This window comes from Scardinius erythrophthalmus (assembly GCF_964197995.2).
Source record: "Scardinius erythrophthalmus genome assembly, chromosome: 19".
Lineage (NCBI taxonomy): Eukaryota > Metazoa > Chordata > Actinopteri > Cypriniformes > Leuciscidae > Scardinius > Scardinius erythrophthalmus.
The window spans coordinates 28,430,122-28,572,370 of NC_138239.1; the positions used below are offsets into that span (position 1 = coordinate 28,430,122).

At 37.6% G+C, this 142,249-nt stretch overlaps 13 protein-coding genes across 31 annotated transcripts in view; 8 read left to right on the forward strand and 5 right to left on the reverse strand.

Annotated features, from left to right (window-relative positions):
• The window catches only part of tdrd6b (tudor domain containing 6b), a 48,911-nt gene extending 45,792 nt beyond the window's left edge, over window positions 1–3,119 (forward strand). The window contains exons 3-4 of the mRNA XM_081348087.1: window positions 2,448–2,515; window positions 2,610–3,119. Coding sequence (XP_081204213.1) covers window positions 2,448–2,515; window positions 2,610–2,654 — 113 coding nt within the window. The 3' untranslated portion in view covers window positions 2,655–3,119. The remainder of the gene's footprint in view (window positions 1–2,447; window positions 2,516–2,609) is intronic.
• Window positions 3,120–3,176: 57 nt separating this feature from the next.
• Window positions 3,177–4,342, forward strand: ankrd66 (ankyrin repeat domain 66; the record flags this gene model as incomplete). Its single annotated transcript, XM_081347838.1, is given in 4 exon segments — window positions 3,177–3,233; window positions 3,747–3,868; window positions 4,101–4,238; window positions 4,240–4,342. Coding segments are annotated over 4 exon segments (420 nt in total).
• A 609-nt stretch (window positions 4,343–4,951) lies between these two features.
• On the reverse strand, window positions 4,952–18,010 carry adgrf3a (adhesion G protein-coupled receptor F3a). Its single transcript, XM_081348085.1, has 15 exons — window positions 17,891–18,010; window positions 16,865–17,014; window positions 16,667–16,779; window positions 16,065–16,123; window positions 15,838–15,947; window positions 15,519–15,737; window positions 13,876–14,109; window positions 13,588–13,740; window positions 12,130–12,314; window positions 11,843–12,028; window positions 6,090–7,388; window positions 5,952–5,993; window positions 5,728–5,766; window positions 5,525–5,605; window positions 4,952–5,440 (listed from the first exon to the last, which is right to left on the reverse strand). Exons 2-14 carry the CDS (start codon window positions 16,995–16,997, stop codon window positions 5,543–5,545), a joined length of 2,835 nt encoding a protein of 944 aa, XP_081204211.1. The 5' UTR covers window positions 16,998–17,014; window positions 17,891–18,010; the 3' UTR covers window positions 4,952–5,440; window positions 5,525–5,542.
• Window positions 18,011–26,317: 8,307 nt separating this feature from the next.
• On the reverse strand, window positions 26,318–42,859 carry slc5a6b (solute carrier family 5 member 6). Of its 8 annotated transcripts, none has more exons than XM_081393855.1 (16): window positions 41,347–41,745; window positions 39,644–40,084; window positions 39,450–39,515; window positions 39,300–39,351; window positions 39,146–39,213; window positions 38,770–38,924; window positions 36,278–36,418; window positions 36,062–36,191; window positions 35,858–35,946; window positions 35,148–35,257; window positions 34,911–34,981; window positions 33,793–33,879; window positions 29,611–29,768; window positions 29,420–29,526; window positions 27,086–27,207; window positions 26,318–27,006 (listed from the first exon to the last, which is right to left on the reverse strand). In XM_081393855.1, the coding sequence occupies exons 2-16, from the start codon at window positions 39,989–39,991 to the stop codon at window positions 26,887–26,889; spliced, it is 1,824 nt and encodes a 607-aa protein (XP_081249981.1). In that variant the 5' UTR covers window positions 39,992–40,084; window positions 41,347–41,745; the 3' UTR covers window positions 26,318–26,886. The 8 variants fall into 8 exon arrangements, with proteins under 8 accessions (XP_081249981.1, XP_081249986.1, XP_081249985.1 ...); XM_081393860.1 differs by having other exon boundaries at window positions 26,498–27,006; window positions 29,420–29,523; window positions 41,347–41,705; XM_081393859.1 differs by lacking the exon at window positions 41,347–41,745 and adding an exon at window positions 42,652–42,859 and having other exon boundaries at window positions 26,546–27,006.
• On the forward strand, window positions 41,701–47,921 carry cenpo (centromere protein O). 3 transcript variants are annotated; one of them, XM_081393863.1, is made up of 7 exons: window positions 41,728–41,924; window positions 42,638–42,783; window positions 43,486–43,581; window positions 43,677–43,815; window positions 43,910–44,178; window positions 45,146–45,308; window positions 46,772–47,921. In XM_081393863.1, exons 1-7 carry the CDS (start codon window positions 41,894–41,896, stop codon window positions 46,879–46,881), a joined length of 954 nt encoding a protein of 317 aa, XP_081249989.1. In that variant the 5' UTR covers window positions 41,728–41,893; the 3' UTR covers window positions 46,882–47,921. The 3 variants fall into 3 exon arrangements, with proteins under 3 accessions (XP_081249991.1, XP_081249989.1, XP_081249990.1); XM_081393865.1 differs by lacking the exon at window positions 43,486–43,581 and having other exon boundaries at window positions 41,701–41,924; XM_081393864.1 differs by lacking the exon at window positions 43,486–43,581 and having other exon boundaries at window positions 41,758–41,924; window positions 42,638–42,801.
• Window positions 47,922–48,662: 741 nt separating this feature from the next.
• On the forward strand, window positions 48,663–51,107 carry tp53i3 (tumor protein p53 inducible protein 3). Of its 5 annotated transcripts, none has more exons than XM_081393943.1 (7): window positions 48,663–48,757; window positions 49,166–49,242; window positions 49,472–49,603; window positions 49,678–49,945; window positions 50,011–50,223; window positions 50,304–50,500; window positions 50,732–51,107. In XM_081393943.1, exons 2-7 carry the CDS (start codon window positions 49,216–49,218, stop codon window positions 50,912–50,914), a joined length of 1,020 nt encoding a protein of 339 aa, XP_081250069.1. In that variant the 5' UTR covers window positions 48,663–48,757; window positions 49,166–49,215; the 3' UTR covers window positions 50,915–51,107. The 5 variants fall into 5 exon arrangements, with proteins under 5 accessions (XP_081250069.1, XP_081250073.1, XP_081250071.1 ...); XM_081393947.1 differs by having other exon boundaries at window positions 49,481–49,603; XM_081393945.1 differs by having other exon boundaries at window positions 48,665–48,757; window positions 49,210–49,242.
• A 1,175-nt stretch (window positions 51,108–52,282) lies between these two features.
• On the forward strand, window positions 52,283–63,982 carry dnajc5gb (DnaJ (Hsp40) homolog, subfamily C, member 5 gamma b). 2 transcript variants are annotated; one of them, XM_081394216.1, is made up of 7 exons: window positions 52,283–52,504; window positions 54,851–54,972; window positions 55,164–55,377; window positions 55,505–55,652; window positions 59,491–59,559; window positions 62,233–62,274; window positions 62,424–63,982. In XM_081394216.1, exons 2-7 carry the CDS (start codon window positions 54,860–54,862, stop codon window positions 62,468–62,470), a joined length of 633 nt encoding a protein of 210 aa, XP_081250342.1. In that variant the 5' UTR covers window positions 52,283–52,504; window positions 54,851–54,859; the 3' UTR covers window positions 62,471–63,982. The 2 variants fall into 2 exon arrangements, with proteins under 2 accessions (XP_081250342.1, XP_081250343.1); XM_081394217.1 differs by having other exon boundaries at window positions 52,284–52,504; window positions 54,848–54,972.
• A 345-nt stretch (window positions 63,983–64,327) lies between these two features.
• Window positions 64,328–78,481, forward strand: LOC308707650 (proton-coupled zinc antiporter SLC30A2-like; the record flags this gene model as incomplete). The annotated part of the gene is made up of 8 exons (XM_081394266.1): window positions 64,328–64,398; window positions 64,480–64,664; window positions 64,848–64,994; window positions 65,129–65,282; window positions 74,443–74,629; window positions 76,291–76,396; window positions 77,023–77,157; window positions 77,233–78,481. The coding sequence occupies 8 exons, from the start codon at window positions 64,328–64,330 to the stop codon at window positions 77,358–77,360; spliced, it is 1,113 nt and encodes a 370-aa protein (XP_081250392.1). The 3' UTR covers window positions 77,361–78,481.
• On the reverse strand, window positions 77,532–93,388 carry coq8ab (coenzyme Q8A-b). Its single transcript, XM_081394265.1, has 15 exons — window positions 93,190–93,388; window positions 92,427–92,546; window positions 92,075–92,320; window positions 91,825–91,891; window positions 91,652–91,726; window positions 91,435–91,560; window positions 88,876–88,961; window positions 86,510–86,650; window positions 86,330–86,411; window positions 86,159–86,252; window positions 85,586–85,727; window positions 85,380–85,487; window positions 85,227–85,292; window positions 85,052–85,138; window positions 77,532–78,296 (listed from the first exon to the last, which is right to left on the reverse strand). Exons 2-15 carry the CDS (start codon window positions 92,529–92,531, stop codon window positions 78,003–78,005), a joined length of 1,719 nt encoding a protein of 572 aa, XP_081250391.1. The 5' UTR covers window positions 92,532–92,546; window positions 93,190–93,388; the 3' UTR covers window positions 77,532–78,002.
• Window positions 93,389–94,295: 907 nt separating this feature from the next.
• Window positions 94,296–99,720, reverse strand: LOC308679915 (putative deoxyribonuclease TATDN3). 2 transcript variants are annotated; one of them, XM_081347785.1, is made up of 10 exons: window positions 99,576–99,720; window positions 99,457–99,489; window positions 99,304–99,377; window positions 99,154–99,232; window positions 99,007–99,069; window positions 95,929–96,038; window positions 95,781–95,836; window positions 95,572–95,684; window positions 94,792–94,872; window positions 94,296–94,722 (listed from the first exon to the last, which is right to left on the reverse strand). In XM_081347785.1, exons 1-10 carry the CDS (start codon window positions 99,627–99,629, stop codon window positions 94,579–94,581), a joined length of 807 nt encoding a protein of 268 aa, XP_081203911.1. In that variant the 5' UTR covers window positions 99,630–99,720; the 3' UTR covers window positions 94,296–94,578. The 2 variants fall into 2 exon arrangements, with proteins under 2 accessions (XP_081203911.1, XP_081203912.1); XM_081347786.1 differs by having other exon boundaries at window positions 94,792–94,869; window positions 99,576–99,705.
• A 149-nt stretch (window positions 99,721–99,869) lies between these two features.
• Window positions 99,870–113,316, forward strand: fuca2 (alpha-L-fucosidase 2). Its single transcript, XM_081347784.1, has 7 exons — window positions 99,870–100,192; window positions 105,939–106,126; window positions 108,030–108,369; window positions 109,633–109,843; window positions 110,836–111,026; window positions 111,166–111,274; window positions 112,369–113,316. Exons 1-7 carry the CDS (start codon window positions 100,008–100,010, stop codon window positions 112,501–112,503), a joined length of 1,359 nt encoding a protein of 452 aa, XP_081203910.1. The 5' UTR covers window positions 99,870–100,007; the 3' UTR covers window positions 112,504–113,316.
• A 6,511-nt stretch (window positions 113,317–119,827) lies between these two features.
• hivep2b (HIVEP zinc finger 2b) lies at window positions 119,828–140,545 on the forward strand. Of its 4 annotated transcripts, none has more exons than XM_081394490.1 (9): window positions 119,828–119,949; window positions 129,691–129,777; window positions 131,346–131,437; window positions 131,592–135,817; window positions 135,938–136,080; window positions 136,186–136,361; window positions 136,439–136,534; window positions 136,692–137,395; window positions 138,083–140,544. In XM_081394490.1, the coding sequence occupies exons 4-9, from the start codon at window positions 131,870–131,872 to the stop codon at window positions 138,515–138,517; spliced, it is 5,502 nt and encodes a 1,833-aa protein (XP_081250616.1). In that variant the 5' UTR covers window positions 119,828–119,949; window positions 129,691–129,777; window positions 131,346–131,437; window positions 131,592–131,869; the 3' UTR covers window positions 138,518–140,544. The 4 variants fall into 4 exon arrangements, with proteins under 4 accessions (XP_081250616.1, XP_081250617.1, XP_081250619.1 ...); XM_081394491.1 differs by lacking the exon at window positions 129,691–129,777 and adding an exon at window positions 121,831–122,064 and having other exon boundaries at window positions 119,841–119,949; XM_081394493.1 differs by lacking the exon at window positions 119,828–119,949 and having other exon boundaries at window positions 129,353–129,777; window positions 138,083–138,521; window positions 139,148–140,545.
• Window positions 140,546–140,690: 145 nt separating this feature from the next.
• Window positions 140,691–142,249, reverse strand: part of LOC308707820 (gap junction epsilon-1 protein) — a 2,289-nt gene continuing 730 nt past the window's right edge. Inside the window, exon 2 of the mRNA XM_081394494.1 lies at window positions 140,691–141,768. Coding sequence (XP_081250620.1) covers window positions 141,364–141,768 — 405 coding nt within the window. The 3' untranslated portion in view covers window positions 140,691–141,363. The remainder of the gene's footprint in view (window positions 141,769–142,249) is intronic.

Consider the following 142,249-nt stretch of genomic DNA (forward strand, 5'->3'; position numbering starts at 1 on the left):
AGAGTTAGATAAGTCCATACATACCTTTTTCATTTCTGTGCGTTCTGTAAGTGTTATTTGACGCACCCACCGCTAGCCTAGCTTAGCACAAAGACTGGATGTAAATGGATAATGGTAGCATACTAATCCCAATAAGTGACAAAATAATGCAAACATTTTCCTATTTACATGTTGTGATCTATATAGTCACAGCGTGTACAAATAACAAGGCTATATGAGACAGAGACCATATTTAATCATATAAATACGGGGAACTATATTCTCACTAGGCGTAGGAGCACAGCTACTTGAGCGGAGTGGCTACTTGGGCGGAGTGATTAGCGCAGCACACGAAACGCCCTGTTGATGGTTCCGTAAACAAAGTAGCCACTCCACCCATTAAAAATGGTCTGTCTCATATAGCCTTGTTATTTCTACACGCTGTGACTATACAGATCACAACATGTAAATAGGAAAATGTTTGCATTATTTTGTCACTTATTGGGATTAGTATGCTACCTTATCCATTTACATCCAGTCTTTGTGCTAAGCTAGGCTAGCGGTGGGTGCGTCAAATAACACTTACAGAACGCACAGAAATGAAAAAGGTATGTATGGACTTATCTAACTCTGGGGGATACAGTGAATAAGCTAAAGTCCCAAAAAGTCGGAGTGTTCCTTTAAGCGCAACGGAGCAACTGTGTCTAAAGTGCTGGAAAAGAGAGTTAAAAGTTTGTCTCAATATTGAGTTCTTCTAAGCTATCTGGGATGCTGAGATGATGAAACTGATCAGGAAAATTATTAATAAAGCAATCTTTAGTGGCAGAAGTGATAGGTCTAACATATTTGTAACATGGAATCGGCTTTGCAGCCTTGGCTAAATGAAGTTTACACAAGACTAGATAATGATCTGAGATGTTATCGCTCTGCTGCAGAATTTCAAAGGCATCAACATTGATTCCGTGTGATAATATTAGATCTAGGGTATGATTACGACAATGAGTAGGTCCTGACACATGTTGTCTAACTCCAATAGAGTTAAGAATGTCTTTAAATGGCAATCCCAATGCATCTTTTTCGTTATCTACATGTATATTAAAATCAGCAACAGTTATGACTTTATCTGCAACCTGTACTAACTCTGATAGAAAGTCAGCAAATTCTTTGATAGTCTGTATGGTGGCCTGTATACAGTAGCCAGCACAAATCTCAAACATGATTTATCATTTACACTATATATTGCTATATTAAGCACCAACACTTCAAAAGAATTATATTTGAAACTAGACTTCTTTGTAATTCTTAAAATCTTATTATAAATTACAGCAACACCTCCCCCTTTGCCTTTCAGATGAGGTTCATGTTTATAACCGTAATCTTGTGGGGTGGACTCATTTAAAGTAATGTAATCGTTTGGTTTTAGCCAGGTTTTTGTCAAACACAGCTCATCTAGGTTATAGTGTGTAATCATATCATTAACAAGTGCTTTTGAAGTAAGGGATCGAATATTTAGCAACCCGAGTTTTATCATTTGCTCATTTGTATTATATCTGTTTTTTATTTGTTGAACATCAATTAAATTAACCCTTAGATGGGTTTAGAAGTTTTTTGTATTTTCTAATTCAGGGAACAGACACAGTCTCTATATGATGATATCTTAGTGAAAGAGGCTCTATGTGACGGGATTTATCTGACCTTGGTGACGTGAGACGGCTGGCAGGCAGTCTGTTTAGCCAGTCTGTCTGCTTCCTGACCTGAGCCCCAATTCATGTTTGAGCTCTAAGACTATGGGCCATACTCTTTCACTGTAAATTGATGACCGTCTGCCGAAAGCTAGTTATTTTAGTTGATAGTTTTAAATACAGATATTTTTCTCACACAAACACATCACTTCTCTTCAGAAGACCTTTATTAACCCACTGAAGCCGCTTCGAGCACTTTTATGATGGATAGATAGTTTTATGGACTTCAAAACCGAAACAGTCCATTCAGTGCCATTATTGCTTGGAAGAGCCAGCAAGGTCATTTTGTTTTTAATATAACTCTGATTGTATTTGTCTGAAAGAATAATGTCATATACACCTAGGATGACTTGAGGGTGAGTAAATCATGGACTAATTTTCATTTTTGGGTGAACTATCCCTTTAAGGGCAATTAATTTTTTTAGGCTGTTTTTAGCCCCTATCCACCTAATTTTTCTTGATGAGTACTTTAATTTGAGGCTGGAATACATTACACTTCTTTTTGCCCATATTTTCACCACACTTTACAGTCAGGAGGAGTCATCACTAGTTGCTTAAAATCTGCAGTTTTTGGGCAGTTGAATTTGGCAGATTTTGCATAAAATTGTGTCAGTGTCAGCACAAAGTGAGTGTATGTTGCCTAGTGTTTTAAAAGTTGAGTTGTGTTTTCCAGCCTGTAGTTGTCAATGGTTGATTTTTTTTTTTACTTTGCTTATTTTTCAACAGGCGCCCTGATGACACCAAGCAGAAGTTCAGATTGGGTTGCTAGTTTAGAAAATAAAATCTTACCTATGGTATTCCTCTTTTGTTTTTATTTTATTTTATTTTTTATATTCAGTAATCCTTACTGATAACTCCCCCCCCCTCCCCCTTTTTTGTTACCTATAGGTTTGCACTGAAGACTCGTGTGACTCTAAGTGCATCTTCAAATGAGTAACATTTTAAACTATTTATTGTGGAAAGGTATAATCCTTTTTTTTTTTTTTCCCATGGGGAAAATTATTGTGCAACTAACAAAACATTTTCAAGTGGACAACTAAGCCTGTGAAAGATTAGAGATTGTATTTGCCATGTTTCTTGTCATTTTAAAACGCAGCATGAAGCTTGTCTGATTGCATTGTGTTTTGTTGATACCGTAGTTTAACCTTGATAATCTTTTTTTTTTTTTTTTTTTTTTCATAGAAAGTTTTTACACAAGTGTTTGTGAATTTAATGATGGTTGGTTGTACAGAAAGTATAAGTATTTTGGACCTCAATTCTGCCCTCCCTTCACCCAGTTGTGTTGTTCATTTGGGGTACATGTGTGATGGAGTTTTTCTTTTTTTGTGAAATAGTTTGTATTCATTTTTCTTAATGTGTTTGAATAATTTGTTGGAATAAAAACTGTTCATAGAGGTGGTTTTGCTGTAGTTTTGAATATTTTAATGTGCATTTAAGTATGCTAAAAATTGCACCATGACACCTGAAAATGAATGCATGAGACAAACGAGGTTCTATTTCGAGGGGCGCAAAGTATTCGAGTAGTATTCAGATGCCATGAGCATTTTTTTTTCTTTGTCTAAAACATTTGTACATTACACAAAGCATAATCATTTAAATATATATCAATTTATTTGAGTGAAATATCTGACAGAAATCTGCCCAAGAAATCACTATGAAATGATTAGATACCCAGTTATCACAAATGGCTCTGATTGGTCAATAATTATCTGCGCTGAAGAAGAAAAAGACGGTATCACATGAGCGACGTCTTTGCGCTGATTAACTTCTGAAGAGTAATTTAAAGACGGCGAAATCTTGATTGACATTTCATTAAAATTATACAGTGAATAGTTTTAAGATAGAATAATTATTTAAATGGTTATTTATACAGATCTTTCTAGAGGAAAAAGCCGCGGTCGTGTTGTTGTGGTAACAAGTTGCAAGTCTTTGATGACAGACACTAACGCAAACAGCAACGAGAGCGTGTAAACCGAATTACAGTTTCATTATTTCAAAGTTTTTAATGTACATGAATAAAAAAAGACAGTTTCTGAGGCAGCAGCTGCTGGTGATTATAATCTAGTGGAAGAAATTGTGAAAAATTCATGTGACCCTAATCAGAATGACTTGGACTGGAACAAGACGACGCCGCTGCACTTGGCACTGTCCACAGGCAGGTTATACATTCAGATTAAAAAAATGTGCCATTCCAAATGTGTTACTTGCTTTTTTTGCTAAATGTTTAAAGGAATGGTCATTATCATAACTTAAACTTAGTAATGCTAGTGTAGACTAGTAGTGTGTCCTGTGAAGGTCATTAAAATGAATGTTGAATTGAGGTGAAGTGTGACCTCTGGACTTGATGTCTTGAGATTCACCCAGTTGTGTGATGCTAAGCTCTGATCTTGTCCAAGGCCAAACAGAAGTGGTTCGGATACTGATTGAAAATGGAGCAAGAGCTTGTTTGAGGACGGATAATGGATGGATGGCTGCACACTTTGCAGCGGAGTCTGGAAGACTAGCCGTACGGTATATGACTCCTGCATCTCCCTTTAGACGAGGAGGATTCTGGGGATAAACCTGTCAGGATTGCTCAAAACTATGGATATGAAGAATGCGTTCATTTTCTTAAAGTATGATAATTTTTGCATTTAGTAGCTTTGTTCCCCCTCAAATTGGCCATTTCCACTTTTGACATCCAGTTATGTGTTTGACTTTATGATATCGTTTAATTAATATTATGATATTTAATAGAGTTTTGTTCAGAGGTATTTAAAAGCAAGATACCTATAAGCAGAAGTGTGGGAAGCACTTTATTTTACAGTCCTATACGATACTTCTTATAGTAATTATTACAGAAACTGGGTAATAACTAGGTACTAACCCTGTACCTTACCTTAAACCATGTAGTTATCTAATATAACCCAGTACTTTTGTTTTCTTAACTATTTGTCATATAATCAGTCCTCCTTGGATTGACTCCTAGATTTAGCGGTCAAATAAAGTTTGTACTCACTTTATATTATTTTTCTGGTATTTTCTGTACCATGTTCTGTTGATGTGTGGACTATATTTGTGGCTACTGTATGTGATGCTAGGCATTTAATAACGTTGTGTTCCCTGTATTTCCAGGACAGAGATTGAGAACAGAAACTATTGGCAAATGGCAACATTATATGGACTGCCCTGAGATGATGCTGATGAAGAATGGAAACAGGAGCAAAAAGAAACCAGACTGCAAGAAAAAAACAATTAAAAAGTAGGTTTTTATTATGCCATGAGAGCAAAAATACAAATGAATATGCTTTATTTGCTGTGCATCTAAATGAAATGTAAATGACAGTAAAATTGCATGCTAAAATTCATATTCATTTACGACTGTCACCAGTTTTATATTTATACCAAGTAGTCTATGTAGAAACAAAAGCATTAATATACTTGCATGAATATACATAAAATTAAATATGCCATTTTTAGAAAGAAAAATGAACTGCTCACTGACAGAAATCTAAATACATTCATAATACAGTAAACTAACATGACTACATCGATATACATTATCCTCTGAAGAACAATATCATAAATGTACAGTGTTTTAGAAAACAATTAACTCTTTCTTTCTTTGTAACTATTTTAATCTGCATTGAATGTGACAATTTAATCCATGAAAAGTTTCCTCGTATTCCATGTTTTCTCTTTTGGTACTTCAAGAATGCACCGACTAAACCATTCACATGCTGATTTGGGATAAAAAACAACATTAGAACAAAATATGTAGACACAAAATAAAAATATTCTCAACAACACAAATGGTAACTTACCTTAAATCTGTCCAATCTTTATTTATTTTTAACCGAATATGTTGCTTTTGTTGAGCTTTCACTTTTAGAATGTGCTGATTGCTAACGTAAGAAAATGTGAGAATATTAGCTCTGTGTTACTATATGTATATTAAATAATATAATATTTGTGTTTGATGCAGTTTGCATCTGTAAAAGTGTATATTTCCCTTGCACGCACTAACCTTGGAACCTCCGAAACGCTTCCGAAGTGCATCACGAACCTTTGGAGAAAATCAAATATGCACATTTTGAGCATCACTGTAAAGGTTTTATAGACTGAAATCTTGTGCTAGCAAATTTGTTCAGTAATGGTCCAGTAAGCAAAATTAAAGTGGTTAAAATGTTATATTTTCAGCCTCAATTCCTAAAAACAATCATATTGAGGGCACGTAGTGGGCATAGTTACCTTTTTCTCTCCAAAGCAGTTTGTCAGCAGTATGAAAAAGCCCTGTAATAAAATAAAATAAGATATTTTAAAGTATATGCATGAATGCACTCAGTATGAGTACATAAGTAGATAAAGTGTTTGATGCTTAACCCTCACCTGTAGTGAATTAAGTACTGTAAATGTGTAGTTCACGATTTGGGCCCAAGGTTTCTTTGTAAGGTCAAGATACATTATAAAAAATCCAATGATCCAAGTTATTCCGAGGATAGGGCTTAGGAAGACTATTGTCTTAATCATACTCTTGGCAACATCCTTTTCGTCACGCGCCTTTGCCTCTGACACAGTAGGGGTTACTATCTTCATGATCACCACAGCCAAGGTGAACAAGTTTATAAACACAATAGTTCCGACAGGAAGGATAAAAGCATAGATGGAGCCCTTCAACATACCCTCATAAACGAGCCAGCAAGTCTTTTCGGAATAGTATCGACCAGGTTTACCATTTTCGAATGTAATGTAGGTTGTTGCCACACATAATATTGGGCATACGTAACCAAGAGTGATAGACAATCCCCAAAAAACCCTTTTCCGCAGATGGTCAAAGACAAATATTATTTGGTGAAGAATCACAAAACTCAAGCACAGCATCCAGAAGAAGACGGCTAGGTAAAAAAAGTGTTTGACTAATGTGATGATGCTGCACCATTGGGGGATCTTCTTAGGTTCAGCTGATGCTAAAAATCCACAGTGTGCAAACAGCAAGCATAAACAGATGTTGAATATGGCTACATGCCGAAAATTGGAGATGTCTGATTTTACAACTGTATCCCATACCAAAATCTCAATGATTAAACACAGAACAAGTGAAACGATTGATATTCCTAAGCCAACGTAGGTCAGTACCTCCATGTAGGGAAGGGTCACTTCATCTTTGGACATCAGTATGGTGAACGCAGAGTTGTGTTTACATGTGCATAACCCTGGCTTGTCCGCACCACCCCATTCACACCCTTCTTCAGACCACAGACTCTTATTTTCATCCCAGAAAACACAATACATTTCATGATTTGGCAGTCTGCTTTTAGAATAATTGAACCTCAGAACAACTTGAGTCACATTGGTATTATTTACAGCGGTAACTAACAAGATGGTGGTATTTAAGATGGCGCCGTTTTGATTGGTTTGTGGTAAAATTTGATTAAGGTTCTGGAATCCAACGACAATAACCCCACTGTCTGCTTCGACGCTGTCATCGAAGGGTATGCAAGAGCCATTACAGAGCTGCAGTTCAACATTTTCATACTTGTGAGTATCATTCGAGGACAAATTTGTGTTGCTCACAAATGCCTCAATAGTCTTTAGATATGTTACAGATAAATTTGTGTTGTCGTTTTGTTGTGGATTTTTCCAGGCTTTTGTATCGTTCAGAACATTGCTTGCAGAGCTGACAAAGTCCTGCAGTGTAAAACCAAGAAAGTGAAATGCGATTAGACTTTGAACAGAGGAATTTGATTAATTGTCATTTTGAATGAATGATGAAGTGAAGTTAAAGGGACTTTACATGCTATAAGATAAAAAAAATACTGTAATCATACAAATGAAAGTGTAGACATTAGTTTTGTCTAAACATTTCCAGGGTTGACCGCCATGGTGAAAAAGTATCTAAACATTTTGACCAGTACGGCCCACACGATGGGCAAAAAAAAAAGTTTAATTTTTGTAACATTGGCCAAGTTTTGAAGCATGAAGTAAATGTTTTTGGGTGAGTTTAATACATTTTGCATACATGCAATAGAGTCCCATAAAACTCTGGGATATGTGTGATAATTGCACTTACAAATGTTGAGACTGTAAAATATTTGAGATGTTTGCCAATTTGAGAAGTTCTATGGCATTTGTTTTCACATGGTTTGTTACTCAAATCTATTGTAATAGGTCAGAAAAAATAACCCTGTTCCTGAACTGGAAATGTTTAGATGTGGGTCAATTTAGGGCTGGGTACAGAACTCATTACTTTAAAAGACATCGATCGAATTGGGTCGGTACCACGGAGTACTGATTCATATTAAATCAATCGGGGCCAAATTTTGGTACATGAGAACGCATCTGGGCATGAGAGTAAGACATTTAAATACGAATCTTGCATGTTCTGCATGTCTCTGTGAATGAATGGCACAAACGCGTGGTTTCATTTACCACACACACACTTAAAGCATGCGTGCCGCTCGCAGTGTTTTTCAGTCACTGCCATCCATGAATTCATGAACTTAATCTCTAGAGCCGTTTTGAGAGACAATTAAGTACATCAGCATTTACTAAGGCTGGGTAAAAAATATCTATTAGGCTAGAATCAAGAATCAATTAGGCTAGTCATCCTGTTTTCAGTTGATGAATGAATGGAACATTGTAGCGCGCATCCCATCCAATAAATTGGAATAATCTTTGTTCTTTGTTACTATTGATATGAAACAAAGTCTCAGATTTCAAATTACGTCCATTTTCTTACCGAATTCAAAAACAAATACCGTTTTGGCGCTGTGGTGTGCGATCGCTCGGGCACAACTCAAGAGAAGCAGCAGCGCGGAGCGCACATGATCTTCTCTCACGCCTTAATAATACCAGTTACAGCGCGAAATAAACATGAATGAGCATCTGAAAGTGTGTTAAAAGATAAGAGTACAACTTATCGAAATCCGTATCATGTCACATGGAATCGCTCAATCAGTGTTTCAACCGTGGAAAGACGCCAGTAAAACAGCTTGTCATGTCACATTTACCTCAGAAAAACCATATCCAGTGACCATAAACTCGTTAATCAGCTAGAAAAATTAATTCTAGAGAGGAGCATTTTGCTAAATATATGCACCGTATTACATATTCATTATAATTTTTAATGTTCTTCAATATTTAATGCATGTTTGAATAAATCTGGAAAGTTTTTATGACAGCCACCATTTAAATGTTTGTTTCATATAACTTTATTATTATAAAAATAAATAGTGTAATTTAAGTGTTTGTATACAAATCAGTAAATTTTTACCTTCAATATAATAGTAGGCTAATGAAGCCTAGAAGCCTACAACTGACTCCCATAGTTTACAGCATTAGTTAAGAGATTTGTTATCCTTGAGAAAAATTGCCATGTATTGTAGCCTACCTGATATCCAAAATAATCAATATTGAATCGAATCGGAAGCTTATGAATCGAAATCGAAATGTGTCAATACCCAGCCCTAGCATTTACAGTTTCATTCAAGAAAAACTATCGTCATATCATAAACGCACGGAAACTCAAAGGTCTTCACGGCAAAATAATATATATATATATATACACACACACACACACGTGTGTATATAATGTGTGTGTATATGAAGAGATCAGATGCAAAAGACTGAGTGCCATCTGAAATTTTCTTCTAGAATGATCATTATTATCAAGCTTGTATATTTAAGTTCAGTAATTTCACTTAAATGACAATAGGCTCTATGCACGATCGCTTCCGCGTTTTATCTCAGCCCGCCCATACATTCGATGCTGCGTCAGAAGCCGTTTTTGCATTAGGTGGAGATAATGGCAAATTACACTCTCTGTTTACAAGAACTTCCAGCGGTTAACGTGAATGATGTTAACAATATTGTGAGGCAGTTAACTGTCAGAAAGAAGTAAGAAAGAAAGAAGTTCTTTAAATTAAAAATTTCGAGCTACATCGACAACTTTGAGGGTGAGTATTCTCTCATATCACGCGAAATCCGACTAGCGAATCAGTTTCTAAAATCGTTGTCTCCGTTTCTGAGAAAATGAATTTTATTAAAGTGAATTGTCCTATAGAATGCGCTATGCGGAAGTAAAGACGCCGGCTGAGATCCTACTGGAAATATGTCAGCAGCGTTCGTGCATAGAGCCTATTAATAGGTAATCTTCATTGCCATTTAAAGGTCCCGTTTTTCGTGTGTTTTTGAAGCTTTGATTGTGTTTACAGTGTGCAATATAACATGTGTTCATGTTTTGCGTGTAAAAAAACAGTATTTTTCACACAATTTACTTGTGTATACCGCTGTTTTCACTGTCCTAAGAACGGGCTGAAGACTTCTTTGTTCTATGAAGTCCCTCCTTCAGAAATACGTAACGAATTATGATTGTGCCAGCGGTTCCTGTGTTGTGATTCGACAGCAGCTTAGCGCACGTTGCCCGGAAAGGTCACGCCTCTTACCATAACTTGGAGATGCATGCGCTCAGGGAAGGCCAAACAAAGGTGATTTGACTCGGGATGAAAATAACAGCGTCTCGACGACATGGCGACAAACGCAACTCTTCCTCTTCTCCGTGGGAGCGCAACAAGACCACGCCCCCTTTTTTGTGTATTCCTGTGGGCGGAGGTTAGTCAAAAAACTGTTCTAGTGACGTCATTAAAGGAAGTAGAGGGATGTAGTCCAAACCGGCTGTTCACTGTAGGCGTCTTCTGTTAAATAAAATATCTCGCTTGGCATTGAACTTTGAGCTTTATAATTTTACAGATATTATTTTTACTCTAACAACAACATTACACACTAACTAAAGTTTGAAACATATCACAAAGAACGGGACCTTTAAGTGAAATTACTGAACTTAAATATATGAGGTTGATAAAAATGATCATTCAAGAAGAAAATTTCAGATGGCGCTTAGAGGCTTACATATATAATATAAATAATTTATATAATATAATTTATATATATAAATAATGTGTGTGTGTATACAGGGTCCGAAATTAACGCGCCAAATGTGGGTAGATTTTCCATTTGGCGAGTAAATCTCAAAGGGCTATCCACCACACTGGCAAGTGAATGTTCATACCAAAATAGTAATGTAATAAAATGTTTATTACAATTGCATTTTGTAATGTTATAAAATATCTGGCATGATGGCTCGGAGTTGTTGTGTTTGCCAGTCACTAATCTGGGGATGAGGTTAGCTAGCCACAGAACGTCTCTAGCGCTCCAAGTCTCGTGGCACTGTCTCAGGGGCCGTAAGGTAAACAGTGCCGCGAGACTAGGAGCACTAGAGACGGTCTGTTGCTAGCTAGTACTGCAGCTAACTTCCGGTCTGCAGCTAGCTGCCGCTTATTAGCTGTAATGTGGCGAAATTTACAAGGAGTGAGCCAACCTTTGAAAGGAAAACTCACAGACAAAAAGGAAGACGAATTACATAAAAAAAGAAAGTTTTGTGAGAAATGGAGGTTTGGAGATAACGGAGTTTCAAGAGGCTGACTACAATATGATTCTGACGCTGTAGTGATTGTTCTGTGTGTCGCCAGCATGCTAAAGATAATGCACCCTGTAAAGCACTTTTGGTCAACTACAATTTCTATAAGTGCTTTACAAATTAAGTTGATTACATTTTGATCAATATATAGATTTTTTTGTTTTTTATACATTTCAAATTTTGCTCTGGATAATTTTTTATGTTTGTATTCAACATAATACCTTATTATCTCAATTAAAGATAATATGTAATGAAATGAATGTATATGTGACAAAAAAAAAGGCTGTTTATTATTTTGGCCGGTAAAAAATATGCTTGGCTGGTGGATTTTTTTCATCTACCAGTCCCCGTGGCAGGTGAGCCAAAAAGTTAATTTCGGACCCTGTGTGTGTATATATGAGGTTGTTTTTATGAATATAAAAACATCACATACAATGGCAGACAGCAACCAAGGCAGCTCTGGCATAATGTCAATAACACGTCTATAAATGACTTTTAATTTACAGTTATTGAGGTAAACATGCCTTAAGTACCGAAAAAAGGTACTGTTAGGTACCGGTTAAAATGTGAACAGGACCCAACCCTAGGTCAAATATTACTAAAGGTTTAAAGAAGAATTAAAAATTAATAAGAGGTTTAGAAAAATCTAGAGAGAAAACATACTTACAGGTAGGACAGTATCATTCCATTGATTTGATTGGCGAATAGATATATTAGTCATGTCTCCGAAAATACCTACAGATACATTAATATTTGCATATGCGTTGAATGTATTGCTGGTGGTCGAGTCCTTCATGCGTGCGAAAATGTCTTTTGCATAGTCCTTAATGAAGCCAAGACCTTTATTTAAATCCTGTTATTATGAAGGTAAAAAAATATATATATCAAGTGTTTAGTACTAAGAAAATCTGGCCAGCAATGAGGAATGGGTAAATGAATACCAAAGAGTGGTACCTGTACAGCCTTTTCAATGCTATTCAGGTCCCCATTCACACAAGAAGAGATTTCCTTTCTCCAGACTGTGCCAGTGCATTCTCTCGTTGTCAAACCAACAGCATAGTCTGCACAATACATGCTGGCCGTGTAATTGCTTTTTGTGTTGGGCCAGCCACTCTCTGCTGCACAGTATGTTGACGTGGCTGTATTAAGGAATGAAAAACGACAGATTTGTTTTTCTTGTCATTTTTGTTTTCACAATTATAAATCAGAAAACATTCACTAGGTTTAAGTAAGTATAATATGCATCTGTTTGGAAGAAGCAAAATAATGCAGCTGTTCACTCGGATCCAATAGCTTCAGTTCACTCAAAAATGAAATTTGTGTTCCCTTTTAATCACCATAATTCTGTTATAAACCTGAATGACTTTCTTCCGAGGACGTTTTTTGGATAATATGCTAGCCACTCTTTTCCATATAAGTGAAAGTGAAATTTTAAAATGACAAAAAAGCACCACAACAGTAATTCCAAGTCATACAATAGCTTTATGTAATGAACAGTCTGAAAGTCATTCATCTTCCACCACAGCTCTCAAATGTTGTTTCTAGTCAGTACTTTATCAGTGACAGTGATCAAGATTATCAGTGAATAATGACTTTATTGTATGGAAAAGAGTGCCCAGAGTGTCCTTCACAATTGTCCAAAGACAAAAAAATAAGTCATACAGGCTTTTGTATGAAAGCCCATTTCCACCACATACGAAAAACAAGATCATAGTTTGGTAAGTGATAATTATAATATAAAAAGTCAAAATGATGAGATACTAATTCATGAGATAAAAGATTGATGATATTACATACAAAGTCAATATTTTCAACTTTTTCCTCATACTTTAATTATGACTTAGTATCTCATCATTTCCTATTTAATTAATCATTTAATAGTTATTTACCAACGCATGTTTGTAAATAATAAAAATACAAAATTTCTCCTTTTAGCAGAAATGGGCTTCCATAAGTTCCATAAGGACATGATGCTTAGTAAAAGATGAAGGCTGAAAGTTATTAAAAGTAAAGCACCTAATTCTGGTGATATGGTGATATTTTAGTAATGCAAGTCTATAAGGCAAAATGCTAGTAATTCGTGTGTGTGTGTGTGTATATATATATATATATATGTGTGTGTGTATATATAATTTTTTTTTTTTTTTTTTTTTTTTTTTACTCTCACTCACTCACTCACTCACTCATTCATAAGGTGAAGTGGTTCATTTCTGAACCATTGGCAACAGTTTTTATTCAAAAAGTTTGTTTTTTTTCCCCAAGAGTTGTCCCAAACATGTCTACTTTCACCCACCACTGGTCAGACTAACTTACTAGACTCATCCCCAAACTCACACCATTAACTGAATCAATGTTGCTGTATTATACTAGTCGATTTAAATGTAAAAAAAAAAACAAAACAAAAATACTTACGTTTAATGATGGGGATCAGAACATTCGCCATTTTGTTTCTGTGTAATCTAGATCTATTGTTTGTGAATGTACAGTTAACATTAACTGTCTCATCCTTATTTGCACAAACTATAGTCGCCTCTGCTTTGTAAGATATAACAGTATTCTGGATTCCTAAAGAATACAGTGATATGAAAATTGTTTATAATCAAGCGTGTAAAAAACATATAGATATTTTATCTTTTCATCACATTGTTTATGCTGGTTGTGTTTACACTGAGAGCAAAAATGGTAATGAGATATGCTTACCTGACCCTTTTTCTTTCAAACCAGGAAGAGTAGTATTCCATGTAACAGTGTAATTTTCGCTGTCGTCAGAAATCCTACACTCAATTACAATTGTAACCGTTATTGTTTTACCATCACTACAGTCAGGAAATTGGGGCGTGCTCATGGCCTGAATATCTGGCAAAAGTGCTATGTCCAACTTTTTACTTGCTGTGTGTTTTATGGGCCCATTTGTGTACACGCATGTAAGTGTTCCTATAGGTAGATAGATGGACAGATGGTCAGGATTTACATTTCTCTGACAAATCAACATAGACATAAATTATTCTGCATATTACCCCATACCTGGAAAAAGATTTTAACACTAGAATATTTCCATCCAAAGTTGCGAATTTAACAAAAATTGGAATATAGCATTAAACATTTGCTAATAAAGCACCGTTTACATCCAAAATTTGTCACTTCCTGGGAAACTGGTGTAAAATATCTGTAATAAAAATGGAAGTTCGGGGGAAGCCACTGTGGCTCTTTGACTTGGCGCATCAAAGCTTGCAGACAAAACGCAATACAAGCTGTCATGTTATCTTGAGTTTCAATCACCGACTGGTAAAGTCATCGCGTCACTGCATTTGCCGTTAGAAACAGTCAGACGCCAGCTTCCACTGCGCATGCGCATTAGCTTGATCCAGCCTGAAAATGTTTTTGTTTTCTGTCATGATTAGAGCGTTTAGAAACAAAATGTATGAGACAGTTGTTCTCAGATTTCACTGGTGACTTAACAATTAAACATTTAGACAATTAAAATTTAATCATAAGCTTGGCGAACAGTTATGGAGAATTTGATGTTTCCCCATTCAAAGAGATAGGAGCTGCACTTGCATGCCGGAGAGCCGTTTCAAAGATGGCCGCCGAGTGAAATGACTTGTAAAGGGACTTTGGTTATATTCAACTTTCTGAAAACAAAACCCGGTTCACAACTTATCTAAATATTTTACCTTGGTCCATTTCTGTACATAATAAAGAGTATAAATTATAAAATCACATCTTAGTAAGATATAGGTCAACATTGGAACTGCTTATAGTGCGTGTATAATATATATATATATATATAAAATAATATTATAATTATTATTATTATTATTATTATTATTATTATTTTACATTTGTATCATTAGATATTTTAGTAAGTTAAAACCCAATACTTATATTTAAAAGTTTAATCAGCAATTTATTTAAAAAACAAATTCTCTTGTCACCAGCACGCAATGAATTCTGGGGTAGGCAAGGCCACAAAGGATCCATGTGTTGTATCCCTCATTGCCCGCGAAACTAAGGACGCATTTGAAGAAGGATGCAGCCTCTGAATTGAGACGCAGATAATGTGTTTGTTCCCATCATAGTTTATTCACATGTCGTCTTATTGGATAACAAAATTATCCACCTCAATTGAGCACATACATTTTTATTATGTGCTTTTTTAGAATTTATGTTCAATGTGCATAGTGTTTCCATCCAGTTTTTTTTTTTTTTATGCGATAACCTAAAATTCATATAAAAATAGGAAGATGAAAGCTGAAACAAGACACACTGAAATTAGCCAACTCAGATTGAATTATCTAAATATTTTAGCATTAAGCATCTTAATTATGTGTGCAGAAACATACCTTTCCAGCTTCCTGAAATGTCCGTTAGATTAAGAATGTCTGAAGAATCTATTTTTTTCGGGTCGGCTTCCTTTCCAAACGTGATCTGTGTTGTTTTATTCTGGACATTTGTCAAGTACCACTGTACCGGTCCGAAATTCTTTACTGGAGTACAATTTATAATTGCAGAGGAGCCTATATCAATCGGTTGCTCCGAAGGTACGAGAATAGTGACAAGGCCTTTGGAGAAAATAACAAGATGTGACTGTAACAAACTCCTTTATCACTTAATGTTGTGTAAAAAGTTAAAGGGAGAGTTCACAATAAATAAATAGGTTACCTGTTGTAGTCAGCTCAGAATTATTCAGTGGCTTGATTACTTTCAAAAGATCTGTAGTGTTGACTGGACCAAGTATCTGCACTGTATAATCTACAATCACACTGCCATACCTTTAAATAAATGGGAAACGTTACTACATTTTCCATCTCTTAGCTATTTCTAATGTTTTATGTGTGCAGAAAGAGCAAGAAACAGAAGCTGCCAGAGGTGCTTGTTATCACGATTACCTGTAACCGTTGATAATCAGAGAATCAAAATATTTCAATTTGCTGAATTGTGTCTTTAACTAAAAGAAATGAAAACATGCAGGTGAGGTATATGTACAAACAGTTTAAGTATTTCTATTGATGAAATGAAATCAAACTAAAAAAAACCTACAATATGTTTTTAGTCGCTGCAGGATGACAGTTTGTTGCCTGTATATTTTACGGTTCATATACTATATGGACTACTTAAAGCTGATTTGAACCTTGAAACACAGGCCTACCACCATAATAATAAATGCAGGCAAAAGGGAATGATGACTTAAAGTTCGTCAAATTCACCCTTTCCATAAACAATGACTAGAAGAGGGTGCACGGTGTTACCAACACATAGACTAAACACAATAATGATGTAATAAAAATTAACTAAACAACATAAAATGTAAATCATAAAACACCATAATGAACAAATCTGGTGAAAGAATGTAAGAAGCATAATCTTTCATATAATGTCATGGACTTAAATCTGTGTGCCATAATTTCTTTTCACCTTGCATGTTAAAATGATTAAAAAACATACAAACACATTTTTTAACAGTGTTGGGTTGTTTTTCAGCAGTACATACCATAGTAATTATTTGCTGTTCCATGGCCTTGTATTGTTCATCTTCTTTTTTGGTTTGATCACATAATATGTTGCAAGTATAATTTGTAAATGTAGTAGTTCCATTAATGCTTACTGGACAAAAACAAGAATTACAGCATTCAATAAACATTTAAGAAATCATCTAGAAATCCTGTGCCCATATCAAACAATACTCTACCTCTATTTTCAGACAGACAGACAGCAGTGTCATTAACTCTTATCATGCAGGCCTCGCCATTGCAGCAGGCATACTTTTTGCATATATCCTCACTCCATGTGTTTTGTCGCATACATGAACAATTCTTCTGCATCTCATTCAATGTGCAATCTGCAAACAAGGACATTCAAGTTTTTTTCTTCTTCCGTAATGTCAGCAATTGATTGATCAGAAATGCAACAGTTGTCCATAAAGTTTATTTTTGTTAAATCAACTTTTGGATCATTCCCCTTATGCAGTACATTTTCATCATATTGAATTAAACCCTAATTTAAAAAGACCATTTCATAAATCATATTAGTTTCCTTTTTTTAATATCAATTTAAGTGAACATTGGGGTGAAGCTGGTAAACGAACTATCAATTTATAGTTTTTTCCTAACTATAGAAATAATTTTCCATCATTATAGACTATTGGACATCATCCTCCAGGAACTGACATCTTTTTTTTTTTTCATCTACAACCATTCCGTCTTGTTTGATCAATAGTTTGATAATTTCAACATTTCAAAGAGTTTTAACGTCCTCAATGCAAGCCAACTGTAAGTAATGAGTTATCATTATTAATGTTGATGTTTCTGAACTTGATCAGAGCATAATGCTGAAAGTCTTATTCATTTTTACAGAAATACATCCTTAAAATTACAGCAGTATTTACATTTTTACAATTAAATGCTACCGCACAACAGGAAAGACCATTTGTAAATATTCTTTTTTATCGGCATTCTGAAGGAAACAGCCCAATGTACTTGTAATATGAGGACATTTTTAGTTTAGATTTTTCACAGGTGTTTTAGTAAAAAATGTAATTACGCATTGCATTGTGTTTTGGGGTTTAAGGAAGCATCTGTAAAATTAACAGATAATGTCTTGGCTTGAGGTAAGAAATTACCAGTAGCCTATTTTGTCCATGTTTGTTTGTTTTTTTTTACAGATTTTTTTCTTAGTGGTAGTGTTGTGTGATTTCAAGCATTCTATGTTTGTTTACCTGTTGTACTGGTGATTTCTGTTACAGTCGCATCGTTCACGTTTATTTGTGTAAGCGTTCCCAGATGCTCAGTTACATTGGGATTCACCGATTTCTCAAATTCAAGCTCAAGCAAGTACACCTTTGTGGAATTCTCTGGAATGAAGCATTGTGACAGTATTCAATTTGACGATGATCAAAAAAAAAGAAAAAAAAAAAGAATTATATATTCAATAGATTATTATTGATGAGCAGAAAAAAAAAATCTATATATATTACCTGCCACAGCAACCTATCAATCAAAAGTGTTAAAGAGTTAATACTTATAAATTGTTTGTATAACTAAAGAACTTTGAACAAAATAATAAATATCAACCCACCTTAAAAATCAGTGCCAGAAAAATGAGAATGAAGCCTTTAGACAATTTCATTTTTGTGCCATCAATTTCTGGTGAATGGAACAGAGCGCAGTCATTCATATGAACGTGTGCTTATGCCTTCCATCAGTGACGTCAATCAGGCAACACATTTACATTTATTCATTTATCACACACATTTATCCAAAGCGACTTACAAATGAGGAATACAACAAGAGATTCATCTTAAGGAGGCAATAGCACGAGAAGTGCTAAATGAAAGTTTCAAACATCATTCAGAATAGAACAAACTGGAACAGCGAGGGTTTCAAGAAGTGAAAGCAAAGTTGATTTTTTTAAATAATAAATTGACGACAACAATATGCATTCAGATACATTACCAATCAAAAGTTTGGAATTTGTTTTTGAAAAAAGTCTCTTCTGCTCACCAAGACTGCATTTATTTGATCAAAGATACAGTAAAAACAGTAATATTATGAAATATTAATACAATTTAAAAGAACTGTTTTCTATTTCATCTATTCTATATTCTCAAATGTAATTTATTTCTAGTTGAAATTTTAGCATCATTACTCCATGTGTCACATGATCCTTCAGAAATCATTATAATATGCTGATTTTCTGCTCAAGAAATATTTATTATTATTATCAATGTTGAAAACAGCTGCTTCATATTTTTGTGAAAACTACCAACACTATCTCACGACCAATTCGTACGAATTCGTATGAATGATAAAAAGATGGCTAATTCGTACGAATTTGTACGACCTCACTCGTACGAATTTGTACGATTTGTCTAAACCCACGTGATGGGTAGGTTTAGGGGCGGGGTCAGGGTAGGTCATTTGTATGAAGTCATACGAATTGGGGAATTCGTAAAATATGAACAATTTTGCAAAAATCGTACTAATTCGTACGAGTGAGGTCGTATGAATTCGTACCAATTAGCCACCTCGTAGAATTTGTACGTTTTCCTGTGAGATCGGGTTGAAACTACTGATAGATTTTAATGATACTATGAAACTATAATTGTCATCATTAACTATGATAATAATATGATATTTATGGCCAAAAGTTAAATTTGGGGTTAAATAAGATAAAAAATAAATATTAATTATTTTATTCAGCATCGACGCAAAATATTCTATTTCAAATAAATCTAACTTTCTATCGAAATGGAAAGACTTTCTATCAACCTTCTTTAACTTTTACGACAAAGAATCCTGAAAACATTTATCATGTTTTCCACAACATTTTCAACATAATAACAAGAAACATTATTCATAATTGAGCAGCAAATCATCATATTAGAATGAGTAATGATGTTCAGCTTTGTCATCACAGGACAAAATTATACATTCAAATAGAAAACAGTTATTTTATACTGTAATAATATTTCGCAATATTACAGTTGTTACTGTATTTTGGATCAAATAGATGTGAGCATCTTTCAAAAACATTAAATACGTCCTGATACATGGAGCTGAAATGAAGAAAACTTGCTAGAAACCTTTAAGCGTTTGGACGTACCTCTTTGGCTTGTAAATCCTGACAGCATTATTTACCACTGGATTCAGGCCGTAATTTAATTGCAGTGATCACTTCACTAAAAAAAGTTACGGGTGTCTATACAGACAGACTGAGAGGAGGGAATGATATCCCAGTCATGGATTTTGCCAATAACCATCCTGATTTGCATTATTCAGGTCACATGGCTCAGAGACTTGATTCAAATTATTCTCCACCATAAAAAATGCCTCCTCTCGATTAAAAATATAGCCTACTGTGTCACTGTAAAAGAATATTGCTGGTTTAACTTAAGTTATCTGGTTGCCTTAAAATTGAGCTCATTGAAATTAAAACCGAGTTAATACAAAGCAAGAGATTTGGTTTGATCAACAGAAGTTATTTGAGAAACATTAGTGAATCTAAGCTGATTTGACAGAAGAAAAAAGTTGTGATAACAAATCGTGAAAATAATTTCTTGGGCCGTTCACACAGGACGTGTTTTTCAATTCAACTGCACTACTTTTCTGTTATTTTTCAATGTTTTCCAGCCCTGTTTCTGGAGGCACTCCAACACTGCACATTTTGGATGTCTCCCACATCTGACTCATATATATCTGGTCTTGGAGTCTGTGCTAACTGGTGAGTTGAATCAAGTGTGTTTGATAAGAATTAATTTGAAAACGTGTAGTGTTGGACAAGCCACTGGAAGTCAAGCCTGCAACCTTTAGGCAAAAAGCATAATGGCTAAAGCTAAAGCTGTGACTTTGTCAGTACACAGGGAAGGAGACAAGAGGCCTTTTCTTTTTTTTAATGGATATCAATGAAGGAGAGGCTTCACTATGCTGAATAAACAGCTTTTGTAAGGAAATAGCTTATTTAATGAATTAACAGCCTGTTCGCTAATCTTAAACATGTTTTACACTAAACAATACTTTTGTTGTGAACTATATGTAGGTTTTACCTTTGATATATTTTTTAAGATAAGGCAGAGTAGGGAATGTGCGACAGGACACATCAATATTGAGTGATATTGTATATTGTCTATATTGCACTTTAGTGAGATATGTGCTCTTTTTTTTTTCTCGCTCAGTAAAGCACATTCCACAAACACTGCAGTCCTACTTATTAGCGATATAACAACCAAATATAGAACATTATTCACAAGACGAACACGCCAATAGACAAGAAACTGTAAAACTGTATGCTGGCCACTGATGGCACATCCATTGTATGATAGGCTGATCCAAGTTATTTGTTACGCTTTCTCCAATGGTAAGAGCCACAGACCCTTTCATCTCCCTATAAGAAGACAATCTCTGGTGATGTTGGTGTGCCTCCAGGAACAGGGTTTGGAAACACTGCTCTAGATGGATGTCTTTAACCATTGCGCTGGCATCTTTTGCAGCATCTCGCGCAAGACACAGCATACGCGACGCTCAAGTTAAAGTGGCTATTTGTACGAATGTTCATGTAGAACTCACATGTTACTTTTTTATTGCCAATGTGTGAACTGCTTGTAATGAATCTTAAAAAAACTAAACTTTCCCGACCTCCTAGGTTGTCTAAGAAAGGCTGTAGACTGATTTAAATGTGAAGGACTCGAGCCGGTGTTGTGCCTAACCCTAACTCCCCATCAAATTATTACACCCACTTCAGTTTTACCTGATTGCCAAATCCTAACCCCAGTTACCCAACCCCAACACAACACCCATTTCGGATAGAACTATTTCTTGCTCACACGGAATTGCAAGAACCAATCAACCACAGAAAGTGTTTCGCTCACTGCTGAACAGGCTGAGTTTCTTTAAACCATAAGAAGAAACCACTTCCATCTTTGAATCAGCTTATTCACATGTTGCTTTTGGTAAACTCAGCCCAGAACAATGCTTATCAGAGGACATACAAACATAATAAGGATTCATTAGTTTGTGTTAGTTCACAATAAACAAATTAAAACTGTACATAGTTTGTGCAATTCAATGTATTTAAAGGCACACTATGTACGATTTTTGGATCAAAATATCCAAAAACCACTAGCATTTTCCTGCTATATCTGTGCGTAGTTAGTGTGTAATGCGTTGGTCAAAAAAAAAAAGTTAGCATTAGTTTTTTTTTCTGACACCCCATGAAACACATAGATCAGCAGCCCATTGGTTATTTTCTTGATTGACACTGGGCTAGCCCAATCACATCTTTAATGTGAAGTATATAAATATACTCTTTCAAGTATAGAAATTAGTACAAACCAGGCAGTGTCATACCGGATCATACCCACGTTACCCTCGATTTCTGGTTTTATTTTGTAGAAACCATGGAAACATTAAAGAAGCTTATATATATATATTATGTGTTTTATTAGAAGGGTGAGCAACTGCTATGAACAAGATAAGATAAAAGCAGTTTGTAAAAACATTTTAAACAGGTAGTTTAGTAGTTTTTATATATTTATTTTTATAGCGCTTTTCACAGTACACACAGCTTTACAGAAAGACAGACAGCTGTGTGATTAAATTGTATATGTAGGCCAACTAAAAAAAAAAAACAATAAGAATGAGAAATGTTTAATTTCACAATCTATATCTCTGAACCAATCGGATTGCTTGGGTCCGAAGGTGGGAGTCATCTCTTCACCACACCTGCCCTAAGAGTGTGTTTTTTTTTTTAGTCATGTAAGAATATAGGTAAAACAACCTTTTACCAGTGTGGCAAACAGCAATGACGTTTATAATTTATAGGATATATGCAACAGGAAACTACTGTAATTTTTTTTAAATAGAAGTAAACCTGCTGATGTAAGATAACAATTTTGGTGGGTTTTTTTTTTCATGTGCAAACACCACTCATATTTTCTTACTATACTGACATATTGCTTGCTTCATTAGCATTTTTCGTTTCTCAGGGAGCAACACCGTAGACTTCCTGGTCATTCACGTCATCTGATTTGTTAGAATGTAAATTTTTTATTTAGCAAAGACACAATTCTGCCCTGCGAAACCCACAGATGACTCTGCTTATCTCATATCTCCAGGACAGCATTCTTTATTTGCATTTTTTTTTGCTAATATGCAACATTTACTCCTCATAAACTTTATCTGGTCTAGCTATTTATGTTGAAAAAAATTCCAGCAGGTTTTGTTTTCTAACCTGGTTTGGTTCGGTTCTTTGGCTTCAAAAGTTGAGGAAAGAAAAGTTTGAACACATCTAATCTTTTACTTTCTTTACACCATTTTCCAACACTTCTGAATAATGGTGAAGTCATCAAAACCATAAAAAATCCAAACTCATCTGGAGGCACTATTTATTATTGTGTAAAAAGCTCGTTTCAAGGATTTAAGCAGAAGCCTTTTGGTCAAAAGTTTGTTCGTTTGTCTGATTGATAAATAGAAACATTGTGTCGAAACATTGTGTCCATCAGATGCTAGTTTGAATACCAGTAAAATTCAGTTGTTTGGGGAATCAACCCTCAAGGAAACAGACCCAGTCAACAGCAGGCTCATTCATTCACAGTATATAAACAAAAGTACAAGATATAATCGAAATGCTTCTCAAAATAGCACAACTGTATTTGCATCTTAACTTTGCATTCCCTCATAATTTTTATGAAATGAAGCCTACTGATGTTTGCTTCTCATGGCATTTTATGCATATTTTTTTGTGATAACGGTTTACAACAGTAAATTATTGGCAGATACCACATGCTTCTTACTGTTGCTTTTGTGCACATTCAAAACATTGTCATATTATAATAACAGGAACATTTGTTTGTTAGTTTATTAAATTGTGTCAAACTCAAACTAGCAAAATTATTTATCTGGTTTCCAAACTTTTTTGTCAGCCAAATTATTTACAGTCCTGAAATATTTAATTTTGCTAAAGTTAATATTTCAATCATTTAAGGACATTCACGGTTCTATGACGTCAGTTAATAGTCACATGACTTGCAGGTAAACAAACTAAAAAAAGATATTAAATATTTTGTGTGTTTTATTTTGGTTGTTTTTATTTTTAAATTGATTTAAATTTTACTTTTTTATGATTTAATTAATGATTAGCTTATCTAATTTTCACAAACCTGCAATTTAGGAAACCCTGGTTTAAAAACTGACAAGGCAGAAATGTTTCATGCTTATTTTTAGTAACGATTAATTACATAATGTGTGTATATATATATATATATATATATATATATATATATATATATATATATATATATATATATATATAAAATGCATGCACAGATGCAATACATGTATAAGAAAATTAGTCAATTTTTATTTTAAGCTCACTTTAACAACTAAGGAGAAGTTCGAGATCAAAAGTTTTCCTATGGTGGTCTGATTACTTTGGGTCAGATTAAGTTCAATGTATTTGTTTAGTGTTTTTCATAATCCATATGTTATAAAGTAGCCGTACAAAGACCAGAGCTTGACATGAGGAAACAGGAATTGGCAAGGAAGAGCTCTGGGATGATCCAGAATAAAACACTGTTTACAGTAGTCAGCACTCTGAAAACATTATGTAAATGCAGATGCGATTTTCCTTACGCTGTTTAAGGGATTAAGAGAAAGTGCTTTGTCTTAATCCCTTAAATAGCCAAGAAAATGCTGTGAGGATGTTTTTTTTTCTGGTACTTTAAAAACGGCTTTCCATCGAGCTTGTTCATGCAAAACAGCATCATTACAACATACATCTATTTTACAATGCAAATCTATCAGAGAAACACAAGACAAAATCTAATCTGAATAAAAGGAACACTACATGTTGTGAGGACTCAGGCTGTTACTGTCACAGTATCTTCTGCTTTGACAAGTTTATGGTGCCATGTGAGTGTATTCTGCAAATTATGTACACATTTTAAATAGCATAGTAATAAAAAATGATTAAAGGTCGAACTGAAAAGGCTCTGACCCGTGGTTGCTGTGTCTTTAAGTCGGTATCATATTCTGTTCCCTTTATAGGCAACATTCACTCTTAAAAATAAAGATTATTTATCGGCTCTCTATATGGTGAACGTTAACAACCTTACCATTGCACAAAGGTTCTTGGTAGTGGAAAAAAAAAGGTTCTTTAGATTATTAAAATGGTCTTCACACTAAGAAAAAATGGTTCTTTTAGAACAGTTCCATGGAAGGTTCTTTGGGGAAACAAAAATGGTTCTTCTATGGCATCGCTGCGAAAAATTCCTTTTGAACCTTTAATTCTAAGACTGTTGTTGGACAAGAAAGTGCTGCTGAAAGCTTCATTTAACAGGAAGTTCCTTCCTGATGGCTATCATGTGACTCACAGAGTCTTTGGACTGCCACCGTCAGCTCTCCGTACTTCAGTAAGAGAAGTGACATTTAGCCAAGAAATGGCATTCTGAAATGTCAGCATGACATTTGTCTGTTTATAAAGTTGCATTTACGACATCTCAGCAGAGCATCTGACCATGAAACCTACAATCTGCTTTAATAAACCACTGCATTTTCCTTCTATTTTCACTTTGATTCAGAGTTTTGTCTTCAGAGGTGTTGTGGGAACTTATCCTTTTCTGTCTTTCTTCAAAATGGGTCTAGAGGTGTTACCGATGTAGCAACTGAAGAAACCTCAAATGGTTCCTCGGGTATCTTTTCATTGTTACAGTGCAGTGTTAGGCACATGTGGGGCCTTTCTGGATTTCACACACTGGAGACATCTGCTGGTCACATGTAAGAACCACCAAAACAATGACAATGCAGAGGCTTGAAATTGGGAAGATACTTGCATTAGTTTTTAGATAAAATGATATATAGTGCATATACTTTGTCCAACCAAAATAAAGTTGCTTTTTGAATTTAAAGAGGCAAATGCTTAAGAGTCTATGATTGGATCATTATTACAGCAATTATTATGTTTCTATCATCTTCTAACTCAAATTGATGGAGTGTGTAGCTTTTAATTTCTTAAACAACCCTGTAGGACTGGCCATATTCCAGGAGGACAATGTCAAGATTCATCAGACTCAAACTGTGAAAGAATGGTTGGGAAGAGCATGAAGAATCATTTTCACACATGAATCGGAACCTCCGAATTCTCCGAAAACTCATTGAAAGTCTTTGGGATGTGCTGGAGGAGACTTTACAGAGTGCTGGACTCTTGTATTCTCAATACAAGATCTTGACCAAAAAATGATGCATCTCTTCATGGAAATAAATGCTGTGATGTTATTTCCACTAATTCATGTGTGAAAATGATTCTTCATGCTCCTTCCAACCATTCTTTCACAGTTTGAGTCTGATGAATCTTGACATTGTCCTCCTGGAATATGGCCATGATGTGTCTTCCTACATGGTTGTTTAAGAAATGAAAAGCTACACACTCCATCAGTTAGGGTTAGAAGAACTGCTCCCATACATATAACATGCTAGAAACATAATAATCACTGCAATCATGATCCAGTCATATACTTTTAAGCATTATCCTATTTGATATACAGTATATACTATACATATATGAATAAATATAAAATCTTCATTCATCTAGGAAATAAACATTGTTTCTGTAACAAGTCAAGTCCAGGTCATATTTCACCTCAAAATCCAAAATCAAAAAGACTAAAATAATAAATAAATAAGACATTTCATTTTACTCTTTTGCAATTGTATCTTCATTTTGACGATAATTAAGCACATTTTCTTCCATAATTCCCATTACCGTAACATGAAACAAAATAAAATTTTCATTCATGTAATATGAAAACAAAAATGTATTATATTTGTATTTTAATGTTACAATGGGAAAAGGGTGAAATATGAGCCAGAACGGAGAGATTCACCCACAACAGCAGCAGCAGCACATAATGCACACGTGTTTTATTAGAAAAGCTGATTTGCAGAACACTGCATTTGTACATCTTTACAGATATTAACATTTTAGTGCATGCTGTAAAATAGCTTTCACTGGTTTTGTATACAGCAGCTACACATACAAAAGAATACAAACGTGACAGAAATATACAGTCCATTATACAAATTTACACCCAGGCACAATTCTCTCTTCAACATAATTACAGTCAAACTGAACTCTTGCACATCTCTGTAATTAGCATTACCGACACCATCAATGTACAAAATATTTACAATACTTATCACTAGAGCACTTATGGCATTTCTGCTACACAGAGGTCTCTTGCTCCACATGAGACACTGGGTTTGATGGGAGAAATGTTTCTGTCTCTTCCTGTGTTCCGGCATCCTCCTTTACGTTCCCATTTATTTCTTTATGACCATCAATCTGCCAGAAGCAGTTTTACTACAGTAAAATCACCCAAAGCAACAAGGCATTTTATTGTGGAGTCACAGTAGCGCCTTACCTTGTGTCGAGGATGGGACGTGCAGCAAGCGCTCGGCTCCACAAGCTTGTTCAGAAGGGAACGTGCGGTTCTCGCCACCGGATACACTGTGCCAGACGCCACATCGTCTGCTTTTGTTCGGCCTTGCAGTAGAAAATGTTTTGCATATATATATAAATGATAAAACTGTATTTTTACATTTTCTAAAGATGTGAATGGTGCTTGCCCATTGTAACACTCAACACAACAATGCGAGGGTGTTGTAGGTGGTCGCCACAGTTTTTATTTATCAGTGTTATTTTACCATTTAGATTTTATTTTTATAATTTGAGCAATTTTAAGTTCTTTTGTTACTTTTATTCGTTTTTTTATATTTCTAGTTTTAGTCATTTCACAACTTCAACTTATTTTTTTCAGTTAGTTGACAAGGCAACAATTCTAATATTTATGTTTTTCTTAATATTTATGTATTCATTCTTTTTTGTTTCAGCTTTATGCTAACAATTTACAAAAAAGTTTCATTAGTTAGCATTAGTTAACATGAACTAACATTGAACAACAACAATTCTACATTATTTATTAATATTAGTCCATGTTAATTTTTTAACTTTTACAAATCAAGTTTTATTTGCTAACATTACTTAATTCACTGTGGACTAACATGAGCTAACATTAATATAAATTGTTTTAAAAATGATATCGCTTATTATTAGTTCATGTTAGTTAAAGGTCCCATGACATGAAATTTCCACTTTCTGAGGTTTTGTAACATTAATATGAGTTCCCCTAGCCTGTATATGGTCCCAAAGTTTCTAGAAATTTTAATCTGTGTAAATCGAGCTTTTGCTATTTTTCTCTGCCTTTGAGAAAATAGAGGCTCATACACGCTGATCTTGAATCTCCTCTTTATGACGTCATAAGGAGAAATGTTACCTCCCCTTTCTCTGCTTTGCCCGCCCAGAGAATATTTCTCGCCCATTAGAAAATGAGCTAGGAAGTAGAACGCACGCGCACGATTTTAGTTTGTCCACGAGAGATATCATGGCTTTTGACCGAGCGAAGCATAATAATTGCTCAATAATTGGATGTACAAATGAACATCGAATGGTCAATACAGAGCTGGGCTTGCTGAACGTCAGACAAGTCAACAAATTATATATTGTGTGTTGCTTTACTGTTTATGGTTACCTAGCTTGTTACACGTTGAATGTGGCTGTCACATTAGCTATGCAGTTACTTGCGCTAATGTAAAGGCAGACAGGATAACTGTTTTCCTGTTGGTTATATGGCGCGTGAGATATCCGCATTTCGAGATCGCAGAGCTTGATGTAATTGTAATAAGATAAATTACAGACGTTACAGATCTCTCATGAAAAGGGCAACAGTAGGTTCGCGTTAGCTACATGATAATAACTGTAAACCATCCGAATAAAGTACCGTATCCAGACATAATATTTTAAACTAACCATTCGGAGCCGCTGAGTTTCAACTTCTTCATCCGTTGCTTCTCCATCCGGGTCAGATTCTGGGTCAAACTGAAATGCTTGAACGACTGCGTGTCTTCGTGCCATTGCAATATATCCAACGTAAACAAACATGCATGGTACCGTTGCGCAAGATGGTCAAGGCCACACCCACCCTCCACCTTGCACCGCCTTTCTCCAACTCATTAGTATTTAAAGCTACAGACACCGAAACGGCCCGTCCGAAGGAAGCTCATTCTGGGACTGGCTTGTAGTGGCTATAATTCTGCACCGAGGCTGAATTTTTGGAAAGAGATTTCAGATACAGTACTAAGGACCACTAAGGACTATATTAAAGCCTACAAAAAGTAGCATGTCATGGGACCTTTAATGCATTTACTAATGAGACCTTATTGTAAAATGTTATCCACTTTCAATTTACACTATTTTTAATAGTTTGAGTTAACCATAACACTGGTTGCTACGGAGTGGTTGCTAGGCCTTTCCGGGTCTAAGCATGTGATTTCTCTATTGAAAATTTAGTCCACAAGACTAAAGGCTAGATTTACTAACAGCTTGCGCCAGTGCAGACCTTCTTTTGGTGTTAAAAAACATCTGAATTTACTAAAGACAAGCAGTGAAAAATTAGTGCTGAAAAGGTGTGAACAGGGTTATTTTTGTGGCTGATCTTATTGCATACGCATTTGTAGGAGTTTCCCTTTCAGACTTATATTTATAGGAGGAGAGTATTTAAATCAATCATGCAATGTGATTTATTAAGGTTTGTGCTAGTCAATTTACTGGTATTTGCGCCTTTATTTACGTCTTAAACCAGACGCTAATTCGCGCTGTAATAATACTATCAGAAGCTGTTGAGGTGAATGTTTCTCACCTGTAATGAAGCTGATAATGAGTCCGATAAGCACCACAGTGGAGGAGTTGAGCGCACTGTACCACATGTAGGACAGAGAGTAGAAGCCGTGCAGCCCTACAGGTCTGCTGAAAAACAGAAAAAAACACTTCAATTCTTTCCATCAACAGATGCATCTACATTACACTGCATGGCACTTCTCTACAAGTCACCTGGCAGCATCTATGATGGTGATGTTGTCAGGGCCGGCTTCTACTGTGTTAGTAGAGTTGAATGAAGGAACTACAGAACTGGACATCCGAGACAAAAAGCCACCAATGCCAACCCAGAAAGCTATGAGCAGACCTGCAGCAAGTCCCGTTACAGCTCCCTGAATGAGAAAGAGAAAACGTCCTCATTTATGTTAAAAATTATTTAAGCTAATTTCCACAACAGAATAAAAACATAAAAGGTGATTAATTATGACATTTTATCCCACAAATCTCGCAATTCAGATCTTATAGCTAAACTGTGAGTAAAAACTCTGAATTGCAAGAAATAAAGTCCGAATTTTGAGATATAAAATCACAATTGCAAGAAAAAAGTCAGAATGGCAAGAAATAAATTCACAATCAATAGAAAAATAGTCAGAATTTCAAGTTATAAAGTCAGAATTGTGAGCTAAAATTAAAGGGATAGTTCGGCCAAAAATGATATTAAACCCATGATTTACTCACCCTCAAGCCGTTCGAGATGCATATGTCAATCATTTTTCAGACGAACACATTTTCAGTTATTTTAGAAAATGTCTTAGATCTTTCAGTGGTTATAATGTGAAGTTATGGGGTACACTCCTTCAAGTCCCAAAAATGTGCATGCATCCTTCACAAAAGTAATCCATCCGGCTCCAGGGGGATAAACGAAGGCCTTCTGAGGGTAATCCGTGCGGTTTTGTCGTAAAAATATACATATTTAAAACGTGACAGTGCAGCCAGAGAGCAGAGCAAAACAAAACTCTACGTTCATTCTACGTCACAACGCTTCCTACGCTACGTCCTACGTCATACGCCAGCATCCATCTCCGTGAACGCGCGTCGACAGCTACCGGAAGCCAGTTATTTTCATTTAGAAAGTTTTAACTTGACATTATAACCACTGAAAGATCTAAGACATTTTCTAAAATAACTGAAAATGTGTTCGTCTGAAAAATGATTGACATATGAATCTCGAACGGCTTGAGGGTGAGTAAATCATGGGTTTAATATCATTTTTGGCCGAACTATCCCTTTTAGTGGAGCGGCTAAGTGATATAATCGTTCAGTTTATGATACAAGCGTGAAAATTGGCATGAGCAGTCTCCATGGGTCACTTGACAAGAAAATTGTCCGAGCCACTTGAAATTTCAAGATGGCGGCCATTTTTCAAGATGGCCGACACCTTAGTGGAGCAGTTAAGTGATATAGTGGTTTATTTGGTGATACAAGCATGAAAATTGGCATGAGCAGTCTCTGTGGGTCACTTGACAATAACCCACCTACAGCTACTTGAAATTCCAAGATGGCGGCCATTTTTCAAGATGGCCACCACCTTAGTGGAGCAATTAGGCTTAAGAAATCGTTTAGTTGGTGATACAAGCATGAAAATTGCCATGAGCTGTCTTAAAGGGTCATTTGACAAGAAACCGCCCACAGCAACATACAATTTCAAGATGGCGGCAATTTTTCAGGATTACTGCCGCCCGCCATATGGATCTTTAAATTGTACATTTTCTCATAGAAATGTATTGGGATCCTCAAAGGACTCTGTCAAGAGAGGTAGTTTGACTGTGTTTTGTCTGACTCCTCACCCATGACCTGTCCAGTTTGGTAAAGCCTGTCAGGAGTTGCCTCCACCGGCATAGCTCTCAGGGTTCATTGAGGTACACAAGCTCCCTTACCACGACAAGGTAACAGTCACAAGGGAGGTTTTTTTTTTTCTTTTTTTTTTTTTTTTTAAACTAACAGTTATTAAACATGTCAAATTAATACTGAGAGGTGGGGAAACAAAAATAAGATTAATAAATTAGCTCAGTTGTGGTGCTAAACGGACAGTGCACCAAACAAAAAATTGAGCAATGACTAATACTGAATGTCAATAAGAACAGATCCAGAGGCAACAGCGACTCTGGCTGACACAGCCATGGAACCATGACAAACAGAAAGTATCTCAAACAATACTAAGGAACTAAACTGAAAATGTCACAGTGATAGTCTGGTGACAAAATAAAACATGATGTGCCGATGTGGCGAGGGGAAGCCGAGCCATAGGCCTACACCGGAAAACATAGAGGACTAACACTGGCAAAAGAAACATGCAAATAGGTTCTAGCAGGGGCAACTACATAGGCATGTGCAACTGAGTCCATATCTGAAGCACTTACACCTTCCAGTACATGCCTTGTTGCACTCACATTTGGTCAACTCCCAACAACTCTCTGCAATAGGTGGAAGTGGTGTCCAGAAGACTTTCCACTCTTCGTCCTTTTTAACCCATCCCCAGTCGGATGGGCTCGGCATTTGTGGATGTCGCTTCAATGCCTGTCCCCACACGTATCCAGCCTCATAAGAAGCACGTTTGGCATGCTCTTTGAGTGCTGCTTGAGTTGGTGGGATCAAGTCATATTGTCTTTGCTTTCTGGCAAAGAGATCAAGCCTGGCCTCGTTCACAGTGGTGACATCGCTGGACCTGTCATACATTAGCACAACAAATCTCTCCAAAGCTTGCAGGTCACTATCCTCCACTGCAGAGGGACATTTGCTGAGTCTTGCAAATGTGTTTGAGTCCTCATCACACACATCCCATGTTTTCCAGGCAGACTTCTTTGATTTGCCATGGAAGGATGACACAATGTCACAACCACTGAAGGCATGGAAAAAGAGGATACCACGTGTTTTCTCTGGTCCTATGGCTGAAACCACCTCATGTATAGGGATCCATCTTGTCTTCTCTCCTTTGCCAAATGTCACCCACATTTTCTCCAGGCCAAGTTGCATCAAAGACGGCATAACAGAAGTGGCTATGATTAAAATGTCTGTGTCATTGGCATCAATCATCAGGGATTTGTGTCCTTGTTTCACTGCATGCTGGGCATGAAGGAAAATACGCGTGTCTGCCTCTTCATGACTACACGGGGCTACTGCATCCAGGTTAGTAGTTTGGTTGCTAACAGCATCTTCTCCCTTCGTCACAATGACTATATTGGCTGTTTTCATTTCTGTTACTTTATCAGCAATAAAATGGAACAATTCCTGCTTGTTGTTTTCATCCCGTAGGAAGCTTTGCCAGTTTGACGGAGTTTTGCCTGTGCCTGTTACTCTCCTTCTGATTGCTTTTCCCCGTTTTGACCTTGCCTCAGACTTCAGACTGGACTTCCAGTAAACATCGAACACAATGTCCGTCCGCCTGTATGTATGGCTGTATGTCTCTATTCTTGGAAGCATGTCATTTATTGCATATTCATCAAACGTCTTGCTTGCACGTGGTGGCAGTGTATTCACCATAGCTGATCCATCCACTATAAGAACATCTGATTCTGGCTTTTTTTCTGGCAATGTCACTTTCGCTTGTAGTAAATCAGCCAGGTGTGATTTGGTACACGTGTGGAGTTTCCCTCCATCACTGAGAGAGGCGGGAGCTGATTGGTTCTCATGCATGAAAAAAAAAAAATTAATTTCTATCGGAAAATTGATCTTTTTGGGGATCCAGGGGTCGGCCATCTTGAAAATAGAAATTTCAAGTGGCTGAGTGTTTTCTTGTCAAGCAACCCTTAGAGACTGCTCATACCAATTTGCATGCTTATGTCACTAACTAAACAATTATATTGCTTAACTGCTCCATTTAGGTGGTGGTAATCTTGAAAAAAAGGCCGCCATCTTGAAATTTCAAGTGGCTGTGGGCGGTTTCTTGTCAAATGACCCTTTGAGACAGCTCATGGCAATTTTCATGCTTGTATCACCAACTAAATGATTTCTTAAGCCTAATTGCTCCACTAAGGTGGTGGCCATCTTGAAAAATGGCCGCCATCTTGGAATTTCAAGTAGCTGTAGGTGGGTTATTGTCAAGTGACCCACAGAGACTGCTCATGCCAATTTTCATGCTTGTATCACCAAATAAACCACTATATCACTTAACTGCTCCACTAAGGTGTCGGCCATCTTGAAAAATGGCCACCATCTTGAAATTTCAAGTGGCTCGGACAATTTTCTTGTCAAGTGACCCATGGAGGCTGCTCATGCCAATTTTCACGCTTGTATCATAAACTGAACGATTCTGCCAAACATAAGCACTTAGCCGCTCCACTATTTAACCCTTTTTATTTTTTAAGTGCTGGAAACAAGTTTCTATAGAAGTTTGATGAATTGAAAGAAGGAACTTACAATGCTATTGGCGCATGGGAAAAAGATGCCGAGACAGAACAGGCCGAGCAGTGGCCCACCGACCATCCCGAAGATACTGAGAGCAGCCTGGAAGCGAAACACACAACTAGAGGTTAAGTAAGCGATAACATACATCCAGCCGTTTGCTATCGCAAAACAAACCCTGACAGGATGATTGTGCCGGGTCTTGTATTATCTGGTTTATTTTGCGATAACAACAGACTGGATGTACATTATTCTGCTTATTACATGATTGATTTGAGTTAAAATCTTTTATTATCTCATTAAACCGCAAAGTTTCTGTGAAGAAGTAGTTCCAAGCAAGCCGATTTTTCAGGCCAGACGAATGAACAAGTTCAAACAAAGTGGATATTTAAGGGATAATGTTTCACTTATTACCCAGATTTTCACTAAATAAATAAAGATGGAAACATGAAACATTGAAATGAGAAGAAACCGTTTTAAAATCTCTCCTTTTTATTAACCCATTACAGTGCACAAAGCAATCGTTCTAACAAGATGAACATTTATAAACTCGCAATTCTGAAAAAAGTCAGAATTGTGAGATAAAAAGACGCTGCGTGCGTTTTTAAGCATTGTGGTTTAAAAACAAGTGATTTTAAACAGTTGAAGCGCAGTAAGAAGCGAAAGAGAACTAATTTCGCTATATGTGCTCGCTGTGAGATTGTTAAGCCGCTGATCATAGAGCATGCGAGTACTGAATAGTTTTTTATGGCACCAAATTGGGCTTCAACGATTAAATACACACACTTACGTGTCAAAATGCCCGTCTTTGCAAGTGTCCTAGTAAACACAGTCAGTTATGTCTTAAGTGAACGTAAACAGTTGAGAAAGAAAACGCATGTGTAACAGAATATTGGATCCATGCATTTGGTCTTAAAGTGACAGCAGCCTAATAAACCTGCTGACGTCTATCATTAATGTTAATCAAACAACAAAAGAGAAAATCTCTCACTGCTCTTGACTGAATCACTTTTGTAGCTTTAATAAGAATTAATGTTTTTTTAATTTACACAGACAGGATATATTTTTGATTTCTTAAAATAAGCTGATTACAGCAATAATTCATCAGCGCTTATAAAAGCATGTATGCTTACCTGAAGAACTGAACTGTTCATCAAATGGACGACATAAGCCATAGCCAGACATATAATCCCATATGATACGGCTGGATGAGGAATAAAATCATCCATTATAAACATGCTCACTGAAAGCTTCATTTGATCACTTTGAGCAAAGGGGAAATCAGATGAAACATATTCTATCATTGTGCATCAGTGGGAAGACAGAAATCATTTCAAATAAAGAGCTAAACATTCAAGATAATGTCTCACCCAGCATCTTCGAGAGCAGAGTGGCTCTGGCCTCCGTCATTGAGTAATGGGGCTTGATCAGATCCATTATGGTCACCGTGGCCAGAGAATTCAACGCTGAGGATATTGTACTGTGAATGAGAACATTTCCGTTTTATTTTACAAATAAAGTTTACTTTTTACATTTTTTAAGCATGCTTGTGCATCGACAATTGTCTTTAGCTGTATCTCTGCAGAATGTAAGTTTATTATAGAGACAAAAGTAGTAAATAAAGTAGATTTGCATGAATATGCACTACCATTTAAAAGTTTGAGTATGATTTTATGTGAAAGAAATTAAACTGATCAAAAGTGACAGTAAAGACATTTATATCCATTTCAAATAAATTTACTTTTGAACTTTCAATTCATCAAAGAATCATTTTCAGAATCATTTTTCTACAAACATACGAAGCAGCTCAACTCTTTTCAACATTAATAATAATTAATGTTTCTTGACTCTCCAAAAAAAAAAAAAAAAAAACTCAGCTTTGATCACAGCAATAAATTACATTTGAATATTTACATTTATGCATTTAGCAGATCATTTTGCATTTCATTATTTTTGGGTGGCATTTTGATTATTCAAAATCATTCTCATTGAACATTTCTATTAGATTCTTACAATAATAGTCATTTTTCTTTTACTTAAATATGATTTGTGAAATATGATTGCGGGTTAATAATGTTACCTGAGAGATGCACTGAACAAACACGCCACAAACAATCCAGGAAGTCCAGGGAAGTTTTGTAACATGTCCATGACAAAGTAGAGCACCATCTATAACGTCAAAGAACACCATAGAAATTCACTATTCCATTCAGGAGCTATATATGCAGTCTGTTGTTCAACTAGAAGATCATTGTAAATGCGGTACTAGTTTGGTGCTGCTAACCTGGTCTTTGGAAGAGATGTACTGCTGTTCTAAAGGGCTGTTGTTACCGTAGCAAGCGTACATGACCAGCCCCATGAGACAACTGAGCATTAAGGCCACCTGAAGACACGGAAACACCATATAGCAGGACCTGCACGAGAATCACGACACTAAGTAAAAAGAACAGCTCTAAAGTTCATCTTACAGTCTTTGGGGTCTGGTAAAAGAAGCGCTTACATGACGGCTTCTTTCTCCGTGCGAGAACTGAGGTACCTCTGAACCTGAGCCTGATTCACTCCATAGAGAGACAGCATCAGGAACACTCCTCCAACACCTAACGTCCAGAACGTGTGTCTCACCGTTGGGTCAGGATTCAGGCTGAACAGACAGAGTCAGTCAACTGGAGAAATTACTTTGAGTATCAACACAATATCATTCATGTCTGTAGCACAAACAGTACAGGATGAGTTACATGTCTAGATTTAATACTTAGGATTTGAGGTTTGTTCCTTTCACTACTTATGTGCAGAGGCAGTCGGAAGATGTCTAAATTTAGAAATGTCTCAAGGTCAAAACTTGGTATTAAAGCGAGAAGTGATTTAGTACAGTGGTTTTTAACCTAAATAAAAATAGAAGCAGAAAATATATTTGTTAGGGAAGGTAAAAGTTAACACATTACATTAAGATATTAAATTAATGTAATAATTTAACACATTGACCAATTTCAAGTTTCAGCCAGATAGAAATTATGAGATTAACATCACAATTATTTTATTTTTTAACTTATTTATTATTTTTAGTAGTGCTGTAAAATAGATTGATTGCGATTAATCACATCTAAGATAAAAGTTTGTTCATATAATATGTGTGTGTGTATATATTTTATATATATATATATATATATATATATATTTATAGAGAGAGAGAGAGAGAGAGAGAGAGAGAGTACATGCGTGTGTGTAAATTATGTGTGTGTGTAATATATATATATATATATATATACACACACACACACACACACATATAGAAACAAATGTTTATGTTAGATGCGATTAATCGATTTGACAGCACTAATATTTATTTAAACATTTATTATTTTTAACCGTTTAGAAAATAGTTTGTCTGCTTTGGAACAATATTGTGAAAAGTGGTATAATATATGTGACCCTGGATCACAAAACAAGTCACAAGTCGCACGGGTATATTTGGGGCAATAGCCAACAGTACATTGTATGGGTCAAAATTATCGATTTTTCTTTTATGCCAAAACTCATTAGGATATTAAGTAAAGATCATGTTCCACGAAGATATTTTGTACATTTCCTACCGTAAATATAGAAAACATTTATTTTTGTGAGTGAATGCTGCCCAATCGCGAACATAAATTGACAAAAAAGGCGATTTTCTCAATGTTTCGATTTTTTTTAAACCCTCAGATTTTCAAATAGTTGTATCTAGGTCAAATAGTGTCCTAACAAACCATACATCAATGGAAAGCTTATTTATGCAGCTTTCATGTGATGTATACATCTCAATTTAAAAAAATTGACCCATGTGACTGGTTTTGTGGTCCAGGGTCACATATACATTTCAGTTTATCTAACATTAAAAGGATAGTTCTGCCAAATATGACAATTCTGTCATCATTTACTCACCCTCAAGTTGTTCCAAACCTGTATGAAATTCTCTCTTCTACTGAACACAAAAGAAGAAGATATTTTGAAGAATATGGGTAACCAGACAGTTGATGAATTCCACTGACTTCCACAATATGGAAAAAAATACTATGGAAGTCAATGGGTCCATCAACTTGTTGGTTCCCAACATTCTTCAAAGTTTCTTCCTTTGTGTTCAGCAGAAGAAAGACATTCATACAGGTTTGGAACAACTTGAGGGTGAGTGAGTGAATGAATGAATGCAGCATTTATATAGCACTTTCATGTGTACTAATGTACACTCAAAGCCATTTACAATCATGTCAGGGTTCTCTCCTCAACCACCAGTTGTTTCCCGGATGAAGTGACGCCAGCCACAGTACAAAGGCGCCAGTGCGCTCACCACACACCAGCTATAGTGATCGAGCCAATTCAGTGGATGGGGGTGATGAGGAGGCCATGATTGATAAGGGCCAAATGGAGGGAATATGGCCAGGACACCAGGGTTACACCCCTACTCCTGTGTTACCCCCTCCTTACACCCCTACTCCCAGGGTTGCCCCTTCACCCACCCCTACAAGAAGTGCCATGGGATTTGTAATGACCACAGAGAGTCAGGTCTTCGGTTTAACGTTTCATCTGAATTGTGGTGCTTGTTACAGTATATTGTCCCCATCACTATACTAGGGCGTTAGGACCCACAGACCACAGGGTGAGCGCCCCCTACTGGCCTCACTAACACCTCTTCCAGCAGCAACCTGGTTTTCCCAGGACATCTCCCACCCAGGGACTGACCAGCCCTACTTAGATTCAGTGAGCAACCAGTCTTGGGATACAGAGTGAAATGGATGTGACTGTAAATGATGACAGAATGGTGAACTATCCCTTTAATAATAATAATAATAATAATAAAAAGGTTAACTGCCAACTTAACACAAAGTAAATATTAAAAGGAGATCCCTGATCCCTTCCCCTGATACAATAGATGCGTTTATCCAAAGTGACTCGCTCTGGAGCAACCTTGTGGTTAAATGTGCAATGCCAGCCACACCAAACCAGTTCAAGTGAACTTACTCGAAGCCAGAGATGCGTCCACCATCTCTGACTTTAACCCAGGTCTCAGACAGACCACCAGCCTGCTGAACACCCACAATGATGACGGCCAGCTGACCAATAAACATGACTACTGTCTGAAAAACATCGGTCCACACCACGGCCTTCAGCCCACCCTACCAGGAGGACAAACATGCTAAAATCATTACAACTTCTTTCAGACAATGAAAACAAACTAGCAAATTAAAATGGATTGACGTATAAATGTTTAGATGTAGCGCAAGCTGATGAAAGTTTACAAAGACAGACATTTTTTCATGCACTGATGAACTGTATGTAATCTGTAAAGTAAATTCATATCGTGTTGACCTTAAATAACAACAAAAAAAGATCTTACCAGTGCCGTATATAGAGTGCAGACTAACCCAGTTGCCAGTACTGCTCCCCATAAATGAAAACCAGTAACTAGAGACAGACATATGTCAAAGCAGAGACATTTATGTACTAAATATAATGTTAATATTTATTGGAAATTTGTTGCAACATTATACCTGCATTCAGTGCAAGAGCCGGTGTATAGATGCCAACACCCACATAAATGACCTGCAAAAAAGACCCACACAGTAACTCTCTGAGCCACTGAATGCATTAAATATGCAAAAATGGAAACTTTATTTCACAACAGAGATGCTAGAGCTTACCATCTGAAAAATAAACGTAACAGTGCCACATATACGGACGGCTTTACAGAAGCGCAGCTCCAAATACTGCAGGCGAATGAGACGTGAGCATGTTTAACAAAGGCATCAATGACAAAAGAACAGGTTAGTGGTGCAAAACGCGTCTAGAGTGTTGTTATGGGGTTACTAGGGTGGTCTTTAAATAATATGTGTACCTGATAAACACTGGTGAGATGCAGTCTGTAGAACACAGGAATGAAAATGTGTGCTGGTATCAGGAGACCCAGAATATAAGAGCAGCCTATGAACCAGTACTGCGTGCCATTGGTGTAGACTTCAGCCGGCGTGCCAATGACGGCCACAGCCGACTGGAAGGTGGCCATGAGAGACAGAGAGAGCGGCAGGCACTTCATACTCCTGTCTGCGAACAGAAACTCTCGCGTGGTGCTCTGGCGACCTCCGGTGAAGGCGTAGTACAGCCCGATGGACATGGAGGCCACCAACAGCAACGCAAATATCACATAATCAATAATAGTAAAGTACTTGGGTGCCGATGGATCCATACTGAGACTTTAGGCATGAAGCGTGATATTAAAGTCTCTGTTGCGTGATCAGGACAAAGGTCAAAGCCATCGGCCTGCAAATCTGATGACGACCTGAAACATGTCACACACACACACACACACACAAACACACACACTGATAGAACATTCAGTACTTACTCAATCAGGTTAGGATTTCATGTTATGCTAGTATGTTGACATTTAAAGTTGGCATCTATTTTTCAAATGCATGTTACTGTATATGTATGGTGAACATTTCATACTTGTATATGTCTCATTTGTATAATCAACATTTTATAACTAGGGTTAGGGTTAGCCTTCTGATGAAAACTTTTGCAATCATTTAGTCTGCTTAAAGTCAACATTAAATGAAAATTCACACCTATCTATTTTACAAAATGCATGTTACAGATCTTTTTGTGAACGATTCATCCATGTTTGCATTTCATTTTTTTAACTTCTCTCTGGCAGATCTTCTCTAATCATTTAGTCCGCTTAAAACTCGCCCTGCAAGTTCAAGTTTATCTGCATCTGCTTTTGAGTGCCACGCCCACATCTCAAAATCCATCCAATCAACAACTGATGCTTAGAATCAAGTTCCCGCCCTACATTTTTTCTTTTCGGATAATCTCGGATGCAAGTTACATCTGTCTCTACTTCGTTTTCATTGTGACTTTAAGAAAGTACCACTATACCACAGCACAGTTACTGCCTACTTTTTAGTGGCCTTTGTTCTAGGTGTTTTTGGATAGATGCCTTGAATCAAACCAAGTAACTCTGAGATGAGTCACAACATTACAACATTTCAGTTGAAGCAAGAAAGTATTAGAAAAGTATTAGAAAATAGATTTAAACTACATTTACATATATAAATACATGCATGTATATATCAAATTCTATACAGAAAAAATATATTTTTTACTTCAGAACCCAACACTAATACTCTAAAGAGTACGGTAATTTTAAAGTGCCATGTTATATATCACAGTGCGATAGTATTAGCATGTTTTTTTAGGAGTCCAAGGGGTTAATAAAGGATGGTGAACACTTCTCTACCAGGCACTTCAGGGTTAACAGTTCCTGGCAGTTGTACTAGACTGCACAGAGACAAGACGCCACTAGATTGCAATTTCAACTTTACTCCAAATGCACTCCCTAGGACCATAATACATGTAAAAGTGTAAATATGTTAGCATTTGCTGAATGATCTACCCAGTTATCCCTACCATTAGTTAGTGAAATGTAATTTCACTTCCTTGTTATCGTTGGTTAGTTGTTGGACGCATGCGGTGTTCCTCATCAACACAAGCACAACTAGCGCGTTACATGTTTGCTCCACATGCAGGTGTTCTTACCTAAAGTAGTCAATCAGATCAGATGGAGCTTCATACACTTCATGTATCATCCGGGGGGCAGACAGTGAATCACTGTCAGTGTTGCACTAATACACTCCTCCTAGTGTGACAGTTGCCATCACGCCTGAAGGTTACTGACTGACTGAGCCACTTTGTCACAGTCAAACACCTGTGCACCTTACAATTTACGATCTCTAAATATACTCAGTGATAGTTAACGTGTTTCCCACCACACACATATGCAGCTGTTTTTTTCTTTTTCGATATAAAATTTTTATGAAATAATAATATGCGCATTACAATAAAAAATGCATCCACGTGGGGAAAAATAGAGCGTAGTAGACGGGCTCTGGCGTAGTAATGAACCCAGATTGCGTGGCTGCGCAAACAGCGCGCAGTGATGACGCTCTAGAGCGCGGTTTGTGTTTTAGCTTCCGAGGTGACACGTGACACACGTGACACAACAGCGCGCCATAATTCCAAACATTCGATTTACAAAGAAACAAAATAAGCAAAAGTAAAATATTCGCGCGTCAAGAAAATAGTAATGGACAGTCAAATGGAACCAATGGAGCACGGTAAACTTAGGCAGTTTGTTAACATCTAAATGTGTCATATATCAAGACGTTTTGAAAACAGCTTGTATGTGTTAGGCTATTTACAATACATATATAGTCTTCCTTATGGACGCGCATGACTACATTTATTCTTCTTTTCTGTTATTTTCTAGATGTCACAATAACGTTTTGATTTTTAAGTGTATGCTTTCGTGCCTGGAATTAATATGGCAGACATTGTATATACAACTCAACTCACTGTATTGTCAATAAATTGACACACAAAAAAGTAAATGCATCAAAAAGTAACAATACACTACAATCAAAATGTTACTTGTTTTGTTTTACAGATTCTGTTCAGTCAGTAATCCAATTCATAAAGAGTTAATAAATAGATATAGGCTATTCTTCATCCGGACATCAAAGTCTTCTACATCATTGTTCATAATAATCCATAAAAGATCATTAATCTCATTTAATTTTCTCTTATTAAAATATGATATAACTTCTAAGGTGAGGAAAAATTGAATGTTTAACTAAATGTTTATCATTATTATAGTTTTGATGACTTTTTAATTTTTATTTTGATGACAATTATTCTACAATGTGGAAAATATTCCTACTAAAAATGAGTAGCTATGTCCTAACCTTTGTCTGGTGGTGTAAGCATATTTTCACTTACTCTGTAATTGTTTTTAATGCACCCTGTGTTTATGTGTCATGTTATATATCAGGTGTTCTGAATCACCTGATGGCTTTAGAGAGAGGTATGAGACAGCAGGACCAGCATCAGTCTGAGAGGTTAGAGATGCTCAAGGTCAAAGCTCTGACCCTCCGTGCCAAAAGAGATCAACTCAAACGTCAGACAGACGCCCTCAAAGTGAGACGCTTTGAAATAGTAAACAGACATTGATCTAATATCTGACTTTCTCTTTGATATTTGCTAACTCAGTCATGAAACTCTTGAGGGTGCAGGCTGATATGTCCTTTACATGCAATCTGCAAGCAATCACATCATTACTACATGGCTCAAGCTGATTGGCCTCTATTGATCCTGCAGCCAATGAGAACATTTAAATGGTCTGGTCCATTGTTTGCTGTAAGCTAGTCCTGCAGTGTGCTATCAGAATTCTTCTGAAACCCTCCACCTCCCCAGCTCCACCTGCCTAGATCTGCAATGTGATTTATGTACAGTATGTCTATATATGCAGCAGTGTGTCTGTAGAGCAAGTGTAACGGAGGCCAGCTAGTAGTTGCTGTGCGAGTAAACCTCACTCCTCTGATCTCAATAGGCGCTCTAGCGACAGATGCTAGAGGCTGCAGTCTTTAGCCTCCTTGTTAGAGCGTCTGACTCTCATGCCGGAGACCCGGGTTCGAGAGCCGCACGGACCCGATGAGAGGGGTTACACAAGTCCATACTTGCTCTGCAGCAGCAGCAATAATCAACAACAACGGCAGCATAGCAAATCTAGTCCGCCAAGACCAAATACATTAACACTGCCATTTTCAATAACATGCTAAAACTATTCAGAGAGTTGTCATGATTGACCTCTAAAATGTTAATAATGGTTTTTTTTTCCAGCTCATGAACATTAACAACATTCATAACCAATCAGAAACCACTCGAACTTTTAAAGCGGCAGATGGCAACTGCAGCCATGCTTATAGCAAACACAAGGTTACTGTGCGATGGTGTGAATGCTAATGTAGTTATCTTTAGTTATTCTTGGTGTAAATTGGCTTTACTATAAACTTACTGTCATTGTATGGCAGATCCTAAAAGATAAAATCAGCAAAGATCTTCCTTTGCAAGATGATGATGATGCTGGCGGCCTCATAGAAATGCAGCAGTCTTTGTTAACTGCTTGGAAAATGCAGTTGAAAGATCTTCAGCGTGCTCATCACTTAATTGGTAATTATATTCACATCCCATTTTAATGGTGATATTGATCAGTCTAGGACTGCTTCTGTTTAGGCCTGATCGAATGTTCTGTTTTTTTTATTAGGTGGCTATGATTTGGTGGAGTGTAAGGAAGGGAAAAGTGTGTGTGTGTCTTTTCACACAGCGTTTGAGGGTGTGTATTTGGACACATATAACATGGAGTTGGATCTGACCCGCACCGTGCAGATCTCCCGCCATAACATCCCACCGTCATTACCACTCGAGAGTTTTGCCAAACAGAACCTGCAGAAAGACCTGAAAGCCTTCCTGCAAACCCTCAGCCAGAACCTCAATGCTTTAGCTGGTCGCAGACAGCAGGTCTCCCTCGTCAAGGTATTTAAATAGAGATTTTTTCTTTTTTTCTATATATTTATGTATAAACTGTGTGTATATATGAAGAGTTCAGATGCAAAAGCCTCTAAATGCCATCTGAAATTTTCTTCTAGAATGATCATTTTTATCAAGCTTGTATAGTTAAGTTCAGTAATTTCACTTAAATTACAATTAATAGGTAATCTTCTTTGCCATTTAAGTGAAATTATTGAATTTAAATATACAAGCTTGATAAAAATGATCATTCTAGAAGAAAATTTCAGATGGCACTTAAAGGCTTTTGCATCTGAACTCTTCATATATATACAGTATAACTGTATATATATATATATATATATCATTCACAGGAATAAAGGACATGCTCTCTTATGCTCACCAAGGCTACATGTATTTAATCAACACACAGTAAAAACAGTAATGTTTTCTATTTTAACATATATTTTAGAATATAATTTATTCCTGTGACGCAAAGCTGAAATTACCATTCTAAAATAATGATTTGCCGCTTCCCTAATGTGAAGTATATCCGACTGAAACTGTTTCTCAAACAATAAAAATGTAGGGCGGGACTTGACTTTGTCCATCGGGAATTGATTGGATGGTTGTGGTTTGCTATTGGTGGATCTCATGTGAGTGACAGGTTGTCCCGCCTTCGAGTCAGAGAAGAGATATCACTGCAAGAGGGAGGGGAAGTTATTTTGATGAAAAATTATGAGGGAATATTAATTTTAAATTGTGATTTGCACGGATAAATCATTTATAAAAAATAAAAAAAAGATTCCATAAAAAAACAAGAAATGTCAGTTTTGGTGACTTTAATGCTGAATATTTTTGTAGAAATGGTGATACATTTTTTCAGTGAATAGATTTTTTGGATTAATCGAAAAATGTATTGAATTGGAAATCTTTTGTAAATCTTTTTGATCACTTTAATGCATCCTTGCATTCTCTCCTGTCTTTGCCACAGGAACTCGTTGGTTCAGTGGAGGTGATGGAGAGCAATCAGCTGTGCAATATTCTCGTGCTCATGTGTACAGAACAAGGAGAAGCTCCCAAAGCTGTTCTGTGCTCACTGGAGTATGGAGATCTCACACAATGTCTCCCAACACGTGTCAGCATTGAGAGTGAAGGTACGGCACATCACAATTTAATTGACCCGGGCTTACGATTTCTCGCTTGGAAGAGAACATTCCTGTAGCTCAAACAGTAGAGCATGACACTAGCAATGCCATGGTCATGTGTTCGATTTCCAAGGAATGCATGAAGTGACAAAAAAAAATTCACAATCGCTTCATATGATGAACAGATTTGCTAATGCTTTATTCTCATATAAACATTCGTTCATATAGCACATAACATATGAAACATGGAAACTCACATGTGCATTATGTGCTAGAACAAACAAACTTCATCGGTCCTCATGCATCACACACGTCTTTACCATATATGATGTGCTCTGTATAGAGCTGGTAAGTCCCGCCCATCCGTAAAACCCCCACTGGACCTCTAGGTTGAAAAATCGTCAATGCAAGTGAATGGGAGAAAATAATTATTTTCTGGTCCCTTTTGAATTGTGCCATGAATGTGAACATATGTTGTCTGTGAATTTTTTATAGAATTTTTCATGTTACGAGTTTGACAGTATATGGTATGATTCTTCAGCTAGCAGTTGTGGAAAAGACATAACGAGAAAGACTACATGTCGCCTTTGTGACGTCACCCCATAAAGTTGACTTACCCGTGGTTTTCGCCAACCTCAACGATTTTGTCCTCTCTCTGAAAGAAGGCGGTGAAGTGCACCAAAGACACAGCCATGTTTAGCGGGATCCGTGAGCTAGTGTCCGTGTGCTAGTGGTGTTGACATTTCAAACGCGTCGAAAGCAGCGAAGAGTTGTAGTCCACAAAGTGCTCTCACACAAAGTCTAACCGTATCAAACTTCTACCCGCTAAATTGTGGCATTCTTTACACGAAAAATTATATAAAAAATTCACAGACAACATATGTTCACATTCATGGCACAATTCAAACGGGACCAGAAAATAATTATTTTCTCCCATTCACTTGCATTGACGATTTTTCAACCTAGAGGTCCAGGGGGGTTAGCGGAAGGGGCGGGACTTACCAGCTCTATATGTGTGTCGATCATTGTTTAGATGAAATCTGTCCATCATATAATGTAATCATATCTCTTAACAAGACTTGGATTAAACCACTTGATTCATTTCACAACGCCTGCTACCTGGACTTTCAATGGAGGGACTACCTCTTTAATATGAAACGATTTTCAGTAAAATCACTCAAGGTCTGTTAAACATTGAATGGATATTATTCTTACATGGGCTGGGATGAAGTGTGAGATTACAAAGCATTTTTATCTGCTATTGTTCATGCACTATAAAATGTAAATCAAATGAAGTGCTTATCAGATCATGAAGTTGTTTTAGGGTAAATGTATGTGCTTACGTTCATTTGGCAATAAGGGCAGACACATCGTTTAATCCAAAGCATGCACTTTCTTTATTTAAAGATTTGAAAAAAGAAAAGGAACTGAGTTTACATTAATTTTGTGTATATTTGCTTTCATTTTTGTAGATAAAACCATTTCGGAATCTCCACAGTGGAAGAAAAACCAGTCGCTGCTCCTGGAGTCTCCAGCTCATACGGCTCTCCTGACCATGAGGAGGATGGGAAGCATTGCTTAAGGAAATCAATTCATTTAATGTAAATAATGTTCTGTGACAGTGCAGTTAAAAACCCGACAGCTCTATCAATGAGCTCATATAACAGAGAGATGCGTCAGAGGTAGATTAGCATGCAGATGAGGAAACAAACAAGTATTTAGAATGACCTAAAAGTTAAAAATGTCCTTAAGGACAAATAAAAATTCATATTCACAAGCATACGTTGTTAAATATGTTCTAGAGTGTTGAGAAAGCTCCTTATTTTCTGTCGTAGTTTTTCTCTCTGCAGTTGTTTCAGTCTTTCTTTGTACCCTCGGTAACACTCTTCCCGATACATCAGCTCTCTGTGGGAGATGCTGTCGATCAACGCCAGGTTTTTCAGCTGTAGAATAGATAGCTGACCATTCTCCGACGCTTTGAATCTCTCTGTGAATATCATAGATGGAGATGAATCATCTTGCTTGACAAATAATGATGCTGATTTAGCAAACCTCTGCTGGTTATCATCCTCAAAGGTTTGAATAGAGGAGAAAGCTCTGAATGCTGGGGCAGATTTTGAGAACCGGGTCTTGTGTGGGTCGTTTGCCATCCTGACCTCTGATATGGTCCTCATTGTGTTGTTTATTGTCGCGTGCGGTTCGCAAAACTTCAATTGCAGCAGCCGTTTGTGCTCTTTCAGCACGATCTGTCGTTCCTGCTCCAGCAGTCTGAGGTTGAGTCTGTGTTTGGTGCTGATGTTGTGTAGTTTCCTCTGAAGATAGACGTCCTCTTTGTGGTTCAGCAGTCTTACGTCCATGTAAATTAAAGACTTGGGTTTCTTAATGCTTGGCTGTGTTGTCATTTCGAGATGTTTCTTGAAACAAATACTGTAAATTGAACACACAACCCTTTTTTTTCTTTAAGCACACACATGCAGATTTTATTTTACAAACACACACAAATGTCTCAGAAGCTTCAAACTTGTAGACCACAATGATTGCTCGAAGGCTAACTTATTTTATGAAAATATGTATGTGTATGGACATTGTGAATACATAATAAATGCAAGTTTACTGTACCTGAAACTGCTGCATATGTTTTCTAGTCTCGTAAGAGCCCGCATCTGCTGCTATGACACTTAAACATAACATGTCTTTCCTTCTGTCAGGTTTCTGAGTTTTGAGTTTCAAAGTCGATCGGTCACATGATCACTATTGTGTTGATAATGACCGTGTAAAGCTGGAAGATTGGACTCTTCAGACCAAATTCAGGCCTTATCTACATTTAATAGCTCACAACTCATTTAAGACCTTTGAAAATTCTGTCATCATTTACTGTATGAATTTCTTTCTTACTGTATGAAGATTATGTTGAAGAATGATGTTAACTGAACAGTTGATTAACTTCATTGACTTACATACTTGCAGTATTGTTTTTTTCCCCATACTGTAGAAGTAGTCAATGGGGCCCATTAATTGTTTGGTTACCTATATTCTTGAGGTAATGAATGACAGAATTTTCATTTTTGGGTCAACTATCACTTTAAGCCTTGCATTATATATATTTTGAGATATATAAATGAACTCTTATAATGTTCCATAGTATAGTTTACGCTAAAATACGATAGTTACTTCGATTATTGCTACTGAAGGAATAGCATACAGAATAGTAAATTAATTTAGAATCTCCTTCAAACCGTCTCAAAGACAAAGAATGTTTGTCCTTTTAGAACGTGGTTCGATAGAATGTAGTTTCACAATAGTAGCAATAGTATTTTTGGCAGAACTATGGTTGCTACATAGTAGTTTTTAATATGGGTGGTACTAGCATTTGACGTCAGTTTATGTTCAGTTCAGACCAACGTCCAATCAACTACATTCACGACAAAAACAGCGACTTAAAGGAGTAATTTTATGAAGTAAGTTTAATAAAATATCAATAAAAAGCTTAAATTTGAGTTTGTCGTAGTTTTCTTCCACAGTGAATGTAAAGGTGAGCTGTTTAAATTATAGTTTTAATGTAGTCAGACAACACAAAGATTAAAGTCGATTTTATGTCATAATTTGTGCATTCACTACAGAAACAAGCTATATTGATAGGTGTATATATACATGTATATATGATCAGTGCTTTAGATTTTGTTTTCGTTAACGCACAGAATAGTTGATATAGTTCATATGTGCGTCGAAATTGCGCAGAAAATCAGACACTGGTGTAAATAAAAGTCACTCATTCCAATCGTGTGTATGTCAAGTGACGTTGCATTACAGTGTTATGTGTGATATAAAGCTTCACTTTTAATTCACATTTGTGTTTTTAATTTTAGGCCTTAAATTAAAAGGAAAACTGATATCCTGTTTGTGTTGTTAGATCGCAATGTTACAAATGTCCGAAGAGAAAACAGTAAGTAAAAATTTAAGAGTGTTTTAAAGTTGTTCAAATTGTCTTTTTCCCCCCTGTTGTTTTGTATTCACAACCATATTACTGTATTGGCATAATAAACTTTGTATATTGCCAAAGTATTACAGAGGGAAACAAACTAAATGAAATAATAAAATAATGTTAAAAAATAGACATAAAAAATCCAATAAAAAAGCATGATAAACAGCTTGTATTTCTTCTCATTTCTGAGTCAATGCAGGCAGTTTGTGCTGATGAAGCTGGGAAACTGGGTGTGAAACACGTTCCTCGGCCTGAACCCAAAGATGGCCAGCTCCTCATCAGAGTCGCGGCTACCGCTTTAAACAGAGCTGATCTTCTACAGGTGAACCACAGACCCTGCCGAAGTTTGTGTCCTGGTCAAATTCAACCCCACTGATGGCTAATTTTAATTGACAGAAAAAGGGTTTTTACCCACCTCCCCCTGGAGAGAGTGAAATCTTGGGACTGGAGGCCAGCGGGGTGATCGCTGACATCGGTCCTGGGGTCAAGGGGAACTGGATGCTGGGAAGCAAAGTAATGGCTTTACTCGGAGGAGGCGGCTATGCAGAATATGTAGCTGTTCCAGAAGAACTCATCATGCCTGTCCCGTCAAACCTCAATCTTCATCAAGCTGCAGCTCTTCCTGAGGCCTGGCTGACTGCCTACCAACTTCTGCACTTCATAGGTAACAATGTCAGCTTATGAATGTTTTTTATGCCCACTATATTCCCATATGCTGCCCTTTTTTAGCCAGAGTGAAGGCGAATGAGACGGTGTTGATTCATGCTGGAGCGAGTGGAGTCGGCACCGCTGCCGTTCAGCTGGTTCGCTTATGTCGTGCCATTCCAGTAGTAACAACAGGGAGCCCTGAAAAGTTAACATTTGCAGAGCAGATTGGAGCAGCTGTGGGAATCAATTACAAAGAGGAGGATTTCTCAGAAAAAGTGCTGCAATTCACTGAAGGTCAATCATTTTAGGATACTAAATATCTTTGTTAAATGTTGCAATCGATGCATTTAAACGAATTGTGTATTCTCGTTTAGGTAAGGGAGCCGATGTGATTCTGGACTGCATTGGTGGATCTTTTTGGGAGAAGAACATCTGTAGCCTTGCGATGGATGGACGATGGGTGCTCTATGGTGCTTTGGGAGGTAAAACAGCAGATGGAGACTTACTTGGCAAGCTTTTGAGGAAAAGAGGGCATCTGCTTTGCAGTCTCCTCAGAAACAGAAGTTCAGAGGTAAGAGGAGTTTTCCAGAAACCATTTTTATTGATAAATTGATGTAGACTAAATAGTTCACCCCAAAATGGTCTGAGACTATTCTGTCATTATTTATTCAAACCTCATGTCACGCCAACCCATAATGCTGTTAATTGTGGCCTGTTTTAACTCCTTTAATGATGTATAATGCTCAGTTTGAAGCGTTAAAGGTTATACGCTTTGTATGAATGATTGTGTCTTTATTTCTAGTATAAAGCAGAGCTGGTCAGGAGTTTCACCGAGCAGGTTTTGCCACACTTCCAGTCGACAGATCCTTCTCTGCGGCCTGTGATTGACAGCATGTTCAACATGGAAGATGCTGAAATGGCTCATCAACACATGGAGGCCAACAAGAATATTGGGAAAATCATTATCAAAATTGGAACCTTTTGATCACAGTATTACTATGGAATACAATCAGTAGCATCACCCGATCATTGAGAATAACATCTATGCGTTTTCATAGAGCAACAATCAGCAGATTTGATTTATGACCACTTACAAAACTGTCGTTTTCTCTGTCGAGCATCTCACATGGTCTCTGCCGACCTTTGTGAAAAAATAAAACATGATATTAAATGACTCTAACCACTAGATGGCCTTATTGCTCTATATGGAGCAAATTAACTGTTCCCCTGGATCCTGAAGTCCCATTTAAAGTCAGTTTGCATATGTGTGTGTGTGTGTGTGTGTGTGTATATATATACTGTATACTGTATATATATATATATATATATATATATATATATGTATATATATATATATATATATATATATATATATATATATATATATATACAGTATATAGATAGATATATGAAGAGTTCAGATGCAAAACCAGTGCCATCTGAAATTTTCTTCTAGAATGATCATTTTTATAAAGTTTGTATATTTAAGTTAAGTAATTTCACTTAAATGACAATTAATAGGTAATTTGCATTGCCATTTACATGAAATTATTGAACTTAAATGTACGAGCTTGATAAAAATTATCATTCTAGAAGAAAATTTCAGATGACACTCAGAGGCTTTTGCATCTGAACTCTTCATATATATATATATATATATATAGTGTGTGTGTGTGTGTGTGTGTGTGTGTGTGTGTGTGTTTCTCAAACTCGGTCCTGGAGGGCCACTGTCCTACACAGTTTAGCTCCAACACTGATCAAACACACCTAGCTGTGAGTTTCTAGGGATCCTGAAGACATTGATTACCTTGCTCAGGTGTGTTTGATCAGGGTTGGAGCCAAACTGTGCAGGACAGTGGCCCTCCAGGACCGAGTTTGAGAAACCCTGGTTTAAATGCACAAAAACTAAAAAATCCTCACTTCCCATTCACTCTTATAGGGGTCAAATTAACCCGTGACGTGAGGGAAGGATTTGTCACTATTTTTTTATTACAACCAAAAAAAAAAAAAAAAAAAAAAACTTGAACTCAGTTAATTTTAAATGAAAAATTAATATTTTAAAATAATGTGGATTGCTTATTGTTTTTTTTTTATTATTATTATTGGGCTTTACTATGTAATGATAAGACTATGTGATCTCTAAAAAGTTTACGTCAAGCAACATTTTCATAAATCTCTGAATGATGCATTACCTCATATTAATAATGGGATGAAATATTTGGACGTTAAGTAATATAAAATTTATGTTAAAATAAAAAGACCGTTTGTGTTATTTGTCGTCAACCAACCCAGCTACATGTCCTACTAGAATTGTAGATAACGTTATTAAAATACTTGGGTTTTTCTAACTGGTCACACACACACACACACACACACACACACTGCTTACTAACGCGGCTGCACTCGCAATGAGTTTTCGTACTTTGACGTAAGAGCAACTTTATTTCCTACTTCCTGGTCTAAAGTAAACTGCTGCTCATGATCAATGGATCAACTTGATGTAAAAACGCTGTAAATATAATCAGAAATGAATACACGCACAACTTTATCAAACTTCAGCTTCTCTTCTTAAACGGTAAGTGATCGATTTCATGAATCGGTATATAATTATTTTAGTTAAGTTATGATACAACAGGCCTGAGCTCAAATAAGCGCAAATGACCTGAAAATGAAAATATAGCTAGTCGTGGTAATGTTGTTTGCGGAAATACATCAATCAGCAAATTCAATATTAGTCTTTCTGATGATGAATTGCTAACCCTGTAAATATTTTAATCTCTTATTAAATAATAAGTGTATTTTGTTTCTAACTTAAACAGTGGCCCTAATTGGGTGTACTTTTAATGTATGCATGTCATTTTTACCTTTGCGTCTTCCTTCGAATCATTGTGTTGGTGATTTTTAGTCAATGTGTAAAGTCATTTCTTCTTAAAGCTCGCACAGGTGTTATCCAATCATATACAAAATGTGCTTGTGCTAGTTTTGGTAGCACTTTACAATAAGGTTCTATTTGTTAACATGAACTAACAATATAAAATACTTTTAATCTTCGTTAATGTTTTTTTCATTTACTAATACATTATTACATTTAAAAGTTTTATCTGATAAAATGATCCTATTTAATGGACCTGAGCTAACATGAACCAAATTTGTATTAACAAAGAAAAAGAACGTGAATAGAACAAGAAATACTGAAACAAATTTATCTTGCAAGCTAATTGTAGTTAACACATTAAATAATGTAAAAGGGATAATTCACCCTAAAATTAAAATTCTGTTATTAATTACTCCCCTTCATGTCGTTTCAAACCCGTAAGACTTTTGTTAATCTTCGGAACACAAATGAAGATATTTTTGATGAAATCTGAGAACTTTTTGTCCCTCCACTGAGAGCTATGCCACTTTGATGCTTCAAAAAGTTCATAAAGAGATTTGTTTTCATTCAAATGAAAACAAATCCATATGAATTGAGCGGTTTAGTCCACTTCATTTTCTGAAGAGACTCGATAGCTTTAAATAATGAACAGATTTAATTTAGGCTTTAATTCATATAAACATTCATCAGCTTACACATTAGACCAATGAGAACCACAAGAACCAATGAGGTTCTTTTTCGTGTTGCGCAGCACGTTTGAGCTTCTGCAAGAACCAATGAGGTTTGTTCTAGCAAATCAGTGTGGTTGAGCTTTTGTTTATGTTCGCAGATCAATGTATAGTAAGTAATGTAAAGTAAGTCGAGTCTGGCTTAAATTAAAAGCATTTTTAAAATCAGAAGACTTCTCTGGGGTATGTTCTTCTTAAAAGTCTTACAACACCATAAATCGAAGTCTTGGTAGGCAGTTTTTATTATCTATTAAATTTATTTTTAATTGGTTACTTTTCTTTTTATAATAAAAAAAATGTAAAGGCAAATAAAACTTTATAATTAAAGTATAAAATACAATAATCACGTTTTGAATCAAAGATGTAGTGAGCTCTGGGCTTCTTGTCTTCTGCTTGGGTTTCTTGTCCTCAGCTCTGGGCTTCTTGGCGTCAGGGGTTTAATGACGTAAGAGTCAATCAGCTCATCAGTCTTTTATACTCCTGTTGTTTACCACTGACGTTAGGTTCTAATCCTCTTGATTGACATAAGTTGTAACTTTCCCAAAGTTTTCCAGATCCTTTTCAAGGCCTCACAGGTGCAAGCTGCCCACCTCTTCATGCCCTTGAACTCCAGTAAACTCAACCAAGATGGCTGATTTCCTTTAACGTTCTAGGAGTAGAACCACAGTTCTTTGTGTCCTTGAGCACACACATAATCGCACACACTTCTGCTCCTCTTTCTCATGCACACACATACATAACAAACAATTACTGTACATCTATGCCAATACAATATAAGCCATTTATTTACAAACAAAAATAACAACATTGAATGCAATGCATTATATTCAATACATTGGCTAAATATGTGTAACACAAATGCATATACAATTAACAAGGAGGCAGGTAATTAAATTTTCTTGATATTATACAACAAAGCCTAAATTAAATCTGTTCATCATATAAAGCGATCCGGTCTCTTCAGAAAATTAAGACTAAACCGCTCAGTTCATATGGATTCGTTTTACAATCTCTTTATGTACTTTTTGAAGCATCAAAGTGGTAGTTGCGTAGCTGTCAATTGAGGGACAGAAAGCTCTCAGATTTCATTAAAATATCTTTATTTGTGTTCTGAAGATGACAGAAGTCTTACAGGTGTAGAACGACATGAGGGTGAGTAATTAAATTAAATGACACTTGGTTTGATATTTTGGTATCTAATACAGTGACATTCAGATATTTTTTTTTTTTTACATTGCCATTGTCCTGTTTTTCTGTTATTTTGAGTAATAGAGAGGAAAACTAAAAATGACTCTTCTGATCTTGATTGTTTTAGCAGAATTAAACAATGGCAGATTCAAGACAACCTCAACGCAAGCTGTCCAGAGCTGGAGAGAGTTTATACAAGACATTAGGCCTGGAGAAAGGAGCGACATCTGACGATATTAAGAAAGCATACCGGTATGTTTGATCAAATAATGCAAATCTTTTGTTTAATTATTATTGAAAACAATCCAAATATGTTTAGCTAATCGAAAAAGGGTATTGCTCCATAATAAGGCACTCTATTTGATAAATAATTCATGTCAGTTCAGGAAATCATAAATGCAACATACCTGAAAGGCTTTGTTTTTATAAATCCTCACCACAAGAAAACTGGCGCTGAAGTATCATCCAGACAAGAACCCCAACAACCCAGAAGCGTCAGAGAAGTTCAAAGAGATCAACAATGCCAACACCATCCTCCACGACGACACCAAAAGAGAGATCTACGACAAGTACGGCTCCATGGGCCTCTACATCGCAGACCAGTTCGGAGAGGACAGCGTTAAATACTACTTCCTCATGAACAAGTGCTGGTTTAAGGTGAGTGATTTGTGTGCATGCAAATCTGTCTATGTTCTTTGCTTTTAGTTATATAAATAGTACAACTCATTGCATGCACATGATCACTATAATAATCCCTTTTTTTGTTTTGTTGAACCTTGTTCAGACGCTCCTTGCGTTAGGGATGATCTTCACGTGCTGCTGCTGCTTGTGCTGCTGTTGTTTTTGTTGTGGAAAATGTGGCGCTTCAGAGCATGAAGAAAACTTTCAGTATATGGATCCAGATGAGCTGGCGGCAGAGGAGGAGAACGGAGGTGAGTCATGTGTTCAGGTTTGGAGACTGCAAAGTTTCCCAGTTTCCATCTTGGGCCTGCTTAAAGGGATAGTTGAGCCAAAAAACTCCTAGGTATATATGACTAGCATTGAATAGTGACTGAGTTTTTGAGTAATCATAAAAGTAATCCATACGACGGGTTAATAAAGGCCTTCTGAAGTGAAGCAAAATATGGCTGTAAGAAAAATATCCATATTTATAACTTTATAAACTATAATCACTGGCTTCTGGCAACGGCCGTACACGCATTGACAATAGAGTTACATGGTTTTCGCGAGAGGTGTCTATTCTCACCTAAAGTGTCAGAGGTCACTCTTCTGCCAGAACTCAACTCTCATGAACGCGCGTACGGCCGTTACTGGAAGCCAGTGATAAAATATGGATATTTTTCTTACAAAAACCCATCGCTTCACTTCAGAAGGCCTTTATTAACCCCCTGGAACCGTATGGATTATTTTTATGATGGATGGATGCGCTTTTTGGAGCTTCACAAACTCTGCCACTATTCAATGCCATAACTGTAACATCCTGACTGTATGTCCTCAAAGGGACAGTATAGCCCTTGGGCAAGATCCCTGTACTCTCGCGAGATTGTGCCAAAATCAAGATGGTGAAATAAACGCCCAGTTCAGAATGTCCGGTGTGCGTTCCACTTATTTTGTATAAGCTAGTTTAGCCAGTGCGCAAACGAGTAAACATTACATGGTGTCAGAGTAGAGGCTGTAATACTCACGTTCCGACAGAAATATGGATAGTTTCGGCATCCCAGCACCCAAAATGGATTGGAAATCATTCAGCTAATTTACCGGAAGGGTGGCGATGTGTCAAGCAGCACGCAGAGCTAATATTCTCCGGACCTCTACAGGAGAAACGCGAACAGGACAAATGCAGCTACCTTCTCTTATGGATTGGGCGGGGAGAAAGGACGGGACGTTTTCAACACATGGACACTAATAGATGAAGATGCAAAGAAACTGACACCACATATCTCACACCAAAGTCTAACCCGATATACACAAGATATCATTTCCATGAGAAAACGCAAGGAGATGGGGAAACTTTCGAACACTTCGTCACGGAACTAAAGCTGCTAGTTAAGGACTGTGGAAACCCAAACAGCGACGAGATGGTGCGAGGCCGCATCGTTTTCGCTACAAACTCACCGTGAGTGCGGCCGGGAGAAGTTGCTTAGCCATGGCGCGGAGCTAACGCTAGACCAGTGCTCTCATGAGTTGCACAAGTCCAGCTCAAAGAGATGGTTGGAGGCAGAGACCTCAACAACGACGCTGTACACACCATTACAAAACCAGGCCTTGAGAGTCCGCCACAGTACACAGAGAATGTGACCGATGTGACCAAAGACGGCGTCTGTCAAGCAACACACAAACACCCATACAAGAAAAGTGACTCACTGTGGATGAAGACACTGAAGACGAGCAGTTAGAACTTTTTATTGATGGACTTACAACTGAAAACACAGGAAAATGTAACGAACAAGCTTATGCTGAAATTGAAATCGAAACTCAGAAAGTTCAATTCAAAATTGACACTGGCGCAAAGACAAATGCAATTCCCGTACACATATTTGAAAGACTGTTTAGAGATACTGCCATAAAACCAGCCACCCAAAAGATCTCCGGCTATGGTGGTAAGTTCCTGAAAGTGAAAGGGGACCTGTCATCTGAAGTGGTGCAAGTAAAAGAACACCTCCATTGTGCTTGAATTCTACATAGTAGACAATAAAGCACCTCCCAGTCTAGGGAACTTAAGTTGTCTAGACCTTCCTTGGCTGTGGCCAAGAAAGAAGTGAAGCCATGCACAGACACAGACAGCCTCCTTAAAGAATACACAGACGTCTTCCAGGGCATAGGAGAGTTTCCAGGGGAGTGCAACCTCCATGTCGACCCGCATGCCACACCAGTAGTATACTCCCCACGAAGAGTACCAATCGCTCTGCGAGATAGACTGAAACAGGAGCTCGACAAGATGGAAAAGAGCAACGTGATCTGCAAAGTGAGCCCACAGAATGGGTCAACGCCCTCATAGTCGTAGAAAAACCCCAGACTGGCAAGCTGAGAGTGCCTAGACCACAGAGACCTCAACAAGGCGATATATAGGCCCCACTACCCCTTACCAACTTTAGAAGACATCACCACAAAGCTCGCCGGAGCGAAGTACTTCAGCGTCCTCAATGCCAGATCAGGCTATTGGGCCATAAAGCTGAGTACAGAGTCGTCCCTGCTATAAACATTCAGCACCCCCTTCGGCAGATACAGGTTCCTGAGACTGCCGTTCAGAATCAGTTCAGCTCAAGACAAATTCCAAACAAAGGCATGTGGACGAGACGTATGAAGGCCTCCCAGGTGTAGCCGCCATTGTTGACGACATACTCGTTTTCGGCACGACAACAACCTCAAGGCCATGCTGAGGCGCACAAGAGAAAGAGGGGTAAGGCTAAATCCTGACAAATGCCAAATAGGTGTATCAGAGGTTAGCTACTTAGGCCACACGCTCTAGCGTGAAGGCGTCAAGCCGGACCCGGCGAAGGTGAAAGCGATACGAGAAATGCAGCCACCCACAAGCAGAGGTTAGTTGGAAACCATCCCCGGGATGATTAACTATTTGGCCAGATTTGCACCACGCCTCTCCGAGATAAATGCACCACTACGTCAACTACTGAAGCAGGACAGTGAGTTCCTATGGGACAAAAACCACAACAAAGCATTCATGCAGACGAAAAAACTGATAACACATCATATTACTACTATAGCAGATTTTTTGAAATGGAGAGGCTTACAAGCTGCACCTCACTTGCAGTAATCACCAAGCTCAAGTCTGTGTTCGCTTGTCACGGCATCGCAGAGACAGTCATCAGCGACAATGGACCATGCTACAGCTCTGAGGAGTTCTGCCGCTTCGCAAACGCGTGGGACTTCACCCACACCACCACAAGTCCACCTTACCCACAGAGCAACGGCCTCGTCGAAAAGGCTGTCCAGACAGCGAAGCGCATCCTGGACAAGGAAAAAGCTGGAAACACAGACCCCTACCTCGCTCTGCTGGAGTACAGGAACACTCCAGTGGACAACCTCCAGTCACATGCCCAGGTTCTGATGAGCCGATGACTACGCTCCATACTCCAAGTGACCAGCAGGTATCTGCAGTCACAGGTACTACCCCAGAAAGCCATCCAAGATAGGCGAAAGGCATGCCAACACCACCAACAAGCATACTTCAACAGAGGCACCAAGCCACTGTCTCACCTACCTGCTGGCACACCTATTCATTTCCGTCAGGAGGATGGCTCCTGGAGATCTGCAACAGTAACACAACATGCACACACACACAGGAGCTACCATGTCCAGACAGGAGATGGACATACTCTACGACGCAACCGCTGGCAACCGCTTTCTCTTAAGAAGGGAGGTGTAACATCCTGACTGTATGTCCTCAAAGGGACACCGTAGCCCTCGGGCAAGATCCCTGTACTCTCGCGAGATTGTGCAGAAATCAAGATGGTGAAATAAACACCCAGTTCAGAATGTCCGGTGTGCGTTCCAGTTATTTTGTATAAGCTAGTTTAGCCAGTGCGCAAATGAGTAAACATTACAATTACAAAGCTTGGAAGAGCCAGGATATTATTAAATATAACTCTGCTCGTGTTCGGCTGAAGGAAGAAAGTCATATACACCTAGGATGGCTTGAGGGAGAGTAAATTATGGGATAATTTTCATTTTTGGGTGAACTTACTTATTAAGAACAAATGTTATTAAAGAAAGGCGCATTGTAACTTGTACAATGTTACTTGTGATTCACAGGCAATGACACAGGAAATGACACAGTAATAACAGGACAGCCTATTCCCTGTCCAGCGCCTGGAGATTCCGGTGAACATTTATTCTTTCCTCCAACAGATGCATATTTAACTTGTTCAGTCATTTTGTGTATTTGTTAGACATATATATATATATATATATATATATATATATATATATATATATATATATATTAGTGCTTTCAATCAATTACAAAAAATTACCTAATTAATCAGACATTTTTCTTTAATTAATCATGATTAATAGCACCTAACATACAAGTTTTTAATATATTTTTATGTTATACTCAATTTCACATTGAATCTTTAAAATAATGTAGAAACAACATAAAGACAGCATCTTTTTACTAAGCACTATGAATCACTGATACTGTGACTGATACTGATGTCACCATTAAAAAAATAAATTTTCCCTAAGTTTTAGCCAATTTTATCCACAATAAAATTGAAAGCTATCATTTTTAACATTTAACAATAGGCTAAAAATATAACAACTTTTGATTTAAGTAAACTTAAAACAATCTTCACATAAACCCATTGTAATAAATGTCACATTTAGCTGTGCCTTTAATATAGCAGGGCTCAATGCTAAGGGTTTTTTCTACTGATCCAGTCAGACCGGTTCAGATTTGTATCTTCCCTGCTAAAATGCCATTGTTTTTGACCCATGTACCCTTGTAAACAGTGCTTTAATATTTCCAAGCAGGTCTAATATACAGAAATTGAATAATCAAACACTGCACAGTCTTCACTGCATAAATTATAAATTAAATATAGATTAATCCTTATTTAAGCTACAAAAGTGATTCAGTCAAGAGCAGTGAGTGATTTTCTCTTTATCTTTTGTTATTTGATTAACATTAATGACACAGACAGAAACAGGTTTATTAGGCTGCTGTCACAAATTTTAAAAAGAATGTTCTGACCCCGAACTTTTAAACGGTAGTATATAAAAGTAGTTTATAATTAATATTATAATTTTAATATACTTGTAATAGTTCACTATTACTTACTTAACTTATAATAGTGTAATATTTTAGTTAAAATAGTTTATACTTTTTTATGTTTATTTTAATATATATATGTTTATATTTATATATTTATATATTACACAAATGGGAGCTGGAGTGCTGCTGGTATCCCTTGTATCCTCTGGTGCTCTTGGAAGGGTTAAATGTTCATAAAAAAGAATAGGAAAAAATCCAGGTCCAGGCACTCAGTAGGAGGCAAAAGTTAAAAAGCCTTTATTGTTTTAAAGGCCTAAAACATTAAAACACCAACGCGTAACGGCCCACTGGCCTTCATCAGGGTGTTGGTAACAAACAGACAGAATCAAGCCACACGTATAGTTGCTTTGATTTCAGGTGTGCCACTCTGGCACTTGCAACACAATTTCTTGGCCACTAGAGGCAATAGTTCAGGTCATGACTAATGCCAGAGGTTAAACCATACAAATACAAGACCAAATGAGAGATCTGAATGAGAGAATTATGAATTGATCATAATTCTCAATTCATAGTGTTGGAAACTTTTCCTTCGTCAAAGCAGAGACCAGGAGACTTGGTTCTTTCTTCAGCAGGATTCTTTATTGAGAACACGAGCTGTCGGTAGCTGCAGTCATCAAGTCCAACTAATGGTAGTGTACATTGTAGTTTATACCTTTCAAGGGGGAGGGATTTACATAGAGGTGGCATGTAAATGAAGTACAGGAGTCAGCCAATTTCCTGATCTCATCAGCAAAACAGTGCCATTCAAATGCATAGATGCTAATCCAATCAGCCTGACAGTATCACCCATACCTTCACATTATCATCGCTTAACTTGGGACAATGACACTGTTCAGGAGGTGCATAAAGACAAAAGGTTAATGTCAGACACCTGGGTTGCTTGACTTAATCTTCTTTGAATCTCATCATCTCATCTCATGATTGAATCTCATCATCTCAAAATGTAAAACACAGCGTACAGAGCCGTGACCCGGATATAGCTACTCACCTGAATCCAGATTGAAACTTCAAGCTCAACAATAGTGAAGATGGTTCTAAAACAACATGAATAGTGTACAAAAATGGCAATTGGGTCTATCGCATTCAAAAACTAGTCATCATTTACGAACAGCAATACACTGTCCCTATTGAGACAGAACAATTACAAAAAGTGTGAAAGGTCAAAATCTTCATTGAGACCTGGATAACTAGTGGCCCTCAAGGAATAGATCCAATATGTCTCCCTCTGTTTAAGGCGTTTGATTATATCCCCACCCCTGGCATCAAGGCGAAGGCATCAAGGCATTTTCCACTTGGAGATCTCTCATTTGGTCTTGTATTTGTATGGTTTAACCTCTGGCATTAGTCATGACCTGAACTATTGCCTCTAGTGGCCAAGAAATTGTGTTGCAAGTGCCAGAGTGGCACACCTGAAATCAAAGCAACTATACGTGTGGCTTGATTCTGTCTGTTTGTTACCAACACCCTGATGAAGGCCAGTGGGCCGATACGCGTTGGTGTTTTAATGTTTTAGCCCTTTAAAACAATAAAGGCTTTTTAACTTTTGCATCCTACTGAGTACCTGGACTTTTTCCTATTCTTTTTTATGAATATATATACAGTAGTTTACCTTTTTGCACATATGACTGAACACAAGAATATTTTGCTCTCTCATGTAATAGTTCTATGCTGTCTCAAAAATTAAGAAAGAAAGCTTACTTTTTTGTCTTGTTTAACAGGACACCCTGTGTTTGTAGGAATGCCCATTCCTGAAAAGTCAGGTGAATATCAACATCAGTAATTAGCATTAGCATGTTCTGTTCTGTGTGATGTTTGGATAATGTTCTTTTTTGGCAACAAAATGGCAAGCGAGTTGTGATTCTGAGGGTTGTTTTGCAGTGAAATGCTGATAGTTTGTGTTCTCCTGCAGATAGAGACACTGCTATACTGATCGCTCCAGAAGCACACAGCAAATGACAACCTGAAGATTTCCTCGTCCTAGAAATTTCAGTGGAAGGCTTTGTGTTGCACACGGTGTCTGTGCAGTATATGTGGATCATTTGATCTCCACGCATAATGCTATTTCTGTTTACATCATTGCTTGATTTTTATTGCAGAAACACTTTTTCTAATGCTTCTTTGATGAGGCACACAGATCAGATGCAGCCCTTTAATGACATCTAGAGCACATATACATATACATATACATGCTTGCCTAAAAAAGTTGCCAAATTACCTGATCTAATAAAATAAGAATCTGCTGTTTTTATAACAACACCATATTTACTGATATCTCGACCCCCCCCCCCCCTTTCTGTTCTGTACGCCACAATAATTCTTAAAAACACAAAGCCTTTGGAACCTTTATTAATATTGTATATGTACGATGTGAAGTCATTTAGACTCTATTACAGTGATAACGAATAAATTCATAACACTTTACAAGTTTTCATAAGTTAACTACTTTAGTTAACATGAATTAAGAATGAACAATATTTCTAGAGAATTTATCTAAATTAATGTTAATTTCAACATTTACTACATTATTTAAATCAAAAGTTGTATTTGTTAACATTAGTTAATTATGGAATCTTGTTTCCTCCACTGAATAAAAACAATTAAAAGATAATGGCGACTTTTTATCTCACAATTGCAAGTTTACATCTCGCAATTCTGACATCTTTTCTCACAATTGTGTTAGAAAGTCCAATTCTAAGGAAATAAAGACTGACTTTTTTTCCTCAGAATCGGATGTTTATATCTCACAATTCTGACTTTATATCATGCAATTTTGAGATAAAAAGTCAGAATTGTGAGATAAAAAGTCACAATTACCTTTTTTATATTTTATTCTTTGCCATGGTTAATGCACTGTGAACTAACATGAACAAACAATGAACAGCTATATTTTTATTAACAAAGATTAATAAAACCCGTAACAAATATTTTGCTCATTGTTAGTCTATGTTAGTTAATACATTAACTAATGTTAATAATGAAACCTTATTGTAAAGTGTTACCAATAAATCCATGAGTAATTTATTATTATCTCTATGTACATAAACATTAACATTTTATCTAACAGACAATTTTATGTGGTTTATTTTGTTTCAAGCAAACTTTGAAATAACCATTTTATAATACATGATCATTTACTATGGTGTCAATCTTTTAAAAGTTTCAAATGAATGTATATAAATGATGAACATATGATCAATAGGGCAGGGGTTCAGGTACGGACTGTCCCGCTGAGTTCAAAGGACCACTGAAATTTTGCCATGTAACGGCTAATAATAAAAGAAATTAATATTTTGTTGCTGTTTTCATTGTGGTAATATTGCACAGCCTCAGGGATGGTTTTGTCTGCGATTCTGTATGTATATGTATGTTTTTTTTTATAATTGTAATTGTTGGCAAATGACTGCTGCTGCAATATTCATTTATATTATTAATTATGAAAGATTAATAAATAGTTGATTATTGTATCTACTCAAGCTTTCCGTGTGAGTTTGTACATGTGAATTTGCTCTTACAGCAGTGAAAATGCTATATGTACACATCTGTTATCCAAACCCTCCAAAAGCTTTATCTCACTTTATCGCTAGTTTTGGAAAGTGACCTTGGTGAAAACTAAACACTTTTTCACGGCACCAACTAACTTTTCCGGCTTGTTATAGTAGCAGCGTGTGGAACGGCATACGGCTTTAAATTGACTGGAAACTTAAAGTTTCACATTAGTTCATCTTCAAAGTTCTAGAGATTTTATTGCATGCTTTTCAAGCACTAGTTATTTGGAATTTACTATTTGGAAGGATTTTTTTGTTAATGGCCTCCATGGTGAATTTGGAGAAAGTCCAGCTGAGCAAGCAGAACAAGACCTCGACAGACTCACTTGAACTTTTGGGGTAAGTCTCTCAAACCCGTTCTGCTGTTATTCCATGTGATCGATCTCGCTTTCTTCATTCTGTTTTGATTCTTTCCTCTAGTTTGCTGGATAATTCAGAGGATGAATACCTCAGCACTCAGTTTGAGTGTCAACATGACGCACCCGCTTTTCATTGTCACAGCCAGAAAGACACAAGCTTGAAGCACCAGGACAAAACACAGGCCCGGAGAAAGTTACTCATCACATGTGCTGTGTGCTTGATCTTCATGATCGGAGAAGTCATTGGTGAGAATTATAAGACATGCACAGTTTAAACAACCTAGACAGTTGACAACAAAATTGACATTACAAGACATACTGTTACTTCTAGACGCAACTTGAATAGCCTATAGTAGCAGATGTTATCATCTCCTGTAGCAGGTTGTGTGTGGCACTGTGTTGACTGTGTGTGGTACTGTGTTCTCGTAGGTGGATACGCTGCTCACAGTCTCGCTATCATGACTGATGCTGCTCATCTTCTCACTGACTTTGGCAGTGTTTTGATCAGTCTCTTCTCGCTGTGGATTTCCTCCAGACCGCCGTCCAAACATCTGACCTTTGGATGGCATCGATCAGGTGTGTGTGGGTCCTTTAGTCTGCTGGAAATATATATATATACTGCCTGCCCCCCCTCCCCTTCCTTTCTTAGGAATTACATTTAACAACTATGCCAACTGTTCCACAGTGTTTCTGTCTTTTGTTTTGTCCAGAGGTTTTAGGAGCTCTTCTGTCTGTTATGTCCATCTGGACTGTGACGGTGGTTCTCGTTCTCCTTGCTGTTCAGAGGATCATCAGTGATGATTATGAGATACACAGTGATGTCATGATAATCACAGCTGGATGTGCTGTAGCACTCAACATATTGTGAGTGATTTTATTTGATTTCATTGGTGTTTGTTAAATCAAGCATCACTATTACAACTGTTCATACTCATAGTTAGGTAAGGGAATTAACACTAACCCTAAATGTTAAACTTTGGCATGAAGCTCATTCTACACCATTTGTGTGATAAGCACGAATGATTTCAGCAATTGTGTATTGCATTGCACCACTCACTTTTCTTGCCAGTGGGGTCAGAAAGATAAACTTAATTTAAAGGGAAAACAAGTTTATTTTTCTGACCCCATTGACAGATTTTTAAGCTTAAAAAATGTAAACATATTAATATAGCTGCGAGCAGCGATTACGGGCCCAAGCCGGTGGCACCGCAACTAAAGGCACCGGGGTGGCGGTACCGCCGGCTTTGGCCCTCCATCGCTGCTCACAGCTATATTTATATATATATATATATATATACATACATACATACACACACATACATATATATGTATATATATATATATATATATATATATATATATATATATATATATATATATATATATATATATATATTATTGTTATATTTGTTATTGTTATATTATATTATTATTGTACCTAAAGGCACCGGGGTGGCGGTACCGCCGGCTTTGGCCCTCCATCGCTGCTCGCAGCTATATTATATATATATATATATATATATATATATATATATATATATATATATATATATATATATATATATATATATATTATTGTTCAAAAGTTTGGGGTCAGTAAGATTTTTAATGTTTTTAGGAGAAGGCTCTTCTGCTCACCAAGGCTGCATTTATTGATTAAAAATACAAACAAAAACAGTAATATTGTGAAATATTATTCCAATTTAAAACAGCTGTTTTCAATTTTTAAATATTTTACATAGTAATTCATTTCTGTGATCAAAGTTGAGTTTTCAGCATCATTACTCCAGTCTTCAGTGTCACATGATCCTTCAGAAATCATACTAATATGATGATTGATGCTCAATAAATATTCATTATTATTTTCAATGTTGAAAACAGTTGTGTACAGATTTTTTTTTTTCAAAATGCTTTGATGAATGTAAAGTTCAAAAGAACAGCATATATTTCAAATATATATATTTTTAACATTATAAATGTCTTTACTGTAACTGTTGATCAGTTTAACTCATCCTTCATAAATAAAAGTACTGATTTATTGTATTTATTTACCCCAAAAATAAAATTTTAATTATTACTAACCCAAAACTTTTGAGCGGTAGTGTTTAACGTTACAAAAGCTTTAGATTTCAGATAAATGCTGTTCTTTTGAACTTTCTATTCATCAAAGACTGTACACAACTGTTTTTGACATTTAAAATAATAATGAATGTTTCTTGAGTATCAATCATCATATTAGAATAATTTCTGAAGGATCATGTGACAGTGACGACTGGAGTAATGATGCTGAAAACTCAGCTTTGATCACAGGAATAAATAACAGTTTAAAATATATTAAAATAGAAAGCAGCTGTTTTAAATTGGAATAATATTTTACAATATTACTGTTTTTGTTTGTATTTTTAATCAAATAAATGCAGCCTTGGTGAGCAGAAGAAACTTCTCTGTTATGTGCGCGCCACAGACTGCACGCACGTCCGCTTAGAGTTCCGCCTTTTGCCTTCCGTCAATATTACGTTATCAGAAAAATATTTTTTTAGAGAATCGATTTTTTGACATTTGTGAATCGATTCAGAATCGTCCACGTCCGCATCGCGATGCATCTAAGAATAAATTTTTTCTCCCACCCCTAGATTTCATACAACAGGTTAATAAACAGTTACAATTAAGTCACTTACATTTTAGATGCAATGTTGACTGTTTTTGTTCTGTTTCAGCAGCGAAAATAAACAAAGATCACGGCAGAACCATCACGCATCACGTGTTTTCTCATAACTGAACGATTCAGCATTTTTAACGAATCGGTTGACTCAAAGATTGAATGATCAATCCATAAACATCTGTCTTAATCATGATCGACTCATTCGAACAAATCGTTTGAACGAATGAATCAATGACTCGCTTATTAAGATGGATGCCTGGCGACACCTAATGGCGGTTTAGTGTTGTTTAAAAGCATCATTCTTTCCCACATGTGTGTGATTTGTGTGTGCAACATTATCATTATTTTTCTTACACTATTATATTAGCGATTTAAAAGCACCCACTCGTGTCACACGTCGATTAACCGGTGGGAAAATATCCTCAGACACATACCTAATACATGTATATTTAAATACAATATTGGCCTACCTGGTAAAAAGTTTTATATAATATTTTGATGTCCTTTTGGACACAAGAGGGCAGTATAGCCCTATGTTTGCTTTTTTGTTGAACCAAATAGCACTAAATAGCCTGTTTTAACTTTTTCATTCTTCTTGAATTGCAAAAACAGAATAAAATGGGTTTAATTGTGATATTTGTATACTTTTATATAGAAATAAATGGTATATAATTACATTTTTAGAAGATTTTTAGTGTTTCCTTTTTGGACATTATTTAATCCCTCGCCATAGCAAAACCGTTTGAGATATTTATTATCCATTCACAATTTAGCATATTTAATGTAGTTTCATCATGTTGAAAAAGTTTGGTACGAATAAAATAAATAGTTTAAGAGGAGTGGCTAAAAATTCAGAGGCTGATTTTGCAAAAAAATCCACATTCAGACCAAAATATCTGACTTCCTGATGGCCAGAGCTATTGAATGTAAATTAGAAAGTTGTCCGGCTTGATGAGAACAATATACAAACTATTTTTTCTTTACTGTAGTTAAAACTAACCCCCCCACTTTTGTCAAAAGCATGTTGAAAGTGACACACTTCCTGCTGCCAGTTGGTGGCGCTATAACTTTGACTCACAATAGCTACATCCATCTGATCGGCCTCTTACCACGAACACACTGCTGAAGTTTCATCAAGATCAGTTAATGTATGCAGAAGTTATTCCACTTCCGTGTTTCTCTTTTCTCGCCATAAATTCGATTCCTCGCCACAGCCAAACCGTTCGAGATATCAAAAATCCGTCCGCAATTTAGCATCCTCAATGTCTTGACTACATGCACACCGAGTTTGAAGGGGACACGGTGAATTTTCTAGGAGGAGTATTTCACATTCCACAGCAAGCGTTTTCCAAACAACCCATAATAGCCGACTTCCTGTTGGGCTGGCGTAAAACTTGACCGGGATAAAGTTGTTCGGCCCGATGAGATCTATATGTGTACCGAGTTTCATATTAATTCATGCAAGCGTGTTTGATATATGGATCAAGTTTTAGAACCCCGTTCAAGGGGGCGCTGTTGAGCCCCCCAGCCACGCCCGGGTACCAGCTTCAGCCCGGCCCTGATGGCCGTGGGTTCTGACCTGTGTGCAAAGTTTCAAGAGTTTTTGAGCACGTTAAGGACCCCAAAAGCCCCTGAAACCTTGATTAACAATATAAAAGCAATAGTCAAATCCCCCCCTCCCCTCACACACACACAGACACAGAGAGAGGGAGAGAAAATTCTTCAGAAAATCCACATTCAAACCAAAATATCTCTCTTCCTGTTGGTCAGAGATGGTTCATGTAAATTAGAAAGTTGTCCGTCTTGATGAGAACAATACACATACCAAGTTTTGTTGCTGTTGATAAAACTAACCCCCCCACTTATGACTAAAGGTGGCGCTACTGAGCCCCTCACCACGCCCGTTTCTGAAACTTTGCACATGTCTACTGGATAATAAATGTGATGTGCCTGTCGAGTTTCATGCAATTTCAAGTATGTTAAGAGTCTCAAAAGCATAAAAAAAGAATATTAAAGTTTGATGCGTTGCCACGGCAACAGTATCTAAGATATCAATAATCCTTTCACAGGTTTACATCTGCCGTGTGTCTACATTGTACACATAAAGTTTGAAGCAAATCTGGTAAAAATAAGACAGTGATTTCAAAGCATTTTAATAGTGATGTACTTCCTGCTGCCTGTTGGTGGCGCTATAACTTTGACTCACAATAGTCACATCTGTGCGATCGGCCTCTTACAACGAACACACTGCTGAAGTTTCATCAAGATCAGTTAATGTATGCAGAAGTTATAACACACTTCCTGTTTCATTTTTTCGCCATAAATTCGTTTCCTCGCCACGGCCAAACCATTCGAGATATCAAAAATCCGTCCGCAATTTAGCATCCTCAATGTCTTGACTTCATGCACACCGAGTTTGGAGGCGAATCAATGAATTCCCTAGGAGGAGTACATTAAATTCCACAGCATGCGTTTCCAAACAACCCTAAATAGCCGACTTCCTGTTGGGCTGGCGTAAAACTTAGAGCACGAAAGTTGTTCGGCCCGATGAGTTCTATATGTGCACCGAGTTTCATATTATTACATGCAAGCGTGTCTGATTTATGGACAAGTGTTCGGATCCCGTTCCAGGGGGCGCTGTCGAGCCCCCCTGCCACGCCCGGGTACCAGCTTCAGTCCGGCCCTGATGGCCGCGGGTTCTGACCTGTGTGCAAAATTTCAAGAGTTTTCGAGCATGTTAAGGGCCCCAAAAGTGGCCGAAAGGTTGACAAAATAATAATAATAATAATAAATATAGCTGCGAGCAGCGATTACGGGCCCAAGCCGATGGCACCGCAACCCCGGTGCCTTTACCTAAAGGCACCGGGGTCGCGGTACCGCCGGCTTTGGCCCTTCATCGCTGCTCGCAGCTATATTTATATATATATATATATATATATATATATATATATATTTATAATATATATATACACGGCTATAATGAACAGGCTGCGATGTCAAGATTGCAATGCTGGAATGTGTGTGTGTGTGTGTGGCGTGGGCGCGATGGAACAGTGGACACATAAAAACATACGTCATTATACAGGAGCACATTCAAACTGCAAAGTGTTAACTTATATTTGTGTACTGTCGCAATAAGACACAACATTGTGCTTTTGTAAAATAATTTCAAGCAATCCACCCCCCGAAAGGCGCTAATTTTAAAATTAAACTAAAATGCTCATGGCTGCACGGGCATTCATGGTGCGCATCCACGACAAGGAACGAGCAGAACAAAGTGGACGTTTTTCAGTTTATTCCTACTTCCATAGGAATTCATTTGAAACGCCCGCTCAATCGCTCACCCTGTGGTCTGTGTGAGTCCTAATGCCCCAGTGTAGTGACGGGGACACTATACTGCCAAAAGAGCACCGTCCTTCGGATTAGACGTTAAACCGAGGTCCTGACTCTCTGTGGTCATTAAAAATTCCAGGATGTCCTTCGAAAAAGAGTTGGGGTGTAACCCCGGCATCCTGGCCAAATTTGCCCCTTGGCCTCTATCCATCATGGCCTCCTAATCATCCCCATGTACTGATATACTGATTGGCTTCATCACTGTCTCCTCTCCACCAGTAAGCTGGTGTGTGGTGGGCGTTCTGGCGCAATATGGCTGCCGTCGCATCATCCAAGTGGATGCTGCACATTGGTGGTGGTTGAGGAGATTCCCCCCATCTATGTAAAGCGCTTTGAGGTCTCAGAAAAAGCGCTATATAAATGTAACAAATTATTATTATTATTATCAACCACTATCAATGTCAGTGCGGACGAAAATATTTTACTTTCGTTTTTAAGTTTGCGATTCAAAAGCCCCCAGCGGTGTCACACGTCGATTAACCGGTGGTAAAATATTCTCACCGTCACATACCTAGTATATTTTTATGTAAATACAATAGGCTTACCTGATTTTGAACACAAGAGGGCAGTATAGCCCTATGAATGACTTGACTTTTATGAGACTAAATGGTACAATTACTATTTTTAAACTTATAAATAATTATTAAATTAAAAAAAAGAATAAAATGAGTTTGGTTGTGATATTTGTATACTTTTATAGAAATAAATGGTGTATAATTAAATTTTTAGAAGATGAGGCTTTTAGTGTTTAATTTTTGTACATTACTTCAGTCCCTCACTATAGCAAAACCATTTGAGATGTTTAATATCCGTTCACAATTTAGCATCTTTAATGTATTTTCATCATTTTGAAAAAGTTTGGTGTGAAAAAAAGTTTGGAAGAGTAGCTAAAAACTCAGAGTCTGAAATATCCCAAAAATCCACATTCAAACCAAAATATCTGACTTTCTTTTGCTCTGAGCTAATGACTGTTAATTAGAAAGTTGTCCGGCTCGGTGAGACCAATATATATACTCATGTTTGTAGCTGTTGGTAAAACTAACCCCCCCACTTTTGTCAAAAGCATGTTGAAAGTGACACACTTCCTGCTGTCAGTTGGTGGCGCTATAACTTTGACTCACAATAGTTACATCCATCTGATCGGCCTCTTATCACAAACACACTGCTGAAGTTTCATCAAGATCAGTTAATGTATGCAGAAGTTATAACACTTCGTGTCTCTCTTTTCTCGCCATAAATTCATTTCCTCGCCACGGCCAAACCGTTCAAGATATCAAAAATCCGTCCGCAATTTAGCATCCTCAATGCCTTGACTTCACGCTGACCGAGTTTGGAGGCGAATCGATGTATTTCCTAGGAGGAGTACATTAAATTCCACAGCAAGCGTTTCCAAACAACCCTAAATAGCCGACTTCCTATTGGGCTGGCGTAAAACTTAGAGCACGAAAGTTGTTCGGCCCAATGAGATCTATATGTGTACCGAGTTTCAAATTAATTCATGCAAGTGTGTTTGATATATGGACCAAGTTTTAGAACCCCGTTCAAGGGGGCGCTGTCGAGCCCCCCTGCCACGCCCGGCTACCAGATTCAGCCCCGCCCTGATGGCCGCGGGTTCTGACCTGTGTGCAAAGTTTCAAGAGTTTTCAAGCACGTTTAGGGACCCAAAAGCCCCAGAAACCTTGAAAAACAATTGAAAAAGTAAAATCTCACTCAACTGACAAATCACCCCCACCCCTCACACACTCAGAGACAGAGAGAGAGAGAAAATTCTCCAAAAAAATCACATTCAAACCAAAATATCTGACTTTCTGTTGCTTTGAGCTATTAAGTGTAAATTAGAAAGTTGTCCGGCTCGATGAGAACAATATACATACCGATTTTGGTGATTCTAGGCAAAACTAAGGCCCCATTTTTGACTAAAGGTGGCGCTACTGAGCCATTCCACCACGCCCGTTTTTGAAACTTTGCACATGTCTACAGGCTAATAAGTGTGATGTGTCTGTTGAGTTTCATGCAATTTCAAGTATGTTAAGAGTCTCAAAAGCATCAAAAAAGAATAATAAAGTTTGATGCGTTGCCATGGCAACAGTATCTAAGATATCAATAATCCTTTCACAGGTCTACATCTGCCGTGTGTCTACATTATACACATAAAGTTTGAAGCAAATCGGGTAAAAATAAGAGAGTGATTTCAAAGCATTTTGAAAGTGACACACTTCCTGCTGCCAGTTGGTGGCGCTATAACTTTGACTCACAATAGTCACATCCTTGTGATCGGCCTCTTACAACGAACACACTGCTGAAGTTTCATCAAGATCAGTTAATGTATGCAGAAGTTATAACACACTTCCTGTGTCCCATTATTCGCCATAAATTCGTTTCCTCGCCACGGCCAAACCGTTCGAGATATCAAAAATCCGTTCGCAATTTAGCATCCTCAATGTCTTGACTTCATTCACACCTAGTTTGGTGGCGATCGGATGAATTCCCTAGGAGGAGTATTTCACATTCCATTGTATGCATTTTCCAAACAACGTATAATAACCGACTTCCTGTTGGGCTGGTGTAAAACTTAGAGCACGAAAGTTGTTCGGCCCGATGAGATCTATATGTGTACTGAGTTTCATATTATTACATACAAGCGTGTTTGATTTATGGACCAATTTTTCTGACATAATTCCAGGGGGCGCTGTCGAGCCCCCGTGCCACGCCCGGGTACCAGCTTCAGTCCGGCCCTGATGGCCGCAGGTTCTGACGTGTGTGCAAAATTTCAAGAGTTTTTGAGCATGTTAAGGGCCCCAAAAGTGCCCGAGAAGTAGAAAAAAATAATAATAATAATAATAATAATAAACAATAATCCTACCGAAAACAATAGGGCCTTCGCCCTTTCAGGGCTTGGGCCCTAATAATAATAATAATAATCCTACCGAAAACAATAGGGCCTTCGCCCTTTCAGGGCTTGGGCCCTAATAATAATAATAATCCTACCGAAAACAATAGGGCCTTCGCCCTTTCAGGGCTTGGGCCCTAAAGATATGTTTACATTTTTTAAGCTTAAAAATCTGTAGTCCCCCTGTATTTAAAGTCCCCCTGTAGTCAATAATTGTATCCTTTTTTTCCTTTGAAAAGAACATGACTTAAAATAGCTTGAATGTAACTCTACACCCTTGCCTTATTTAGTATATGTGGTTCTATGAATATGCTAATTAGCCCCGCCTCCACTCTCTCGCCAGCTCAGAGATTCACTCGGCCAACTTACTGAGGTAAACACTGCACAATGGTATCGCTCTTTAAAACATCGGCCCTGTCGGACACATAAGGTTAATTAATATGATTATCCTTTTGGTTGACTATATTATCAAACAGCTAATAATGTGTTGCTAATGTTACACAAACCATGTTACCGTTTGCCATCTCAGAGTCAGACAGATGCCTTCTCATAATCATCAGAAACGCTTTGAACAACTCAGAATGTCAGTGGAGAAAGGCATATAGTTCATCATAACATCGTAATATACATCATACATAAATCAACAAAAAACTATACAGGGATAACCTGGCTTCTCTTGGCTAGTACGCTGTAAATTATATGCTAAAGCCCGTCGGCACATTGACATGATTGGTTACAAGGTAGTTTGTGACGTCAGAAACACCAACAATTTCAAATCACGTTTTTGAGACTCTCTTTGGTTCACTGCAGTTTTTAAGAGAAAATACTCAGCAATGGTGTTGACTCATGAATTTGCACATGGTCTAAAACACCACAAAGACATATAAACAACATTAAAAACTTGATTTTCACCACAGGGGACTTTGTAAGACTTTGTAATGGAAAACAAGACAAAAATACTAAGTGTGCAAAATGTTAACATTTGTAGAACATTGTTGTAATTGAACATTAGATTCATTATTATGCATGCTGGGAAATGGCATCTTCCTGTACAGTGTTTTAATGTTTGTTTCCATCAGTTTGGCTTTCATTCTCCACCAGTCTCCGGCCCGTCACTCTCACAGCTCTCTCAGTGTCTCGGGTCATTCTCATGGGCTCACAGAAGAGCACAGGAACACCAGCGTGAGGGCCGCGTTTATTCATGTGCTGGGGGATTTACTGCAAAGTTTAGGTGTGCTGCTGGCTGCCACTATCATCTACTTCAGGGTTAGTAACATTACTCCTACTGGCATATGCAAAGGTTCTCAGACTTTCAGTTTTATGGACATTTAGTCAGACTTATAAATGTGTAGTGTGATTCATCAGATCAGTGTGTCTCGAATGCTGCAGGAAAGTTCCTCTTTACTAACGCTAACACTAACTCATGATTTTTTGTAGATGTATGAAGTATTTCTCTTTAAGTTCACACAGAGGAACACATGCATAGATCGTCGTATTTATATCAACATGATCCTCTAACTTAAAATCGTTCTGTCAAATAAATTCCACTTGCTTTGATATTTCATTATCTAATGCAGGGATTCTCAAACTCTTATGCCAGCCTAACCTCTTTGACAAAATATTTACTTGAGGCACTCCCTGAGATTTTAAGATAATATTTCAATAATTGAACAGCATATTTCAATGTTTACAGTTCTGTGACATCATCGAAGCTCCCTAGTTTTCACAGTGCATTGTGGGATGTTTTAGGGAACGAATGTTTCAGTGCACTGGAAGGATTTTGCAATTGAGATTAACCATATTGGCCGACTCCCTGATCAGTGCCCTGACTACTGAACTAGAGAGCTGGTTGAGACACACCCATAGTTTCAGCCTCAGACATCACACCCATGGACTGTGGGCTGAACGTTTGATGCATTTGCCACACAAAATTGGAAACACTTTGGTAGTTTCAAAGTCTGTCCAATCATTATCTGATTGGTTGAATTCTACAGGATTTCTGGGAGACGTGTGTCGCGTTCTTTAGCGGTCCGCCTGGAAACAAAGCCGTCGTGATGCCAAACCCCCTTATGGAAGAAGAAAGCCATCGTGTTTATAACTGTGGCAATGAGTGCTTATAAGGATCAACTAAATGCTGGGTCCCAGCACCATTGTTGCTGTAAACTTGAACAACATTCTTGAATGAATTGCATGCCGGTCTGTCATTGTGGGTACATCGACTTTACATTGTCACACCCCTAAACATGACACTAAGCAAAACGAATTGTGATTGGTTGCTTTGTCAGTCAGACGTCCTCTTGAGCGGTCCTTAGAAAATGAAAGCTCTATGGAGCCCAGACCTTCTGCAGTCAGTCTGAAGGTCTGGCTGCGCGAGACTACCGCACCCAAAACGTGAGGACCAAGTTCGAGGCCTCTCTCTGTGGAGCTTGCGTGTTTTGCGTCTGATATGTTGTATGTCCCCTACATGAAAAATAACAGAGACAATTCTTTATTGGCATGGTTCCACGAAGAACCTTTAACATCCAATAAATTTGAACAAAAGCTTCTCTATAGTGCAAAATGCTCCTGGAAGGCCACTGTCCTGCAGAGTTAAGCTTCAACCACAATTAAACAAACCAGAACCAGCTAATAAAAGTCTTACTAAGCATACCAGAAACTTCCAGGCAGGTGTGTTGATGGAAGTTGGAGTTTGGACACCCCTTCAATAGTGAAAAATAGTTTTAAAATGTTCTTCACACTATGAAAAAATGGTTCTTTAAAAAAAAAAAAAAGTTACCTGAAAGGTTCGAGGAACCAAAATGGTTCTTTTATGGCATCGTTTTGAAAATCCCATTGAGGAACCTTTATTTTTAAGAGAGTATGTGCAAATACTTTTTTTATATGCAATTTAAAATGCTTACATAACTGTTGTCTCTTTGTCCTAACAGCCTGAATGGAAAATAGCAGATCCAATTTGTACTTTTCTGTTTTCAATACTTGTGCTCGGAACAACATTCACCATCCTGAAAGACATATTAAAAATACTCATGGAAGGCAAGTGATTAGTTGATCCTTATATGACTGTAAATGCCCTAAATGTTGACACAAAAGCTAATGGTTAAATGGTTTGTTCACCCACAAATTAAAATTCTGTTATCATCTTCAAGTCATTCCAAACCTGTAAGACTTTCGTTCATCTTTGAAACAAAACTGAATGTTGTTTAAAGAAATTTGAGAGCTTTCTGTCCCTCCACTGACAACTACCACTTTGACAAAGTTCATAAAGAGATCGTAAAACATTTGCAAAAATTGTGTAAGAGAGCTTCTGCAAGAACCAATGAGGTTCATTTTTGTGTTACGCAGCACGTTTGAGCTTCCTCAAGAACCAATGAGGTTTGTTCTCGCTCCCAAGCAATACGGTTGAGCTTCTGTTTATGTTCGCTGGTCAATGTTTATATGTGAATAAAAGCCTAAATTCAATCTGTTCATCATATAAAGCAATCTAGTCTCTTCAGAAAATTTGGACTAAATTAAATGCTTGATCCATATGGATTAGTTTTACAATCTTTTTATGATCTTCATTTGTGTACTGAAGATAAACGAAAGCCTTATGGGTTTGGAAAGACATGAAGTGAGTAACCGTGTTGGTTTTGGGTGAACCTTTAATGTTTTATCTGAAGGAGTCCCGCATGGCATTGACTTTGACTCTGTGAATGACGTTCTGCTGGCAGTGGGCGGAGTCAAGTCTACACACAGTCTGCGCATGTGGTCTTTAACTGCGAGTGAAAGGCATCTCTCCGTTCACGCGGTCATAGGTAATACATGTACACGTTTAAATGCTTCTTTAAAAATGTCTGTTGCTTAACCCAAACAAATGATTTAATTCCCAGATGAGCAGACCAGCCCACAGACTGTGCTTATGGACATGACCAAAATACTCCAGATAGAATATGGATTCAACAATATCACCGTTCAAATGGAGTCTTATTGCTTACAGTGCCAGGAACCGATGGACTGACATAGGATTTTAGCTTCTTATTACACAGGTTGAGTGTAATAAACATGTATATAAATATATAAATGTTTACATAGTTTTCTAAGGCACACGTTTTTGTCATTAAGGGACTGTACTGTGCACTTTGAAAGACAGAATAACACAGTTATTAACACAGCTATAACACAAGATTATGAAGTGTTCAAAAGGCAAGATGTAAATATGCTTTATCTGAGAACATGCTATTTTGTTTTAGACACAAACTGTGACATATAGGTTTAGAGCATGTAGACTGTAAAAGAAATGAAAAGATGGACTTTAGAAGCTCAAGAACGACATGAGCGATCAGTAAATGAGTTCAAACAATGACAGATTTTTATGTCTGATGTCAATTTAGGTCATATTTGGTTCTGCAAATTCAAATATATATTTTACTCAAGACTGAAATGCAAACCACACATCACAAAACAACAAGTTAACATTTTTCTCCTGGTTCATAAATATACATCTTCACTTATATTATTCAAGTATAATCCACAGCCAAAGACTGCTCTAAAGATAGAGTTAAGCTTAAGCCAGATGCATATTCATCATTCTAGCATAGTGCATTTAATTATTTTCAAATCCATTTTTGTCTGGTACACACACATTGATATGCCTGCTGGTTCATTTTGCAGTTTCCTTTTGCCGATCTGTCCAGTATTTAGCGTAGGCCTCGTTGAACATGTTCTTGCAGCTGATCTTGGCCTTCAAGCGGGAGCAGATGAGGAAGGAGCCGCCCATCTTGCGGTGCAGAGAGTAGGTTTCCTCCGGCGGAGGAGTCAGACGCTCCTTCAGCATCACAGGGATCAGCCTGTGGATCCGCTCCGTTGTGCTCTGGGAACCGAAGTCAAACGGCTCGTCTGACGCGAATGCTTCCCCGAGGATCATCACCGCATCCACATGGGCGTCCTTCATCGCCTGAAATGTTGAAAAGTGTGATGTGAAATTGCACTCAAGGTTGTGCGCCATTCAGAACTGAATTAAGAATTTCAGTTATAAATTTGAACTGAGGTTAAGTAGGAAAAAGGGAAAAAGGTTGTAAAACTGTGATTCAAATTTTATGAAAGACCCCCTGTGGAGAAAATAAAGCTTTTAATGTTGTTTACATGTCTATGTGGTGTTTTAATGCTTTAAGACAAACCATGTGCAAATTCACCAGTCAACAACATTGCTGAGTTTTTTCTCCTTAAAACAGCATTGAAAATAGACAGTCTCAAAAATGTGGTTCGAAACCACTGGTGTTTCTGACATCACAAACTACCTTGTAACCAATCACGTCACAAAGGGGGGCGGGCTTAAGTGTATCATTAACTATGACCACTCTGAAGCATGCGAGTCTCAAGAGAAGCCAGGTTACCCTAGTATACTTTCATGTGAATTTAACATATAGCGGGTGAATTAAGTATATGATGTATATTACGATGTTATGATGAACTATATGCCTTTCTCCACTGACGTTCTGAGTTCAAAGCGTTTCTGATGATTGTTAAAAGGCAGCTGTCTGACTCTGAGATGGCGAACGGGAACATAGTTTGTGTAACATTAGCAATACATTATTAGCTGTTTGATAATGTAGTCAAGCAAAAGGCTAATCATATTAATTACAGTGAAGTGTCCGACGTTGTAGAGAGCGATACATAAAACGCATAAAAACCATTGTGATACATCGACTTGTATAATTCAATATTCCATTTCTTCTTCTGAATCAGTTTCTGGTTCAAACATATATGGCTGAATTAAACCAGTATTTCTACTTGCCATTGTGTAGCGTTTACTACAGTTAAGTTGAGCGAGTTGATCAGGTATTCTAAGCTCTTGTGATTGAGGGGCTGTTTACACCACACCGTTTTCAACTAAAAACGTAAAACTTTTTATGCGTTTTGGCCGTTCGTTTACACGACAACAGCGTTTTGGGTGCCTGAAAAGTTTTGATAATGGGTTATTATAAAAGTACAAGTTTTTGAAAACGGTCTCCGTGTAAACAGCAAAAACGTGAATCTGTGAAGACAATGACGTCATGCACATGTGTTTTACGAGTTCAGTCTAGTGTTTCATCGCCATCTAATGGCCTGGCAGCAGAATACAGCGTTTTTAGTAGTTTTCACGGATCCGTGTGAATGGGGATCGTTTTGAAAATGGTGTCGTCTGTACGTAAAAAACTCAAAGGAAAAACTTCTCCGGTTTAAGCATATCGTTGTCATGTAAACGTACCCTGAGTCGAGACATGACCAATTTGCATATTTATGGATCCATATATACTAAATGAAGCAAGGGTGGAGAGTTATATTAAAGCTATTTTAATGCATGATAAAAAATATTTTCATAAGGATTTTTATATTATATTATATATATATATATATATATATATATATATATATATATATATATATATATATATATATATATCATAATGGTGATCAAAGATGAGTTCTTAGGGATAAAATTATTGAATACAGGGGGACTTTAGGATTTAGAAAACGTCTCGGTTACGTATGTAACCCTCGTTCCCTGAGTAGGGAACGGAGACGTTACGTCGGATGACGACGAATGGGGTTTCGCTTAGAAATCCTATCATCTTCGAGTATATAAAACGAGCCAATGGCAAAGAAATGCCATGGGTCTGTGGAATTTGCATAGCGTAACTCCGCCCCACCCTGGGAGTATATAAGGAAGTACGCTGGCAACATGCAGATATGTCTTCGCTGAGGAGCCGAGACTGAACTCAGGCGTTCCAGCGGTACAGCGGAAGTGGCAGGGAGACGTAACGTCTCCGTTCCCTACTCAGGGAACGAGGGTTACATACGTAACCGAGACGTTCCCTTTCGTTGTCACTCCGAGTTACGTCGGATGACGACGAATGGGGTTCCCAGTGTAATCACGCCACCTCTCGACTGTCTTCCAGTGCCCTGCGTAAGTCTGAGCTCCCTGTCGTGAGACTAGCACGGACGAAGGAGTCCTACTTAACACAGGAATACCAAGGTACACTGGGAAGCATATCCAGTGGAAATATGCAATCATGCCCAACCCGAAGGGGGGGACTTGGAATACACATATGACCCCAAAGGGCTGCATACGGAATAACACTGGGGTGTCCAGCAGCAGATGGAATATTTGAACCCCAGGGGTGGCAAGGTGGCTTGCCAAGGGAAAGACACATGCTCAAATAGGCTTACAGTGGAAATACACATGTGGGGGTCGCCCGGAGGGGAACCATGCACATGGAGGCACCTAGCCAAGCGCGAAAGCTGCCGGTGGCATAACTCTGGCGTTGACGTCGTCAGTGCTGGAGGAGACTCAGGGCTTATTAGGCTCACCTGAGGAAAATATCGCAGGTATCCCGTCCGTGGAGAAGAATGGCGAGCAAGCGAAGACACCTGAGCAGAATCTCTTACCGGCTAGTTGAAGTGAGTACATGAGAAGAAACTGGCTCCACTCGGAGATTATAGAATCTCGCGAATGTGTTGGGTGTCGCCCAGCCTGCAGCTCTGCAGATGTCTGTTAGCGAGGCGCCATGCGCTAGAGCCCAAGAGGATGCCACACTCCGGGTGGAGTAGGCCGTCACACCAAGGGGGCATGGTCGACCTTGCTGCTGGTATGCCAAAGCAATGGCGTCCACTATCCAGTGAGACAACCTTTGCTTGGAGAGAGCCTTTCCCTTCAGCTTCCCACCATGACAGACAAAGAGCTGGTCTGAGGTCCTGAAACACTGCGTTCTGTCTACGTAAGCACGGAGTGCGCGTACTGGACAGAGCAGTGCCAAGGCTGGGTCTGCCTCCTCCAAAGGCAGCGCTTGCAGGTTCACCACCTGGTCTCGAAAGGGTGTGGTGGGAACCTTGGGCACATATCCAGGCCGGGGTCTCAGGATCACGTGAGAGTTAGCCGGTCCGAATTCCAGGCACGCTTCGTCAACCGAAAATGCCTGCAGGTCCCCTACCCTCTTGATGGAGGCCAATGCAACCAGGAGCACTCTGCAGGGCAGTTAAAACCACTGAGAGGTCCCAAGAGGGTACGAGGGGAGGACGAGGAGGATTCAGTCTCCTGGCTCCCCTCAGGAACCTGACGATCAGGTCGTGCTTTCCTAAGGACTTACCATCAACTGCGTCGTGATGTGTGGCAATGGCGGCAACATACACTTTCAGGGTGGAGGGAGACAGCCTTCGCTCCAACCCTTCTTGCAGGAAGGAAAGCACGACACTGATGGGGCATTTCGTGGGTTCTAGATTTTTAGAAGAACACCAGTTGACGAAGAGGTTCCACTTCAACGCATAGGCATGTCTCGTGGACAATGCTCTAGCGGAAGTGATGGTAGCCACCACCGCTGGTGGTAGGGTACTCAAACCTGCCTCATCCCGTCCAGGAGCCACACGTGGAGGGTGTCATAAGGTGCCCCGTCCCTGAGAAAGCAGGTCCTTCCTCAGAGGAATTGGCCAGGGAGGTGCTGTCGCGAGGAGTACTAGTTCTGAGAACCAGGTGCGGTTGGGCCAATATGGGGCAACCAAAATTACCTGTTCCTCGTCCTCCCTGATCTTGCGCAAGGTCTGCGCAAGAAGGCTCACTGGGGGAAACGCATACTTGCGGAGGCCCCGCGGCCAGCTGTGCGCCAGTGCATCCGTGCCAAGCGTGCCCTCGGTCAGGGAATAATACAGGTCGCAGTGGGACGAGTCGTGGGAGGCAAACAGGTCTACCTGTGCGTCCCCGAACTGATCCCAAATCAGCTGAACCGTCTGGGGATGGAGTCGCCAATCTCCAGTGAGAGGCCAAAGCCGAGACAGCTCGTCGGCCGCCTGGTTCAGGTCTCCCGGGATATAAATGGCACGAAGCGACCTGAAGGACGCCTACTTTCATGGCTCCATTCTTCCTCGACACAGACCGTTTCTACGGTTTGCTTTCGAGGGGCAGGCATACCAGTACGCGGTTCTCCCTTTCGGGCTAGCCCTGTCTCCTTGCGTCTTTACGAAGGTCGTCGAGGCAGCCCTTGTTCCCCTTCGGGAACACGGGGTTTGCATCCTGAACTATCTCGACGACTGGCTGATCCTAGCTCACTCTCGAGACCAGGTTTGCGAAAGGGACCTTGTGCTCCGGCACCTAGCTCGTCTGGGCCTACGGGTCAACTGGGAGAGGAGCAAACTCTGCCCCGTGCAGAGGATCTCTTTTCTCGGTATGGAGATCGACTCGGTCGCCATGTGCGTGCAGCTTAGGAGCGAGCGCGCGCAATCACTGCTGACTTGCCTTCGTCAGTTCGAGGGCAAGAGTGTGGTCCCACTGAAACTATTTCAGAGGCTCCTGGGGCATATGGCATGTGGCGCCTTCCTACGACGTCATCCACGACGCGACCTGGATGGAGGCTGCTGCTGGGGCCGTGCGGGAGGGGCGGGAGCTGTAGAAGGGCGCCCTCGGCGGCGAGCAGCAGCTGGCCGTCGGGGCAGGACGTGTCTGAGAGCCTCAGTCTGCTTCTGGGCGGTCAAGAACTGCTGGGCAAAGTCCTCAACCGCCCCGCCGAAGAGGCCAGCCTGGGATATGGGAGTGTCGAGGAACCAGGTCCGCTCGGCCTCACGCATATCAGCCAGGTTGAGCCACAGATGTCTCTCCTGGACCACGCAAGTGGACATCACCTGACCTGCGGTCACCTTCGCCACTCGGAGAGCAAGGTCGGTGGCGGCACGCAGCTCATCAAAGAGCCCTGGGTCAGTCCTCCCCTCGTGCATGTCACACAACATCTGGGCCTGGTAGACCTGGAGTGTCGCCATGGCATGCAGTGAGGAGGCCGCCAGCCCCGCAGCTCTATAGGCCTTCGCCACAAGCGTGGAAGAGAACCTACAGGCTTTGGAGGGGTGCTTTGGGTCGCCACGGGAAGAAGCACTCTGAGGACACAGTTGCATCGCAACAGAGCGTTCAACCTGGGGAACCCCAGTGTACCCTTTGGCAGCCGCCTGATCGAGAGGAGGAAGGGCGGAGGAGGTCACCGAGCGATCACGAGAAGACAATGGTGCCTTCCAGGACCTCGTGACCTCCTCATGCACATCCGGGAAGAAAGGCATTGGGGACGCGCGCTGACGAGGATCAGTGGCGGCACCCAAAAACCAATCATCCAGCCGCGAGCGCACCGGACCAGGTGGCGGGGACCACTCAAGCCCAATGGCTGCGGCTGCCCGGGAAAGCATGGCAGTCATCTTGGGATCAGACTCGGGCAATGCTGGCACACCCGAAGGTGGCAGCACAGCCGAATCCTCACTTCCCAAGGACTCTTGCCCACCCTGTGATGCAGCGATCGACATCGAATCTTTCTCTGGAGCGCCAAATGAGACCCGCGGCAAGTCAGAGGACTGTGCAGCGGGCTCATTTGAAACACTCGCGGGTTGCACGGCGCTAGAGGACGGTGTGGAGCGTGGAATAGTCGGCGCTTTGTCCCACACCGTAATCCTCAGGTCACCCTGGCCGTCAGCCGAAGTACTAGCTCTCGCGGAGCCCGTAGATCGGGGTGCGGATGAGGGGACTCTACCATGAAGGTCATTGAGTCTAGACCGCAACCGTGCGATGGGCATGTTCCCGCAATGGGAACATGACTCATCCACAAACGCTGCCTTAGCGTGCTCAATACCCAGACACACAAGACAGCGATTGTGCCCATCAGAGTCAGAAACGAGAAGACCGCAACCAGAAGTGCACGGGCGAGGCATCTTTAAAAAGACGTGCCACGTGCAAGCTCTTTTAGAAAGGAGATTTCTCCGCAAATGCTGAAGCGACCAGGGAGAGAACACACAAACACTGGCAAATCACTGCACAGATAAGCAGGGAATGTGCACTCGCTGGAACTCGCTGTCACACCAACACTTGGAGAGAGGCTCGTCTCGAAGAGAAATTAAGAGATGAATCTCAGGATTGGCTGTGGAGTGAAGTACATCAACTTGGCTCCGAAGCGAAAACATATCTGCATGTTGCCAGCGTACTTCCTTATATACTCCCAGGGTGGGGCGGAGTTACGCTATGCAAATTCCGCAGACCCATGGCATTTCTTTGCAATTGGCTCGTTTTATATACTCGAAGATGATAAGATTTCTAAGCGAAACCCCATTCGTCGTCATCCGACATAACTCGGAGTGACAACGAAAGGGAACTAACATTTCAGTCATGAGTCATGACAACTCTCAGAGTAGTTTGTAATACATTTTGTTAATGAGAAATATAAATGTAAATAAAAATAGGTTTGGTTACTGAACTTGGTATTTATATAAAAAATCCAAATAATGGTAATTTAATAATAATCATTTATTTGAATTCATTTTTTTTTTTACTCCTTTGTTGTTTAACTAGATGTACCGCATGGCGGTACAAATATGACCGCCGCTCAGGCCTGCACTGGCTTTCCGCAAAAATAAATGACGTGGAGCAATTTGGCTGTATTGCGTGTTTATGTATATACCTAAAAAAAGGCTAGCGGCGGTCATAATTATGTAAAGTTCCTGTAAATTATAATTCATTAAATATGGGGTCAATTCCATTCACACTTGTGATTTCTCAGTGTTTACTATGCAAATGGATTCTCTCAAACAAGCTACAAAATGTTTGTGGCAATAACCTAACAGTATATGATTCATCCAAAACCATCAGAGTTTTTTGGCAGGTGAAACATGTAATTTTTAGGTCTGTGGGCTCTTTGGAGTGAATAACTGTACCTTTGACTCGTATCCGGTCAGAAAGTTCATATCAATCGACCGTTTTAAAACTCCCTCTCTGTTCCTGTCTGCAGCAGCCTTGATAATCTGATCAAGAAAAAAATTCAAGAATGGTCACAAATTTAAATATGAAACAATATAAAAAATATGCAGAATATAAAGTTTACAGTGTTACCTCAATATAGACATCAGTGAAGCTCGCATCAAAACCTCTAGTGGCTCCAAAGTCTAACAGAGCAACCTGCATATGAATCCCAGACAATACTTATTGCAATCAAAACAATGCAGATTAAATGATTCCAGATATACAATGAAAACAGAGAAATACCTTGTGTGTTTGTGGGTCAAAGAAGAAATTGGACCAGTTGGGATCCGTCTGCATGTATCGAAACTCAAAGAGTTCACGCAAACACAGAGTCAGAATCTGCTCACAGATCTGACAAAGAGCAGATATGATCATTTTCAATGTTCAGGACTACAAAAAGACCTTTTTTAAGACTAAATCAGTCTGGAAGCATGTGTGGCCGGCTTCACCTCATTCTTGAGTTCCTGTGGCAGGTCATCGGCTTTATCCAAAGGGAAACCGGACACCAGCTCCGTGGTGAGGACGTGCTGGCTGCTCAGTTCATCCACAACATTTGGCACGTAGAAATAAGGATGGCCCTTCAGTAACTCCCTGTAATGATATTAACACACACAGAATATTACACCTGTGCCACAGAAGAAATATTGTACTGTACATACACAATATATTACAGAATGTTCCAGAAACACTAAATCTAACATAATGCATTTGCACATTTTTACACTAATCTTACACATTGGTATTATTTATATTCTAAAAGGAGCAATCATGAAGTCAATTGTATTTATGATGTCTAGCTCTATAATGAAATGCAGTTCATAATTCCTATCTGTGAATCAATGTTGTTCTTATAAATAACTAAAACAAAAAAATATTTAAAAGTTTTTGTTAATTGAAAAAAAAAAAAAACCTACAATAAAATAAAATATTAAACGAACATTTGAAATGTTGAAACTATCAAATGATCAAATGAACTACGCTGAGATATGGTCCACATTTTGGATCTACTCAAAGTTACTCACTGGAATTTCTTGGCACATTTGGCTTCCCGTACATAATCACACTCCAAAGCCAATTCCCTGCTCATGACCTCTATGAGATGCTCAGGAAACAAACCTTCACGCGAACAGAACGACAGACACGGTTACAGTAGAACTGAAATCAAAAGCATTGTGACACAACATAATTCATACCTTCAGGTAAAGCATTGCTGATACTGAGGAGTGTCATTAGGTTGTTCACGTCGCTGTTTATACTTTTGGCCACTCCTGGATACTGACAGCACATAATAATGTTCAATTAATGAATGCCTAGATCTAGCAGCACAAAGCACAGACATGTGAAACACTACGAGACAAAAGCAGCTCTCGAACCTGGATTTTCATGGCCACTTCTCTGCCGTCCTTCATTCTGGCCAGGTGAACCTGACCGATGGAGGCCGCTGCAAACGGACGCTCCTCAAAGTACTCTAGTTTATCCTGCCAGTTTGGACCCAGATCACTGACCACTGTTTTCTGTCCGAAATGATAAACACACCATAAAACAAAACCATATTTTGTTTTTAAACTTATATGCTGTCTTTATTATACACCAATCCAGATGTCTCTGTTTTGGCTTTTTTTCCCCTGCAAAAACATTTAGTGTGGACTGTTAAAACTGAAGATGATGCATCTTTGAAAAAGAGGATGCATGTTTAGTCATGTGATGCATATTTTATGATAAAATTAACTGAAAATTGCTGTGCTGCTGTAAAACATGAAGGTAAATAACCTTGTGAACTAAAACTACTAGCCTAATATAAATTTAAAACATTATTAAAGACAAGTAATAAAAGTCAGTAATAAAATAAGAACAAATAATCAAATTACAAGCAAAAAGCACAAATAAATACAATATAACAAAGATCCAAATAAAATAAACAGTGCTTTTCAGGTTTTTCAGGTAGGTCTGAAAGAAGTTTTCAGGTACAGAAATTGTATAATTTAATAGTGTGGACGGAGAGCGTTTTATAAAACGCCATTTTCAAATGTATCTGGATTAATGTAGACGTAGCCTTAAAAGTCATTCATTGATTATCTTTCTTAAAGGGATAGTTCACCCAAAAAACATTACTTTTTATCATTACTTACAAGTTGTTCCAAACCAGTATGTAAATACAAAATAAAATATTTTGAAGAACGTTGGTAACCAAAATACTGTGATAAAATACCATCAACTTTCTGGTTACCAACATTCTTCAAAATATCTTCTTTTGTGTTCAGCAGAAGACAGAAACTCATACAGGTTTGAAACAACTTGAGGGTGAGTAAATGAGGACACAATTTTCTTTAATAACTTTCTAATTTCAGCTCAACAGCAAAACAGTTCAAATTACAGACATTAAATAACTTGCAAATGTTTTTTAATGTCGACTTTAAGCAGTGTTGGGGAAAGTTACAATATTGCATTACTCCCTAAAAAGTAACTAATTGCATTACTTAGTTACTTCTTATGGGAAGTAATGCGTTACATTACTTTTGCGTCACTTTTTCTCACCTGGGCTGGGCTTGGATGTTTGTTTTTTATAACAAAAAAAAAAGTTCTGCTTTTGGGCCCTTTCACACCAGAGTGAAATAAGTACAATAATAATAAGAATAATAATAATAATAATAAAAATTTCATTAGTGAAATAACGCAGGAGAAGAGAGTTCTCTTTATATACATTATGTAAAGTCATTTTTGCTTATTGGTATGGTTGAATTGGATCATCGAAGGTCAGCAGCAAAGACATTGGTTAATTAAAGCTGCAGTCTGTAGTTTTTCCTCTTTGTCGCCATCTCTGTTCGAAATCTGCAATTGCAGTTATTCGCGGAATTATCAACTTTACGTGGGTTGTGCCTCGGCACGGCACAGCGCGGATGAATCCAATGTTTTGAGGAGAATGTGCGGCTGTCAGTCGCCGCGCCGGTGTGGAAACTGGCATTCGCAATCACAGATTCTACTTTCTGGAAGTACGACCAACATAAGAATTTTCACCGGAAAATGTCGTCTGAACAAGTAACATTCACTTAAATCTAACGATCGTTTATCATATCACGTCAGACCGTGCAAATTATACTTAGTTCTCAAATTGTTATTGTTAACAACATCAGCATTTCGTGACTACATTTAATGCCCTTCCGATATTTATCCTTGTCTCCACCTCCAACATCCTCACATGCAATATAGCCTACTAGCCGAGACTCCTTCTTTATGTGTATAGATGTGACGTAATGACGCAAAGACATGCTCGAATTCCCCACAGAAATCCACCAGTGCCACTGGAATTAAAAACATTATTACAAGCTTACCGTTTTGAATCGAGCTAAGGCAAGCAGATAGTTCTGAACACTGGCTGGTTATGTACTTGCTAAAAAAAATATTTTGGATAATTTTTAACCCAAAAAAGTAAATAATAAAGTGAGATTAAATACATAAAGTTTTTTATTCATTTTAAAGAATAGTGAATGTTTTTGTGCAAATGAGATGAGTAAATGCATGCTCACATTTATTTTAGAACGACAGTAACCTGTGTTATATACATGTATTTGAAAAAGTAACTCAGATATTTTGTTGTAAATTTAAAAGTAATCTGTTACTTATTACTTGAAAAATGTAATCTTATTACGTAACTCACATTACTTGTAATGCATTATCCCCAACACTGACTTTAAGATGTAAAAGCGGTTTGTGTTTTCAACTCTCACATTTGAGGCTATACCATCATTTGCTGGGTGGGCATGAAGTCGGCGCTCTGTCGAACACGGTCAAAGATCTTTGCAAGCTGAGGGTTGATGAAAGCATCGTCTATGGACAAGAAAAGATGAGCAGAACAAAAGATCAATGTGTAGCAGATCATGCAAACATGCTATAGGTGAACTCTGAACATGTACTTTTACAGCATGAATGGCATGAAGCACTAAAAAAAGCTTTGCATGGTTATTGTGGCCAGCTGGTTTTCTTATTTTGGGTCGTGACATATTCCAGCTAAATGCGTCCTTCACCTCAATGACATGGCACACAATACACCTTAATGACATTGCACATAATACATTACTGCCCTTTTAAAAGACAACAACAGATTAAAAGAGACTTAATGTGACCTTATCAGCTATCTGTCTGGAACTACTTTCCTTTTACCAAGTGGAAAGATACAGAATGCAGTCGGCAACACGGACAGCCATACACTGTATCGAGGGGAAGGGGTGTAATGATATTTCAGAATGACATTTGTGTCAGATTCTTAGCAGGAATCATCCCTGCTGTGTGTGGCAGTATAAGGCCATCCTTAAAAATATTCTTGTTTGCCGTAACCCGACCGACCCTGTCAATTTAGTACCGACCCAATTATTTATTTATTTTCCCTTTTAGTCCGACCGACTTGCCGGTTGTAAACTTGCGTTAAGACCGACCAATTTTTTTTTAACTCTTTAAACAACTAATACAAATGCAATAAAATAATATTAGTTATTAAGTATTGTGAATATAAATTGCTTAGACGTATACAAACATAAGCTACGTTCTTTCTTTTAAATAAAAACTCGTGGCGCGTCATTATGTTTACACCAGGTTTACGCATGTCACACTACGGCCTGCAGGCTAAGATCACTCCGTTTCATTCACTGTCAATGGTTCGCGCTTGGTAATGATGGCTGCGGCTTTACTCTAAAGATTATTTCATTTTTATATGTTGTTGATTATGGTTTATTAAAAAATAAACATGTGAAAGCGTGTTATATAGGCTACATGTCATGTTTTAGTCAGTAATGACGACGCTACTGCAACACGCATCGCCGCAGATGAGAAGCTAAGCATCAACGTGCTATCGCAAATCAAAGTGAAAGTAAGTCGCAGACGCTTAACACACGATCATCTTCATTAAATGTAAAGAAACGAAATGATCTTACCAGGGCTGTTTCCGCTTTCTCTTATTGCGGGCTTTGATTCAGAAATTTTAGCTGTTGACCAATAAAATAATAACTGTTGCTTTCGGTGCACTGCATTAAATCTGCATATAGCGGGAATTGAAGATCGGTTATATCCGCAAAAAAACAACAACACACATCTATGTAACCAGGTGTAAATAATTGAATCGTTTTGATCAATCAGATTGCAATCCGATCTGAGAAAACGCAAAGTGGCCTGGTGTAAACAGCCCCTAGACATCGGTGAAAAATGTTCTCTCAAGACCCCCCCGACCCCGATTTTTTTTTTATTATTAAAAAAATATACTTTTTTATATTATTTTTTATATATATAAAAAAATATAGACCTACCTACCGACCCTTTTTTTCTTTTTTTTTGCTGTTACTGCAAACCAAAATATTTTTAAGGATGGCCTAACAAACAGGTCAAAGGCAAGGGTAGTTGCCGAATCAGAGAAAACAAGTGGTAAAAACAAGCATTTGACAAAACATATTCCATCCTATTTTTAAATAATTGTGATAAATTAGTAATGGCAAATTAAATTTAAATGAATGGTGCCATTATGATGCTAAACAGTTGTGTGTGGTTGCCAGGGTGTTTGTGTGTATATATATATATATATATATATTGCAGTGGTGTTTTAAAATTAGTCCTTGCAGTTTAACAAAACATTTTTTTTATATCAAATGTAAATTCATTCAATTCTATTTTGTATTTTGACACTATGTAATTAATGTTCTATTTATTAAAACCAAGCATAAATCTAATCAAGTTAGTGTTTTTACGCAGTTTTACATTTATTCTAAAATAACTAAAGGCAGTAATATAAAATATAAAATTATTAATTAAAAAAAATATGAAATAAAAAATATTTAAATTTCTAATTGCTCACAAAAAAAATCATGTTTTCAGGCGTTTTAATTACTCTTTCTATTAACGCCTCATTTTGTTCATTTAGACCGATTTGTGAACTCGCACATAAACAAAAGGCAGGATTAATCACATGAACCAATCATATCCCAATCATAACTGTTCATATCCAATCATAGTGCGATAGACTCGGCGTCCCGTTGTAACTTTACCTGCTGGTGTCGCTGTGGGACAATGTTACTTTAGAAAAACAAGTGATTCATACAGTTTTAAATGTCTTATTTTGTTATATTTACGCTGTTTTATTTTTGAAATATCGATTGTTTTCTCATCCAATTTCTTTGAGGAGACACTGCCACCCTAGCCTCCTCAGAGGACACATCCCTGATCTTCAAAATATATAATTTAGCTTGCAATGAATTTACAATTTTTGTAATAACATTCATTATCTCTACAGACAGATGTGTTTGGAGGAATCTCTCACCCTGAATGCTGAGCATCTGTCCTAGTTTAAGTGCGGCTCCTCTCACTTTGCAGAGAGTCCGAACAATCCTTTCAGCATTGGCTTCTGATATGAACGGGTTTGAGTCCAGAATTGCTTTTTTCTGTCCTGCCAAAGAGGAGAGAGGAATAAAATAACCCAACTTGTAAATCACAGCCAATCAATTACTGAACCATAATGTCCAACCACATGTTCCCACCTGATTTCCCTCCAGATGCAAGACTCTTCTTTGCCACTTCAGCAATGGCTCCAATGCCCAGTCCAACTGCTAAACCTGTGGGAATCATGAAATATTTTGCATTTGCTTGTTTGCCAAAGCTTTTTTTTTAGCTAATTAAACAAGCAATCACACTATAATGGGTGTTATCTCACCTCCAAAGTTCACCAGCCTTCCCAGCCTCGTGACTGGCACTTTTCTCTCTCTGGAACTCTCACTTAACTGAGAAAACAACAGTAAAAAAATATAATTGGAGAAGGCGTTTTTATAGTCACTGCTTTAAGATAAAATTATAATTGTAATGCTGCATTAATGTTAAAGTAAATCAGACCATAATATTTAAACTTCAACACTTTTAATCAGGGCTGTGTAACCAACAATAATTTACTCTTTAGTGTGCTGTACCATTTGCTTATGTTTTCTGGAATCGGGTGTTTTGGCATCTTTGGTTGTGTCGACACCTTCTCTTTTCAGTCCACTATAATATCTGTTATCTTGATGGAATAAACAGATCTGTCCATAGACGTGCTGTTGAGCTGGACAAATCTCTCCAAATAGCCTGTGTCCAGATCTCCCCAAATACCTGTCACGACCCCTGGCACATTCAACAACGCCACTAAAGCTGGAGGCATTTCGGTGTCTGTCATACTCCTGAAACCAAGCATGCAGGACAAACAAAGTAAAAATCTGGTCTGGATGAATAGATCATGGCAGATATAAACTCAACTCAACTCAGACAGCAGCTTGTCAATCTTACCTGTTCTTTCAGGTGAGGCGTGTTAAAACGGACTCGTTTTTGACCTCCGAGCGTAACTTTTTTGAACCTGTTGATTCCCCTCATCAATAACATTTCAGCTGCCATTGTTACCTTTCAGAGCTGTAAAAGCAGAAGAACTGTCAGACTATTGCTTTTGGTTATATACATACATATATATATATATATATATACTAAAACTTTACTTAAACGACAAAAGAGCTTCTGTTAAAAAATAAACTTTAACCTAAATACAATCTAAAACCTTAAACCTTTAAATCAGTTTCATCTATATTGAAGCACTAAAATAACAACAAAAAAAATACTAAAAATGTCAAAACACAAAATGACTAATATATACATGTGTATATTAGTCATTTTGTGTTTTGCCATTTTTAGTATTTTTAAGTGTGTCTATATAGTTTTTTCTTTATAACATTGTTTTTATATATATATATATATATATATATATATATATATATATATATATATATATATATATAAACAATGCTATATTGCGTACTATTATAGTTTTTATTCATATTTTGAATAAACTATACACATATAGCCTATTAACTACACTTTACAGCAGTTCAGATTAAATTCAGAAATTGAAAATGCATTCTCCACTGGATTCAGAATGAACCCGTTCAATTCTACAGAGATTCAACCTCCATTAAACAAATTAGTGCGTGAAGTGAACAGACCAAACAAAGCTTTCTGATCGCCTACAAGATCATGTTTTTAAAGCAATAAAACGACTTACTTTAATCCTTAATGACATTCACTGAAGTCTTCATTTATGATAGGCTACAACTACAATAGACTATGCTCAAACTCCATTAAGTTAACGTGAGCTGTCCAAACATACGATGACATGCAGTGAAACTGATCTAATCTATGAGGATCTTGAGACAGCATGTTATATGCAGGCAAAAACGGATTCACTAAACGCTTCTTCCTCCAGGTGGCGCTACGGACAGGGTTGCCAAGTCTGCGTTACAAAACTAGCCCAGAGGCCAATCAAAAATAGGCCAAAAGTAGACCAATGTCCATATCCCAAATATCAAAATATCCGGTTTCACAAACAAAGACCATATCCCAAATATCAAAATATCCGGTTTCACAAACAAGGCTTATTAAACCTAGTCCCGGACTAAAATACATGTTGAACTGAAAGCACCTTGCAGTGACATATCTTAAAATATGCCAGTCCTGTTGTTATGTCTCAAGATCATAGACAGTAGCTCAAGATGCAAATGAGTAATGTTTTTTTTTTTCCTCATGCACGTTTATAAAAGCTATTTAAATGCCCTAATTGAACTAAGGCACAATCCTGGCTTAATATAAGCCCTGTCTGTGAAGTGAACGTGACATTCCCATATTTTATAGTCCCTGTTATGCAAAATGAAGATCAGAAAACTTAAACATCTAGCATTTTATCACTGGTAGAAAATAAAATATTTTTTTATACAAGCTTTTTAGTCTAATATAATTTTTGCAATATGTCAAACCTTTAACCCGTGTGTGTGTGTGTGTGTGTGGGGGGGGGGGGGGGGGGGGGGGTTAAAAAGTAGCCCAATTATGCAGGAAAACCTCAGACTTGGCAACCCTGACTACAGACCCCTAGTGTTTAGATTAAAGACGGCAGTATTATTGTATTTTCTGCCATCTACTGGTAAAAGCAAGTTCTGCGTTTTTATTTTTCATTACACTAACTTTATTTGTGGCATTCCATTTCTTTCGATTTACCCAAATGAACAAAGGTGTCTTTGACTCTCCTATAAATATGCTGCAAAAATCTTCACATGCTTACATTAGCTCGTAGTAAATTTGTTGCTCAATGACTTCATAAACAGGTTTGAGACCCACTGTACGGTATTTGTTTTTAATACAGATTTTGATACAATATTTTTTTGACATCACAACAACAACAAAAAACAGTGGTCATCTGCAGTCAGTCCTCCGAATCGGAACAATAGGCTATCTTGAATCAAAAAACCCAAATGATTAATCAGTCAAATAAATGAAAATAAGCAATGTCTTCTGAAAAGAAAATACATTTTTTTTCTTGATCTTAATATCTACACAACAATGCACATTTGTTTGTTTAAAGGACAGGTTTAAGCAGCTTTGCCGAGGTGCGGTATTAATGTCAAGCTTTGATAAATGTTTTTAATTTGGGGAAGAGGTGCAGGGCATTCTGGGTAGTGACCTCGATGACCTTCTCCAAGGGAATTCCTTTGATTTTGGCGATATATTCGGCGCTAATGCTGATGTTCCTTGGTACATTCCTCACCTACAGTAAAGACAGATGTATTCAAACGTCAAATCATGTTTATAACAGAAAAACTAAAAGCTGCCGTACCTGCTTCTCAGGTCCCAGCGCAGGAGCGTCCGTCTCCAAACACATGCTCTCCAGAGGAACCTGCTTCACCAGTTTCTGCTTCTTATTAAAGGTGGATATCATGTGATGTGTGACTAATAAATGCAGGTGTTATTGTAAATTATAGAAACAGATATACACTACAAGTTAAACATTTGGACAAGATCCTAAGATCTTAAGAACATTTTCATATAAAGACTTTCGCTTAAATGCTTGAAATTAGTTTGTAGACAAATATAAATTTTATATATATATATATATATATACACATATTTTGTAAAATCGTTAAAAAATAAATTCATCAAATTTGATTGAGAATGAAGAAGCCCAAATATTTAAAAATATAAAAAAAGAGGTTTTATTTGTTTGACATTTCGGTCACTACATAATTCTCATATTTACTCTGTTCATTTTCACTGTTCAATTATACTTCATTGTTCAAGCTTTTGATTTGGAGTGTATGTCTATTAGCAGAGCACGTACTGTGAAGAGAGCTTGTAAATATTGGCATGAGGAGTCAAAACTACAGTGGCCGAGAGAGCTCAACGCGCTGCAACTCAAGAAAACACCCGCAAATTAAGAAAACATCTTCATCAGTTTCACATCTTCAGCGTGTTTCTGTATTTGCTTGAGTTTTTGGAGCACAAATGTGTTGTGAAACTAATGAAGATGTTTTTCCATTCGCATGTGTTTTCTTCAGTTGCAGCGCGTTGAGCTCTCTCGGCCACCGTACAAAACCTTTTAACAGTAGGTTATATTTACCTGATCACTCCTTACAATGGATGGAGGTATTGAGAAAAAATAACCAGCTTTCACACCCTCCATTGCAACCGAAGGTTTTCCGTCAAATGCATGAAGAAGTGCATTTTCTACACCTTATTGAAAACAGACAAGATTGAAATCATGAAAAGCAACAGATTTATGAATAAGCAGGCACTGTTTGTCATGCATGTTTTGATATGTATGCATACCCAGCTCCTTCAAAAGATGGATGGTTGGTCTTCCAGCAGATCTTGAGTGTACATTCCTAACAGACAAAACTCACTGCTATATGAAAGATCATAATGTCTATCATTTTTTATGTGCACAAATATACAAAGCCAGAAGCATGACACTTACAGAGGCAGATTTAACAGTTTCGCGACTTCAGCCTGTCGAATGAGTACCTGTCTCTGTCCGTCTTTCCCAGCGTCACTGCTGACTACACGTGGCGTGAAATCCAGGCCGACCTATATGTAATGATACATATTTAAACATGTATAAAAGCATCATAACACTAAATAGTTCATTTAGGTACTGATGGAAGAGGGAGACTTTGTTTTTTGCCTGCATTAACAAAAGTTTGACCAACAAATGTTGGACTGCTCATTGCATTATGCAGTGGTGATACAATTTTTTAGACAATTAAAGGTAGGGTATGCAATTTTTGATTTTTTTTTTAGTAAAACTGGTTTAAACTCTCTTCTCATACAGATAGCAATTAATAATAGAAGTGGTCTAAATATTAAAACATGTACATATATCTTTTGTGGAAGTCTCAGGACCAAAAGATGTTCGTCCAATCATTGCATTCGGTCCGAATGCAATGATAGGATATCCTACCTGTCCGTCAACATATCTATTTCCATACCTCTGCTTCTCGCGCAGACATCACACATCATCAGCGCGTTTCGTAAGGTTATGCAGAGTTAAGAGTCTCCATTCATTCGATTGGACAGTGGAGAAAAAACCAACTCATCGCCCCACGTCATCGCGTTTTTTTCCACTGTCCAATCGAATGAATGGAGAGGCGGGCCTTCCGTTTTAGTGATGAAAGCTACAGTTGCTTGAATGGAGAGTGCGATGATTGAGGATAAACTTGTGATGCCCTCGCGGGTTACCAGGAGCTTAACGACTTCACGAACCTTAACTACCACAATGTTAACAAAAAGTAAATAAAGTTAATAAAAGGCTGATTTGACTTGTACTTGACTGACAGGACAGCTGTTTCAGTGGTTGCCTAGCAACATAAAAAACGCAGCGCACTGCTCGTTCTGTGTGAAGGGGCAGTTCTCTGCACCTCGCGGTTTCGAACCTGAAAAACGCGTTAGGTGTGATCGGGGCCTTAGACAGGCAGTCACAAACAAACAGCAGCCGCCGCCTTTTACAGTTCCACCTGAACCGAAACAAGGTGCTTATGCTGCATTCACGCTTTGTGATAACCGTAATTGGGTGATTCTCCAACTAGGAGCACTTTTGGCACTGTGAGTTTATGGAAAATTCACTCTCTTAAAACAATCTTCCTAGCTTCATTCATTTTTCTTCTAACACAATATAACAGTGGGCAGTTTTAGAATTCCATGGATTATTATTATTTTTAACAGTTTTTCTGAAGGGCGCTTTCAAATATGTCATTTCCACCACTTTTCAATTTATGTATTTTATTACAATATAATATTGTAAAACTGTTATATAAGATTATGTATCTGTCAACAACATCAGTGGCTACCTAATCATGAAACAAAATAAATCTTAATACTTCATGAACTTAATGCATTTTTATTTAAAGTTGCTAAAAGTTGCTAAATGCCACGAGTTGGGATTTTTGCCTACAGCATCTCATTTTTGCTCAGGTCTATGTTTATTACAAGTCACTCACACATATATTGTAAGTATTGAACTATTACTACTTGATTTAAAATACATTTAGATCCACATCATTGGTTATTCTTATTTTTTTCTTAAAAACTGTAGTGGTGGAAAAGACAGTTTATGGTGGAAAGATTGTTTCTGTTTATTTTTACTTAAATTGCCAGTCTAAAATATTTTTAACCATGTATTTTATCATTTAACATATATACGTTGAACAGTATACCTAATAGTTTTAAAAATAATGATTACAAATGATATGCAAATTATATGAACCTGCTCAAAACATTCATATAAATATAGACAAATAAAAATACATTTAGAGTGTATTGGAATGGTGATATATAAAGTTCTCAGTCCAAAAGCACAAATATGTCATGAGAACATGCAAATAGCACACAAAAACAGCATATATCATGTCCAAAGCTACGCCTGTAATTTCTCAGAGGTGGAAATGACATTTTAGCAGTTTTTCTGCAATATTAGCACACCCTCATGTCAGGCTTAGCTACTTTTGGACTTATTATGTTGTTTACTCGTAATAAACATAAATACATTATTTTCATATTTGTTGTACATAATTCAACCGAACTACAGCCAAGGTGGAAATGACGCTGAATAAAAATACTCTGTATAAAAGCTTGAGTTACCTTGATTTATTTTCTAGTGCCTGAAGTTTCATCTTCAACTAATACGTCCTTTTCACTATTATTTCCATGATTACCAAGTAAATAAAATATTTAAGGTGGATCTATTAAAGTGGATCTTTTTGATGGAGGTGGAAATGACGGAAAACCTGGGGACAGACTTATTTCATTCCAAAAATAGTTTAAAATTATGATATACATATGGAATTTCGATGGTATGATATTATTTTATTTGTCCTTAAGACAAACATGTTAAAAAATATTTTTAAATCGATCCTTTAATATAATTTTCTAACATTCAAAGAGGGCCAGTCTGGGTTGGGGACAAGCATAAAACTGCAAAATCTGCTAATAAACAGCCTTGCAAAAGCATTTTTAAAAGAAAAAAGGGGCAAGATTTGGTGGTTACTATGATGTTGGAGCATGATCTTCATAATGACAGTTTATTTGTGCACTTGTTTGTTTATTTATTTACAAAAAAAGGCCAAGGACACAAGAGTGCCTGTAGTTGGAGAATCACCCAATTACGACATGGCAACCCGCTGTTCACATCCTCAGTTTTGGATTTATGCGTTTCTATGTCAACACTATCAACAGCGAAATGAACCTGCAGCAGTCAGGTGGTACAACTAGCTCTTTAAGTTGTTTACGTTCATTATTATTGTAATGTTATGTGCTTTGAGACATGAGGTATTTAACGCCTTCTCTCGTGACGTTTTTGTTTGCTCTGGCTGTACGCGTTCATGAAGGAGGCGAGGCTTTGGAGACGCTGTGAACAGAGGGTGGGTTCTTATGCTTTCAGAGCTAACTTGCTATTGCCAGCCTCTCCGAAATTGCCTACCCTACCTTTAAGGGATTAAAATCTTACAGAACTCTATTCTCTACTTATAACAACTAGTTAGACATTCAGTATATGTCTAACCTCACCAATAGCCACAATGTGCTCTTTGTATTTGTCAATCAGCGGTAATGCAGCATCTAAATCCTGTGGGGGAGAAAATAAGGAAACCGTGTCAGCTGTAAGACAGTGAATAAAATAAATGTATCTTTATACGCTTATGTTTCAGACCTCTGGTACGGCTCCTCTGGGTTGTGCTGGATCTTGGACAGGATGAACTCCAAGACATGGCATAATGAATCCAGGGAACCTATAGGAAATTAAAGCCATTTAATATTGAGTTTGCTGAAAATAATACACAAGATAATATGTAAGATATACCTTTTTGAGAGCTGTATAATTTTCTCAAATTCACCAGCATGCTCTGCTACAGCAAGAAGGGCAACAAGCCCAGCCTAAAAAATTAAAACAAACATTACTGCACTCTTAATATGGATATAAGATTTGACAGAGAATATAGATTGAAAGAGGTACCTTTTTAGACTCTGCAATGACATCATCAATGTCCTAAATAAACACAACACACACTCATTAAGGAACTTCTCAGATAGTTCCATAGTATTATGAACATTGCAACTATTTTTCTTTCTTACACTGTCAAAATCCTCGGCAGAAATATGACAGTGACAGTCGATATATCCTTGCATAGATGTATATTTTCCGATCGTTGCAAACCACAGTCCACACGGATCACTTTATGTAAACTAGTACAGAACAGGATGTGACGAATCCCACGACAGCGAAGGCTTATGTCATGAATATTAATTAGGTCCTCCAGCGTTGCTTTAGCCAATCATCGGCGAACGTCGTGTTACCTACTTAATATTCATAAATCGAGCCTTCGCAGTGGTGGCGCTTATTTCAAGGTTTCTGAATGAGGAAGTATCCACAGTTGTTGTATTTTCAACGTTTTGTTTTGCAGTTGGCAGATATATCACGTGAGTTTATGTAGACAACCACAGCACATCATGTGATCTGAAACAACTCTCATTTGATCGCTGTGAATAAGAGACAGCGGCAGCACAATGCATCACTGGGGTGTTTTGTCCCTTTTTTTACTCTCGATTGGCAGCTGTCTTTGTCAATACAAGCCAACGTGGGAATCAATTGATTCAAGACCTCTACCGGAATGGTTCGATCAAGCCAAATTCGGCATTTTCATTCACTGGGGAGTGTTTTCAGTTCCCAGCTTTGGCAGTGAATGGTTCTGGTAAGTCTGCGTCTGGTTTTATATTGGACATTAGTTTGACAGGAGATCAGAGTTAGGGAGTGTCGAAAAAGTGCAAAACGTTCAACAGTGCATGATTATATACAAGGCATTTTTCTATGAAGACTGAATTATGCTTTTCTATGTAACGATTCAACTTAATTTAGTCAAAAACGAAGTAGCTATATAATTTATATTTGATTTAAAAACGTGTTATTATAACTGTTTAATGTAAGTGTTATGCTTAAACTTTAATTTTTTAAAAAAAAATTCTCAAACCACATGTAATTCAATCACTAGCTCTTGCCACATATCTTACACTGTGATTTTAAAAATTATGTTTAGACACATTTTGTAACTATTAAAATCTATTTAACTTCCTGGTCATGTGACCTGATGCTGCCACACACACTGTATTATAATAACAAATTATAACTCACACTGCATGTAGCCTATTTGTTTTTTGGGGGGGGAAATGTCTGTTGATTTTATAAAACAAATTTGAATTATTTAAATCTATTTAAATTGCTATGGTCATGTGGCCTAAATATATCATACCCGTTTTGTATTATTATTTTGCATATTTTTTCAGAATGAGGTTAGCTTACTCATTACATATTGTAGAAATGCAGAAATGTGACAGATCATGTGGGTTTTTGTAGACAAACACACCACATCATGTGATTTTTAAACAACTCTCATTTGATCGTCGTGAATAAGGGTAGCTATGTTTACAGTGCTTAAAATGGAGAAGTTTTTCCTTTGAGTTTTCCACGTACGGACGACACCATTGTCAAAACGATCCCAATTCACTCGGATTCGCGAAAAAGACTAAAAACGCTGTATTCTGCTGCCAGGCCATTAGATGGCGATAAACCATTATCAAAAGTTTGCGTTTTCAGGCAAGCAAAACGCCGTTGTCGTTTAAATGAACGGCCAAAACTCATAAAAAGTTGAACGTTTTTAGTTGAAAACGGCGTCGTGTAAACAGCCGCTTAGAGACAGCTGCAGCACAATGCTTCACTGGAGTGTCTTTGGTACTAGTTTTTGTTTCAAATCACATGATGTGGTTGTCTACATGAACTCACCTGATCTGTCACATACCTGTCAACTGCTAAACAAAACATTTAAAATACAGCAACATCAGCTTCCTTATTGTTTTTTTAAACATTTAACTTCCCTGTCATGTGACCTAATGGTGTCACACAAGGCCTGTTTAAATTGCCAGACTTTTCTCACACAAAAGTAATTTCATTACTATGTTAAGTAAATGCTTATAAAGTATTTTCATTAGTAGTACTATAGCCAATTGTACTATAGACTTGGCACTTTGTAGAATTTAATGGGTCTAGGTCTTGGTGGCTTTTTCTGAATAAATGCATAAAATAAGAATATTATGTTGAAAAAGAGTGGAGTGTTCACATGGACGATAGAATAAGATCAGTACATGACTCTGGTCAGTCTTGAACCATGTGCATTGTGCTCTGCGCCATGCATTCATTCAAAAACCCGGTTAGTAAAGGAATGCTAAAGGCTGTTCCAAGTAAGTGATTTCTGAGAAACACTTGATATTTGAAATCAAACAAGCACACCCCTCCCTTCATTGTTCCGCCTCCAAAATGCACAAACACGCATATCTTTGTTCTGTGAAACATAGCAAAACCCTTAGTTATAAGGGTACCCTTAGTGAAACATGGGTTGCAAGAAAAAACCTAAGGGTCCACTTAAGGAACTTTAAGGAATAGTTCACTTAAAAATGAAAATTCTGTCATCATTTGCTCACTCTCAAGTTTTTCATACCTGTATGAGTTTCTTTCTTCTGCTGAATACAAAGGAAGATATTTTGAAGAATGTCGGTAACCAGACTGATGATGGACCCCATGGAAGTCGGGTCAGAGGTCACTCTTCCGCCGGAACTAGACTCGCGTACGGAAGTTACCGGAAGCCAATGATTATAGTTTATATAGTTAAGTTATAAATATGGATATTTTTCATTAAGCTTTATTAAACCCTTTATTAACCCCTGGAGCCGTATGGATTACTTTTATGATGGATGGATGTGCTTTTTGGGCTTCAAAATCTAAGGTACTATTCACTCTCATTATAAAGCTTGGAAGAGCCAGGATATTTTTAAATACCATTATGACTCTGATTGTGTTTGACTGAAAGAAGAAGTCAATTCACCTATGATGGCTTGAGGGAGAGTAAATTATGGGATAATTTTCATTTTTGGGTATCATGAACTTCAGGCCCTGAACTTTTCTCTTTTGTAATGTCTCTCAGCCATCTCTCTTCATACAGTCTTTCTTTAAATCTTCCTCTTGCTCACTCTCTCTCCTGCTGCTGATTGGCTCACACTCTCCCCTCCCACATCATGAGTAACACGCCCCCTGCTGCTGATTGGCTCACTCTCTCTCCTCCCCATCATGAGTAACGCCCCCTGCTGCGGATTGGCTCACTCTCTCTCCTCCCACATTATGAGAAACACGCCCCCTGCTGCTGATTGGCTCACTCTCTCTCCTCCCACATCACGAGTGACACGCCCCCTCCTGCTGATTGGCTCACTCTCTCTCCTCCCCATCATGAGTAACGCCCCCTGCTGCGGATTGGCTCACTCTCTCTCCTCCCCCATCATGAGTAACACGCCCTCTGCTGCGGATTGGCTCACTCTCTCTCCTCCCCCATCGTGAGTGACACGCCCCCTAATGCTGATTGGCTCACTCTCTCCTCCCCCATCGTGAGTGACCCAGCCCCTAATGCTGATTGGCTACAAGTGTGTTGTGCTGTTCGGTCCAATCCGCTCTCAACAGAGTTCATCAGAAATCACTTACTGCACCTTTAATTCACAAAGGAACTTAGAATATTTGATTATGTCATATTTTTGTTTGTGTGCAGAAAACATAAGTTTAAAAGGCCCAACATCAGGTGCAAGTTTACTCATTATGTTCATGCACAAATGTCATGAGTTTTTGCAGTACTTAAAAGCCATGGACTACTTTCAGTGAAGAGAAATTTCCACTATGGATCCATGGATGTGGACAAAATCTATTTTTGATTATTTGAAATCATATCTAAGTTGGTTTGGGCAGTTAGTTGCCAGTTTGGCATATAGGTTATGCTGGATGAAATGTGACATCATTCGATTACATAAGCATTAAAATATGTAATTGATTTGATTATTTCAAGAACTGGGATTAACACACAAAATAAGATTTCCTTAAAATAAGACATGTATAATAGGATATGTTTGCAGATGTTAGGTGATCAAAATATATAAATGTTTAAAAAATTGTTATGAAATCACCAAAGACACTTTTCCACATGCATGCAACTGTTTGAGAGATGTTTGTTAATATAATACAGTGGGTGTGCCAACATCAGGTCACTTGACCAGGAAGTTAAATGGATTTTTATCATTCAAAAAAATGATATAAAATCAACAGACATGTTCCCAAAAACAGGTTCATGTAAGATGTGTGACAGATGTTTATGAATATAATACAGTGGAGGTGCCAACATCAGGTCACATGACCATTAATATTTGAGAAAATAGTTAAAAATACAGGATATTTCCTAAATTCAAGTCATGTAAGATATGTGATATATGAAGTGTGTATGTGATATCATCAAGTCACATGACCGTCAAGTTATATAAATATTTTATTTAAAATAAAAAATTTAAATAAAAAAAAACATACAATTATATTTTTACAAATCCAATATGTGTAAAATATATGGCATGGGTATGTGAATGCATTGCTAAACACCTTAATAGAAAATAATAAAAACAATGCAATAACTATGTTACTGTATCTAGTGAACAACCGCTAGTGATTTTTTTCATACTTCTCCACTTAATTCAGACTAGTACACCCTATTAATAAAACTATCCATATTTCGTAATCTTTGAATGATTTATTGCCTTAATTTGGTCAGAGAATGCTTACTAATATCCAATGTCAAACCAACTTTACCACAGTGCAAAACAGCATCATCACAAATACAGTGTGAATGACACTAACATAAAAAGTACCAGAAAGTATCTTGACACTACCAGTATTATGGTGTTTTGCACATATGCTGTACAACACCATGTTACTGTATGAATTATCATTGTACATTAATGTTGATCATTCATTATACAATATATCAAAGTACCATGTTTCTATAATCTGATACCTTACAATGCTACAGTAGTGAATGTGAATGTGAGTTAATAACATTACAACAGGTCATACAACCCCAAAAATGCAAAGACAATGAAGCCTATGTTTGTAAAATGATCATATTTCGCATGTTTAATTCCATGAAAATATTGCATGATGTGAACACATATTCCCTCCTCCAGACAGTTTACTTTTGAGTTATATAGCAAAAAATACTGTAATATTTTTTTTTAATTCTCATTACTGTAATAAGAATTATATATTTTTTATACATTAAAATGTACATAATCTTAATTAAAAAATTATATCTGAAATATATAAAGCTTTATTTTCTTTAATCAAGAAGTTAAAGGTCCCATTCCATGGATTATTTTTATTATTTTATAATGTTTCCAGGGGTGCCCTTATAATGTTAGTATGTTTTTTAGATCAAAAATTGTTATAATTTAAAAATAAAAGGCATATTTCCTAGCCTGATTTCATTCCCTGGTTTGAACGCTCTGTTTGAAGGGGCGTGTCTGCTGTGAGACTTCAATGTAAATGCCCTCTGCTGTGATTGGCTGACATGCTTGCATATGAAATATCTGGCATTACATGTGGAACTATCTGGAAAACTTTTACTATTACAGCTATTATACGTTTTTACTATTACAGCTATCTGGATTAAGGAATCGTGAGAAGTTTTTTAGGTATTTAGATCTATTCTCATCACATAAAAGGTTGCAGTTATGAGCATTGAGTAGATGACAGCCTGTTGATCGCGTGAAAAAAGATCTTATCATTGCAACGCAGTTTCTGCACTCACTAATGATTTCACCAATGCAAACATGAGGTATATGAATACAGTAAGAGCTTCGTTGTGCAGTGTAACAGCGTCATTGATTTCATAACGAGGTTTGGCAAGTGTCCAGATAAACTCGCGCTGTGTGATCAACAGCTTGGGCGATTGGAAAGGGATTGTTCTTTGATCGCTTTCTGTATATTAATCACAGTTTAAGTAAGATTATTTTCATCCTACTAAGAGAAACGATGTGAAGTTAATCGCTACTTCCATAGTGAATCACTACTTACTGCTTGCTGGAATATAGTTGAAATTGTCCCCTTCGTCAGTATGAAACGCTGAGAGAAGCCTGCTTAATATTATCCCAAGTTAGAAAAACAGTCCGTGGTGAAATGGACATGGACTTCGAATTAAACTTTTGTGGTACCCGATTATAGAAAAACATCAACCATGTCTGTTGACATTTCGCCATCAATACGCCTGTGTTCCTGTGGGCGGAGGTTAGTCTAAACACGGTTCTGGTGATGTCACTAATGAAGGAAGTAGAGGGGTGTAGTCCAATCGAGCCGTTTTTTGTAGTCAACTTCTGTTAAATAAAATATCTCGCTTGGCATTGAACTTTGAGCTTTATAATTTTACAGATATTATTTATACTCTAACAACAACATTACACACTAACTAAAGTTTGAAACATGGGATCACGCAGAACGGGACCTTTAAATGGCCTTGTTCACTTTATGACAGTGTTTTTGAATTTATATATTTGAGGTTAACTGTGCTTAATAGTTTTGTTTTCCAACAGGTGGTACTGGCAGGGCAGGAAATTCCCATCTTATGTTAACTTTATGGAGCAGAATTATCCACCTGGATTCACCTACGCAGACTTTGCATCCCAGTTCCACGCTGAATTCTTTGATCCTGTAGAGTGGGTTGACATTTTTGCCTCGTCTGGAGCCAAATATATTGTGCTCACAACCAAACACCATGAAGGTTTGTGAGGAATGATTGCACAGACTGCAATGCATTTAATTTGTGCATATCTGTCAACTCTAATTATTTTAATGCTATATAGTTATTTTATAATTAACCGGTATTTACCATGGCATATTTACAGTATTTTTCATAATTTTTTTATTGTAATTATGTATAATTACAATAAGAAATACTGTAAAAATGCCATGGTAAAACCCGGTTAATTGGTTAACTGTAAAATACCTTGCTATAAATGGTTTAACATCACATTCTATGGGCATTTCCTATAAAATACTGTCAAATTTATAGTATATTTCAAGTAAAAAGTATGGTTTACCATATAGCTTACAGTGAAAAACAGTAAAAGGCCATTTCCAGAATCCCCTATGTGACACACCATATACAGAATCATAATATTTTCTTTAAATAGTTTTGTTTCTTCTTTTTATTGTTGGTTATCAGTGATGTACTGTACTGTACTGTACAAAAGGGTGTTTTCTGTTACATTCTCTGTTGTTTAGTTAATGTTTATTGTATTTTAGTTTCAGTTGTGTTACTCTGATGGTCTTTTTGTGTATGACCCTGTGTCCTGTCTATATATGAGTATTGGCCATGTTTTATGGTGGTTATTAGTACATTTCAAGATACAAAGCAGATTTTATCTGTTCAAGTAGATTGGAAAATTAAAATTATATAACTTAAAATATACAGGCACCAATATGCCATACTGCAATACTTGAAACATTGGCTGCATCCGAAAGCTTAAAGGAACACTCCACCGTTTTTTGAAATAGGGCTTATTCACCTTCTTTCCTACATTTAGATAGGTGGGCAAATGCATTTTTGTCTCAGTGCATGCATTGTTTTAGTTTGACAGGGTCAGCGCTAGCTTAGCTTAGCATAATGAATGGAATCGTTTGTTGCCAGCTAGCATGTCCTGAGTAAAAGTGATAAAAAAAAAAAACCTTATTACTTCTTGTGGCCTGCGTATTCACAACGAGTACAAATAGCGATGCAGATTAACACTAGCCGATTTCCTAGGCAGATATTGACTTATATATTAAGGACTATATTAGGGGGAAGCACAGGCGAAGCACTGATACTTGGGCGTGATATCTCTGCGCCCAAGTAGCAGTGCTTCGCCTGTGCTTCCCCCTAATATAGTCCCAAGTCAATATCTGCATAGGAAATAGTGTTAATCTGCATCACTATTTGTACTCGTTGTGAATACGCAGGCCACAAGAAATAATTAGGTGAGTTTTTTTTATTTTATATATTACTTTTACTCAGGACATGCTAGCTGGCAACAGAGGATTCCATTCATTATGCTAAGCTAAGCTAGGGCCGACCCTGTCAAACTAAAACAATGCATGCACTGAGACAAAAATGCATTTACCCACCTATCTAAATGTAGGAAAGAAGGTGAATAAGCCTTATTTCAAAAAACGGTGGAGTGTTCCTTTAAAACCGCTGCCTTGGATGACACGTTCCAATGTAGGAAGGCATCAAGGCACGCCTAAATCCAATGTTAGCTTCACTTCCTGTCTCTTGAGAGATCTTCATCTGAGGGATTTATGAAGGCAACATAGATGTATCCTTCACTGCCTTTGACTTCCAAAAATCCTGTGCGCTTTCCATTCAGTGACAGTTGAGCTAAAAATAAAGATGGCGCCTGAAAGTTATAAATGCACGTTTTTGACCGTTTTTTTTTTTTTTCACTTTTTATGTAATTTCTAGTGACATTTATGTCATTCACAGTGCATTCACAAATACAACTTTTGATTTTAATAATGTATTAATAAATGTTGTGATGAACTAAGGTTAATAGGTAACACTTGTTACATTACATTGTACATTAACTAATATTAACAAATTAACCTTATTTTAAAGAGTTATTCATTCATGGGTTTCAATTCCTCAGGCTTTACAATGTGGGGCTCAAAGTACTCGTGGAACTGGAACGCCGTGTCGGTTGGGCCGAAGCGGGATGTGGTGGATGAGATCGCCACTGCTTTGCGGAAACACAGTGATTTGCGTCTGGGGCTTTACCACTCCTTGTTTGAGTGGTTTAACCCTCTGTACAGAGCCGATGCTAACAACTTCTTCAAAACCGATGTGTTCCCTACTACCAAGACCCTGCCCGAGCTGTACGAGATAATCAACAAGTTCAAACCTGACGTACTGTGGTCTGATGGTGACGGAGATGCGCCTGACTACTACTGGAACAGCACAGGGTTCCTCGCCTGGCTCTATAACGAGAGGTAAGGACACCTTAACATGAGTGTCATGATTACAAACCAAGAAACAAAGAGGAGGTCCAAAGGCAGCAGATAGGAAAAAATATCAAATTCAATGTCCATTTTCTCCCTTAAGGGACACACTTTTGATCCTCAACAGTCAACATTCGTTTTTAAATGAAATGAATGTACTGTATTTCAATATTGGTTGAAATTAGTTGAATTATTAATTAATTATTATCAATAATGTTTATTTTTAATATTTTGTATTTTGATATTTCATGGTATGAGACAATATTCACATCTAATCTATACAAATTCAAAGAATAAAAATATTAGAAAGAAATATTTCATATTATTTAATTACTATTAGTTAAATATTATTTAAATATTATTTAATTACTACACCCCTGTTACACCCCTAATATGTGTGTGTGTGTGTGTGTGTGTGTGTGTGTGTGTGTGTGTGTGTGTGTGTGTGTGTGTGTGTGTGTGTGTGTGTGTGTGTGTGTGTGTGTGTTATACACACAGGTTAGGTTTTGCATTTGTATTTAGACATAGACACATTGGCTACTTCATTGTGGCTGTAGATTGTACCTCAGAAATTGCTCTGTATTTTCATATTTTTTCATATTTCCTGTTCATTTCATTTTCATCCACAAAGATCACAAGTATGACAGTTTTTATTCAAGACCATTCAACCTTATCTAAACATGTCCAGAATTTAGCAAGTGGCACAAAAGTCACCAAGTTTGCAAATTAATCAATAAATTATTTTATTTTTTACTTCATTTGAATGATACGAAACTTGGTGACTTTTGTGCCACTTGCGCAAAATGTAAAAAAATTTAAAATGCCCACCAGAGAGTTGAGATCCCTCTGTAAAAGCAATCACTGATAAAACATCTACTAAAGGCTATTACATTTTGTGATTTATATACTCTTTGCCATTCTTTTTTATTTTGTTAGAACACACGGCTAATTTAGAACGGCCGTCAATGGAGAAACATGCTTTTTGGCAACAGGATAGTGTAAATGCTGCATCTACCAGCAGGGGCTCACTAAACCTTGCCCCATTGCAATAGCATTTTTCTCCTAAACGCTTATTTGTCAATGTTTTGGAGTACACTAGTGTCTAGATGAACTCAAAGCTATCAGACATAGACTAAAGACTTTAATTTTGATTTAATTTCACAATAACATTGTAGAGAACCAAACAAGTTGCGTACTAGAACTGTGTATGTAAAGTCATGTAGCTTAACTGATGGCAAATGTGTGTTTTCTCAGCCCTGTGCGTGACACTGTTGTGACCAATGACCGCTGGGGATATGGCAGCATATGTAAACATGGCGGATATTACACCTGCACGGATCGGTTCAACCCAGGACACCTGCTGAAGCACAAGTGGGAGAACTGCTTGTCCATTGACAAGAAGTCATGGGGCTACAGGAGAGAGGCCAAACTCAGTGATTTCCTCACCACTGAACAACTGATAGGAGTGAGTTTTACGTTTACATTCATTCACTCATTCACTTGAGTACGATCTGACATTATCAAGTATGTCCCTCACTTTGCAAAAAAACACAAATAACACGCCTATAGAGTGCATTCACTGCTTAAAGGGATAGTTCACCCAAAAATGAAAATTAGCCCATGATTTACTCACCCTCAAATCATCCTAAGTGTATATGACATTCTTCTTTCAGACAAATACAATCAGAGTTATATTAAAAAAAATGTCCTGGCTCTTCCAAGCTTTTTAATGGCAGTGAATTGCTGTTTCTGTTTTGAAGTCCATAGAAGTGCATCCATCCATCATAAAAGTGCTTGACATGGGTCTGGGGGGTTAATAAAGGCCTTCTGAAGAGAAGTGATGTGTTTGTGTAAGAAAAATATTCATATTTAAACCTTTATAAAGTAAAATAACTAGCTTCGGGCCAAACGAACATACGGATTTCACTTAAGTGTAAACCGCTACTATGCGAGTAATGCGACGTACTGTTGATATTTACGCTACTTCTGACGTCACAAGTTGCGTAAGTTGTGCATTAGGCGTAAGTAGACTGCGTATGGCTGTTTAGCCGGAAGCTAGAATTTTACTTTGTTAAATATGAATATTTTCATATTTCATACAAACTCATCGCTTCACTTCAGAAGGCCTTTATTATCCCCCCAGAGCCGTGTGGAGCCTAGGATGAAATCATTTTTGGGTGAACTATCCCTTTAATATTTTTGTAGAAACTGTGATACAGTTTCTGTCAGGATGAATATTTCGATGAATAGAAAGTTAAAAAGAACAGCATTTATTTGAAATAGAAATCTTTTGTAACATTATAAATGTATTTACTGTCCCTTTTAATAAATTGAATGCATCCCTTCTTCTTAAAGTAAATCTTACTGACCCCAAACCTTTGAACAGTAGTGTATATATATACATATATATATATATATATGCAGTGAGCATTTAGAAGTCCTCTGTTTGTCTTACAGAGTCTCGTGGAGACCGTGTCCTGTGGGGGGAATCTGCTGTTGAACGTCGGCCCCACACATGACGGCCGCATCATGCCCATATTCGAGGAGCGTCTGCGGCAGATTGGTCAGTGGCTTCAGGTGAACGGAGAAGCCATTTACAACAGCAGCGCATGGAGAGTTCAGAACGACACTGCCACTCCTGGAGTTTGGTCAGTTACATTATGAATTCTCTCTTATGTACAGTAACGTGCTACGCAAAAGTCTGTTTGTTTCTCTCTTCTTCCATTTAATCTCTTTCACCTTTTATTTGCTTTTAAATCAATGTATAATTTGGTTTTGTCCTAACAGGTATACAATGAATCCGAAGGTGAACGCAATTTATGCTATTTTTCTTTCATGGCCCGCTGATGGGTATATTGTTCTGAACGACCCCGTTGTGTCAGCGGCCAAGACTCAGGTAATGTACATTGTAGAAATTATATATAAAACAAGATTCTTATTGAATAATTGATTGTTTGTAAAGCCCGGCTTTAAAACGTTAGCGACCAAACATATTATGACCCTGGAACACAAAACCAGTCACAAGTCGCACGGGTATATTTGTGGCAATAGCCAACAATACATTGAATGGGTCAAAATTATTATTTATTTTTCTTTTATGCCAAAAATCATTAGGATAATAAGTAAAGATCATGTTCCATGAAGATATTTTGTACATTTCCTACCGTAAATATATAAAACATTTATTTTTGTGAGTGAAAGCAGCACAATCGCGAACATAAATGGACAAATTTAAGTGCGATTTTCTCAATGTTTCGATTTTTTTGCACCCTCAGATTCCAGATTTTTAAATAGTTGTATCTCAGCTAAATATTGTCCTAACAAACCATACATCAATGGAAAGCTTATTTATTCAGTTTTTAGATGATGTATAAATCTCACTTTCAAAAAATTGACCCATGTGACTGGTTTTGTGGTCCAGGGTCACTAGCAGCTGTTGCCATCTCATCAGATTATCTTCTTTTTTCCATGTACACTAACGTTCAAAAGTTGTTGTTTTTTAACGAAATTAATATTTTTACTCAACAAGGATGCATTAAATTGATCAAAAGTGACATTAAAGACATTTATAATGTTATAAAAGTTTTTATTTCAAATAAATACTGCTCTTTGAAACTTTATCTTCATCAAAGAATCCTAAAAAAAACGGTGTCACGGTTTCCACAAAAATATGAAGCAGCACTTTTTGATAATAACCAGAAATGTTTCTTTAGCAGCAAATCGGCACATTAGAATGATTTCTGAAGGATCATGTGACACTGAAAACTGGAGTAATGATGCTGAAAATTACAAATACAAAAAATTAACATACAATACACAAGCAAATGCAAGCAAGAGTTGTTTGTAAGTCGCCAGCAGCACATCAGCTCCAGACAAACAATGACACTCAAAACTGTCCTTAATTATTTAGAACTGTTTGCAGAAGTTTCAGAGCATTCACATCTGAAGCAAACCTGTTCTTATTCTTGTTTCAAACCTTTTCCAAATCAGGTGGTGCTGCTTGGCAGTAAGTCCGTCTCTTGGGAGTCCATGAGTCCCAAAGGTCTGAAGGTTCATCTACCCCAGCTGGACCCCAGTCAGATTCCCTCCTGGGCTTGGACCCTGCGACTGACTGGTGCCATGTAGCCTGAGGACACCGGCACTGTTAGTTGCTGCTTTTAGGACTAATGATGCCAAAGATGGAATGCACTGTTTCCCCCAAATAATAATCATACAAAAATAATCTTTATGAATTTTTTTATGTAATTTTTTAATTGTTGCACACTAGTGTATCCTAGTAGGAACTCAAAGTGGTGCGGTGCTGTTGCTTTGCTAAGTGATCAGACATTTTTGCATGGAAGACGAGTGGAAAAACCCTGAGCCTAGCAAGCAGAAGATCATGGAGATGTGATGGTGGACTCTATTGGGCCAGTAAGCAACCACCTGACAGAACATCCTAGCAACCGCATAGGAACACACTTATCTCTCTGAACACCTTAGCAACCATATAGTGACAGATCTAAGAATTTTTAATAACCTGTGTGTGTTACTTCAAGAGGGCTACCATATACCTGTGTTGCGTTTTATTTTCTTTGGTTTTTCATTCATCATGAGTAATTTTTGTAGTTATCACATTTGATTTATCATCTGATCATTTATTCATTTATTTCATTTTATATTACTTGTCACTTCCTTTCTTTTGTTGTTTAATCTACTGATTGTGGGGTTTTATAGAATGTGGAATGTTTGTCTTCACAAATAAGAGATGAGAGAAATATGGAGTCTGGGCATTTAAACACGCACAACTAAGAATATTCAATATTATTATTAGAAGATTATTATTGAAGCCAGATGTCTTTTGATAACCAAATGAGATAAATGAGAAAAATTATTGGTGTTTTGTGTGTGCATAATTATCTTTTAAATTGAATAAACCGACAAATGAATTGTTTGATTAGCATCACTGTGTCCGTTTATAAATTATTATTTTTTATTTTTCTGAATATCCACACAAACAGGTGAGCTAAATATTTTAATAATTATATGTAAAAACAATATTTTATGCTAGTGTCTTGCAAGGCAATTTGCAGTCTATTACATGAGGATTGAATAGAGTGCACTGAGATAAAGAGAGAGGATTATTTATTATTTATACTGTTATAGTATTTTGAAATAGCTTGTATTTTTACATATTACATTTTTATTTTCATTTTAGTTTTAGTCATTTTGGTTCTGTCGTTTTTATTAGGTTTTTTTTTCAGTAGTTCTATTTATCTTTAATATCTTTTATACTATTTTTATTTCAGTTTTAGTCATTTTAATACTTAAACTTTTTATTTTATTTCAGTTAGTTGCCAAGAAAACATCTTTAATTTTCATTGAAGTTTTTAAGTTAGGTTTTTCATGTATTATTTATAATTGATCTCAGCTTTACTTCAATATATACAAGAATTTTAATAGTTTTAGTTAGCAATAACAACACTGGGTCTTAATGCCCCGATATACTTGAAGGGATAGTTCACCCAAGCATGAAATGATCCCATAATTTACTCACCCTCAAGCCATCCTACGTGTATAATATGACTTTCTTCTTTCAGCCGAACACAATCTGAGTTATATTTAAAAAAAAATATCCTGGCTCTTCCAATCTTTATAATGGCAGTGAATAGTAACTTTGATTTTGAAGCCCAAAAAAGCACATCCATAAAAGTAATCCATATGACTCCAGGGTGTTTTATAAAGGCCTTCTGAAGCGAAACAATGCATTTTTATAAGAAAAATATCAATATATAATACAAAAGCCTAAATTAAATCTGTTTATCATATAAAGCGATCGAGTCTCTTCTGAAAATTAGGACTAAACCGCTCAATTCATATGGATTAGTTTTACAATCTCTTTATGAACTTTTTGAAGAGTCAGAAAAGATCTTCATTTGTGTTCTGAAGATCAACGAAAGTCTTACGGGTTTGGAACGACATGAGGGCAAGTAAATGATGACAGAATTTTAATTTGTGGGTGAACTAACTCCCTTAGTGTGACTTTTATCTTAAAAGTTATGTGTGTAAAATGTAAAGGACATGAAATGCATTCTGTCTTTTGAATTTGGAGACATGTATTGGAGTGTGTGGCAGCCTAAGCTACCCATGATGCTCTGCTTATGGCCGTCTTTGGAATCGGAGAGCATCACATGCTGCATTCAGACACACGTGGCCACTGCTCCCATATCAGAAACTCCCTATCGGAGTTATTCAGGGCAGTTGTGCCAAGAATAGTCCTGCACTGTTTATGAACATCTCACTCGGCAGGGGGGGAATTCAGAATTAGCAACAGAATGTTCCTCATGTATGTGAAACTCCCTTTTTGGTCTGTTTTCCATATTTCCTCATGGTTTCCACATGCGACCGTCTCTGTTTTGGCAGGTGTCAGGATGGTGTTTGTGCTGGTGTCTGGTCTGCCGCTGGGAGGGAAAGTAGGAAGGACCTTTGGGGTTCCAGAGCCAATCTTCCATTACGTGTAGTACGACAGAATGAGGGGGTCTGCGAGGGGATTTCGTCCTGCTTCCTATTTGTGCACTACATGTGATATGACATAGAAGCAATGACATTATTAGACTTACGGGAAACTCATTCTGGATGGTTACCAAAACGTATAGGGGATGCATTTTGCATTCTTTAATTATTCAATTCCATTTGAAAAGTAAGCTGTTCTAAAATTGAAATGAAACATTCTAAAACATTCATCTGAAAACATTCAAGTCAACACAAAATTAAAATGTGAATGTTCTTGTTTTTTTTTTACGTTTCTTTTCATAATCTTTTAACAGAATGCAATAACTTAACACCATAACATGATTTTCTTTTCAGTGTTTTTGACCTTGTTTTAGAGTAAAGATATCTAAACGTTCTTAAATGAAGAATACTTGAGAAAGCAAAATTAAGTCTATAAATAAAAACTCAACATTAAGTGAGTTTACAAACCAAGAGAGATATCAGCCATTGGAGTAAGAAAAACTTACTTTAACTTAATTTTTCTTACCTACTGGTGGATATTTGTTATAGCATAAAGTCACTTATATTTTTCCACAAAATAACTTTATATAATAAGTAAAGTTCTTCTCAAGTAAATGCATCTTCGTTTAAGAATGTTTAGATATTTTACTGAAAAACAAGACAAAATAGTTACTTTAATTGTTAATTTTTTGATGATATCTTTTTTGCTCTGAAATGACTGATAACACAAATCCATTTCATTTTTCAACTAGTTCCCTCCAACCACCAAACTTCGTTCTGGTATGTAACTGCAACATTTTCAATCAAGTGTTGTTTTACATAAATATCCTGCCTCGCTCAGAAATATGCCAGATTAAATGATAGCGTTTTGCTGATTTCAGTTATATTCAGATGCACAGAAGCTGTGGCTCTGGATCTACAAGCTGCTGATTTAATGTCTCAGCCGTTTGGACAAGTTGACCTTCTACAAATCACAGGATGACAGACAATGCACTGAATTATGACCATGTCCATTAAACCATGACTGTTGCTGTCTGGGACCTGAATCAAGATGATCATTGAAATGCAGATGAATGAATATTTTTAAACACAATTTTTGTTTACAGAAACTTTCATAGGCAAGCACACTGTTACTTTTGCTCATATAGGTTGGCGATTTGAACAACCACAGTGTTTTGATGATCCATTTTTTAGACACTCTACTTACTATACTGTAAGTAACATTTCAACTACATGACATGTATTTGCAAAGTTTCTTATATTCAGTAGAATGTCTTTTGAGGGACCATCAAAATAAAGAGTTAGCAGATATTAATCAGACAGTCTACTAATACTCTAATGACATGAAGTTGCAAAGTTACTTATAGTAGTAGAAAGTCTAAAGTGTTGATTTAATTGTCGCTGGTTGATGAACTTATCATATTTGCTATATCTGGCTTTTATTGCTCATATAGAAGAATATGGAGCTTATACTTGAGGAGGAAAAAACACCTCAGATGCTCAAACTGAGCAGAATATGCAATTCACGAGTTCACACTTACATACATTTAGAGGGAGTAAGGTTTAATGCGTATTTGGCGTGCTGTCCGGGGGGAGGGCTCCGAGCTCGGAGTTCAGCCCGAACCCAGAGTACTCTCCCCGTATGTAAGTGGTTAGGACTAGAAATGTGGAGAAGGGATGCTGCTAAACTGTCAACGAATTGAGGTGAGTCTGCTGAATATATATATACACCTCTTATCGTTGATTGCTGAGTGCTCTTCACTCATGTTAATTATCTGAACGTGCTCCTCCCAAACTTTGTTAATAAAACATCATTTTCTAAAAAATAAAATGAAATTCTGATAGCTTGTAGCCTATTGTAAATCAATGAAATCTTTTGAATAAATGTTTGGATAATCAAATAAACCTAAGTTGCTTCAGTTCAGTAAGTGTTCATCTTGAAATATTACTAGTTCTTCTTACATTTACTAAAATCAGTACAGATTTGACAACAAAAGACACATGTATCATGACCTAAAGGTTATGTCTGCGTGAACCGGAAGTTGCAAACGACTTTTCTCCAGTGTTGTGACGTATTTCCCAGTGAAAAGGAATATTGAACAGAGGGCAGGGTTTTACTCTAGCGCTCCTCCTCTCCATCTCTGCTCATAACAGACTAACGTTCCATAGTTAAGCGTTTCCCAAACCAAGCCGTCAAACCTACGTCATCAGAGAAGGAACGCCATTCCAGACCGGAAGCAACTTTTCAGACTTTGATTAAAGATTACGACGGCAAACAATTTTTTTTTCTGTGTATTAACTTGCACGGATTAATTGTTCATCACAAGAATAGTAATATGCGCTAACAAAGTAAATAGGGTCAATTTTGATTTCAGTTGGACTTAAAAAAAAAAAAAACAGACAATGTAAGGTACTGTAGTATTTTGTATACAGCAGGTGTAAGACTGGAAAAACTGGAGGAGAGGGCAACTCTCTGAGAAAACAACGGAAATTAACATCTGAACTCTCTTGCTATATTAATATCCCCATTCGAGACACGATCACACTTGAGTTGATCACCTCCCAATTTACAGTTCTCTCCTTTCCCCATCTCGTCTCTCTCTGATGCTGAGATCACCTGAAATTCACCCAAAAATCTATGTGGTTTAATGTGAACAATTATCATACAACACTATACATGTTTGGTATCATTTGAAATGTCTCACTGGTACAGAGGTCTCATCCCCACAGAAGTAAACCAAAAGGTAATAAGGTTTTTAAGAGTTTAGAGATATCTTGCTTACAGAGGAGGGTGTGTCTTCCAGGCAAATGGAATCCTGCTCTAAAAAGGTTTAAACTCTGAATGCAAATTCCCATTGTTAGCACGTTTCCATTTGAAAGAAGTTTCTGCCCTGGTCTGAGTACTTGTCTCAAGCTCAACGCGATTTGTAATGAGATCGGCCCATAATGCTGAGTGTTTTTCAGACACTCAGCATTATGTATTTCCTGAGTCAGGTACATCTTTTACTCTTTATCTCACTTTATCTTTATCTTACTCACATCTGGTGAGATTCTAGATTCCTGACTAACTGCTTGACATTAACTAAGTTGTTATGCAGTCGCATTACTATAGAGGGCTGGATAAAAATACTACTGAGGTAATAGCAAGCGTTGGAGCGGCATTATCTTAATGTATAGCCATAACTTTTGGTTATTGTTTGGGCTTTAAAGGGATAGTTCACTTTGAAATTAAATTTTGGTATATATGTTTTAGCTTACCTCAAGGGCATCCAAGATGTAGGTGTCTTTTTTTCCGCAATAGTTTCAATTTTGATATTTTTAGGTCAAACCATTCTTGTCTTTCAGTCATATAATGCAGGTCTATGGTCACTGTCTCAAAGAGCATGCACAGAGAAGTCCAAATTAAACAATTCCTCATCGTAAGTACACATTTATGGCCTAAGACACGGTTTGTGTGAGAAAACGAACAGTATTTATATCGTTTTTACCTCTTGTAACACAGCCACGTCCAAGTGATCTGAGGGCGCGGGCGCTTCCCGCTGTGTGACGTGTGCGCAGACTGGTGCATAGATATATATACACTAGATGTCGCATTAAAGACATTCGTTCCAATGAACTGCCGTAGCCAGGCGACATCTAGTGTATATATCTATGCACCAGTCTGCGCACACGTCACACACCAGGATGCGCTCGCGCCCTCAGATCACTTGGACGTGGCTGTGTTACAAGAGGTAAAAACGATATAAATACTGTTCGTTTTCTCACACAAACCGCTCGTTTCGTGTCTTAGGCCATCAATGTGTACTTACGATGGGGAATTGTTTAATTTGGACGATGGGGAATTGTTTTAAGTTGGACTCTGTGCATGCTCTTTGAGACAGTGACCATAGACCTGCATTATATGACTGAAAAACAAGAACGGTTTGACCTAAAAATATCAAAATTGAAACTACTGCGGAAAAAAGACACCTACATCTTGGATGCCCTTGAGGTACAGTAAGCTAAAAAATACCAAAATTTGATTTCAAAGTGAACTATCCCTTTAACTAAGTTGTTATATAGGGGACTGTAGGGGGCTACATAGGTACTTTTTAACAATAGCAAGCATGGGCGGCATTGTTAAACTGCCATAACCTCTGGTTATAGATCAGACTGGCGAGTTTTTGATCGTGTGATCGAGGGCGAGTTGACGGTAGATTTCCATAGTAGGAAAAAAAAATACTATGGAAGTCATTGGATTCCGTCAACTGTTTGATTACCAACATTATTTATAATATCTTATTTTGTGTTCAGCAGAAGAAAAAACTCATACAGGTTTGGAACAACATGAGGGGGAGTAAATGATGGCAACATTTTAATTTTTGGGTGAACTATCCCTTTAAGGCTTGGTTTCACATACAGAGTTTAGATTAAGCCTTATATTAGGGAATTTAAGAAGCTTTTATAAATTAACCTTAGAAAAAAAAAAAAAACCAGTACTGGTGTGCATCTTGAGACAAAACAATGGCACTAACTAAACGTGTTTTAAGATATGTGACTGCAAGTTGCTTTCAGCTCATACATGCATTTTAGTCTGCGACTAGTTAAGTCTGTGAAACCGGGAGTAAGTTGTGCAAAGTAATCCACACTAATGTTCACCAAAACAGGTCTCTGCACACACAGTAAGCATTGAGCAGTGGCACACTGCAGGTGTGATACTCTAAACTAATGTCCTTGCTTTCTTATGTCTGCATTCATCTTCCGTCTCAGATTCCCTCCCTTCCTCTGTGCTGGGATCGTGGTGCTCCGGAGTGAGCAGAAATCTATTTCTGTCCCTGTGTATATTCCTCTCCGGCTGCTGCCATTGCCAGCAGCGTGTTGTCACGGTGATGGACATCAGCCCTCAGCCAATCAACACACACGTGTTAATGCCAAGAAACATGATCATTTTCCACTTACTTCCAATTGCTCATGTGAGAGAGGATTGTAGCAGTGCCTAACAGAAAGAAGTCAGTGTAAAATAGGACTCTTGGCAGTCATACACTGAGGATGGGAACCTGACCTGAGGGAGCTGAATGGGTTTGAATGAGGAGATCTGGCCAGGTGAGAGAGTTAGATACGATCTGAACATGATAATGTGAAGGCTTTTTATCCTGGCACATGGTTGGGATGCATGACGTATTGGACTTTGGCTGCTGTTGATGCTCTGGAGATCCAGTAAGAGATGTTGTGTTTATAAATATTCCTTGAGTGATTAATGTGTAAAACAACTGTTAAATACAGTAAATACTGGCATAGTTTTGGTCACCCGAGGTGGTGTTGGTCAACAGAGCTTGTATGGCCATGTTTGGACATGCATTCATTTCATCTAGACATGTTATAATGGTTTGGATCATGAGTCATATGATTCTAGTCCTGCACACTTCAATGGAAGCCTGTTCATTGCCTCTTCATTCACTGTGAAATAGCACTTAGCATGTGTTGCCATGGTGATCAGAGAACACTGTTCTCAGAATAACACTGAGAAACCCAAGGCATTTATTTCAAAATCTAAAGCCTTGTGACCTTCTCTAGTCTGAGAAATACTGGGAAGATGCACTGTGAGGACTGAAGACATACAGTTGTGGCATTACAGAAATAGATCACCCAAAAATGAAAATCCTGACATTTTCTCCATACCTCTAAAACAAACAAACACTTTATTCAATAAATAAATAAACACAAAACGAAAGTAAAGCGGCAGCCCCTCAGGGACGACTGCCGCACACACATAAACACAACGTAAATCCAGGCCTGGTCCTCTTTCGTCCTTCACTGTCGTCGCTCCTCCTTTTATGCTAATAAAGATGAATAAATACTGTTACAAATGAAATTGTCAACATTATGTTCAGTTTAGCTTTAGTTTCAGTTTCATGTACTTTTAGTTTGTTTCTCTTCAGTTACCTGTTTCCTTTGATGTAGTTTCCAGCCATTAATCCAAGCACACCTGTCAGTATTCAGTTCATTTTCTCTGTGTATTTAAGTTCCTCTTTAGTTCACATTTATTGTCCTGTACTGTTCATGTGTTTGAGCTTGAATGCTGTCTCGCATCTGTGGATTACCTGAGCTGACTTTATTTAAATAAAAACTAGAAGTGTTTATCTTCTTCATCATCACTGGACTGAAACGTGACAGAAATGCTCATTGTAGTTAATGCATTAAAGGCATGGGGTGGGGGTCTTGAGCCACTGCCCTTTTAATAGTGAAAGCGAAAGTGCCCTTTTTGCATGTATTGCGGTGCCCGCGGAACGCGATTTCGCCCCTGGCCCCGGAGAGGTCTGTGCACGCCACTGCCAACGTGTGTTCACACAACAACGCCTGCTCTCGCGTCAACTCAGCATGCATGGGTTGTGCTCTCGTAAATGCGTTGGAGATTAATAGTTTGTAAATTGGGTGCAAAGAAAGCATTGGTGTCACTTCATAAAACTGAGGTTAAACCACAGGAATCACATGGATTACTTAAATGTCTTTACTACCTTTCTGGGGCTTGAAAGTGGTAGTTGCGTAGACTGTCAACGGAGGAACAGAAAGCTCTCAGATTTCACTGAAAAGATCTTCATTTGTGTTTCAAAGATGAATGAAAGTCTTACGGGTGAGTAATTAAAGACAGAATTTTCATTTTTTGGGTGAACTAACCCTTTAAGTTAACTAATGTTTACTAATGGTTTTATTGTTGCCAGCTATTGTATGGCTTCAGATGTGGACTGCTTTAAAGGAGTTTCCCCCGTTTTGGAGCTTTGTTTCTATGAAAAAGAATTATGTGAATATAACTTTTTGTGTTCCATAGAAAATATAACAGAGTACAGGTTTGGAACAAAATGGAAATAAAGGATACAATTTTCATTTTTGGCTAAACAATTCCTTTAAAGATCTATTTCTAGAGTAGCGCAGTGTACTGTTACTGGATTAAAACCATTCAAAAAATGTGCTTTATATCAAACCAAGCACATTTTAGGTTACCTGGTGAACCATGTATGGATTCTGCAGATTCTCATCTGTCCTGTGTGCTGTGAGGGGGTTTAGTGAGCATGTGATGTCACAGGTGCACGAGGGTTACTTGAGGACGCCTGTTAGCCCATTGAATATCCACCTATGTGAGACAAAGAACGTGAAGTGCAGCAGAAATAGCTGTTTTTGTTGCCATGGGAACATTCCTCATTTCTGCACAACACATGCGTGGTGAGTGACATTTACAGTATAATTTCCAGATCAAGGCCATTTGCATATGGCACACTTTTAGTGCAACCATCAAACCTTTGTGCACACACTTGATGACAATGATGATTAATCAGTTATCGATTAATATTAAAATATTAGATCTTTAAATATGTAAGACATTTTAATAAATGTACTGTACATGTATGTTTCTGGGAGAACGCACTGTAAAGCTTGTTATATGTTATTCATATGTGTTTGTATATGTACGCTACTGTTCAAAAGTTTGAGGTCAGTAAGATTTTTCTTTAACAAAATAAATACTTTCATTCAGCGAGGTTGCATTACATTGATCAAAAGTGACTTTCAACACTGAAGACTGGAGTAATGATGCTGAAAATTGAACTTTGCATCACAGGAATATATATATATAGATATATAGATAGAGAGAGAGAGAGAGAGAGCGAGAGAGAAAGCACTGCAGCTTTCTATATTCTGCATTAAGTATATGGAACTGCCCTGAAATGGCTGATCCTCCACAAGCATTGAAGGTCAAGTCTCTCGTCTCTCTATAAATATGATGGTCTGTCCCAGCGGGTCCTCCTGCTCGGCTTTTCCACACGAGTCTGCTGACCAGCGGAAATCTGCACATTTGCATGTGATTTGATAGTGTGCAAACGTTCCTCCTCCAATGGCTGGTCGTGTCACAATGATGAATTACTGCATACTGTGAAAATAAATAAACTGTTGTTCAGGACTGCTTCTGTACTATTAATGCTTCACATAAACTGGACGTAAACACAGCTTTCCTGACTCAGCAAAAAAGCATTATTCAAGAATAGAGTAGTAGTTGTCCATTCAAAATTTGTTGCACTATAGCTTGAGTGTTATGCTGTTTATAAAGTGCTCTCAGTTTTTAGCATGTTGACAGTGGTTGCTAAGTTATATTGTGGGTGGTTGTATTGCTTGCTTGCCCAAATCTGGTACTTTAGCTCGGTTCCCTTTTTCAGTGCAAGTCTATGAGATTTGTTTGCCCTGTTTTTGTTGTTGTTGTTGTTTTTTGTTCACAAATGACAATTATACACTGCAATATCTGATTTTCTTACTCAGTATTTTGTCTTGTTTTCCAGTACAAATATCTAAATATTCTTATATCAAGATTCGTAAGAAGCAAAATAACATACGATATTAAGTTACATTTTCTGAAAAAACATATCAAAATGAAGTGAGTTTAAGTATAAAACAAGAAAAAATCTGCCAGTGGGGTCAGAAAAATCATAAAAAAAAAATAATTTAAAGGGAAAACAAGTTTATTTCCCTCACCACACGGGAAGATAGGCTACCTGTTCTTTTTTTAAGCTCAATTTTGATAATTTTTTAAAGAAAACAAGACTATCTTATGTCACATTTTTGAAAACGATACCGTTATCGTCTTCACAAAAAAAGAAAGCGGTTCGTGTTCAGTCTATAGGCGTGTAGTTTTTCTTTACAAAGTGACATCGCAGCAACTAACCATTTAGTCGTTTTCGCGGATCCGTGTGAACAGGGATCATTTTGACAATGTTGTTGTCTTTACGAGACCACTTTTCTGTTTCTAGCACATTGTTGTCGTGTAAACTTAAGGGTAACATTTTTCAGTGTAAGTCATTTATCAGCAGAGATGGGCATAAATACATGAGAATGTATTTAAAATACAAATACAAAATACTGTGTGGAAAAATGTATTTAAATACAAATACAGTATTTTGTATTTTCAAAATACATGAAATTGGCCATCCAGTGCAGGTATAGGTCACAGTGAATGGAGAAACTACATAGGCCTACTGACTTTCCATTCCTAACCACATCTCTTTCTTTCTTTCTTTCTTTCTTTCTTTCTTTCTTTCTTTCTTTCTTTCTTTCTTTCTTTCTTTCTTTCTTTCTTTCTTTCTTTCTTTCTTTCTTTCTTTCTTTCTTTCTTTCTTTCTTTCTTTCTTTCTTTCTTTCTTTCTTTCTTTCTGGCAATTACAAATAAACTTATGCAAAATAGCAGCCATTTATATACTTATTTCTGGTTACAATGTAGTCTATTACTTGTGGTGAACACTATTAAAAAAATCATACTGTATGTAAAACTGTGGGAACCTTTTCTGCTTTCTAACAAAGAATATAGATGGGCGATATGACCAAAATCTCAATTTTACTTCACAGTAACAATATCATGGTTTCACAATTCTCAATATCAGTTTTGATTCCACAGCATAAATTGAATTTCAAACTCTTTTGAGTTTTTGTTTTGTTTTGTTGTTGCAGGTAGTCCAATGCTTTTTAAGTAATTTTATGTTTATTTTATGTAAAGTTTATTTGTTTCTATAAGTTTATTCAAATTAGAAAGTGTATCTAAAATTTAAAATTAGAATTAATTTAAATTCATTTGACATTATTTACCCCTTTATTATTATTATTTTTTTATGTACAATAAAACTAAAAGCTGACGATTTTTGTGGTGTATCATTCATCAGTGCTTCTTTTTCCACTCCGACGTTCCAATAATTCCTTCCCACTAAAAGCTGCACGGATAAATTTGCTTACCCCACAAATAGGCCCGTCTACGTAAACGATTTAGAAAAAGTTCAAACTTTATATCATTGCTATGATATGTAGTGTCATATCACCCATGCCCTAACGTGCAGTAATGCTTTAAACACATTTGACAAGCTAGTTGATAAAAATCAACAATCGGTCAAGACTGATTAGCTAACGCTATTTTCCCACTTGTCTGTGCTCTTTTATTCTTTCATGTTAACTGAAGTGAATAATGCACTATTTTAACTTTAATCAACAAGTAGAATTGATCATGACATTCTCACCTTCGCTGATCCAATGCTGAGCTAGTGAATGTCTGAACTAGTTGATGCACAAAATCAATACCCTGATAAAGAGGTTGACTGGCAAAAAGTATTTTATGTATTTTGAAAATACAAAAATACTCATCTTAAATGTATTTAAATACAAATTACATTTGATTTTTTCCAAAGGCTTTAAAATACAAAATAGTATTTTGTATTTCAAATACATAAAATCATTCATGTCCGGAGAACGCATGAGTGAAAATTAGTTGCTTGCCAAAATGCAATAGTAAGAGTTTGATCAAATCACTTGCTCTGAGTATAAGCAATAGTAATAGTGATGCTTGCATTTGTAATGCTGGCAGGCTACAATGTTACTTAATAGACTGAGACTACAACTCACTGACGGTATCTGTAGTGTATCATGTTATCCTGACCCCCTCCGCTCCTCTAATGCAGTGCAGTTGTCTTCCCCCGCTGTAACTTAAGATGATGGTCACGGCAGGTCAAGTATTTTTAGCTGTGTAAATTGTATTGTGTTGAAAGGTCAAGGTTAAACGCCAATTGAGAGGCAGTGAGGATTTACAACCCTGAACAAGGGCTTACTTTCAGTTACTTGTTTACTTAAAATTGTATTAAAATGTCATATAAAAACTATCCACATTTACTTCCACGACTTGATTCTGGATAAAAAGCGGTGTTGAGAAAGTTAGGTGGTTGAAAGGAAATTCATGATGTCATGGTGACTGAGAGGAATTCATGATGTCAGCATAAAAGGAATGTTCAGAGCTGGAGCAATTTGAAGTGTAACAGTTGGGTTCCGAAAGTAAAAGTCCCATTCATTTTCTCCATAGTGGTATTGATTTTTAATGATAACCCTAGTGAAAAAATAAATATGCTAAAATGTATTTGAAATAGGCCTACATTTAATTTTATGCTAAGTATACTACAAATACATTTACATATTTTTGTAATATAAATATCCTGTAATTGTACTTTTGGTATACTAAATTAGTATACTTAAAATCTGCTAAATTGGGTCAACTAATTTTGTAGTTGTCACTTCTTTTTAAGTGTTGTCATTTTGTAAATTCACTTTAGTTATCCAGAAATAGTGCTGAAGTCCAACTAAAGATATACTTAAGTATATTTGATTGCAAGTATACTTTAGGTGCACTTTAAATATCTTGCATTTAAAGAGTGATATTATACAGAGATCATTACATCCTTAAGGCCAGTACACACCGGGACGAATATCGGCGAGCGTTATTCTCATCGGCGAGCATCTTCCTCGTCTTATTTCTTCCCGGCAGTGTTTAGACGCTACTCGGCATATATCTTCTTCGCCGTTACGTATGTGTGCTCGGCAAGACCGTTTTGTGTTTGAGCGCAGTGCCGGCCCGAGCCTTTTGGGGGCCCTAAGCAGAATTTGATTTGGGGGCCCCCTCCCACCACGCGGAGTCACCTGTGCTTGACGATTATTGACACAATGTCACTCTATAATGTTACATTATAAATTAATACAATGAGGTTATGTATTAATACAAAATAAATAGCCTACTTAATAAAAAATAGATACTTAAATAAAAATGTTTTAACTTTTTCTTTACTCTTTTACTAACTCTTTGAAACTTCTGAAAACAAACTGTCAAAAAAAAATTATTTGCAAAATATCCTCCAACGTTTTGCAACCCTTTGCAGTTTGAATGATGTCTTATATGAACATGACGGAGTATGTGTTTATGTTTCCACTGTTCGATCGCGTCCGCGCCTCACACACACACACACACACACACACACACACACACACACAACATAGGCTATTCCAGCACTGCAATCTTGACATCGCAGCCTGTTCGTTATAGCCGTAATAAAAAATACTAATAAAATAGTCAAACTAACATATAAAAATTACACTGCTCTTTTTAAATAGTCAGTAGTAGCCTACAATTCGTACCATTCAGTGCTGCGTATAAGCACCGCTCCACTGTGATGTTTCCAAGCACATTTTTGCGCATGTGAAGAGAATGATTTTTTCCCTCGATATTGGATTTCAAGCACATTTTTGCGCTTGTGAAGAGGATGATTTTTTCCCTCGATATTGGAACGTGGGTGAAGTACAAAGAAGCCTATAATAAATAATAGTTTACCATCCAAATCCATCGCGAATGTTGAAACATTTTGATTCTAATGAGAGAGATCCGCTTTCACTTTCGCTTTAAATTATTTCGTTTTGGCTTGTTTATAGTTATTTTTTTATTCTTGTTCTGTTCTGAATATCATTAAATTTAAAGGATAAATCATTGATCAAATCAAATTTGTGTGAAATGGCTTAACATTAGGCTACCGTGACTTTGCGCACGAATTTTCTATGCACGCGAGGTTATGCGCATATGACTCAAACACTGGCAGACACAGCAGCAGTTGTAGGCAGGTATATTGATCATGAAATCAGAATTTTCTTGTCTTGAATTATTAATCCATTCATTAATTTATGTCACTTGTTTAATTTAATTAGGCCTAATATGTAAAAAAAAAAAAAAAAAAAAACTCGCTTGGGGGCCCCCTGGTGGCGAGGGGGCCCCAAGCAGCCGCTTAGTTCGCTTATGCCTCGGGCCGGCCCTGTTTGAGCGCCCCCAAGTTGTGTTTTACTGTAACTTCAGAAGCTCCAGACACGTGGGCAAAAGCGCCAATCTCATTGGTCGGATAGTTTTTGACGCGGCGCGTCAAACCAAAAAAACTAACCCGAGGCATTTTTTTAAAAATGACGCTTTTACGCGTGGCGTTTTTCGCGTCGGTGTGCACACTCACATTGGCGCCCTTTGTTTAGTTACGAGGCATTAAACGTCGGCGAATATCGCGCACGAAATTCGTCCCGGTGTGAACAGGCCTTTACTAAAGGGCCGTACACACCGGGACGAATATCGGCGCGCATTGTTCGCCAGCGTTTTTCACCGCGTTTTTTGTGTTCACACCCAAGCGATTTTTCGCTGACGATGAGCCGAGTGAACATGCAAATTTATTCCCTGACATTAGATGGCGCTTAATGTAAAACAGAAATACGCCGGTTTTGTAGTCGCTTTCGCGTTTGTCATATAGTTCTTTATGTTCCGACACCAACGAGACCAGCAGCTCTACATTCATCTTGCCTTGCATCTTCCTCGTCTTATTTCTTCCCGGCAGTGTAGACGCTGTTTATTTACTGTCTATGAACTTGGCGTATATCTTCTTCGCCGTTACGTATTGTGCTCGGCAAGACCATTTTGTGTTTGAGCGCCCCCAAGTTGTGTTTTACTGTAACTTCAGAAGCTCCAGACACGTGAGCAAAAGCGCCAATCTCATTGGTCGGATAGTTTCAAACCAAAAAAACGAACCCGAGGTGTTTTTTAAAAAATGACGCTTTTACGCGTAGCGTTTTTCGCGTCGGTGTACACACTCACATTGGCGCCCTTTGTTTAGTCACGAGGCGTTAAACGTCGGTGAATAGCGCGCGCGAAATTCGTCCCGGTGTGAACAGGCCTTTAGGCTTAATATTAATAAATGTGCATTGTACAATAAAAATGTACTCCAAATAAAGTTAATAATATTTATATCTTTAAGTTTCAAGCAGTCATAAGTCAGTAAATATGTTAATGGATTTGTACTTAGTATGAAATAAATGCATTTTAAATACATTTTGATATAGGTTTTTTTTTTCACTAGGGAACATATTATGATATACATTTAAATAATAATTAATAATATTATATACAATAATTATTATATACAATTATACATTTAAAGACAGAGCTACTGTGAGCTAAGAGGTTTATGGTATATGCTTTTGTTGAAGCAATCAGCCCAGATTATTTGAGCTCTTTCTTATAAATAATCGTAAAAATGATTATAATAGTTTAATTCCTGATGAAAAACAACATTACCAATGTTTCTGCAAATAAATCTTTGAAGCCAATCAGAGAATCGAAACAAACAAAACGTCAGAAGAACCGCCCACTCCCATGAAGCACTGTGAATGTCAATCTCCAGCGCTCTGAAATTACTTAAATATTTATGTACAGTATGAATGTGTTTGTGCGTGTGCATATATGTGCTACAAAATAAACCTAAAATACAAAGTTTTTAAGTTTTTAGTTTTTAATTCTTTTAAGAATACTTGATGAATGGAAAATGAATGGAAAAATACTTCCGGAACCAAGGCACCTGAAAAAGTGGATGGACACTGTTGCACTATTCCATTTTGATGAAACATTATGAATGCAAATGTGGTTTTGAAATAATGTGCAAATGGCAGTTAGGTTTTCATTTTGACTTTAAGACGGTTCTGCTGATCATTTATCACACTCATGAGCTACATGGCTAATGATAGCTGGCTTTGCAACTATTAGGACTTTCAGTTCCAGTTGTACATGTGTTCGGAATAGCGTACTATCATACTACTCTTAGAATCTCTGCCATAGTTACTCTATATTGCAGAAATAGTAAGACTATGCAATTCTATACACAGCTTGAATCTTTTATTTTAGTGCAATTTAGGTTTTGTTTTATTCAAAACCTTTCTGCTTTCAGTCCCTTTTCACAAGCAGTAAGACAGCAGCATGGCCATTCACTTCTCCTTTGTGCTGATGCAAAAGTGGCTCGAATGTGGGCCGTTGCATAACCCTTCACAGGGTCCCTTTTCTATTTTTGTTCCTGGATACGCGTCTCAGTGAGGTATTTTCTGTGGTGACTCGCTTACATCTGTAGGTCTTCTAATGTACTCTTATTGAGCAAGACATGGATGACTGTTGAGACTTATTCCTGGCACATTTGTCTCTTTTTGAAGGTGATGTACAGCAATACGGGAAGCAGGAATTATGAGAACATCTGCATTTGACTGGAGACATTGGACAAGGCTGAATTTGGACTCCAGGTTTGTAGGTTGATGGCAATCAGTGTGTTATATGTCTTACTGGGACTCAAAAGCAGGTGACTCGTCAAAAGGGACTCGGTCCTTGACTGCTCTGCTTTTTTGAAGTACGATAAGCTCTTCTATGTGCCTGTTATAGTTTTAAGATGCAACACAGCTGTATTTCATGAGATGCCAGGCATTCCGCTGGGTAGTGATGCCATGGGGGGGCTGATATGACGTAATGGCATTCTCTGGAGTCTGGTTATATTTTCCCGCCTCTGGCTTTGCTATGTTCCTCTGGTTGTTGTTGTTGTAGTGTGGATGCATTAATGCAGATGCATGTGTGATCATCTAAAGGATGATCGAAGGTCAAACTTAGATACTTCTAGTATTATGGTCACTATTACAGATGAGTTTCGATGTTTTTCTTAAAGGATAAATTCACATTGTGTTACTTTGACAGATTTAATGCGATCATTGCCCCATGTCTTAGTACTGAATTCTGTGGCACCATTGACACTTGTCAGCCCAGTTTTTAAAGGTGCATTTAGCCTCTGACAGGTTTATCCACCATATTCCTCCTTCATTGTGTTGAGGACAATGCAGGATTGAGATTGACCTTGAAAAAAGCACATCTGATCGCTGTGTTTTGTCATTCCTACATCCACTCTCTTCTCTGCTCGCTATCATCAGACAGACGGGCTGTTTAGATACTAACTCGACCCGTGGGAAACATTTGACTTCATTGTGGACCATGTCAAAGTTCGGTTTTAGGTTTTATAGCCTGGCAGAGCTTGATATTTCTTCTCTAATGGCTTTAGAGTTTGAATGTCCTAATTAAGAGGTTTGAACCAGATAACCTTATGTAACCTCATTATACACACTCTGATGCATGCAGATGGTAATTATATGTGCACGTCTTCTCAAATTGTGTAGGCAGAGGTGGTATAAGTTGCAATATTATTGTTTTATATCCTGTTCATATTGTGGCACTACCTGTTGACTTATTTGAGCAGTAAAATTTTAACTTTGGTCAGACATTTGTCTTGCTTTGCAAAATAGATGTAGATACATTCACTAGTCTTTAGACTCTCTTGACATTCTACAGGGTACTTGACATGTATATATGTTTGGTTAATGAGGTACACAGTCATTAAACCAGCCCGTAACCACCATACACTGTATATTGATGTAGACACATTCTTCCAAATATTCAGAATAGTGCATCTATAGGGGTTTTTCAGTGGTAGATCTTTTACATGTGTTCCCCTGAATCTTGAATCTTGTCTTTACTGTAAATGTCTATACTGTGAAGGGTCAATCTAATGCATTTTTTTGCTGAATAAAAGTATGCATGTCTTTCAAAAACATTTACTGACCCCAGACTTTTTAATGGTAATGTATATAATTGAGTTATTGTTCTTCATTCATATTTCAGGATTAGCCAGATTTCTTTTTAGATTTCTTTGAATAGCAACAACAACACTCCAAATAGAGATTATACGTCCTTATTATCCTTGCACAGCCGTGTACTTGTTGTACTTGTAGTTTTGGTCAATTCTCTAATGGAGGAATTCCTGACCTTATAGTTTGAGACGACCTTCGCATCAATCACAAACCCCAGAAAGACACAGAGATGGTGCTGGCACACTGCCTTCAGAAACACTCTACTCAGGGCATGGTGAGTTTATGGACCATTTTTGCTTGAAGATGGCTTTTGTTCTCGTTTCATGAATATGTAACATTTTATTATATTACTCAAGTTATACTTCACTATACAGTAATTGAAATGTTTTTAAATTAAATGCTGATAACATGTTTTTTACTGTTTGCAGACAATTTGGATGTGGTGCCCAGGCCTAAATGTATATAGAGATGGAGACCATTTTTAAACAACTTGAGTGAACTATGCTCTTGAACATATGGAAAGGATTATTTCATCATTTTTGAAAATGATGCTGGTGGACTGACTGCTGTACAATCATAGGGAGTTGTTTAAAGCACTGAAGGATTAAACTTCCAAGTTAAGTGAGAAACTTTAATCGAAGCAAGAAGATGTTCGTTGTCACAAAACCAAGGGCAATGTAGCAACTGTAGTTAGCAAATCCTTATAATGGAGGCTACTAAAACCTCAGGTGAAGCGGAACGTTCCAAACAGATTATCAGTTTCAAAGATGAAGAAAAACACTTGCCATCCGAGATGACCCAAAGAGGCCAATCCTCTGGCTCAGAGGACAAAATAAGACTTGTGGAGCAACCCCAGACCCCAGCGGTAAATCCATCTCCTGGTATGGAGTCACAGGTCATTGCTTCAGGAAATATTCTTACCTCAAAATCTAGAGAACAGTGTCACATCCAGCTCAGGAGGAAGAACGTTCCTCTCCCAAACAAACGATACCTTCAGTCGGAATATGAGCTGCTGTCAGAGGGCCTTCACAAAAAGGAACAGAAGTCTGTTAAGACTGGGAAGTATGTATGCCAGTATTGTGGAAGAGCATGTGCCAAACCCAGCGTACTAAAGAAGCACATCCGTTCTCATACTGGCGAACGACCGTATCCGTGCATTCCTTGCGGTTTCTCATTTAAAACTAAGAGCAACCTCTACAAACACAGAAAATCTCACACCCATGCAGTGAAAGCAGGATTGGTTTCATTTTCAGAACAAGACAGCAAGCATATGGATGAGGAGTTGACTGTGGCAGAGGGCGAGATGCGTTTTGATGCTGAACAGAGCAGTGACACCGATGAAGAAGTTGTGGAGGACTTGTCCTTGGATACAACAAGCCATATCAAAGACACAGAGGGTTTTGTGCAAGAAAAAGGAGGGAAACAGGCAAAAAGGGAAACCATGTGCTCTGCTCAGACTTCAGTCAAAAGGGAAACAGGGTCATCAGGAAAAGTATCTTTATGGCAGTTCCGGGAAATGTCGGCACCTGCGGCTATTGCTCAGGTGGACCAAATGATTGAATTCTCCTCCATCAAGCAAAGACTGGCACTTCGGCTTTCAGAGAAGAAAAGTCAAGACTCTGATCAGTCTCTTTCCCTGCCCAGTTCATACAGTAAAGGCAGCACTGATTCAGGATACTTCTCACGTTCTGAGAGTGCAGAGCAACAGTTCAACCAGTCGAGCGCGAATGCCAAATCTTATCAAGAAATTATGTTTGGGAAATGTTATAGACCAACGACCAGGCCAAAGCAATCAATCACTGTACAAACTTGCATGACAGACGTAAATGAAGCCACATCTAGCTTCATGATAACGTTGAACAAAGGCATGATCCCTGGTGACACAGACTCCTCCATTCACAGAAGCAAAAAAGACCTAGTTCGATCAATAAAAATTGATTCAGAGTCCTTCCAAGAGGAAGATTACCAAGAATGTCAAAACCCTAGCTCTGACTTTCTGGAAATGGCATCAGAGAGTAGTGTATTCTTGCGCAGTAATTCTCTTCCAACATCATCTAATTCGAATCTAAATGCACCAGAAGGGCTTAGAAGCAGTAATTCATTTGATGAAAGATTGACAGGTGCTGATGTCTCCTACAGGGGTGCAATGGGTATGAGAAGACTAATGCGGCAAGCTGCGTTTGAGCACTCTGCTAACGAAGGACATGCAGAATCAGACTGCTACGCTCACCTGGCTTGTAGCCTAAAATCAGACTTGAAAATTCACAGCATAGATGATTCCAAAATGGGTACAGAAAACTGTCAAGAGGCTGATCTGTGTTCCATATCTCCAAGTTATTTATCTGAAAATTCTACAAGGAAACGAAGAAAAGACAAAAATGTCATGGAGGAAGAAGACTTTAATATCCAAGTCAAGCCTTCTGGACACTCAGAGGAACTTGAAACAAAGCAAACTACTTTAGACACTGCCTTTTCTGACACTGAGAGAAGGGCTGGCAGTAATGTTATATCTGTCATTCAGCACACAAATTCATTAAACAAACCAAACTCGTCAGAAAAGTCAAGTGACGCTAGATCACATCCCTTAGACAAAATTGGCACTTACAAATTCATGGAAAAGGAGCATAGCATGGAGGGTCACAGAACAGAAGGAGTAGACTGGCAATGGGGAAGCAGCGGTTTTCTACACCAGAAACTCCACATGCCTAAACAGCCACCATCCCAGCCCAGTATCCAAGTTCCAGAGATTAGAGTAACTGTGGAGCCTGACAGACCGGAAAAAGTTCAGGATGTAGGGGTCAAGCAGAAGGAAAAACACACTGAAGAGTTCCAGTGGCCACAGAGGAGTGAAACCCTGTCACAGTTTCCAATGGAAAAACTACCACCCAAAAAGAAACGCTTGAGATTAGCAGAGTTGGAATGTTCTTCTGGAGAATCTAGTTTTGAATCTGCTTGCACAAGTCTCTCCAGAAGCCCGAGTCAAGATAGCAATTTATCTCACAGCTCAAGTTTTTCCCAGTCCCTTGACAGAGAGGAGACCCTTAACCTTGTGTGCCAGGCCAACCCAGATGAGTTTAATAAACCTTTGGAATTCTTATCTGTGCCAGGTAGTTCACAAAGTCATCACAGAGAGATGAGACGTTCTGCTTCAGAGCAGGCACCCTATAAATTACCCTCAGAGGTTCCAGAATTTCGAAGCAAGTCTTTTGATTATGGCAGTCTTTCTCCTTCATCTACATCTAGGCAGGAGGAGGTTAAAGAGCGTAGAAGGGCCTTCTTGGTTAGGCAGGCATCATTAAGTGGTGAACCCGAGATGCAATGTGGTACAGTCTCAGATGAAATGAGCAAGAGAACCTCACCAAGCAAACCATTTATACCTGAGGAATCCATTGAGAAAATGAAGTACTCTTTTATTTCCGGTAGTCCATTTCCACAACACAAACAATATAGCCCAGTGCAAGCTTCATCTCAATATGCTAAACCAAATGTTTGCAATGTTCAAGACATGGATAGCATAATGCTTCTAATTAAGAAAGAACCTGAAGAATCCAATGCATCTGAATCTTATATTAACTTAAGAAAACCCCAGGAAGATTGTTCTCAGAGTTTAGGCAATGTTTTGTCAACGATAGCAGTGCTTTCACACGCTCACCAAGCATTAGCAAGTCAAAGCACATCCAGCTTGTTAGTTCCTGTCAGAATTCAGATGCAAGTACCATCTTACGGAAACATAACGTACACTAGCATATCTCAAATTCTGGATTCTCAAACAAACAATCCTATATCGTGCATAGAACACAAAACTTCCTCCTGTCAAAATCTTGCCATTGTCCTGCCACAAAATATCCTAGGTTGTGATCTATCTCCAGTGTCAGGGCACCCAAGGCGACTACTGCAAAGCTCACAGGCATCACCAGCAAAGCTTAATACAGGCATACCTCTATCATTAACCTCCAAAACCATCTCTACTACAGAGGCCCCCAGTGGTGGAGCAAACAAGCGCATGCTCTCACCTGCAAGTAGCATTGAACTCTTTATTGAAGCGAAACAGCAAAAACGAGTCAAAGATGAGAACATTTATGGCCAAATTGTTGAAGAGCTTAGTGCTGTCGAGTTAGGAAATCTTGAAGGTGAAAAAGAAAGTCCCAAGAAAGGTTTCAAATCAGGAAGCACCCCAGAATTGTGTGCACCCACTGAGGTAGTAGATATGGATGAGGCCAGCCAAGACTTTTACAGCAATCCAAAGTTACAGTCTTCTGCCATAATTTCTCAAGACGCTGCTATGATGGAGCGTAAACCAACACCTGAACATACGATGACTAGTTATCATTCTGGAATAGGTGCACTGCCCTCTGCAATCACTGGTGCTTTACTGTTCTCCAAGTTTCCAGGTCTTCACACTACTACTTGTGTGAGCTGGTGCTATCTCAACTCCACTAAGCCAAATAGCACCCAAACAGTTGCACATTTCTCTGAGTATGCCTCATGGTTTGTGAGATGCCATAACCCTAACCCACCCGATCTTAGCACTGGGATGGTTCTTGCTCTTCTCCGATCCAAACAGGGGAGGCAGAATACTATTTATTCAATCGCTACCATGCATCAGCCTGGAGTACTTGTGACCTCCACCCCCTGGAGACCGAAGCAAGAACAAGTATGTTGCCTGTTGTTGGTTTTTGCTGATTTGCCACTTGCTACTATGCTATATTTACCTTTACGATGATCCGATATTTGTTTAGCCATCTGTTCCAAAGAGTCTTCTGTGGTATTGTAGGTAACTCCGGACTACAGAGAGGAAGATACAAAACAGGACGTGAGGATAAGAGACATAAGCCAGAGATGCAAATCTTTACGAGAGGATGTTGCATCTACCATACGGCAAATAGAACCAGTCCGTGTGAAGATTTTTGAAGGAGGGTATGGATATGTACTTTGATAATGCTAATGTTGATGCATGACTGTAGAAATGCCCCCTAATAAAAGTGTTCTCTTTTTTTTCTTTTTTTTTTCTCTTTTTATCAGGTACAAGTCCAATGAGGAATATGTGTATGTGAGGGGTCGTGGTCGGGGAAAGTATATATGTGAAGAGTGTGGCATTCGTTGTAAGAAGCCAAGCATGCTCAAGAAACACATTCGAACGCACACAGATGTGAGACCCTATATGTGCAAGTGCTGCAACTTTGCTTTTAAAACTAAAGGTTGGTTTTACCATGTTCTTATTCAAGGATGACTGCAAAAGTTTGGGATAGAAAAATAACCCCTGCCTTTTTTTCAGGGAATCTCACCAAGCATATGAAGTCAAAAGCTCACATGAAAAAATGCCTTGAACTAGGAGTTTCACCCACAGCCATGGACAATACAGAGGATGCTGGTAGGAAATTTACTTCAGTAATGCTGGGCAGTAGTATCACTAATAGCAAAGCTTTTAGTCTAGCTGCATTTGTTAGTAGCAAGGTGTTAGCATCACTATAAATGTGGAACATTTTGTTCAGCTAATTCAATTTTTTTTGCTCTTGCTGCTTGTGTAGATGACACCCAGAAGTCCTCTGGCATAATGCCATTGGAAACAACCATTAAACATCAGTTCTCAGATGTGGAAGACTCTGATGGTGTTGATGACGATGAACCAGACGATGATGAAGATGATGAATGTGATGGTGATTCTACACCAAAAACGCTGTCCAGAAGCACAAGTCCTCAGTCCTATGCAGTCAACAAGCCATGTCTGTCTGGTTGTGTCCCTAAACATTTTGACCCAAGCCGCAATCTACTGAAGGAACAGCTTGAAGTTTCCTCTCAGAGTATTGAGGATGATCTGACCTTTGAGCAGTCAAGCAGCTCCTTTGAGTCTTGCCCACCTCAGCTGCTGTCGCCTTGTTGGGATTCACCTCGCCAGAGGTACATTTCCCCAAGAGGAGATCTCTCGCCACAACGTCACCTGTTGTCATGCCGTGATTCGTCTCCTTTAAGGGCCATTTCTCCAAGGAGAGATCTGAGCATCAGAGGGGACTTTTCACTCATCCGGCAGCTGTCACCTGTAAGACCTACAGGTTCGGACACATCGGGGCAGCGAGCACAGTCTCCGCTGGGTCGACATAAAGGGGTGCTCAGGGCCGTATCTCCACGGAGAGGGTCTTATCAGCATAGGACCCTCATGGATCCGGGAAGGAGTGTGAGATTTCAAGCTCCTCCCCTTAGACCAATCATCGGAATGCACTCAGACGTGGGAATGGTATGCTTTTACATTTACGAATTTGGCAGACACTTTTATCCAAAGTGACTTGTATTCAAGGTACACATTTTTAACAGTTCTTGCTTTCTCTGGGATTTGAACCCATGATCTTGGCATTGCTAATGTCATGCTCTACTGATGGAAAAATGGCATTTTTATACATTTTGGAGACAAACCTGTACCTTATAATTTGTTTAACTGTTAACTAAAAATTTTATTTGTATCAGAAATATTCTAAATTTTGGTTTATAGGTCTAAAAACCATTGAGTACACCTCTTAACTGTTTTTGTAATGTAGCATTTCTACAGTTTTCAGCCTTAAAGCCAGTTCACCCAAAACGTTTTAATTCAGTCACTGTTTACTGACCCTCATGTCGTTCCTAACTCTTATGCAGTTTTTCTCTGAAACATATGTGGTAAAAATAGCCTTTTTTGGTCCTTTTTGACAGCTTGAGCTGTCTTTGTGTAGATTGAAAGATGCATGAAGATCCTTCAAAATAATGGCAGAATTTTTGGGTGAAATATTGCTATAAGGCCAGGTGCATTCAGTATGAAATACTTTAAAACAAATGTTCAAACCAAAACTACACCAAGTTTGATGCCTGTATTTAATTTTCAGAAAATAGCTTACAGACCTGAATGAACTGGTCAGCACCATGAACAACGTTCTCCTCTCTTCTTTTTCAGGATCAAGGGGATACTCCTCAGAATCTGTATGTTCCTGTTGGCCTATGCAGCAGTAGGGATCTGTCCACAACCCTGCTGCCAGACATCTTCAGCCATTTGCCTTTGCACTCTCAAGGACAGGTGCCAACACCTGTTCCGATGATCCCTATTGGGGGGATAAGAATGCCCTCCACTTCAATATCTGGTGCTGCTGGGGAGAGAAATACGCTCCCATCAATTCCACAGGGGAAAATATTAGAAACGGCTAGTTCTGGCCGGACCTCAGCCCCTGTCCTAGATCCTGGAGTGGCCTGCAGTGGAGAAATAGCAACCTCTTCCACTGGCCTTCATAGCAAAGATGATAAAAAGGAGGAGAGCGTCTACATCTGTGCAAAAGCTATTGCATCCCTCAGAATCACATCTGAAGATGCCGTCGATAAACCACCTAAAAGCTGACTTTGTAAGCATTGTATAATCGCATTCAAAAGTAAAACTAAATCCAAGCTCAGACCAGAAACATACTTTATGCAAGTATTCAAACATAGTGAATGGTTGTGTTGAACATACCTTACGTGCGTTCTTGTGTTGCACTGGCGGTTCTTCTGTACTCAAGGGGCGGTAGAGTTACCTTTAAGTGTCGGTGCCATTAAACTGGATGTGTTATTATTCAGGTAGCTGCTGTAAACAAGCCAAGTTTAACAAACTTTAACTAACTTGCTCAGCTAAATTCTCAATAGTTGACCTGAATGACTCAATGACTCATAGCGCCACCATGCAGCATTATACATTGCAGTCTGACACATTTCAGAGGGTAAAAATGCACACAAATCATTTTGTGTAACTTGTGTGTAGAGTGTGTTTTTGGCCTTGGAGTCTGACCAAGATTATTTGGAGTTTTGGTAACGTGGGCAGAATCAAATAATATGCACAACATCTCGCATTTTCATTCATTTCAATGCACATGCCATATTCTCTATACCTGCCATACCCATTTTAACTATAAATGTGTATAAGCTTCGAATTTACAACAATACACGCAAAAATAAATATTAGATCAGTATTTCATGAAAACTATTTAAATTGCAGATCTGCATCTCACAGGACAATTGAAACAATTCCTACAGGAAGTGCATCAAGTCCCAAGTATAATACAAAGCACTGATCGCAATTCTAACTGACATCGTCTCCATTGACTTATGCTTGTGCCTTTTAAGAAGATGTTTGGATATCCCTTAAAGAGAGAAAGTCATTCGATGTACCCTATTTATGCACTTAACCATAGTGGTGGTCATAAAGGTTAACTAAAATGAGATATCGTGGTTGCTTTTTGAGATTGCACTTACAGTATTACGTACAGTATGTTAAAGTTTGCATATTGCATTAAGCTGTGCTATGACATTGCCTTGTATGCTATTGTATATTTTTGCTGGCACCTTTATAACTTAACTGCATTATGAGCGTTCAAGATTATGAACCTAAAAGTGTTGATGATAAATTCTTTAAAAAGCCCTTTTGTTTAAACCTTCTCCACCGTATAGTATTTTTCTAAATGTATCATACCTCGTTTCCTTCAAACTTTAGATTTTTCTGCACTTAAGCAAAGAAATGTCATTACAAGGCATTTTTAATATAGATCTGCATATTATTATATAAAAAGTGGTAAGTATTGTGCATTAAGATGACTATTTGAAGCACTTTCTAGGTAGCTGATAGACTGAATGCCGTGTCATCAATATTGGAGCTCTTTTAAATCATTGTAGATGATTTTTTTTTTTCATTGAATTAATCTTGACACAACATTCCAGTCACTGTTAAGTCAATTATATGTGCACATACAGTACATGCATACATATTTACATGTTTATACACACACGTACATATTTACAGACACAAACACACACACATAATCGCTATCATGTACTGTAATTACTTTTGAAGAGTGTCTTGTGTAGAAGTAAACAAAAATGAAATGGTATATTTGAAGGGATAGTTGCTTTTTTCAGGTTTTTCTTGTCATCAGATGAATGGGTTTGTCTGGTGAACTTGTCTGACTGTTTGAATGTATGAATTTTTAACCTAAGTCATTTTAAATGTCTTTAAAGAAGGTATAAGTGCTATCTCATATTAAACATATTGATATCATATGAAGTAGCAGTCAGTTTATGGTATTTATATTAATAGTCTGAGTATTTAAAAATGCTGAGATGGTAAATTTAAACTGAGTTTATACTGAAGGAACTTTCATGTCATGTTTACAGTATTACATATTAAAGATTTTGAGGTATCTAGTTTCAGTTTATGGCATTTTAGAAGTTACAACTGTTATTTATCTTTGGACTGGTACATGGTCTTCGTTTATAGAAGTTTATGAATGTTTCTTTTGTTTTGCCCATAAAGGCAGCTGATTTCTTCTTACTTAAATGTTTGTTTTTGTTTTACTCTGATTACAAGATGTCCTTTAGAAAAAAAAACAAAAAAAAAAAACGAAAATTAAAGTTCTATCTTAAAAAATTGTTGACGATGTTCTTACCTCAAAATGCAATATTCGTATTAATTATAATAAACAAATCAGATGAATAAGGAAATGAAATTTCATCTTTAATTAAGTTTCAGAATAAGTTTTTGCTTCTTTACCATAAAGTACTTTAGCACATTACCATATGCTTCTTTTTGCATTATTTTGCTTGGTAACTCTTTACAAGGTCTCATTTGTTAACATTCACCAACATGAACAATGAGCAATACATTTATTACAGTAATAATTCCCCTTTGTACAAATACAACTTTTGGTTTTAACAATGTATTAGTAAATGTTTAAATCAACAATAACTTAGAATAATAAATGCTGTATAAGTATTGTTCATTATTAGCTTATAAGTAAACTAATGATTACTAATGTTAACTTTTTTTTTCATTACAAATTACATATTAATACATATTTAATTGGGAATTTTCTAATGAATTTAAGACTCCATATGTGGTCATGAGTGATTAATGAGATTTAATGTTTGCAATGATACATACATCTACAATAATACATAATACAATGAAGTTTAATGACAAAAGTATTAAAAGAAATAACAGTCAGCATTACGCAGTGATTATGTTAGAGAATACGTAAAATGAGTAGATTATTATAGTGCAAAATATTTACAAACAGTTATTTCTGCGTCTCACAGTGTTTTATTGACAGTGAGGTAGAGAATAATGTAAACGCCTGGATGGATGCCGTGCAATCATGCAGTTTGTTGATGTGAAAATTATCTTTTAAATTTGCATTCTTTTGTCTGTTATTTTCAAGTTTACGACTGTAATTGATTTGTTAAATAGCCCAACCTTCTGCAGAGGATTTCAAAAATCTCAGCCATACACAGAATCAGGGTGATAATGGTGAAAATGTACATTGCGCTGAGGAAGATGGTCTTTTCAAAGTGCTCTGGTACCATACACTTGGTGAAGTTTAATGTCTTCTCTAGTGAACTGGCGTCACAGACGTACAGCGAATGAACCAGGAATCCAAAGAGACGACTCTGGAGCCAGAATGCTGCCATCTCCAGGACGATTCGTAACAGTACAGAAATGATGTAGAACACTGTGTATGTTGATCGTTCCAGAATATCCTCTTGATCTATGTTTTTATATGCGGCATACAGATGAAACACGGCCCCTGGAACAAGAACCGTCACTAGCTGCAGGGCCCAAAACACCTGCAAAAAAAAAAGAAAAGAAAAAAAAAACATAACTTAATTGCACTGTAAAATAAAATTCCCATTGTTTGCAAAAAAATCCTGGCAGCTGTGGTTGTCAGAATAATTCTGTAAAAAAAAAATACAGTAAAAATGTAAACATATTTACCAAACAACCTGGACATTTCACAGTGTAAAACATACTGTTAACCTATTAACTTATTAACATGTTTTTACAATATTTAACAGTTAAAATTACACACTTTTTTTTTTTTTTTTACAGTGTGATGATGCATAGATTGGGGCTAGTTGTCATATTTTCTCCAATGAATAATCCTATGTTGTAAGCTTACATTTTTGACTGCAAAGAATAAATACATACATAAATAAGTAAATAATAAATAAAAATTATTTGATAAATAGACAAATCAAAAGAACAGCATTTATTTGAAATATATATATATATTTTTTGTAAAATTATAAATGTATTTACTGTCACTTT

Bases quoted from the DNA above. Each gene is read 5' to 3' on its own strand.
- adgrf3a (XM_081348085.1), bottom strand. From the start codon at position 16,997: ATGCAGAAGAATTGTTCATGTATGCGACAAAACACATGGAGTGAGGAT. The intron at 13,741-13,875 runs GTAAGCATATCT...TGTATTCTTTAG, and splicing joins TTTGAAAGAAAAAGGGTCAG to GAATCCAGAATACTGTTATA. The intron at 5,606-5,727 runs GTTAGTGCGTGC...TTCTTACGTTAG, and splicing joins AGCGTTTCGGAGGTTCCAAG to CAATCAGCACATTCTAAAAG.
- slc5a6b (XM_081393855.1), bottom strand. From the start codon at position 39,991: ATGGATCCATCGGCACCCAAGTACTTTACTATTATTGATTATGTGATA. The intron at 29,527-29,610 runs GTGACTTGTAGA...TCTGTTTTTCAG, and splicing joins ACCATCATAGATGCTGCCAG to CAGACCTGTAGGGCTGCACG. The intron at 27,007-27,085 runs GTAAGGCGCTAC...TGCTTCTGGCAG, and splicing joins CGTCCCATCCTCGACACAAG to ATTGATGGTCATAAAGAAAT.
- cenpo (XM_081393863.1), top strand. From the start codon at position 41,894: ATGGACAGTCAAATGGAACCAATGGAGCACG. The intron at 41,925-42,637 runs GTAAACTTAGGC...GTTATATATCAG, and splicing joins AATGGAACCAATGGAGCACG to GTGTTCTGAATCACCTGATG. The intron at 43,582-43,676 runs GTTACTGTGCGA...ATTGTATGGCAG, and splicing joins ATGCTTATAGCAAACACAAG to ATCCTAAAAGATAAAATCAG.
- tp53i3 (XM_081393943.1), top strand. From the start codon at position 49,216: ATGTTACAAATGTCCGAAGAGAAAACA. The intron at 49,946-50,010 runs GTAACAATGTCA...GCCCTTTTTTAG, and splicing joins CCAACTTCTGCACTTCATAG to CCAGAGTGAAGGCGAATGAG. The intron at 50,224-50,303 runs GTCAATCATTTT...ATTCTCGTTTAG, and splicing joins AGTGCTGCAATTCACTGAAG to GTAAGGGAGCCGATGTGATT.
- dnajc5gb (XM_081394216.1), top strand. From the start codon at position 54,860: ATGGCAGATTCAAGACAACCTCAACGCAAGCTGTCCAGAGCTGGAGAG. The intron at 54,973-55,163 runs GTATGTTTGATC...CCTCACCACAAG, and splicing joins GATATTAAGAAAGCATACCG to AAAACTGGCGCTGAAGTATC. The intron at 62,275-62,423 runs GTGAATATCAAC...GTTCTCCTGCAG, and splicing joins GCCCATTCCTGAAAAGTCAG to ATAGAGACACTGCTATACTG.
- coq8ab (XM_081394265.1), bottom strand. From the start codon at position 92,531: ATGGCAGCTGAAATGTTATTGATGAGGGGAATCAACAGGTTCAAAAAA. The intron at 85,728-86,158 runs GTGAGTAACTTT...ATATCATTACAG, and splicing joins AAATGTGCCAAGAAATTCCA to GGAGTTACTGAAGGGCCATC. The intron at 85,139-85,226 runs GTAACACTGTAA...TTTCTTGATCAG, and splicing joins TCACTGATGTCTATATTGAG to ATTATCAAGGCTGCTGCAGA.
- LOC308679915 (XM_081347785.1), bottom strand. From the start codon at position 99,629: ATGCAAGGATATATCGACTGTCACTGTCATATTTCTGCCGAGGATTTT. The intron at 99,070-99,153 runs GTCTGAAACATA...TCTCCCCCACAG, and splicing joins CCAGAGGAGCCGTACCAGAG to GATTTAGATGCTGCATTACC. The intron at 95,685-95,780 runs GTATGCATACAT...GTTTTCAATAAG, and splicing joins CCATCTTTTGAAGGAGCTGG to GTGTAGAAAATGCACTTCTT.
- fuca2 (XM_081347784.1), top strand. From the start codon at position 100,008: ATGCATCACTGGGGTGTTTTGTCCCTTTTTTTACTCTCGATTGGCAGC. The intron at 109,844-110,835 runs GTGAGTTTTACG...TTTGTCTTACAG, and splicing joins CCACTGAACAACTGATAGGA to AGTCTCGTGGAGACCGTGTC. The intron at 111,275-112,368 runs GTAATGTACATT...TTTCCAAATCAG, and splicing joins TGTCAGCGGCCAAGACTCAG to GTGGTGCTGCTTGGCAGTAA.
- hivep2b (XM_081394490.1), top strand. From the start codon at position 131,870: ATGGAGGCTACTAAAACCTCAGGTGAAGCGGAACGTTCCAAACAGATT. The intron at 135,818-135,937 runs GTATGTTGCCTG...GTGGTATTGTAG, and splicing joins GGAGACCGAAGCAAGAACAA to GTAACTCCGGACTACAGAGA. The intron at 136,535-136,691 runs GTAGGAAATTTA...CTGCTTGTGTAG, and splicing joins GGACAATACAGAGGATGCTG to ATGACACCCAGAAGTCCTCT.